At 40.7% G+C, this 144179-nt stretch overlaps 1 protein-coding gene and 3 pseudogenes across 1 annotated transcript; 2 read left to right on the top strand and 2 right to left on the bottom strand.

Moving 5' to 3' along the window:
- Nucleotides 1-21039: 21039 nt before the first annotated feature.
- Nucleotides 21040-115728, top strand: LOC107975216 (uncharacterized; annotated as a pseudogene).
- Nucleotides 43865-44121, bottom strand: LOC100610721 (small integral membrane protein 11). The gene has a single exon (XM_003311374.6). It carries the CDS (start codon nucleotides 44118-44120, stop codon nucleotides 43944-43946), a length of 177 nt encoding a protein of 58 aa, XP_003311422.1. The 5' UTR covers nucleotide 44121; the 3' UTR covers nucleotides 43865-43943.
- LOC112209558 (U4 spliceosomal RNA) lies at nucleotides 62420-62592 on the top strand (annotated as a pseudogene).
- An 8630-nt stretch (nucleotides 115729-124358) lies between the features above and the next one.
- Nucleotides 124359-124467, bottom strand: LOC112209727 (U2 spliceosomal RNA; annotated as a pseudogene).
- Between the last annotated feature and the right edge of the window lie 19712 nt (nucleotides 124468-144179).

The following is a 144179-nucleotide window of genomic DNA, read 5'->3' on the forward strand; positions in this document are numbered from 1 at the left end:
ACTAAATATTTCTTTAAGACAGAAAGTAAAGGCTAACAGAGATACTATAATCTTTTTTCCCTACACCTTACTCACCTTGTAAATAGCCTCTTTATTGAACTTTTCTCAAATTATCCATGTTTTCTGTTGGGACTCTAACTAATATTTACCTGATGAACTAGTTTTAAGTACCCTTAAAAGCATACATGCACTCATATACATAATAAAGAATATTCTTGTCTTGTCACCTTGGCCAATTTGAGTTAATCTTTTCGGTTTCTGTATACCAGCTTGACCTCGTGGTTGATACATATATTTTTAACCCCATCCTCCAGTGTTATGCAACATTGTCTGAAGGAAAGCTATCTTTCAGTATGTCCTTGGGTACCACCTTACATCTGTCCATTCTACTGCAGCTTCTCACAAGTCAATTATAGGCAGTGTTAAATAAAATGTTCAGATCATTCTTAAGCACTGATTAGAACGGCTGCAAGCAAATGCTTGCTTAGAAACTGGCTGAGAATGCTTATAGTAACCCAATTTTATACCTTGTTGAATTCTATAACTTGTTGGTAAATTTTATACAATTCCTGTTAGATGTTGTTTCTAACTTCTGTGACATACATCCTAGAATTTTAAATCCCTGAAATAAGGTTTGCAAGTGATGTTACATTGACCCTTTCACCCCTTAGCTTTACAATATATGACCATGTGTTATGTATTTTGAGCTGAGCTCTGGTTTAGATAGTTTCACAATTCTTTAAAAGACAAACAGATAACAAACAGTTATTATAGATTGCTCAAAGATGTTTTAAGAGGAAGTCACGGCCATAGTTATGTATTTTATTAAAGTAATTTATCTTTTTTTCTTTCTTTTTTTCTGGTTTTACCTTTCTTTCATTTTTTTTATTATTATACTTTAAGTTCTAGGGTACATGTGCACAATGTGCAGGTTTGTTACATATGTATACATGTGCCATGTTGGTGTGCTGCACCCATTAACTCGTCATTTACATTAGGTATATCTCCTAATGCTATCCCTCCCCCCTCCCCCTACCCCATGACAGGCCCCGGTGGGTTATGTTCCCCTTCCTGTGTCCAAGTGTTCTCATTGTTCAATTCCCACCTATGAGTGAGAGCATGCGGTGTTTGGTTTTTTGTCCTTGTGATAGTTTGCTGAGAATGATGGTTTCCAGCTTCATCCATGTCCCTACAAAGGACATGAACTCATCCTTTTTTATGGCTGCATAGTATTCCATGGTGTATATGTGCCACATTTTCTTAATCCAGTCAATCTTTGATGGACATTTGGGTTGGTTCCAAATCTTTGCTATTGTGAATAGTGCTGCAATAAACATATGTGTCCATGTGTCTTTATAGCAGCATGATTTATAATCCTTTGGGTATATACCCAGTAATGGGATGGCTGGGTCAAATGGTATTTCTAGTTCTAGATCCTTGAGGAATCACCACACTGTCTTCCACAATGGTTGAACTACTTTACAGTCTCACCAACAGTGTGAAACTGTTCCTATTTCTCCACATCCTCTCCAGCATCTGTTGTTTCCTGATTTTTTAATGATTGCCATTCTAACTGGTATGAGATGGTATCTCAATGTGGTTTTGATTTGCATTTCTCTGATGGCCAGTGATGATGAGCATTTTTTCATGTGTCTCTTGGCTGCATAAATGTCTTCTTTTGAGAAGTGTCTGTTCATATCCTTTGCCCACTTTTTGATGGGGTTGTTTGTTTTTTTCTTGTAAATTTGTTTGAGTTCTTTGTAGATTCTGGATATTAGCCCTTTGTCAGATGAGTAGATTGCAAAAATTTTCTCCCATTCTGTAGGTTGCCTGTTCACTCTGATGGTAGTTTCTTTTGCTGTGCAGAAACTCTTTAGTTTAATTAGATCCCATTTGTCAATTATGGCTTTTGTTGCTATAGCTTTTGGTGTTTTAGACATGAAGTCCTTGCCCATGCCTATGTCCTGAATGGTATTGCATAGGTTTTCTTCTAGGGTTTTTGTGGTTTTAGGTCTAACATATAAGTCTTTAATCCATCTCGAATTAATTTTTGTATAAGGTGTAAGGAAGGGATCCAGTTTCAACTTTCTACATATGGCTAGCCTGTTTTCCCAGCACCATTTATTAAATAGGGAATCATTTCCCCATTTCTTGTTTTTGTCAGGTTTGTCAAAGATCAGATGGTTGTAGATGTGTGGTATTATTTCTGAGGGCTCTGTTCTGTTCCATTGGTCTATATCTCTGTTTTGGTACCCGTACCATGCTGTTTTGGTTACTGTAGCCTTGTAGTATAGTTTGAAGTCAGGTAGCCTGATGCCACCAGCTTTGTTCTTTTGGCTTGTCTTGGCAATGCGGGCTCTTTTTTGGTTCCATATGAGCTATAAAGTAGTTTTTTCCAATTCTGTGAAGAAAGTCATCAGTAGCTTGATGGGGATGGCATTGAATCTATACATTACCTTGGGCAGTATGGCCATTTTCACGATATTGATTCTTCCTACCCATGAGCATGGAATGTTCTTCCATTTGTTTGTATCCTCTGTTGTTTCATTGAGCGGTGGTTTGTAGTACTCCTTGAAGAGGTCCTTCACATCCCTTGTAAGTTGGATTCCTAGGTATTTTATTCTCTTTGAAGCAATTGTGAATGGGATTTCACTCATGATTTGGCTCTCTGTTTGTCTGTTATTGATGTACAAGAATGCTTGTGATTTTTGTACATTGATTTTGTATCCTGAGACTTTGCTGAAGTTGCTTATCAGCTTAAGGATATTTTGGGCTGAGATGATGGGGTTTTCTAAATATACAATCATGTCATCTGCAAACAGGGACAATTTCACTTCCTCTTTTCCTGATTGATTATCCTTTATTTCTTTCTCCTGCCTGATTTCCTTGGCCAGAACTTCCAACACTATGTTGAATAGGAGTGGTGAGAGAGGGCATCCCTGTCTTGTGCCAGTTTTCAAAGGGAATGCTTCCAGTTTTTGCCCATTCAGTATGATAATGGCTGTGGGTTTGTCATAAATAGCTTATTATTTTGAGATACGTTATATCAATACCTAATTTATTGAGAGTTTTTAGCATGAAGGGTTGCTGACTTTTTTCAAAGGCCTTTTCTGCATCTATTGAGATAACCATGTGTTTTTTGTCTTTGGTTCTGTTTATATGCTGGATTACATTTATCAATTTGCATATGTTGAACCATCCTTGCATCCCAGGGATGAAGGCCACTTGATCATGGTGGATAAGCTTTTTGATGTGGTGCTGGGCTCGGTTTGCCAGTATTTTATTGAGGATTTTTACATCGATGTTCATCAGGGATATTGGTCTAAAATACTCTTTTTTTGTTGTGTCTCTGCCAGCCTTTGTTATCAGGATGATGCTGGCCTCATAAAATGAGTTAGGGTGGATTCCCTCTTTTTCTATTGATTGGAATAGTTTCAGAAGGAATGGTACCAGATCCTCCTTGTACCTCTGGTAGATTTCAGCTATGAATCTGTCTGGTCCTGGAATCTTTTTGGTTGGTAGGCTATTAATTATTGCCTCAATTTTAGAGCCTGTTGTTTGTCTATTCAGGGATTCAACTTCTTCCTGGTTTAGTCTTGGGAGGGTGTATGTGTCAAGGAATTTATCCATTTCTTCTAGATTTTCTAGTTTATTTGTGTATAGGTGTTTATAGTATCCTCTGATGGTAGTTTGTATTTCTGTGGGATCGGTGATGATATCCCCTTTATCATTTTTTATTGCACCTATTTGATTCTTCTCTCTTTTCTTCTTTATTAGTCTTGCTAGCAGTCTATCAATCTTGTTGATCTTTTCAAGATACCAGCTCCTGGATTCATTGATTTTTTGAAGGTTCTCCTTCAGTTCTGCTCTGATCTTAGTTATTTTTTGACTTCTGCTAGCTTTTGAATGTGTTTGCTTTTGCTTCTCTAGTTCTTTTAATTGTGATGTTAGGGTGTCAATTTTAGATCTTTCCTGCTTTCTCTTGTGGGCATTTAGTGTTATAAATTTCCCTCTACACACTGCTTTAAATGTGTCCCAGAGATTCTGGTATGTTGTGTCTTTGTTCTTGTTTGTTTCAAAGAACATCTTTATTTCTGCCTTCATTTCGTTCTGTACCCAGTAGTCATTCAGGAGCAGGTTGTTCAGTTTCCATGTAGTTGAGCGGTTTTGAGTGAGTTTCTTAATCTTGAGTTCTAGTTTGATTGCACGGTGGTCTGAGAGACAGTTTGTTATGATTTTTGTTCTTTTACATTTACTGAGGAGTGCTTTACTTCCAACTATGTGGTCAATTTTGGTATAAGTGCAGTGTGGAGCTGAGAAGAATGTATATTCTGTTGATTTGGGGTGGAGAGTTCTGTAGATGTCTATTAGGTCTGCTTGGTGCAGAGCTGAGTTCAATTCCTGGATATCCTTGTTGACTTTCTGTCTCGATCTGTCTAATATTGACAGTGGGGTGTTAAAGTCTCCCATTATTATTGTATGGGAGTCTAAGTCTCTTTGTAAGTGTCTAAGGACTTGCTTTATGAATCTGGGTGCTCCTGTATTGGGTGCATATATATGTAGGATAGGTAGCTGTTCTTGTTGAATTGATCCCTTTACCATTATGTAATGGCCTTCTTTGTCGCTTTTGATCTTTGTTGGTTTAAAGTCTGTTTTATCAGAGACTAGGATTGCAACCCCTGCCTTTTTTTGTTTTCCATTTGCTTGATAGATCTTCCTCCATCCCTTTATTTTGAGCCTATGTGTGTCTCTGCACGTGAGATGGGTCTCCTGAATACAGCACACAGATGGGACTTGACTCTTTATCCAATTTGCCAGCCTGTGTGTTTTAATTGGAGCATTTAGCCTATTTACATTTAAGGTTAATATTGTTAAGTGTGAATTTGATCCTGTCATTATGATGTTAGCTGGTTATTTTGCTCGTTAGTTGATGCGGTTTCTTCCTAGCCTTGATGGTCTTTACAATTTGACAGTGGCTGGTACCAGTTGTTCCTTTCCATGTGTAGTGCTTCCTTCAGGAGCTCTTGTAGGGCAGGCCTGGTGGTGAAAAAATCTCTCAGCATTTGCTTGTCTGTAAATAATTTTATTTCTCCTTCACTTATGAAGCTTAGTTTGGCTGGATATGAAATTCTGGGTTGAAAATTCTTTTCTTTAAGAACGTTGAATATTGGCCCCCACTCTCTTCTGGCTTGTAGAGTTTCTGCCGAGAGATCAGCTGTTAGTCTGATGGGCTTCCCTTTGTGGGTAACCTGACCTTTCTCTCTGGCTGCCTTAATATTTTTTCCTTCATTTCAACTTTGGTGAATTTGAAAATTATGTGTCTTGGAGTTGCTCTTCTCGAGGAGCATCTTTGTGGCATTCTTTGTATTTCCTGAATTTGAATGTTGGCCTGCCTTGCTAGGTTGGGGAAGTTCTGAATATTCTGATAATATCCTGCAGAGTGTTTTCCATCTTGGTTCCATTCTCCCCATCACTTTCAGGTACACCAATCAGACGTAGATTTGGTCTCTTCACATAGTCCCATATTTCTTGGAGGCTTTGTTCATTTCTTTTTACTCTTTTTTCTCTAAACTTCTCTTCTCGCTTCATTTCGTTCATTTGATCTTCAATCACTGATAGCCTTTCTTCCAGTTGATTGAATTGGCTACTGAAGCTTGTGCATTCGTCATGTACTTCTCGTGCCATGGTTTTCAGCTCCATCAGGTCATTTAAGGACTTCTCTACACTGATTATTCTAGTTAGCCATTCATCTAATCTTTTTTCAAGGTTTTTAGCTTCTTTGTGATGGGTTCAAACTTCCTCCTTTAGCTCGGAGAAGTTTGAGCATCTGAAGCCTTCTTCTCTCAACTTGTCAAAGTCATTCTCCATCCAGCTTTGTTCTGTTGCTGGCAAGGAGCTGGTTTCCTTTGGAGGAGGACAGGTGCTCTGATTTTTGGAATTTTCAGCTTTTCTCCTCTGTTTTTTCCCCATCTTTGTGGTTTTATTTTCCTTTGGTCTTTGATGATGGTGACGTACAGATGGGGTTTTGGTGTGGATGTCCTTTGTGCTTGTTAGTTTTCCTTGTAACAGTCAGGGCCCTCAGCTACAGGTCTGTTGGAGTTTGCTGGAGGTCCACTCCAGACCCTGTTTGCCTGGGAATCAGCAGTGAAGGCTTCAGAATAGCGAATATTGCTGAACAGCAAATGTTGCTGCCTGATCATTCCTCTGGAAGCTTCATCTCAGAGGGATACCTGGCCGTGTGAAGTGTCAGTATGCCCCTACTGGGGGGTGCCTTCCAGTTAGGCTACTCAGGGGTCAGGGACCCACTTGAGGAGGCAGTCTGTCCATTCTCAGTTCTCAAACTCTGTGCTGGGAGAACCACTACTCTCTTCAAAGCTGTCAGACAGGGACATTTAAGTCTGCAGAGGTTTCTGCTGCCCTGCCCACAGAGGTGGAGTCTGCAGAGGCAGGCAGGCCTCCTTGAGCTGCAGTGGGATCCACCCAGTTCAAGCTTCCCAGCCGCTTTGTTTACCTACTCAAGTGTCAGCAATGGCGGGCACCCCTCTGCCAGCCTTGCTGCAGCCTTGCAGTTCGATCTCAGTCTGCTGTGCTAGCAATGAGCGAGACTCTGTGGGCTTGGGACCCTCCAAGCCAGGCACGGAATATAATCTCCTGGTGTGCCGTTTGCTAAGACCATAGGAAAAGTGCAGTATTAGGGTGGGAGTGACCTGATTTTCCAGGTGCCGTCTGTCACAGCTTGCCTTGGCTAGGAAGGGGAATTCCCTGACCCCTTGTGCTTCCCAGGTGAGGCGATGCCTCACCCTGCTTTGGCTCACGTTCGGTGGGCTGCAGCCACTGTCCTGCACCCACTGTCCAACAAGTCCTAGTGAGATGAACCCCAGTACCTCAGTTGGAAATGCAGAAATCACCCGTCTTCTGCGTTGCTCACGCTGAGAACTGTAGACTGGAGCTGTTCCTATTTGGCCATCTTCAGTAATTTTTCAATACACTTAAAAGTTTTGCCAGCCATTTTTATCATGCAGCCATTGTAATGACTATCTATATTTTGTAAGTACTTTATAATTAAAAAGAATTATAAGCTATCATGTACCAAATGTCATGAATGTTTAGTTAATTTCCTTTTTTTGCTTGTTTGTTTTTTGCGATGGAGCCTTGCTCTGTCACCCAGGCTGGAGTGCAGTGGTGTGATCTTCGCTCACTGCAACCTCTGCCTCCTGGGTTCAAGCAATTCTCTTGCCTCAGCCTTCCAAGTAGCTGGGACTACAGGCGCGTGCCACCATGCCCAGCTAATTTTTTGCATTTTTAGTAAAGATGGGATTTCACCATGTTAGCCAAGATGATCTAGATTTCCTGACCTCGTGATCCACCTGCCTCGGCCTCCCAAAGTACAAGGATTACAGGCGTGAGCCACCACGCCTGGCTGTGGATAGTTAATTTCTTTACAAAATTTACAATAGAGTTGGGAATGGGTTATAGTGTGTGGCTTCCTAAAGATATATTTTTCACTTTACTCTTGTCACACTGGTGCTTATTTTCCTGTTATGTTCTGGATGGCTTATTTCAGGTACATGGAGGAACTTGTATGTACTATGTCAAGGCAATGGATCAAGGAGCCTTCAGCTCAGAAATGTGACTTAATGGCCTGTCATTAAGAGAATTTTCCTAGCTTATGTTGTGTGAATGATTAGAGCTTGTCAGCTTTGTCAAATGATTATACAACGAGGGTTGTTAAATAGAAGGAAACTCAGAATTTCTTTCCAGAAGATGCTTATGTATAAGAACAGAACATGTGAGCTGGACATGGTGGCTCACACCTGTAATCCCAGTTAATTAAGAGGCTGAAGCAGGAGGATCGCCTGAGCCCAGGAGTTTGAGGCTGCAGTGAGCTGAGATCATGCCAGTGCAACTTTGCCTTCTCTTAAAAAAAGAAAAAAAAAGAAAACAAGATTCTCCTCTATAAACAATAATATTAACACATTTAAGAAAATTATAATACTGTATAATATCTCATTCAAATTCATATTTCTCAATTGTCTACAAAATGTCTTTTTAACTAATGTTTTTTGGCCAGAATTTACCAAGCTTCATTCACTGTATTTTGTTGTTGTGTCTCTTTAGTCTATCTTAATTCACAGAGGCTTTCTAATGGCCTCAAAAATATAAATTATAGCTGATATTTGATCCCCCAGGAATGCAGTGTGTACATAAAGTCTGTTGGTATTGTTAATGAATCTTTGGATTTACTGAAACTCTTTTCCAAATAAGTTGTTTTACAGTGTATTTTCCCTCCCTGCCTGCCTCCCTGCCTGCCTCCCTGCCTGCCTCCCTCCCTCCCTCCCTCCCTTCTTCCTTCCTTTTTGAAACAGGGTCTCACTCTGTTGCCTAGGCTGAAGTGCACTGAGTGGTGTCATCATGCCCACGGCAACCTCGACCTCCTGGGCTCAAGTGATCCTCCCACCTCAACCTCCTGAGTAGCAGGGACCACAGGCATAAACCACCATGCTTGGCTAATTTTTGTATTTTCTGTAGAGACAGGGTTTTGCCATGTTGCCCAGGCTGGTCTTGAACACCTGAGCTCAAGTGATCTGCCCGCCTCAGCCCTGCAAAGTGCTGAGATTAGAGGCCTGAGCCACCTCACCCAGCCTAGTGGAGAATGTTAGAACATATATGTTGAAATATTTAGAGGTGATGTTGGCTGGGCGCGGTGCTCATGCCTGTAATCCCAGCACTTTGGGAGGCCAAGGTGGGTGGATCACAAGGTCAAGAGATCAAGACCATCCTGGCCTACATGGTGAAATCCTGTCTCTGCTAAAAATACAAAAATTAGCTGGGCGTGGTGGCATGTGCCTGTAGTCCCAGTTACTTGGGAGGCTGAGGCAAGAGAATTCACTTGAACCAGGGAGGTGGAGGTTGCAGTGAGCTGAGATCGTGCCACTGCACTCCAGCCTTGTAACAGAGTGAGACTCCATCTCAAAAAAGAAAAAGAAATATTTAGAGGTGATGTTTAAACCTCACTTCATGATGTCTGTATCTCACTTTCAAATGGTTCAAACAAATATGTATACTTATCATATATTTGTTTTATTTCTATGTATAATATGTGGGAAATGGTTCAGCAATGTACATGTGTGTATCTGTGTAGGCACACTGACATATATGTATGTATTTTACCATGTTCTCTCTTCCCTCCTACACACACACACACACACACACTTTTGTTAGTTCTGTTTCTCTGAAGAGCCTTAATCAATACATATGATTTATTTTATTGCTATTTGCTATTCTTTCTTCAATTACTTGCCTCTACTGGGAAATTTAGCCTTTGTCTGTTATTCTTAACTCTTTCAAAACTCTGGAAATCAAGTGTTGTATTCTTATTGAGTTCCTTTAAATTCTTTTATCTAATGTCTGTGATGGTTAGGAATTTTAGTCCAAAATGTTGGCATACAAAGAGTGTCACATTGTTTCATTTCTTTAATAATCAAATCTGCTTTAAGCCTCCTCCTGTAACATAGCACTCAGCTGGGGGATCTCTTTACCCATTCTATTTGTTTATACAAGAATGTCAGTCTTATCAGAACACTAGGGAAGAGATTAGGTTGTTAATCCAAGGTGATTGCTAGCATTACTGAAACTTCTGCTACCTGATGCAACTTTTCTGAAGCTGGTCCTCTATCTTAAGTCATGTGTTCTTTGAGATGAGTCAGGTGCATTTCACAATGACCATAAGTTTTCTTGAATAGACTTTTCTGTTGCTGTCAACTTTGTCCTAAGGGTTGACCCAAAGGTGGGTTCTGAGGGAGATGGGCTGAATCAGCTTTTCCTGGACAGCTGGAAACCTCTCAGTTCAAGAGGTAATTGGGGAAGGGGAAGTCCAGAAGTCAGTAGCATTGGACAAATATCAAACATCCGGTCTGATATGGTTTGGATCTGTGTCCCCATCCAAATTTCATGTTCATTTGTAATCCTCAGTGTTGGAGGTGGGGCCTGGTGGGAGGTTATTGGATCATGGAGGCAGTTTCTCATGGTTTAACACTATACCCCTTGGGCCTGTCATCATGATAGTGAGTTCTTGGGAAATCTGGTTATTTAAAAGTGTGCAGCCCCTCCCTCTTCTCTCTCTTCCTGCTCCATCCATGTAAGACATGACTATTTCCCCTTTACCTTGCACCCTGAGGCCTCCCCAGGAGTAGAAGCTGCTTTGCTTCCTGTACAGCCTGAAGAACTAACAGCCAATTAAACTTATTTTTCAGGCTGGGTGTGGTGGCTCACGCTTGTAATCCTAGCACTTTGGGAGGTCGAGGGGCGTGGGTCACTTGAGGTCGGGAGTTTGAGACCAGCCTGGCCAACATGGTGAAACCCCGTCTCTGCTAAAAAATACACGCACAAAAAATTAACCAGGCATGGTGGTGGGCACCTGTAATCCCAGCTACTTGGGAGGCTGAGGCAGGAGAATCACTTGAACCTGTGAGGTGGAGGTTGCAGTGAGCCAAGATTGCACCACTGCACTCCAGCCTGGGCGACAGAGGGAGGCCCTGTCTCAGAAAAACAAAACAAAACAAAAAAACTTATTTTAAAAAATAAATTACCCAGTCTCAGGTATTTTTTAATAGCAGTGTGAGAATGGACTAATACATGGTCCAAGGGACAAGTTCATTATTAACAGTAAATAATATAAGGAATCATCAGTTTACTCCCTGGCTCCTGGGTCACCACTTGGTTCAGATGGTTTCTTAGCTTCCTTCTCTTTATCTATCTATTTCTTAAATGTAGGCATTTCCTATGGTATGTTCTTGGTTCTTTTCTCTTCTTATACTACACACTGTCTCTGAGTGATTTAATTCACTGAGTACCTTTTGTGTGCCAGGCACTGTTCTAGGAGCAGGGGTTACAACAGTGAGTTGGTCAGACAAGTCGTTGCTCTCATAATGCTTTTGTTTTAGTGGAAGACAGAAAAAGTAAATAATTAAGGAAGGTAATTTCAGATAATGATAAGTACTACGAAAAATATAAAATAGGAAGATATAACAGATAATGGATTCGAGGGAGCACAGAAGCCCTCTTCTTATAAGATGTGGGGTAAAATTGCTCTAAACAAAAGACACATGTGAAGTCCCCAGACAGAGGGAAGAGTTAATGTAAAATTAAGTTAGCTTACTCAAGAAACAGAAAGAAAGCTAATGTGACTGCAGTACCTTTAAAAAGGCAAAGAATGGCCAGGTACAGTCCTCATGCCTATAATCCCAGCAATTTGGGAGGCTGAGGCAGGAGGATTGCTTGAGGCCAGTGTCATGGGATCCTTGGGGTGTTGCTTTGCCAGCTGGAAACCTCTGTGGCTGGCAGTGCCTTCTGCCTGAGTATTGCTTGTGCCCGCTGGGCTCTTTTGGCCCACTTGGCCTGGCAGTTTGTGCTTGGCTTGTGCTATTGGCCCGGATCCCACACCTGCCAAGGGTGAGCCAGGCACGGAGCAGCCAGGGAGGTGTGGGCCGGTGAGCATGGGGTCCAGCCACTGCACACAGCCAGGCATGCTGGCTGCTGCAGTGGGGTAGGCAGTTCCAGGCACTGACACGGTGCTGACTCCGTGTGAGTCTGCATCTGGACCAGACTACTGCATGCAGCTTCCACTGCAGGCACCACGCCTGGATGAGGGGAACATGGTGGTGCTCAGAAGCTTGGAGATGCCAGGAGCTGCAAAGCCCAAAAGAGGATGTCACAGTTCCGGCCTGGGGAGCCCCTAGGTCTGAGCTCCCTGAGGGGCTGCAGCTTTTCTTTCCTTCTTGTCACCTGCAACGTGGCAAATGAGGGTACATGTTTCAGCCCTGTTTGTGTTACAGCTCTTTCAGTCCCACCATTTGGCTGGTCCTGAGTTCTTGTCCCAACTCCAGGAAGAATGAGGTATGTGGACAACTGGAGGGTGAGCAAGGTGGAGAGAAGCTTCATTGAGTGACAGAACAGCTCTCAGGAGACCCAAGATGGGTAGCTCCTTTCCGCAGGCAGGTTGTTCTGATGAGTGTCCAGCTCTGAGTGGAGAGGAGGCCCACAGTGGGTAGCTCCTTTGTACAGGCAAGTTATCCTGACAAGTGTCCCGCTCTCAGCAGAGAGGAGACCCACACTGGGTAGCTCCTTTCTTCAGGTAGTTTGTCCCGATGGGTTGAGGAGACCTGCAGCTCCTTCCTGCTGCTGGTAGTCCCAATGTCTACTTAAATCTGGAAGAGTCTGTGGTTTTTATGGGCTCAGAAGGGAAGAAGTGCATGCTGATTGGTCCATGGGCAGCCATGGGCAGGCCCAGAAAAAGCACCACTTTGTTCCTGGCTTGAAGGTGGGGTTTCACTGGGGATCTACCCCTTTCTCCTTAGGAGCCTGTCTGCCTCCTGCTGCCATCAACATGCCATCGACTGTGCCCAGGCTGTTTGTGCCAAGGGGCACTTGCAGGCCCACACTGAGCTGCCCTCAGCCCCCACTCAGCCTCCCTCCTGTGCACGTCAGTGCCCAAAGTCAGGAGGGGACCTAGGTGGCAGGGAGCTGGTGTGTCAGCCTGGCCCTGAGTGTGCACACCCAGCCAGGTTGTGACAGCACCTGGGCTCAGTCACACTTAGCTCTGCTCTGGAGCAGGTACAGGGAGTGGGAGAGGCCAGAGAGCAGGAGCAGGCACTTCTGAGCCTGTGGGGGCAGGCGGGTTTCCTGAGCCCTTGAGTGCCGGGATGCTCAGGTCTGGAGCCATCACTGGGCAGCCACAGCTGCACCCAGGAGCGAGGGGCTCCCATCCTGCCAACTTGTTAGGGGGCAGGGCTCTTGTCTGTTCCTGGCACCTGCCAGTTCTGTGGAGTGTGCAGTCCTGGTCATGCCTCCCCTGCTGCAGAGGCATCTTCACAGCAGTCACTCCAGATGGGTCACTGCTGCCATCACCAGGAGTTCAAGACCAGCCTGGGCAACACAGTGAGACCCTCTTTCTATTAAAACAAAACAAAACAAAACAAAACAAAATGGAGAATGGAAGAATATGAGATTGGAAGAAAGGAATTTTTTTTTTTTTTTGAGATGGAACCTCACTCTGTTGTCCAGGCTGGAGTGCAGTGGTGCGATCTTGGCTCACTGCAGCCTCTGTCTCCCAGGTTCAAGCAATTCTCCTGCCTCAACCTCCCGTGTAGCTAGGACTGCAGGCTTGTATTTTTATTAGAGACAGGGTTTCTCCATGTTGGTCAGGCTGGTCTGAAACTCTCGACCTCAGGTGATCTGCCCGCCTCAGCCTCCCAAAGTGCTAGGATTACAGGCGTGAGCCACCATGTCCAGCTGGAAGGAAGGAATTTTGATTTTGTTCAGATTGTGATGGAAAGTTATTGGAAAGTTTCAGGCACAGGAACAGCCTAATATGATTTACATTTAAACATTTATTTTTATTTTAAATCTTTTTTATTGCCTAACATATTAGAGACAAAATTGTATACAATCAATGTATGCATTAATGAATTATTAAAAGTTGAGCATTCTTGTGACTCCTACCTAGGCCGAGATAAATAATTTGGCAGGCAGCCGAGGTGCTCTCTGTGTACCTCAGTGCAATCACAAACCCTTTCCTGCCTGCTGTGGTTTGAATGTTGGTGTCCCCCTGTATTAGTCTGTTTTCATCCTGCTGATAAAGACACACCTGAGACTAGGAAGAAAAAGAGGTTTAATTGGACTTACAGTTCCACATGGCTGGGGAGGCCTCAGAATCATGGTGGGAGGTGAAAGGCACTTCTTACATGGCAGTAGCAAGAGAAAATGAGGAAGAAGAAAAAGCGGAACCTCCTGATAAACCCATCAGATCTCATGAGACTTATTCACTATCACAAGAATAGCACGGGAAAGACTGGCCCCCATGATTCAATTACCTCCCTCTGAGTCCTTCGGTCCCTCCCACAACATGTGGGAATTCTGGGAGATACAATTCAAGTTGAGATTTGGGTGGGGACACAGCCAAGCCGTATCACTCCCCAAAATTCATGTGTTGAAACTTAATCCCTAATGTGGTATGTTAAGAGGTGGAGACTTGGGGGAAGTGACTAAGCCATGAGGGCTCTGCCTCCTTCTTCTTTTTTTGTTTCCCCTTATATTTTATCTGTTGAAGAAATTGAGTCATTTGATTTATTGCTTCTTACAGTTTTGAGTTTACAGATTTTATGTTCATAATATTTATTTAAATATGTATTTATTTATTTTTGAGACGGAGTCTTGCTTTGTCACCCAGGCTGGAGTGTAGTGGCACAATCTTGGCTCACTGCAACCTCTGCCTCCCGGGTTCAAGTGATTCTTGTGCCTCAGCCTACCAAGTAGCTGGGACTATAGGTGTGTGCCACCACTTCTGGCTAATTTTTGTATTTTTAGTAGAGATGGGGTTTCACCATATTGGCCAGGCTGGTCTCGAACTCCTGACCTCAATTGATCCACCTGCCTTGTCCTCCCAAAGTGCTGGGATTACAGGAGTGAGCCACTGCGCCCAGCCTATATATATTTTTTGAGATAGAATCGCTCTGTCACGCCGGCTGGAGTGCAGTGGTGCAATCTTGGTTTACTGCAACCTCTGCCTCCTGGGTTCAAGTGAATCTGGTGCCTCAGCCTCCAAAGTAACGGCAATTACAGGTTTGCACCACCTACGCCTGGCTAATTTTTGTATTTTAGTAGGGACAGGGTTTTGCCATGTTAGCCAGGCTGGTCTCGAACTTCTGGACTCAAGTGATCTGCCCACCTCGGCCTCCTGAAGTGCTGGGATTACAGGTGTGAGCCACCATGCCCAGCCTCGTAATATTTTAACACATTCTTCAGTCTTCTGTACTTTCAGTGCACTGAATCTATAATCTTATTGTGATTCAGGAGACACATAATGTCTGGCTGTCTATTGATGCTAGCTGACTTGAAACTCAATGCCTATGAATTTAATTCTGAGCCACCATACCGAGCCTTATAATATTTTAACACATTCTTCAATCTTCTATACTTTCAGTACATTGATTATATAATGTGATTCAGGAGACACATAATATCTGGCTGTCTTTTTTTTTTTTATTATACTTTAAGTTCTGCGGTACATGTGCAGAATGTGCAGTTTTGTTACATAGGTATGCACGGACCATGGTGGTTTGCTGCACCCATCAACCCGTCATCTACATTAGGTATTTCTCCTAATGCTATCCCTCCCCTAGCCCCCCACCCCGCAACTGGCCCCGGTGTGTGATGTTCCCCTCCCTGTGTCCATGTGTTCTCATTGTTCAGCTCCTACTTATGAGTGAGAACATGCGGTGTTTGGTTTTCTGTTCCTGTGTTAGTTTGCTGAGAATGATGGTTTCCAGCTCTATCCATGTGCCTGCAAAGGACATGAACTCATGCTTTTTATGGTTGCATAGTATTCCATTGTGTATATGTGCCACATTTTCTTAATCCAGTCTATCATTGATGGACATTTGGGTTGGTTCCAAGTCTTTGCTATTGTGAATAGTGCAGCAATAAACATACGTGTACATGTGTCTTTATAGTATAATGATTTATAATCCTTTGGGTATATAACAAGTAATGGGATTGCTGGGTCTAATGGTATTTTTAGTTTTAGATCCTTGAGGAATCACCACACTGTCTTCCACAATGGTTGAACTAATTTACACTCCCACCAACAGTGTAAGAGTGTTCCTATTTCTCCACATCCTCTCCAGCACCTGGTGTTTCCTGACTTTTTAATGATTGCCATTCTAACTGCTGTGAGATTGTAGCTCATTGTGGTTTTGATTTGCATTTCTCTAGTGACCAGTGATGATAAGCTTTTTTTCATGTTTGTTGGCTGCATCAATGTCTTCTTTTGAGAAGTGTCTGTTCATAACCTTTGCCCACTTTTTGATGGGTTTGTTTGTTTTTTTCTTGTAAATTTGTTTGAGTTCATTGTAGATTCTGGATATTAGCCCTTTATCAGATGGATAGATTGCAAAAATTTTCTCCCATTCTGTAGGTGGCCTTTTCACTCTGAAGATAGTTTCTTTTGCTGTGCAGAAGCTCTGTAGTTTAATTAGATCCCATTTGTCAATTTTGGCTTTTGTTGCCATTGCTTTTGGTGTTCTAGACATAAAGTCTTTGCCCATGCCTATAGCCTAAATGGTATTGCCTAGGTTTTTTTTCTAGCTTTTTTATGGTTTTAGGTCTTAAATTTAGGTCTCTAATCTACCTTGAGTTAATTTTTGTATAAGGTGTAAGGAAGGGGTCCAGTTTCAGTTTTCTGCATATGGCTAGCCAGTTTTCCCAACACCATTTATTAAATAGGACTCTTTTCTCCATTTCTTGTTTTTGTCAGGTTTGTTAAAGATCAGATGGTTGTAGATGTGTGGTGTTATTTCTGAGACCTCTGTTCTGTTCCTATTGTCTATATATCTGTGTTGGTACTGGTACCATGCTGTTTTGGTTACTGTAGCCTTGTAGTATAGTTTTAAGTCAGGTAGCATGATGGCTCCAGCTTTGTTCTTTTTGCTTAGGATTGTCTTGGCTATGTGGGCTCTTTTTTGATTCCATATAACTTTTAAAGGAGTTTTTTCCAATCCTGTGAAGAAAATCAGTGGTAGCTTGATGGGGATAGCATTGAATCTATAAATTACTTTGGGCAGTATGGCCATTTTTACAATATTGATTCTTCCTATCCATGAGCATGGAATGTTTTTCCATTTGTTTGTGTCCTCTCTTCTGGCTGTCTTTCTTGATTCTAGCTGACTTTGAATCTCAATGTCTATGAATTTAATTCTTTAGGAATTTTGAAACTATGATCTCTAAATCAATTATTTCTTCTTAATTTATTTGCTGCAATACTTCAATAAAGTATTTTCTTTAATCTTAGTTTGGTTATCCTGTGGCAAAATTGGTACAGGAAAGCAGAGTAAATACTGTACTCAATCCTTTTCCTATGTTTACCAGTTTTCAGAACAATTAGCTGGTTCCCTATCATAATTTTTGTTTTTAGTATTACTATGAAATAATGGATTTAAGTATATTTTCATGTGCCTCCATCCACACAGTTATAATTCACAGATGCCCACCTATGGCCAAGGGAGCCTCTTCAAGTTGGCTTCTGAATCATTTTTCCACACCATAGTAGTCTTTGTAGTTTTATGGCTATTGGGTCTGACAAGATGTTCTGGGCTCCTCATTTCCTGCCCAGAACTAAAGTTAGTAGTTCTCTAAGAAATCCTGCTTTCTTTTAGTGGAACATGGTGCTTCAAGGTTACAACCCAGATGCTACTAGGCTAGTTGTTGTTTCTAGCTATTTTCTATGGACAGAACTAGGACACACACACACACACACACACACACACACACACACACACACACACGTTATGAGCTGAGTTATGTCCCCCCACGAATTCATATGCTGAAAACCTAACCCCCAATGTGGCAATATTTGGAGACAGGGCCTTTAAGGAGGTCATAAGTGTGGGACTCTAGTCTAATTGAACTAGTGTACTTATAAGAAGAGGAGGAGACACCAGAGTTCTCTCTCTTCATTTGCACACACAGAGAGGAGGCCATGTGAGGACACAGAGTGGAGGAGGCACTGTCTACAAGCCAAGGAGACAAGACTCACGAGAAACCAACCCTGATGGCATTTTTATCTTGGATGTCAGCCTCCAGAACTGTGAGAAATGAATTTTTTTTTTGTAGAGACAGGGTCTTGCTATGTTGCCCAGGCTGGTCTCAAATTCCTGGCTTCAAGCGATCATCCTGCCTTGGCTTCCCAAAGTACTGGGATTACAAGTGCGAGCCACCACACCTGGCTCCTGAAATAAATTTCTCCTGTTTAAGCCACCCAGTCTATGGTATTTAGTTATGGCAGCCAAAGCCAACTAATATAATATGTATATATGTATATGTGTGTGTGTGTGTATACACACATAATAAACTACCTCATGAGATTATATTGATACTTCCAATTTAAATTCAGGATTACATGATTTTTACCTCTTTTACTTTGCATCTGTATCTCCTTTCCACAGCAAGAATAATCTTCGTTCTCAAGAGTATTGGGAATGACATAATTATAATATCTCATAATTACACATTTGTTTTATTCCACATTATACATACAACAGTCTCAGAACAATAATGCCAATACCACCACCACTCATGTAATTACTGAAAACAGCTAAATCATTTTTGTATATACTTTCTTCATCTTCCCCATTTTTAAAAAATAGATGTATAGCACAATTGCACTGTATCAACAATGTTAATGCATATATAATCCTTGCATACAATATGCTTTTATAATTCTCATCTAATCTTAGTTCTACAAGTACATAAATATTTAATGTTGACCAACAATTATGTCAATATTTCTCTAGTCATTATGTTATCTGGAGCTCATTCTGTAGTAGGTTCCACAGGACAGATGCATGTGAACAATATTCTGTGAATTCTTGCATTTTTATGATAGTTTACCTATGGCATTTACTTTTGAAAGTCAATTTGGATGTGTATAAAGTCCTTGGGTCATATTTTCCTTCCTTCTTAATCATGCTACTTTGTTTTCTTCTGGAATAAAGCATTCCTAGTGAAGTCTGTAATCCCAGTGCCTTAGGAGGCCAAGGTGGGAGGATTGTTTGAGCCCAGGAGCTGGAGGCTGCAGTGAGCCATGATTACACCACAACATTCCAGCCTGGGGAACATAGCGAGACCCTGTCTCTAAGCAAACAAACAAACAAAAAAACCCTAAAAAGATAAGTATAATGACGATCTGAATTTTTTCCCCATGTGAATTACTTTTTTTTTTTTTTTTTGAGATGGAGTTTTGCTCTTATTGCCCAGGCTGGAGTGCAGTGGTGCTATCTCAGCTCACTGCAACCTCCACCTCCCAGGTTCAAGCCATTCTCCTGCCTCAGCCTACCAAGTAGCTGGGATTATAGGCATGTGCCACTATGCCTGGCTAATTTTTGTATTTTTAGTAGAGACGGGGTTGGCTAATTTTTGTATTTTTAGTAGAGAGGGGTTTCTCAATGTTGGTGAGGCTGGTCTCGAACTCCTGACGTCAGGTGATCTGCCCCCCTCGGCCTCCCAAAGTGCTAGGATTACAGGTGTGAGCCACCGTGCTTGGCCTATGAGTTACTTTTTATTTTTGTCTTAGGTGCCTAAATAATTCTTTTTCATCTTTTTTAACAACCTAATAATTTTACTAGAGTACTTCTTGATACTAGAAATTCAGGGTCAATTTTTCTCAGGTATTATGCCCCCTCATTATGTATTCCAAATCTTTTTTCTATTTCAAGAAAGTTTTCTCAAATGGTAGATTTTGTTATTTTTTTCTGTTCTCTTGTTTCAGTTTTGTTCTTTGGTAATTCCTTCTTATAGGTATAATGGATGCTGTTACTATTATCTACATGTCACTTTATATGGAATCATTTTTATTTCATTGTTAATATCTTTTTTATTTAAAAAAATGCTATCCTATCCACTCATTTGTCTAAAGTCACAATCTGATTTTTGTTCACTCTTGTGTTCCTTCTAGTTTGGTCTTTGTTTCTGAATTTTTTTTTAATTTGTAATTCTCTCCAGAGTTTTATCATCTCATTTATGAGCTTTTTTAACCCATTGTTTTTTCATACTGTACTATATTTTAGCTCATTTTGAAATACTAATCTATAGTTTTTAACTGTTTTGTGTGTTTCCAACATTTATGAGTGTGGTATTCTACTTCTTTTCTTTTGAGACAGGGTCTCATTTTGTCACCCAGGCTGGAGTGCAGTGATGCGATCTTGACTCACTGCAGCCCCAACCTCCCAAGTTCAAGTGATCCTCCTACCTCAGCCCCCCAAGTAACTGGGACTTACAGGTGCACACCACCATGCCTGGCTAATTTTTGTATTGTTTTGTAGAGACGAGTTTCCCCATGTTGGCCAGGCTGGTCTCAAACTCCTGGACTCAAGCAATCCACCTGCCTCGGCCTCCCAAAGTGCTAGGATTACAGGCATGAGCCACCGCACTCAGCCTTTTCGTTTCTTCTTATAGTAATTTGCATGTGTGGAATTTGTCTTTGATCACTTTTACGTTGCTCATTTTTATATAAAATTAATTTACCTGACTTTTAAAAGGAGGTTGTTGCAGGATGGGTTTTCTAAATTCTTAGCTCAGCAGTTCCTTCTTTTATTATGTTTGCAAAGTGTTAAAAATATAATGGGTTATTTCTTGAGCTCCCTAAGTTCTGCTTCCTTCCCCTATTTTCACTTTTCTCTTTCCTTTGTCTCTGTTGTGACTGTGCTGCTCAATGTGTGTGTGTGTGTGTGTGTGTGTGTGTGTGTGTGTGTGTGTGTGTTTGAGACAGAGTTTTGCTCTTGTTGCCCAGGCTGGAGTACAGTGGTGCGATCTTGGCTCACTGCAACCTCTGCATCCCAGGTTCAAGTGATTCTCCTGTGTCAGCCTCCTGAGTAGCTGGGATTATAGGCGCCCGTCACCACTCCCAGCTAATTTTTGTATTTTTAGTATTGACAGGATTTCACCATGTTGGCCAGGCTGGTCTTGAACTCCTGACCTCAGGTGATCCACCCGCCTTGGCCTCCCAAAGTGCTGGGATTATAGGCGTGAGCCACCATGCCTGGCCTCAATGTGGTTTTTAAAAACATTGTTTTATTTATTTTAAATTTTGTGGGTACATAGTAAGTGTATATATTTATGGGGTACATGAGGTGTTTTGATACAGTCATGGAATGTGAAATAAGCACATCATGGAGAATGGGGTATCCATTTCCTCAAGCATTTATCCTTTGAGTTACAAACATCCAGTTTCACTCTTTATTTTTAAACTGTACAATTAAGTTATTATTGACTATAGTCATCCTGTTGTGCTATCAAATACTACGTCTTATTTATTCTTTCTATTTTTTTGTACCCATTAAACATCCCCACCCCCCTGCAACCCCCCACTACCCTTCCCAGGCTCTGGTAACCAACCTTCTATTCTCTAAATCCATGAGTTCAAATGTTTTGATTTTTAGATCCCACAAATAAGTGAGAACATGCAATGTTTGTCTTATTTAATGTAACATGATGATCTCTAGTTCCATCCACGTTGTTGTGACACAGGATTCTTTCAGTGCTGCTTCACCAGCTGGAAATCTCTGTGGCTGGTGGCACCCCTGCCAGAACTTCACTGGGGCCTGCTGGGCTCACCCTTCCCGCTCAGCCTGGCAGGCTGCACTCAGGCTGCACTACCAGCCTGGATCTTGCACCTGCCGCAGCTTTGAACTGGTCTGGTGTGCCACGACTGGCTTCCGCCTTGCTTGCCAGTGTCCGGACAAAGGGGATGTGGCATTGCCCAAAAACTCAGAGATGTCAGCAACTGTGGAGCCCCAAGTGGTGTTACAGGTTTTGCTCAGGGAGTCCCAAGGTCTGAGCCCCCAGGGAGCTTTAGAGTTCAGACCCCCAGGAAGTGGTACAGCTCTCGTTTGTTCCTGCCACCCACAGCTTCAGTGTACAGGGGCGTGTCACAGCTTTTTCGGTTCCATCATCAGCAGCTCGGCAAGCAGGGCATGTGATTCCCAGTGTTTTTTTTCTTCCTCATTGCTCAGTGAGCAGGAGGGAGGGTTACAGTGTTATAGCTCTTTTTGCACCCAGTCCTTCTGGGTTCTTGTCCTGAGACCAAAAGGAATGAGGTACACAGACAATGGAGAGTGAACAAGGAAAAGAAGAATTGTACTGAGTGACAGAAAAGCTCTCGTCAATGAGAGGGGACCTGAAGTTGGTAGCCCTCCGTGTGAGAGGGGAGCTGAAAGCCAGTAGCCCTCTGTGAGGCTGAGTCTGGAGTTTTTATGGGCTCAGAATGGGGGAGTACATGCTGATTGATCCATGGGTGGACGTGGAAAAAGCAGCATTTGATTGACTAAAAGGCATTGAGGAAGTTCTTACTCTGGTCATGGACTCCACCTGGAACTAGCAGCTTGGTTTTCAGGCTTCAGGCTGTCTTTGACTTGAAGGTCAGGTTTCACCAGACCCATTCTTGTCTGCCTAAGAATTTGTCTCTCTTCTGTCACTATCAGTTGCAAATGACAGGATCTCATTCTTTTTTATGGCTGTATAGTACTCCATTGTATATATGTACCACATTTCTTTATCCATTCATCTGTTGATGGACACTTAGCTTGCTTCCAGATCTTAGGTATTGTAAACAGTGCTGCAACAAACATAGGAGTGGAGATGTCTCTCTGATATACTGACTTCCTTTCTTTTGGATATATACCCAGCAGTGGGATTGCTGAATCATATGGTAGCTAAATTTTTAGTCTTTTGGGGAACCACTAAACTGTTCTCCATAGTTGTGCTAATTTACATTCTCACTAACAGTATACAAGAGTACCCTTTTCTCCTCATCCTTGCCAGCATTTGTTACTGCCTGTCTTTTGGATATAAGCCATTTTAACTGGGGTGAGATGACATCTCATTTTAGTTTTGATTTGCATTTCTCTGATGATCAGTGATGTTGAGCACCTTTTCTATTTTTTTCTTATTTAATTTTTTAATTATACTTTAAGTTCTAGGGTGCATGTGCACAACATGCAGGTTTGTTACATATGTATACATGTGCCATGTTGGTGTGCTGCACCCATTAACTCGTCATTTACATTAGGTATATCTCCTAATGCTATTCCCCCCCTCCCCCCACCCCACGACAGGCCCCGGTGTGTGATGTTCTCCTTCCTGTGTCCAAGTGTTCTCATTGTTCAATTCCCACCTATGAGTGAGAACATGTGGTGTTTGGTTTTTTGTCCTTGCGATAGTTTGCTGAGAATGATGGTTTCCAGCTTCATCCATGTCCCTACAAATGACATGAACTCATCCCTTTTTATGGCTGCATAGTATTCCATGGTGTATTTGTGCCACATTTTCTTTTTTTTTTTTTCTTTGAAACGTTTTCAATTTTTTTTTTTTAAATTGATCATTCTTGGGTGTTTCTCACAGAGGGGGATTTGGCAGGGTCATAGGACAATAGTGGAGGGAAGGTCAGCAGATAGACAAGTGAACAAAGGTCTCTGGTTTTCCTAGGCAGAGGACCCTGCGGCCTTCCGCAGTGTTTGTGTCCCTGGGTACTTGAGATTAGGGAGTGGTGATGACTCTTAACGAGCATGCTGCCTTCAAGCATCTGTTTAACAAAGCACATCTTGCACCGCCCTTAATCCATTTAACCCTGAGTGGACACAGCACATGTTTCAGAGAGCACAGGGTTGGGGGTAAGGTCACAGATCAACAGGATCCCAAGGCAGAAGAATTTTTCTTAGTACAGAACAAAATGAAAAGTCTCCCATGTCTACTTCTTTCCACACAGACACGGCAACCATCTGATTTCTCAATCTTTTCCCCACCTTTCCCCCCCTTCTATTCCACAAAACCGCCATTGTCATCATGGCCCGCTCTCAATGAGCTGCTGGGCACACCTCCCCGACGGGGTGGTGGCCGGGCAGAGGGGCTTCTCACCTCCCAGTAGGGGTGGCCGGGCAGAGGCGCCCCTCACCTCCCGGACGGGGTGGCTGGCCGGGCGGGGGGCTGACCCCCCCACCTCCCTCCCGGATGGGGCGGCTGGCCGGGCAGAGGGGCTCCTCACTTCCCAGTAGGGGCGGCCGGGCAGAGGCGCCCCTCACCTCCCAGACGGGGCGGCTGGCCAGGCGGGGGGCTGACACCCCCACCTTCCTCCCGGACGGGGCGGCTGGCTGGGCGGGGGGCTGACCCCCCACCTCCCTCGCGGACGGGGCGGCTGGCCGGGCAGAGGGGCTCCTCACCTCCCAGTAGGGGCGGCCGGGCAGAGGCGCCCCTCACCTCCCGGATGGGGTGGCTGGCCGGGCGGGGGGCTGACCCCCCCACCTCCCTCCCGGATGGGGTGGCTGGCCGGGCGGGGGGCTGACCCCCCCACCTCCCTCCTGGACGGGGCGGCCGGCCGGGCGGAGGGGCTCCCCACCTCCCAGTAGGGGCGGCTGGGCAGAGGTGCCCCTCACCTCCCAGACGGGGCGGCTGGCCTGGCGGGGGGCTGACCCCCCCACCTCCCTCCCGGACGGGGCGGCTGGCCTGGCGGGAGCTGACCCCCACCTCCCTCCCGGACGGGGTGGCTGCAGGGCAGAGACGCTCCTCACCTCCCAGACGGGGTGGCTGCCAGGCGGTGGGGCTCTTCACTTCTCAGATGGGGTGGCTGCTGGGCGGAGGGGCTCCTCACTTCTCAGACGGGGCGGTTGCCGGGCGGAGGGTCTCCTCACTTCTCAGACAGGGCGGCCGGGCAGAGACGCTCCTCACCTCCCAGACACGGTCGCGGCCGGGCAGAGGCGCTCCTCACATCCCAGACGGGGCGGCGGGGCAGAGGCGCTCCCCACATCTCAGACGATGGGCTGCTGGGCAGAGACGCTCCTCACTTCCTAGATGGGATGGTGGCCGGGAAGAGGCGCTCCTCACTTCCTAGATGGGATGGCGGCCGGGAAGAGGCGCTCCTCACTTTCCAGACTGGGCAGCCAGGCAGAGGGGCTCCTCATGTCCCAGACGATGGGTGGCCAGGCAGAGACGCTCCTCACTTCCCAGACGGGATGGCGGCCGGGCAGAGGCTGCACTCCTGGCACTTTGGGAGGCCAAGGCAGGCGGCTGGGAGGTGGAGGTTGTAGCGAGCCGAGATCACGCCACCGCACTCCAGCCTGGGTGCCATTGAGCACTGAGTGAACCAGACTCCGTCTGCAATCCCGGCACCTAGGGAGGCCGAGGCTGGCGGATCACTCGTGGTTAGGAGCTGGAGACCAGCCCGGCCAACACAGCGAAACCCCGTCTCCACCAAAAAAATACGAAAACCAGTCAGGTGTGGTGGCGCGTGCCTGCAATCGCAGGCACTCGGCAGGCTGAGGCAGGAGAATCAGGCAGGGAGGTTGCAGTGAGCCGAGATGGCAGCAGTACAGTCCAGCTTCGGCTCGGCATCAGAGGGAGACCGTGGAAAGAGAGGGAGAGGGAGACCATGGGGAGAGGGAGAGGGAGAGGGAGGGGGAGGGGGAGGGAGAGGGAGAGGGAGAGGGAGAGGGGCAAAAGGCCATTTTCTTAATCCAGTCTATCATTGATGGACATTTGGGTTGGTTCCAAATCTTTGCTATTGTGAATAGTGCCACAATAAACACACGTGTGCATTGTGTCTTTATAGCAGCAAGATTTATAATCCTTTGGGTATATACCCAGTAATGGGATGGCTGGGTCAAATGGTATTTCTAGTTCTAGATCCTTGAAGAATCGCCACACTGTCTTCCACAATGGTTGAACTAGTTTACAGTCCCACCAACAGTGTAAAAGTGTTCCTATTTCTCCACATCCTCTCCAGGACCTGTTGTTTCCTGACTTTTTAATGATCGCCATTCTAACTGGTGTGAGATGGCATCTCATTGTGGTTTTGATTTGAATTTCTCTGATGGCCAGTGATGATGAGCATTTTTTCATGTGTCTTTTGGCTGCGTAAATGTCTTCTTTTGAGAAGTGTTTGAGTTCTTTGTAGATACTGGCAATAGCTAAAGTGTTTTATTGGTTTGTTGTTGTTGTTGTCATCGTTGTTGCTGTTGTTTGAGAAAGGGTCTCACTCTGTCACTCAGGCTGGAGTGCAGTGGTGCAATCTGGGCTCATTGCAACCTCTGCTTCCCAGGCTCAAGGGATTCTCCAGCCTCAGCCTCCTGAGTAGCTGGGACTACAGGGGTAAGCCACTACACTCGGCCAATTTTTGTATTTTTTGTAGAAACAGGGTTTCGTCATGTTGCCTAAACTGATCTCGAACTCCCGGGCTCAAGCCATCTGCCTGCCTCAGCCTCTGAAAGTGCTGTGATTACAGGCTTGAGCCACCTTACCCAGTCAAGAGCTACAGTTTTTAAAATGCACTATTCACAATAGCAAAGACTTGGAAGCAACCGAAATGTCCAACAATGATAGACTGGATTAAGAAATTGTGGCACATATACACCATGGAATACTATGCAGCCATAAAAAATGATGAGTTCATGTCCTTTGTAGGAACATGGATGAAATTGGAAATCATCATTCTCAGTAAACTATTGCAAGGACAAAAAACCAAACACTGCATGTTCTCACTCATAGGTGGGAATTGAACAATGAGAACACATGGACACAGGAAGGGGAACATCACACTCCGGGGACTGTTGGGGGGTGGGGGGAGGGGGGAGGGATAGCATTAGGAGATATACCTAATGCTAAATGACGAGTTAATGGGTGCAGTACACCAGCATGGCACATGTATACATATGTAACTAACCTGCACATTGTGCACATGTACCCTAAAACTTAAAGTGTAATAAAAAAAAATGATAGCAGTGGCAGTAAGTGGTTATTACTGCAAGGGATGAACTGTGAGCTTTCAGAATCACAGGTATTTGGGTTCTACCCTCTTCATTTCTCCTTCTTGGGCATTTAGGTAAGAGAGGCCTCAGATGTCTGACTGAGTCAGACAGAAACTGTAAAGCCGTTGGCTAAGTTGTTCAAGGGGATGTTAGAGCCAAAGCCAAGGCTTGTCTAGTGGGCACTGGTAAGGCAGTTAAGGGCTTCCAGAGTGTTGCTACTGAAAAAAAAAAATAAGGCTTCTGTGAAAGGATAAGGTGTTCACAGAATGGGCTAGTTGACATTAAGCTCCCAGTCTCGAGAAAATGTCTGTGTAGCAAGGTACGCTGTGAAAGCATTATACAACCCAACCCTATGGCATTTCCCTTTTAGGCTTTTATTTCAGCTCTGAGAGATCCAAGATTCAAGGTAAAAAAATGAATCATTAATTTCTAAACTAAGTACTCTGTCTATGCCTGCCTTTTCCATCTGTGAATATTAGCTCCCAGAAGCTACATACACTTACAAAAATGGTGAAATCTTACTAAATATAATTTAGAATTATGATGGCCATTTAACAACACTACACTTTAAGATGTACATTTAAAAATGGAGGCTCCTGGCTGGGCATGGTAGTTCACACCTCTAATTTCAATGCTTTTGGAGGCCAAAGCAAGAGGATCACTTGAGGCCAGGACTGGGCAACATAGCAAGACCCCTTCTCTACAAAAAATTATCTCTACTTGGGAGGCTGAGGCAGAAGGATCACTTGAGCCCAGGAGTTCAAGATTACAGTGAGCTATGATCATGCCACTGCACTCCAGCCTGGGTAACAGAGTAAGACCCTCTCTCTAAAAAAAAAACCTAAAATAAAATGAGGGCTCCTGGATTAGGCCCACCCAGAGATGCCCATTATTGTGCAGAAGCTTCTAAAATATTTCAGAAATGTTTTTATTGTCTCTTTCAAAAGACTACAAAACACAAATGAAAAGCTTAAGTGACTAATTGATAAGAAAAACTGGGCCGGGCGTGGTGGCTCACGCCTGTAATCCCAGCACTTTTGGGGGCCGAGGCGGGCGGTTCACGAGGTCAGGAGATCGAGACCATCCTGGCTAACATGGTGAAACCCCGTCTCTACTAAAAATACAAAAAATTAGCCGGGCGTGGTGGCAGGCGCCTGTAGTCCCAGCTACTCCGGAGGCAGAGGCAGGAGAATGGCGTGAACCCAGGAGGCGGAGCTTGCAGTGAGCCGAGATTGCGCCACTGCACGCCAGCTTGGGCAACAGAGCGAGACTCCGTCTCAAAACAAAAAACAACAACAACAACAAAAATAAAAACTGAGGCCAGTGGTAGTGGCTCATGTCTGTAATCCCAGAACATTGGGAGGTTGAGAAGGGTGGATCACCTGAGTCCAGGAGTTTGAGACTAGCCTGGGCTGGTATCTCATTGGCCACCAGAAACCCAAAAGTCAAGTTCCCTCTTAGAGCACAAACTAATACTTGTTACCCCAAGGTCAAATGCTCTCTTACAGGACAAACTAACCCTGGATTCAAAAGCCAATAATATCAGGGAGCTGAATCCAAAAAGAGCAGAGTCCAACCTTACAGGAACTTACAGCCCTAAGGACTCTGTGAGGAAGACAGGGGACCTCAAAAGGGGTAAACAGTGTCTTTCCTGCATCTCTCAAGAGGTCTTGTGAGTTGCCAACTATGTTCTTAAGGTCCCTTTTTATAGCTACCAGGACTGTCAAAAGACAAAACTGCAACAAACTCAAATATCTTTCTTGGTTTTTATCTGTAATTCTAGAATTGGGCAATATTTTATTCTGTAAAATAGGATGAGAGTTCCGATGAGCTGAGCAGAAGAGGCTGGTTTTATAGGTAGAAATAAATTGAAGAAAGCAGAAACAGAAAACAAAAAGTGATCGGTCATTTCAAAGTTACTTTTCTTGTAAAGGTTAAAGCAAAGGGGAGTTCCTTATCATGCTGGCTAAAACAGTCCTGCTTGGAGATTTGGCTATTATCTCTCTCTCGATGTCTTGGAAGGTCATATAAAACTCTTAGTAGCTTGGTGGCATGAAACTTCAGCATAAGTAATCCCATTTTGGTTTGGTTTGGTTTGTTGGGCGTAGTGTAGGAGCTTAGTCCAAACCAATGGCCTCCTATAAAATTTATTTAACAACACTTTACTTGTATTATATCATCTTGTTCATTCAACAACCACTGAGGGGATAGAATAATTTATACAAGGTCATATAGTGATGGAGAAGATTTTCAACCAAGATTTTTCTGATTACGGAGCCTGCTTTTCATCAGTGCAACATTTTTTTCCCAACTTTGTTTGCTCATAAGGTACATGTTATGCAGATTTCTAGGCCTCTTTCTTTTTTTAAATTAATTAATTAATTATTATTATTATACTTTAAGTTTTAGGGTACATGTGCACAATGTGCAGGTTAGTTACATATGTATACATGTGTCTAGGCCTCTTTCTTAGACATTCTGGGTTAGTGGGTCTGGCACAAAGTCCTGAAATCTTAATTTTTATCAAGATCCATAGTTTAGTCTACTGGGTAAATGAATATAGGAGATCTTGCTATATACTATACTCTCTAATATTAGGTAACGAAAATAAGCTTTTCTCCATTCCTAAATTTATATTGCTTACCTAAAGAAGTGAAACCAAATCAGAACATGCCATCTTACATGTAATGAGAGGCAAAAGCTTTTATCTAACAGATAGTTACAACTCTCCATTCCTTCTACATATAAACATGATCAAGTGTTCATCATCCTTATAAAATGGCTATCCCTTCCCTTTCTCCTGCCTTTCCCAACCAAGATTCTTGAAACAGAAACCTACCTTCATGGTCTCCAATTCCTTACTTATTTTGAATTTCTCAACCCACTGTATTTTGGCTGCTGCTTTATGTCATCACAGAACTGCTCTTCACCAATAACTTCCTGTTTGTATTCATATCCACTCTTACCTAACCTGACTTTCCTAGAATAAGTCTTAATTTCGTTAAACTTTATCTGAAAATTGCTTAATCATTTTATCAGGCATTGTCATTTCTTCCCAGAAATAAGTTGTCAATTACATCACGTAAAAAGTTCTGTCCCAGGCCAGGTTTGGAACAATTCTTTTCAGTGGCAGCAGATTTGGAAAAGCAAGGGATAACATATGTAGTACAAAATAAGTGGTGAGATGAAAGCTAAAATGAACATCTGGAAGAAAAAAGCATGGCCAGATGGGGTAAAGTCCAGAAAGAAGAGTGAACAGAGCTGGAGTTACAATGGTAAACTGTGTCTCACTAAAATCTTCCAGCTCCATGAAAAGGGCTGTGGCTTGACGTTTATAAATGTGTGGAAGGAAAGAGAAGTCTATAATAATCTACCTGTTGACACAATATACATTGGGAAGTTACAACTAAACAATTATTTTAATATCACTTCATTTTACCCAGGTATTTCAGGAAAATTTTTAAAAAGATTAACACTTTTACAATGTAACCCAAAAAGTATCTGAGACAGGTCTCAATCAATTTAGACATTTATTTCACCAAGGATAAGGACAATGACTGGGAGAAAACACATGAAATGAGAGAAACAGTCTGTGGCCTGTGCCTTTCTCCAAAGATGATTTTGAGGGCTTTCGTATTTAAAGGGGTAAAACAGGTTGGTGGGTAAAAATGGAAGGTATGATCACATTACTGAATCCACCTGTTGCAAGAGAAAAGGATTAGGTAGGGGAATAGTCAAGTTTTCATCTCATGCCCAGGCACTTTACCTAAGATAAAGTGAACATAGAATAGCTACCTGTGGAAAAATTTTAAAACCTTTTATCTGTAGATATCTGCTTAAGAACAAAAGGAAAGGCAGCTTCTGGCATGAGTCAGCTTTCAGATCATTTTTTTCCTTTTGGCATAGAAAATTGGAATCCCAAGTTTTTATTTTCCTTTTATATTTCTTCCTCCTCTTCTTTTTAGAAATCTTTCAGAGGCAGTATTTTAGAAGAAAATGAGTTTCTGGTCTTGGGTTTTGTCTGATCTCTTGTGGCTAGGACAGTTTATTCCCAGACAAATAGGTCCCACACTGTTAGGAAAGCTCATTTTTAGCAGGTTATGAAGCCTCATGTCTTATGAAGAAAAAAATAGGGACAGGAAGAGAGAAAGACAACTGTAAACAAACAAAAAAAGGAAGAACAATCCTGGAAAAGTGATATAGGTCATATTACTCGGAAGCTCATACATCAATAGGCAGGCATAAAAATGGTTTATGTGTAAAAATAGGTTGCTGTTATTTTCTTCTGAAGTTTAAATTGTCCAGCTTCAGTTTACAAGGCTTTAAGGAAAGCATAGCTTAATTTTTAGTAATTTGAGATGAGGAAAAAAAATAGGAAAAAAAGGGAAAAGAAAAAAGAAAAAAATCCATTATTTTGGGGTCTCAGAGCCAGGAAAAACTTTAGAATTTGGTCTCAATTCTAAATAATAATAAAAATAAAAAAATTTACTCAAGGCTAGAATCTAATAAGTCATACTATAGTTTGAATCATGATTTTTCTCTCTCCATCCCTATTTTAAGACAAAATTACAGTAGAACCAATTTGTTGCAGTATAAGTTTTAGTCTTATTATACTTGGCCTGATTATTTGCATAAGGTGTAGCAAGAACAATTATTTGTCACATAGGCTCTTTTTAAATTGGCTTTGATGGAACTTTACAGAAATCTCAAATTAGATTTTTTAAAGCTTTGAGCCAAGCCACAGATTTATTTGTGCCTGAAAATACCTGTATGATTTGGGTAAATTCCTCTTCTCTCAAGGTCCCAAGATAACTTGGGGTGCTTGGGCCTGTCAGAAAGTGACATTCTTTACTTGCTACAGGCTAGGAACCCTATATAGGGACTGTGTAGACAAAGTATGAGGCCAGTTTTCCCAGGGGTGTTTCATTGGCTCTATAAATCAATTTTGATTCCTTAAAGCAGTCTGTTTATATTTGAAAACATGCCATTGCAGTGAAAGCCTTGGTAAAATAGCCTCCAATTGTGTCCTGTTACAAAAAACAAAACAAAACAAAACAAAACAGATTCTTATTGCACGTATGCAAATAACTATAATGCCATAAGTTAAGAATAATCACAAATGGCTTCCAAATTCTAAAGAAATCAGGTAGAGAGAAAGAAATATGATCCAGATTCTTCTCACAAGAGTATTACTTTACCCAATTGCTAAAAGCTATAAATATCTCAAAAGTAAAAAGTTTTCTTGACTTTAGAAAACAAAAAAGAAAGGATCAGCAGCATTTTAAGAAAAAAATTATAAAAATACTCTCTTGGTCTTTTGTTAGTTTAGTCCATGCTATTTTTGTTTTCCCCAATATTGGGCCAGCAGTTTTTATGAATATATTAGCTTTCTATGAGAGTCCTGGAAATTGTTTTTGTTTTGTCCTTTTCTATTTTAATGGCACAATTTTCAAAGTACCAGAGATCTGCATTTAAGAGTACCCATTGGAGTCCCATGGCTGATTATAAACTGCTTTTTGAAAAGGACTGAAACAAGACAACAATTGTCTGTGAATGACAAAAGTTTTCGGACAGCCACAGTTAAAGACACAATTGACAAGGAAATCTGGTCATCTCTGTGGCACACAACAATTTAACATACCAATTATAATTATTACTGGCAATATATACTGAGACATATCAGAATTATACAAATTTTATATAATTTTGTAACATACTAATAAAATTTTTAAATGAATATAACTCAGAGAAAGCTAAATGTCATTTTATATTTGGCAATGCTTCTTACATGATTTTAATATATCAAACAGCCAAATATGTCTCTTTTGGACACTGGAGGATCTAATATCTAAAAGGGTTAATCAGGTAAAACAAACTTATTTTGAATTTGATTTTGGAAAGTTTGTCAAATGTCAAAGGTTTAAAACACTTGATATTACAAAATAGAATCCACATCACTATAATGATATTTCAAGTTATCATTTAGTTAGCCAAAATGAAAACTCAAAGATTTAACAAAGGCAAAAACTTTTATTCTTCAGAGAGGAGACTTAATTTCCCAAATCATAAGCCCTGATTAAGACAGCATGAGGCCAATTAAATCTGCCTCTCAAATCTGATAAACAAATCTATAAAATTGTGAGCATCTTGATCATAGGATTTAATTTTTTTTTTTGAGATGAAGTCTCGCTCTTGTCCCCTAGGCTGGAGTGCAATGGCATAATCTTGGCTCACTGCAACCTCCGCCTCCCAGGTTCAAGTGATTCTCCTGCCTCAGCCTCCCGAGTAGCTGGGATTACAGACGCCCGCCACCACGCCTGGCTAATTTTTGTATTTTTAGTAGATGGGGTTTCACCACGTTGGCCAGGCTGGTCTCGAACTCCTGACCTCAGGTAATCCACCCGCCTCGGCCTCTCAAAGTGCTGGGATTACAGGCATGAGCCACTGCACCCAGCCCCAGGATTTAATTTTAATAAACCTTTAATTTTTTAATTTTTAATTTTTTTTAAATTTTATTTTGAGATAGAGTCTCTATTGCCCAGATTGGAGTGCAGTGGCATGATCATGGCTCACTGCAGCCTCATCCTCCCAGGCTAAAGTGATACCCCTGCCTCAGCCTCCTGGGTAGCTGGGACTACAGGCATGTGCCACCACACCTAGATAAATTTTTTTGTTTTTTTGTTTTTTTTTTTGTAGAGATGGGGTTTTGTCATGTTGCCCAGGCTGGTCTTGAACTCGTGGGCTCAAGTGATCCTCCCACCTTTGTTGCCTTCCCAAAGTGCTGGGATTACAGATGTGAGCCACTGTGCCCAGCCATAAACCTTTTTATAAACTTTTATAATTAAAAAATGTGTTAATATTCCAAGAAACCCTTTTTAAGCTGACACAGGAGCTCAGATACTAGTCTTGCATCAGTGTGCCTTTGATATTAATACTTAATTTATAGATAGACTCTGAACTAATTTATCTCTCAAAATTGGCCCTTACAATCTCCTGTGTCCACCTCTTCCCTGATAGTCCCTGGCCTAGAGGGGCTGAATAGTTTTAATTTCTGGCCCTGTGTCTCATGTACACAGTTTATTTTGACTGTCAACTTCTCCTGGGTCAGAAGATGAGGCTTTAACTACTGTCAATGTTTAAGATTCAGCAGAACTTGGTCCTGTTTTTAGACCCAAGAGTCAAAGCCCTGTAACTTATCACCACAAGGACTTTAAAAGTTACATATATGTAATAACCTTACTTTAAAAAATTTTAATTTCAATTTTCGTAAACAAACCAAAACATAATCACAATTACACAGGAATTATTTTGATAAAACATAAAATCCATTTGTTAGGTCAGTTACCAAAAGGCAAAAAAGTCCTTCTGAAATATGATTGGTTTTCCCTATGAGGAGTCTATTTAGATAACTTGGAAGTCAAAACTAATGAAAATAGTACTTGAATTAGTTAGACATAGGAAGAATGTACTCTGGGTCATAAGTGAAATTTTTCAGTTTTATAGAAAAGTTGAAAGCCAAAGCACAGAATTTTATATTGGAAGAAAACATTTTCTTTAGACTTTTAATGTAAAACATTTTTAGCATCAGGCAACAACAGCAGTTGGAACATGAAAAAAGTTACAACAGCTGATGAAGAAGTTGAAGAAAGAGGTATTACTTCAGGCCTTCTCAAAGGGGACATAAAGCTGAAAACAGTGAGGCACAATAAAAGTTGAACTTTTGGGTTAAAAACAAAATTAAGGCCAGGCACAGTTACTCACGCCTGTAATCCCAGCACTTTGGGAGGCTAAGTCGGGTGGATCACTTGAGTCCAGGAGTTCAAGACCATCCTGGGCAACATGGCAAATGCCCTCTCTACTAAAAATACAAAAAATTAGCTGAGTGTGGTGGCACATGCCTGTAGTCCCAGCGACTCAGGTGGCTGAGGTGAGAGAATCACATAAGCCCGGAGGTCAAGGCTGTTGTGAGCTGAGATTGTGCCACTGAACTCCAGCCTGGGTGACTGAGTGAAACCCTGCCTCAAAAAGGAAAAACAAGTACAAAATTAAAATCTCTTCTAATTTTATTAAGAGTAAATTAATACCTTAAGAAAATTTTGTTGTTCTAACCAATTCTTAGTGTATTAGTGTATTTTTAATATCCAAGTCCAATCTCTAGAAGGACTATTACAAATAATTCATACAAATTTATTTGCATAAATTTATATAAATATTATAAATAATTTCCTTTTAATTATAAGCAACTTGATCAAGTTTTTTAAATCACAAGTTCTCTTTTTACAAACTTTATTACAACTTACACAAACCATTTACAACGTGCTTGGACTTGCCTGTTTTATTCTAAACATCCCTCTTTTCTAAATAACCAGTCATTTTATTTTAGGGCAAAAATTTACAAGATTCTTTTCTGTATAAAATTATTTTCCTTTTAACTTTTCTTACCAAAAAAATCTCTTTATATTTATAACTTCCTTTACATCACTCTTATTTACTAGTTTCTTTTGCCCATTTTCATAAATAAGCTTTAAATAACCTTTGAATTAAACAAAAATATTTTTTCTTTAAATAAGAACACTTTTTTTAAAGAAAATGTTTTCCTATAAAGTAATTTTAAAAATTTAAAATAATGCAGATATTTAATGAATGTCAGTTGTTTAATTCAATATAACTTTAGATTCTAACTTATATGGCAAGTTTATTTACAAGAATTTATTCCATTACATTTATCTAATTAATTAAAAATAGTTTAACTAGATTACTTATGAAAATTGTGATAGTAATCATTTGAAGTTATTTCCCTGTTAACCATTTTAATAGCTAGTGAATATCAGGCTTTTTCTTAAATAAGAACTTTAAGATTAAGTGAATTTTTTTTTTGTCAGTAACTCAGGATTTAGTTGTTTCTAGTAAATCAACAATATTAAATTTCTTATTTATTAAAAATACACAAAGATAATTTTCTCTTGGGCTGCAAGCTTTATAACCCTCATGCTAAATTCTGACACTTATAATGTCTAGCAGAGATAAATATTAGACTGCTTGACCAGTAAATCTAAACAATAACATATGTTGACTATTCTGAAGCCATTTCTAATTTTATTTTACCAATAATTTCAAACCAGCTTGCTTATTTGTTTATTTATTTATTTATTGAGACAGAGTCTCCCTCTGCCACCCAGTCTGGGGTGCAGTGGCATGATCTTGGCTCACTGCAACTTCTGCCTCCCAGGTTCAAGTGATTCTCCTGCCTCAGCCTCCTGAGTAGCTGGGACTACAGGCATGTGCCACCACGCCTGGCTAGTTTTTGTATTTTTTAGTAGAGACAAGGTTTCACCATGTTGGCCAGGCTGGTCTCAAACTCCTGACCTGAGGTGACCTGCCCACTTCAGCCTCCCAAAGTGCTGGGATTGCAGGCATTAGCCACTGCTGCTGGCCCAAACCAGCTTATTTATTAAGAATTTACTTAAGTCACATGAACTTGAAAAAGCGTTTGGGCTCAAAATTTCTATTTTTCTGATACAGAGTTTATTTAAGTTTTTTAATGCCAATTAATCAGAACTCCTTTGTATATTTTTGGTAGTGAAACATTATATACATGACACATAAATTCATATACACATTAGACATGCAGATAGAAGCCAATCTTATAGACTTATAAGACTTCCTTTTTTTTTCCTATTTTAGATTTCCAATTTCTTGATAACCTCATTCATTACCCTAGGCAATTGTCATCTAGATAGCCCTAAGTTTGTATACTAAATGCATAAGTCCTTGGTGAAGATCACGGCAAAATTTACTTCTCAAGATACAGAGACAGAGAGAAAGAGATAGAGAGAGAGAGTCTGGTGTGCCAGTGGAGATTAAAAATGGATGCCAAGTCAATCATAAAATTATAGAAATCTACCATAGGATTGCATAAGGAGACCAACTGTATTTACATGGGTAGTTTTAAATTTAGCCTTTAGCCTCTATCTTTTAGATGCATCTTTGAGCTCTCGGCAGAGCTAACACTGAATCCTGATTATCCAAAAAGATAGCGATAACATGGAATTAGGTCATGTAATGATTTTATAGTGAACTTTGTTACAAAGACTTTTTTATCTGTCTAAACCCCACCCTTATCTTAAACACTTAAGAGTAGCTCCTGTTGTAATAATTATTTCATTCAAAAAAGAAATCAGGGCCTGGTGTGGTGGCTCACACCTGTAATCCTGGTACTTTGGGAGGCCAAGGTAGGTGGATCACCTGAGGTCAGGAGTTTGAGACCAACCTGGCTAACATGGTGAAACCACATCTCTACTAAAAATACAAAAATTAGCCAGGTGTGGTGGTACATGCCTGTAATCCCAGCTACTTGGGAGTCTGAAGTAGGATAATCGCTTGAACCTGGGAGGCGGAAGTTGCAGTGAGCTGAGATCACTCCATTGTACTCCAGCCTGGGCGATAAAGTGAAACTCCATTGCAAAAAAAAAAAAAAAAGAAATCAGGTAACAGAGTACAAAAGCAAGAAGTTTAAGATCTAAGAGCAACTTGTCTGTTTATACTCTTGGGGTTCTATAAGGAAAAACGGAGGTTTCTTTTCAAAAAGGAATCTGTTACCATCTCTGTTTTCTTTAAGGAATCCTAGGCTGTTAGAAACTTTAGGTCCCTCATGCAGCAGAGAATGGCAAAAGGAAAGAGAGACAGGCATAAGTAAATGGAGAAAACAGAATTCAATTGACTGGAGAAGAAAAAAAAACTTTCTCAGAAAAAAAAGATTCTAGGAGTGAAGGAAAGCATAGAGGGCTCTTATATATATATTTGTATATGCATATATGTCTATATATGTATACATATATTTATAAATATATATTTGTATATACATGTATATATGTATGACATGTATACATATATGTGTATACATCTTGGATATTAGCTTTTTAAATTTTTTTATTTTTATTTTATATTTTTTTTTATACTTTAAGTTCTAGGGTACATGTGCACAATGTGCAGGTTTGTTACATATGCATACGTGTGCCATGTTGGTGTGCTGCACCCATTAACTCGTAAACTTTTCACCATTAAGCTTTTTTTCTTTTTCTTTTTTTAAAATTTCAATAGTTTTGGGGATACAGGTGGTTTTTTGTTACATGGATAAGTTCTTTAGTGGTGATTTCTGAGATTTTGGTGCACCCATCACCTGAGCAGTGTACACTGTACTTAATGTATAGTCTTTTATTTCTCACCCCCCTCCCACCCTTTCACCTGAGTCTCCGTTGTGTCATTCTTATGCCTTTATATCCTTATAGCTTAGCTTCCACTTATAAGTGAGAACATATGATGCTTGATTTTCCTTTCCTGAATGACTTAATTTAGAATAATGGCCTCCAATTCCATCCAGGTTGCTGTGAATGCCATTATTTCATTCTTTTTTATGGCTGAGTAGTATTCCATGGTGTGTGTGTGTGTGTGTGTGTGTGTGTGTGTGTGTATATATATATAACCACATTTTCTTTACAGACTCGTTGCTTGACGGACATTTGAATTGGTTTCATATTTTTGCAGTTGTGAATTGTGCTGCTATAAACATGCGTGTGCAAGTGTCCTTTTTATATAGTGACTTCTTTTCCTCTGGGTAGATACCCAATAGTGGAATTGCTGGAACAAATAATAGATCTACTTTTAGTTCTTTAAGGAATCTCCATGCTGTTTTCCATAGTGGTTGTAGCAGTTTCCATTCTGACCAGCAGTGTGAAAATGTTCCCTTTTCACCACATCCATGACAATGTCTATTAATTTTTTGATTATGGTCATTCTTGCAGGTATAACATGGTATCGCATTGTGGTTTTGATCTGCATTTCCCTGGTAATTAGTGATGTTGAGCATTTCTCCATATGCTTGTTGGCCATTTGTATATCTTCTTTGGGAATTGTCTAGAATCCCGGCACTTTGAGAGGCTGAAGTGGGTGGATTGCTTGAGCCCAGGAGTTTGAGTCAGCCTGGGCAGCATACTGAAACCATGTCTCTACAATTGAGGCCTTGTTCCCCATAATTTGGAACTTTCCTTCAGATTTGACCAAGTCAGGTATAGTTAATCAAACCTAAAGGGGAAAAGATCAAAACAACAAAAACAACAAAAACAGAAACAAAAAAAAAAAAACAAAAAAGTTAAGCAAAACAAACAATTGCACAATTTATACAATTACTGGGCTTTCTAATGGTAAGAAGAAATTAAGACCAGCTGTTTGTTAATCGTAAATTTTAGTCATTAAGGAGAATTCCCAAGACAAAACTCCAATTCAGCTACTTACCTAGGAATGGAGCTCAAGCTGAAGACTACTCTCTACCATCCTAGAAGCAAGAAAAAACTAAAACTTGTCTTCCCTGTTAGAAGTGAGCTGAAACTCCAAATAAGAGTTGCCTGCTTTCCCTCCTCATGGAAGCAAGAAAACTCACCTGCCTTGTTGGAAGTGAGTAAAACTCCAGAAAAGGAATTGTATGGCAAAATGAACTTTAGACTCAAAATTTTGGGAGATCAGGGATTCTCTGGAGGGAGTGCTCCTGGACTTCAGCAAATTGTCCTATTTATTTGAACAATAAAGATAGCTCAAGCTGGTACCAAGTACTGATATGAGATTTGTCAAAAGTCAGGGTCACCTCTAATCATAGTCCCTTTGTGGTCACGAGTTTGTAAACCAAGAAGTATCTAAGCCAAGTCTCAGTCAATTTAGACGTTTATTTTGCCAAGATTAATTAAGAACAACGCTCAGGAAAAAGAACATGGAATGACAGGAATAGTCTGTGTTCCGTGCCTTTCTCCAAAGATGATTGTGAAGCCTTCAACATTTAAAGGGGAAAAGCAGGCTGATGGGGATGATTAATATTGTACAGTGAAAAATGCATAGTTTTTTTTTTCCATTAAAAATGGGAAAATAGGCATGGAAAAGGCAAATAGCTTATTTAAGTTTATCTAAGAAATCTGTGGTGGAGGTGAGTCTTCCCACGCCTACGGAATTGTTTCTCAAAGAACCTACTGGACTCTGCTATCTTGACAAGACCTCACTGTAGTTTTGTGAAATTTATCGTGTGTTTCATTTATTTATTTAGAACTGTGGCCTTAATAGCTGTACATTGGTAAAGCTATGGTATTCCTATGCAAAAAACAGAAAACTCCCCAGAGCAGAATGCCTTCTATTCCTGTAAGATTTTCCTTTGAAAGTTGATCCTAATGCTTCTGATACCTTAGACAAGATTTTCTGAGAGTATGACAGAATTCTTCAAGTTGGACAGTGGTAAACAGCTGAACATGGACATCCCCCCAACCCTCATGAAAACAGCCTGACTTTGAACAAAAGAAGGAAATCACCAATGATGAGGCATTGGCATGACCAAGGCTGATCTCACAAATAATTTGGGAACTATTAACAAGTTCTGTCATAAAGCATTTATGGAGGCTCTTCAGGCTGGTGCAGACATCTTCATGATTAGGCAAATAGTTTGGTGTTTACTTTTATTCTGCCTATCTGGTGACTGATAGAGTGGTTGTGATCATAAAGCACAATGATGATGAACAGTACGCCTGGGAATCTTCTGCCAGGTATTCCTTTACTGTATATGCTGACCATGTTGAGCTCATTGGTAGTGGTACCAAAGTGATCCTCTGCCTTAAAGAAGACCAGACAGAGTACTTATAAGAGAGTTGGGTCAAAGAAATAGTAAAGAAGGACTTGAAGTTCATAGGCTATTCTATTACCTTTTATTTGGAAAAGGAATAAGAGAAGTAAATCACTAATGATGAGGTTGAGGAAGAGAAAGGTGAGAAAGAAAAAGAAAAAGATGATGAAGAAAAGCCCAAGATTGAAGATGTGGCTTCAGACGAAGAGGATGACAGTGGTATGGATAAGAAAAAGAAAATCAAGGCTGGATGCAGTGGCTCATGTCTGTAACCCCAGCACTTTGGGAGGTCGAGGTAGGTGGATCCCTTGAGGTCAGGAGTTCAAGACCAGCCTGGCCAACATGGTGAAACCCCATCTCTACTAAAAATATGAAAATTAGCTGGACATGGTGGCCAACACCTGTAGTCCCAGCTACTCGGGTAGCTGATGCAGGAGAATCACTTGAACCTGGGAGGTGGAGGTTGTAGTGAGCCGAGATCATGCCGCTGTACTCCAGCTTGGGCAACAGAGTGAGACTCCAAAAAAAATGCTGCAAAAGGTTAGCAAAATTGAAAAATTTCTAATTAACATATGGCAATTAAAATAACTCCTATTGTTATTTGTGAATTTGATCCTGTCATTATGATGTTAGCTGGTGGACATGGATGAAATTAGAAATCATCATTCTCAGTAAACTATCGCAAGAACAAAAAACCAAACACCGCATATTCTCACTCATAGGTGGGAATTGAACAATGAGATCACATGGACACAGGAAGGGGAATATCACACTCTGGGGACTGTGGTGGGGTGGGGGGAGGGGGGAGGGACAGCACTGGGAGATATAGCTAATGCTAGATGACGAGTTAATGGGTGCAGCGCACCAGCATGGCACATGTATACATATGTAACTAACCTGCACAATGTGCACATGTACCCTAAAACTAAAAGTATAATAAAAAAAGAAGAAAAAGAATTAGAAAATAAAATAAAATAAAATAAAATAACTCCTTAGGTGATGAAAGTATGATGTGTTTTTGGTTAAGGGAAAAAAAGGTAATTTTTGTACCAAAGTAGAATGACTGGCTGTTTCAAAACTAGAAAGAAAAAAGACTGTAGAAGGCTTGTGGAAGGTTAATCTTATAAAATAAATTTTAAGTGTGATCACATTGGCTAAAGTTAGAAGAGAAGTTTTCTAAGTTTTCCTTAAATTGAACATTAATTTCAAAGGTATACATTGATACAAAACTAGAATTTGGTTCTCTCTATTAAAACAAGATTTTTCTTGGAGTGTTGAGCTGCTCTTAATGGCAAATAATGAAAGGTTTTTCTTTACCTTTCAGGTAATTGGTCTAGGAAAAAAGTATGTGTTTTATCATAATAGTTCCTGTGTTTTATGTTGCCTTTATTAAGGCTTTGATTACTTAAGAAAATTGAGTCCTCTCTATTAAAGAGCTCACGTTTTTCTACAAGTAGGCATTTTTCAAAAGAAATATATAACCCTATGTTTGCCTTTTTCTTTTCTTTTTGAGACAGAGTCTTGCTCTGTCACCTAGGCTGGATTGCAGTGGCATGATCATGGCTCACTAGCAGCCTCAACCTCCTGCGCTCAGGTGATCTTTTCACCTTAACCTCCCATCTAGCTAAGACTACAGGTGTGTGCCACCATGCCTGGATAATTTTTAATTTTTTTGTAGAGATGAGGTTTTGCCATGTTGCCCTGGTTTGTTGTTTTGTTTGTTTTTAGTGATACGGTCTTTCTCTGTTGCCCAGGCTAGAGCACAGTGGTGTGATCATAGTTAAGTGCAGCCTTGAACTCCTAGGCACAAGCAATTCTCCTGCCTCCCAAGTATTTAGGACTACAGGGGTATGCCACTGTGCATGGCTAATTTTTCTTTTTTTTTTTCTTAGAGACAGCATGTTGCCATATTGCTTAGGCTGGTCTTGAACTCCTGGCCTCAAGGGATTCTCCCACCTCAGCCCACCAAGGCACTGGGATTACAGAGTGTTTGCCTTTTAAAGTCTTTTCATTATCACTCTGGTTAAATGAGTAACTATTATTTCACAGTGACCTGTAATTCTATTTTTTTTTTTTTTTTTGAGATGGAGTTTTGCTCTTGTCGCCCAGGCTGGAGTATAATAGTGTGATCTTGGCTCACTGCAACCTCTGCCTCCCGGGTTCAAGCGATTCTCCTGCCTCAGCCTCCCAAGTAGCTGGGATTACAGACGCCCACCACCATGCCTGGCTAATTTTTTTGTATTTTTAGTAGAGACGGGGTTTCACCATGTTGGCCAGGCTGGTCTCGAACTCCTGACCTCAGATGATCCACCCGCCTCGGCCTCCCAAAGTGCTGGGGTTATAGGCGTGAGCCACTGTGCTTGACCAACCTGTAATTCTATTTTTATCAGGTGTCTTAAACCTTTGATATTTTGACAAGCTTTTTAAGAGCAAACTCTTAAGTCTTTTAAAAAATTTACCTGTACCTCATCTGTACTAAAATACAAAAATTAGCCAAGCATGATGGCGGGTGCCTGTAATGCCAGCTACTTAGGAGGCTGAGACGGGAGAATCACTTGAACCTGGGAGATGGTGGTTGCAGTGAGCCAAGATTGCGTCACTGAACTCCAGCCTGGGTGGCTAAGCAAGGCTCTGTCTCAAAAAAAAAAAAAAAAAAAAAAAAAAAATTACCTGAAATTAACTTTGGGATTTTTCAGTTGGGCCCATGAAAAGCTACAAAGGATGTGTCTCTCATCTTGTAAAGATATTAATTAGGCTTATATTAAGTGTTGTGTTATAGGGGAAGCATTGTCAAATAATAAGTGATACTGGATTTTTTGAGTTATATCTATGGGTGTCTTATTTATATGAATGTTCTAAAAATCGTATGGGATTCCTAGAAATCTGATATGTTGTCAATCACAATATTGGTTATTATGTTGAAATGTTGTATGACACAGAAATAACTAAATTTTCTGACCAATTGCTGATTATAATGAACTCATCATATTTTAACCATGGTCATCCTAAGTCTTTGTCATCCATAGAGAGTGGTTTTGATTCTTCTCTAAAAGCATTTGCAATCAACTATAGTCCAAAGTTGCTTCTTCTTCAAGGAAACTCATGACAAGTAAGGATGGAAAGAATTCTGATAAATACAGTTTTTGAATAACCTTAATGTTATGCCACTGAACTGGGTAAGATTTCTAAGAACTCTAAAAAACTGACTGTTTTATAAAACTGCTAACTCAACATCAAGCAGAACAAGGATTATATACCAAGGAAATATTTGGTAGTGGCAGATTTTCATTCTAAATGAGTCAGTACTGAAATTATTATTAAGATACACAATTTGAATGAAGTCCATGACCCAAATCAAATCACTGAAGCATAGTACCATGCACCTTAATTAGAGAAACAAAATTGATATTTTTTTTACAAAGGTATTTTATTTTAGTAAACAAAATACTGATTCTTTTATTATTATTTTTTAAAATTTAAATTAAAAAAATGTTTTTTGAGACAGAGTCTTGCTCTGTTGCCCAGGCTGGAGTAACAGGCCAGTGGCATGATCTAGGCTCACTGCAACCTCCACCTCCTGGGTTCAAGCAATTCTCCTGCCTCAGCCTCCTGAGTAGCTGGGATTACAGACGTGCACCACTACACCGGCTAATTTTTGTATTTTTAGTAGATACGGGGTTTCACCATGTTGGCCAAGCTGGTCTCGAGCTCCCGACCTCAAGCGATCTGCCCTCCTCAGCCTCCCAAAGTGCTGGGATTACAGGCGTGAGCCACCATGCCTAGCCAATACTGGTTCTTTTAAAAGCACATATAAATTCACAGTATTTTAAGTGAAATGTCTAGGTTGGGACTTTATCCTCTGACACATTATTCAATAATTAAGTATTTCTTCTCTTTCTTCTCAGCCGGAGTCCACTCAAGCTGACATTTACATTGCAGAATATTCAGTTATCTTTTTTCTCTGATTGCTTCTTCCTTTCAGCCTCCAGTTTTTGTTGTTTTGCTTCCAACCTTTTTCTTTGGTATATTTTCACTCCAGCAAATGCCAGGCAGAGAATTAATGTTTTTGCTGCCAAGATATACAGCAGCAGGTGCACGTGTTCGAGAGCCTTCCAATTCATGGTAGACCAACTATGAATTCACTTCTGATCAACACAAACCCCCACCAGACAAGTACATGAGAGGCGGTGGGAAGGTCAGCCCCAGGGAGCTGGAAGGTCTCATTGCTCCCAACGACAGAGCCTCCTGTGCCTGGCCGCACACAAACCATCCAAAAGTGATATTTAAGAGGATGTAAATCCAATGGTAAATATGGACAGATAGAGTTTTCCTATGAGTTTTCCTTCCTGAGTCATTAAAACTCCCATTGTTAAAAAGCTTTGCACTCCATGACTTATAATGAAAGAGGTAAAATGATCCAAATTGTGAGAAAATATTGGTGTTGTTACTGTTCTAAAACTGTTAACATAGTTTATGACCAGCCATGATGTGACTAATTTTAAACATATTTTTTGACTATCATATAAAGAATGGTTATATGTATAAATCAGTGAGAATGGAAACAGTGAGACCGGTAATGGTGCTACTTAAAGTGCTGGTCTGCAAAGAGATAAAGAGCTTTCTCAGAATACAAAACGATTTATTCCTTGTTTCATCAAGAAAGCTTGCTATGAAAAAAGTATGTTAGCTGGGCTGGGTGCAGTGGCTCATGCTTGTAATCCAAGCACCTTTGGAGACCAAAATGGGAAGATTGCTTTAGGCCAGGAGTTCAAGACTAACCTGGGCAACATAGCAAGTTCCCATCTCTACAAAAAATTAGAAAAATAGCCAGGTGTCATGGCACTTGCCTATAGTTCTAGTTACTTGGGAGGCTGAGGGAGGATGATTGCTTGAGTCCAGGAGTTCAAGGTTGCAGTGAGCTATGATCATGCCACTGTACTCCAGCCTGGGTGACAGAACAAGATCCTGTTTAAAAGAAAAAAAAAAAGAAAAAAAAAAAAAAAAAAGAAAAGGCTGGGCATGGTGGCTCACCCCTGTAATCCTAGCACTTTGGGAGGCCAATGCGGGAGGATCACCTGAGGTCCTGAGCTCAAGACCAGCATGGCCAACATGGTGAAACCATGTCTCTACTAAAAATACAAAAATTAGCCCCGCGTAGTGGTGCATGCATGTAATCTACCCGGGGGGCTGAGGCAGGAGAATTGCCGGAACCTGGGAGGCAGAGGCTGTAGTGAGCCAAGATCATGCCACTGCACTCCAGCCTGGGCTACAGAGTGAGACTCTGTCTCAAAAAGAAAAGAAAAAAAGGGAAAAGAAAAGAAAAAGAAAAGGAAAATAAATTTCAGCTGACCTAAACATTGTGCTTAGCAAAGTAGTTGATTTTCAAGTTTCTTATGTTGTCATGGACTAGAAACAAACAGTTCTTGTCTGTGGGTCTCACTTTGAGTAACACTTCTTAGATTATTGCAATAGTTAGAGATGACAGTGAATGGAACTGAAGCAATTATAGTAGAGATGGTAAGAAGTGGACATATTAGGGCTCTATCGTGATGGTAGAAACAGAAGGATTTGCTTAAAAATTCATGGAGGTAGGAGAAAGAGGGATTAAGGATAATTCTCAGAGTTTGAACTCGAGCAACAAAGTAGTTGGTAGTGGTGTTTACTGTGTTATAGAAGACCAGGAGAGAAGCAGCTTTGAGGGGGGATCTCAAATATTCTGTTTTGAACATGTCATCTTTGGGAAGCCTATTAGAAATCTCAGTGGAGATGTTGGGCAAGTAGTCTTGAATGCCACAGAGAGGTTAGGGCTTTACATGTTTTAGAAAAAGGTAATTTGTTCACATGTTTCAAACATCAAAAAGTAAAATATCATAAAATTCAAAGTCTTTTTCTATGTTTGTCTCTCATTTCTCTAGTTCCTACTTTACTCCCTTCCTTGTTAGTTTCTTATGTATCCTCAAAAGTTTCTTTGTTTAGATCTATATTTAATAAAGTTTCCTTACTTAGATCTATATTTTCACCACGTGTGAAAATATTTTTAAGTTTGTTTATGCCTCTACAAGCACATACAAATACACATGCTTGTTTTCACTCCATTTTACACAAAAGTAATATTTATATGTATATTATAAGCTAAATGTTTGACTTCCCCCAAATCCATTTGTTGAAATCCTAACCCCCTATATAATAGTATTAGTAGGTGAGGCCATTGGGAGGTATCTATGTCAGTTTGGGTTGCTATAACAGAATACCATAGACTGGGTGTTTTAAACAACAAACATTTATTTCTTACAGATCCTCTGCTTGACTAGGTCCAGCCTTGATCTTCCCTCTTGGTCCTTGTGGAATCCAGTTTGGACAGTCAGTTTAGGGAAAATCCCTTATCCTTGGTATCTTCTCATTGTATCTTCACATGGTTGGTGGAAAGATGAGAGAGAGGGAGGGAGGGAGAGAGGGGGGGAGAGAGAGAGAGAGAGAGAGAAAGAGCCATCTGCAAACAGGACGAGTGCTCTCACTAGACACTGCATCTGCTGGAGCCTTCCTCTTGTACTTCTCCACCTGCAGAGCTGTGAGAAGTAAGTGTTTATTATTGAAGTCACCCAATCTGTGGTATTCTGTTATAGCAGCCCAAATTGACTAAGATAATATATATTTTTCTGCACTTTGCTGTTTTCTCTTAATAGCATATCTCAAGTTTTTTTTTGGTAACAGTGTATAGCTTCCTCATTTTTAAATTCAATAGCTACATAGTATTTGGTTATAAGGATATACTGTAATTTATTTAACCAGTTTCCTATTGATATAATTAGGATAGTTGGCATTAATTTCCAACTGGTTGATTTCCAAAGTCTCTTTCAAATTCGAAGATTCATAATACCCTCTATCAAATGAGTATTTTCAGAACTATCCCTTCCTTTTCTTCCCCCAAAAAGGTGTGCTAAAAATTATTTATGATACTTGTTAAAGATTGTTAAGGTGGGCTGGGTGCAGTGGCTCACACCTATAATCTCAGCACTTTGGGAAGCTGAGGCGGGTGGATCACTTGAGGTTAGGAGTTCACAACTGGCCTGACCAGCATGGTGAAACCCCGTCTCTACTAAAAAATACAAAAATTAGCCAGGATGGTGGCACACACCTGCAGTCCCAGATACTTGGGAGGCTGAGGCATGAGAATCGCTTGAACCTGAGAGGTGGAGGTTGCAATGAGCTGAGATCATGCCGCTGTACTCCAGCCTGGGTGACAGAGTGAGACTCTGTTAAAAAAAAAAAAAAACAGAGATGGCAAGGCGGACTTTATTCAAGGGGGCCATGGAGATAGGTGTAGGGAACATGCCAATGGGGTCTTGCAGTGAGGGGAAGAGATTTGACTCAACTCTGACTTCAACAAGCACAGGTGGAGTTTCATAACTAAGAAGCAGAGTTGGGGGGTCAGGGATTGGAAAATTACTCAGAGGAAACATCAAGGATAAGAGGTTTTTGGCTAAACTGACTTGATAGGGATTATGGCTGGAGGCAGGCCTGTATTACAAGATATAGAGGGTGGTCAGATAAAAAACTGACTTAATAGTATTCCTGCTCAAACTGAATTCAACAAGGACAGAGAGGGTAGCCCAAGATCAGGCATGGTCAGAGGACACAAAAGAGACTGACTAAAGTTTTGGTCAAAAGGGAGAGTTTTTGTCAAAATGCATAAATTGTGTTCTGGTAATTCTAATAATTTTTAAGACGTTATTGCCATGATTAGCTTACAAAGTCTTCAACATTTATTTAACAAATATTTATTAAGTATCAACTAACAATATATGTCTAACACTGTTCTAGGTGTTGGAAACACAGCAATGAACAGACAAAAATCTCTGTCATAGAATTTACATTTTAATGGGCAAGACCAAAGGATAAAGGGAAATATAAGGTATGTTAGATACTGATGAGAACTAAGAAGAAAAGAAAGTTGGGAAAGAGAATAGGGAGTGTTTGTGTGTTTGTGTGAAAGTGTTTACATTTTAGATAGGATGACCAGGGAAGTCTTTGCTGTGAAGGACGTATTTAGTCAAGGTCTGAAGGAAGTGGGAGGGTAAGTCCTATGGATTTGTGGGGGTAAAAACATTCTGGGCAGATGGCAGATAACACTGTTTGAGACATTTTTCAGTGATTCCAATGCTTGGGTTATTGGAGAGCTCTTTGGCATCTGTTGCTTGAATCTGTGTTCTCTACCATGGTCCCACTGACCTTCCATTTTCACCTAGCTCCCTGGCTTCCCACTCTGGATGCTAGGATGAGTATGATGAAGAGGACTGAATATTGTTTTTCCGACTTCTTAGGCCTTTGTTTCAATCTCTTTTTCTAGGCTGCTTCGCATCTGTTTACCTGGCTGTGTTTCTCTGTTAGGCTGCCATCTTGGTCTCTAATTTCTGCTGTGCTGTGCCTTACTCCACTTCTGTAACAACTTTAATCCAAGACTGAGCCCATTAGATCAAAGCCTGTTTAAAATGAAACTGGGCCTGGTAAAATGACCAAATTAATCCCTCTTAATTAAGTGAGAATAAAGGAATGCAGACATTTCAACTACAGAGATAAACGAAAGGAGAAGCAGGAAAATCAAAGCCAATCCAGACCGATTACTGATATTTATAAACACCCTCAAGCTTAGCACTATTTTGTCAGGCCCAGAACTGCTCCCTAGGGTGAAGCCCCTTTAAAATTAACAAGGTGGCTTCAGGCCACAGATATTCCATTGATCCAATTAACTTTACTTGTTCAACTCTAATCTTCTATTCTCACTTTTGAGAACTCCACTTTGTTCTTTATAACGGCTTGGATCAATTCCCTGATGTGTGTTTGGTATCCTTTTAGAAAGGTCCTCCTACATTTTTTTTTCTCTCTGGTTTATATTGGTTTCTAGTGTCTGGATTCCTGGAATAGTCAAGCAAGACTATTGTTTTTCTTTAAGGTCTCTGTAAGCCATAGCCCCTGGTCTTGAATTCTCACCCCTTAGAGGGCAATGCAGTGCTCCTCAAATTCTCTGCTCTATTCTAATAACAGCCTGTGCAATTCTGTCTTTCCAGCTGGGTTAACTACTGGGAGGCTATTTTATGGCAGTATCAGAATATATAGAATATGCTAATGTAAAAATATCAGTGCTAGGAAGTTAACAAAGCCCAGGGGTTGGAAAAATTTAATAAGAGTCAAAGGGTTATGACAAAAAAAACTTATAAAAATTGTTAGGAGCAACATTAAAATTTTTTTTAATTTTATTTTTCCATAAGTTATTGGGGTACAGGTGGTATTTGGTTCCATGAATAAGTTATTTAGTGGAGATTTGTGAGATCCTGATGTACCCATCACCCAAGCAGTATATGCTGCACCCTATTTGTTGTCTTTTATCCCTTGCCCCCACTCCCTCTCTTTCCCCCAAATCCCCAAAGTCTACTACATCATTCTTATGCCTTTGCGTCCTCATAGCTTAGCTCCCACATATCAGTGAGAACATATGTTGTTTGGTTTTCCATTCCTGAGTTACTTCACTTAGAATAAGTCTCTAATCTGATCCGGGTCATTGCAAATGCTGTTAGTTCATTCCTTTTTATGGCTGAGTAGTATTCCATTTGTGTGTGTGTGTGTGTGTGTGTGTGTGTGTGTGTGTATATATATATTTCACATTTCTTCATCCACTTGCTGATTGATGGGCATTTGGGTTGGTTCCACGATTTTGCTTTTGTGAATGGTGCTGCTATAAACATGTGTGTGCAAGTATCTTTTTCAAATAATGATTTCTTTTCCTCTGGATAGATACACAGTAGTGGGATTAGTGGATCAAATGGTAGTTCTACTTTTAGTTCTTTAAGGAATCTCCACACTATTTTCCATAGCAGCTGTACTAGTTTACGTTCCCACTACCAGTGTAGAAGTGTTCCCTGATTGCATCCATGCCAACATCTACTGTTTTTTAATTCTTTGATTATGGCCATTCCATGCCAACATCTACTATTTTTTAATTCTTTGATTATGGTCATTCTTACAGGAGTATGGTGGTACTGCATTGTGGTCTTGATTTGTATTTCCTTAATCATTAGTGATGTTGAGCATTTTTTCATGTTTGTTGGCCATTTGTATATCTTCTTTTGAGAATTGTCTATTCATGTCCTTAGTCCACTTTTTGATGGGATTGATTATTTTTTTCTTATTGATTTGTTTGAGTTCATTGTAGATTCTGGATATTAGTCTGTTGTCAGATATATAGGTTGTGAAGTTTTTCTCCCACTCTGTGGGTTGTCTGTTTACTCTGCTGTTTTTTCTGCCATGCAAAATCTCTTCAGTTTAATTAGGTCCCAGCTATTTATCTTTGTTTTTATTGTGATTGGTTTTGAGTTTTTGGTCATGAAATCTTTGCCTAAGCCAATGTCTAGAAGGGTTTTTACAATGTTATCTTCTATAACTTTTATAGTTTCAGATCTTAGGCTTAAGTCCTTAATCCATCTTGAGTTGATTTTTGCATAAGGTGAGAGAAGAGAATCCAGTTTAATTCTCCCACATGTGGCTAGCCAATTATCCCAACACTGTTTGTTGAAATAGGTGTCCTTTCCCACTTTGTTTTTGTTTGCTTTGTCAACGATCAGTTGGCTGTAAGTATTTGGGTTTATTTCTGGGTTCTCTATTCTGTTCCATTGGCCTATGTGCCTATTTTTATCCCAGTACCATGCTGTTTTGGTGATGATGGCCTTATAGTATAGTTTGAAATCAGGTAGTGTGATGCCTCCAGATTTGTTCTTTTTGCTTAGTCTTGCTTTGGCTGTGCGGGCTCCTTTTTGGTTCCATATGAATTTTAGAATTGTTTTTTCTAACTCTGTGAAAAATGATGGTGGTATTTTGATGGGGATTGTGTTGACTTTGTAGATTGCTTTTGGCAGTTTGGTTATTTTCACAATATTGATTCTACCCATCCATAAGTATGGGATGTGTTTCCATTTTTTGTGTCATCTATGATTTCTTTCAGTAGTATTTTGTAGTTTTTCTTGTAGATGTCTTTCAACTCTTTTGTTAGGTATATTCTTAAGTATTTTACTTTTTTTACAGCTATTGTAAAAGGGGTTGAATTCTTGATTTGATTGTCCGCTTGGTTGCTGTTGGGGTATAGGAGAACTACTGATTTGTGTACATTAATCTTCTATCTGGAAACTTTGCTGAATTCTTTTGGCAGTTCTAGGAGATTTCTGGAGGAGCACTTAGGGTTTTCAAGGTAAACAATCATATTGTCAGTAAAAATTGACAGTTTGACTTTCTCTTTACCAATTTGGATGCCCTTTATTTCTTTCTCTTGTCTGATTGTTCTGGCTAAGACTTCCAGTACTATGTTGAAGAGGAGTAGTGAGAGTGGGCATCCTTGTCTTGTTCCCATTCTCAGGGGGAATGCTTTCAACTTTTCCCCATTCAGTATTATGTTGGCCTTGGTTTTGTCATAGATGGAGACAGAGCCTTGCTCTGTCACCGAGGCTGGAGTGCAGTGCATGATCTTGGCTCACTGCAACCTCCACTTCCTGGGTTCAAGTGATTCTCTCGCCTCAGACTGTCAAGTAGCTTGGACTACAGATGTGGTCGACCATTCCCAGCTAATTTTTGTATTTTTAGTAGAGATGGGGTTTCACCATGTTGGCCAGGCTGGTCTCAAACTCCTGACCTCAAGTGATCTACTCACCTTAGCCTCCCAAAGTGCTGGGATTACAGGCATAAGCTACTGCACCCAGCCGCAACATTAAAGTTTTATACCAATCTTGTTGCCAGGGCAAAAGGCTCCTCACAGGCCCTGATAAAGTTTGGATTTGTGACCCTGCCCAAATCTCATGTTGAATTGGAGGAACAGCCTGGTAGGAGGTGATTGGATCATGGGGGAGGATTTTCCCCTTGCTGTTCTCTTGATAGTGAGTGAATTCTCATGAGATTTGATGATTTAAAAGTGTGTGGCACTTCGCCTTCATTCTTCTGCTCCACCATGGTAAGACATGCTTGCTTCCCCTTCACCTTCTGCCATGATTGTACATTTCCCAAGGCCTCCCAGTCATGCTTCCTGTTAAGCCTGTGGAAGTGTGAGTCAATTAAACCTATTTTCTTCATAAATTACCCAGTCTCATGTAGTTCTTTATAGCATTGTGAAAACTAACTAATACAGAAAATTGGTACCAGGAAAGTGGGGCATTGCTATAAAGATACCTGAAAATGTGAAAGCAACTTTGGGATTGAGTAACGGGCAGAGGTTGGAACAGTATGGACAGCTCAGAAGAAGGCAGAAAGATGAGGAAAAGTTTGGAACTTCCTAGGGACTTGTTTGCATGATTTTGACCAAAATGCTGACAGTGATATGGACAATGAAGTTCTGACTGAGATAGTCTCAGATGGAGATGAGGAACTTACTCGGAACTGGAGTTTACTCTTGCTATGCTTTAGCAAAGACACTGGTGGCATTTTGCTCCTGCCCTAGAGACTGTGGAACTTTATACTTGAGATAGATGATTCGGGGTACCTGGCAGAAGAAATTTCTAAACATCACAGCTTTCAAGATGAGACCTGGCTGTTTCTAAAAGTGTACGCCCATATGCATAATCAAAGAGATTTTCTGAAACTGGAACTTATATTTAAAAGGGAAGCAGAGCATAAAAGTTTGGAAAATTTGCAGCCTGGCAATGTGGTAGAGAAGAAAAATCCATTTTCTGGGGAGAAATTTAAGCTGGCTACAGAAATTTGCATATGTAAAAAGAAGCCAATGTTAATAACCAAGACAATGAGGAAAATGTCTCCAGGGCATGCCGGAGAACTTTAGTGGCAGCCTCTCCTATCATAAACCCTGAGGCTAGTAGGAAAAAATGGTTTTGTGGGCCAGGCCCATGGTCCAGCTGCTCTATGCAGCCTTGGGACATGGCATCCTGCATGTCAGCTGCTCCTGCTCCAGCTGTGGTGAAAAGGGGTCAAGGTACAACTCAGGCCATTGCTTCAGAAGGTGCTAGCCTCAAGCCTTGGTGGCTTCCACGTGGTGTTGGGCCTGTGGTTGCGCAGAAGGCAGGAGTTGAGGTTTGGAAGCCACCACCTAGATTTTAGAGGTTTTATGGAAACACCTGGATATTCAGGCAGAAGTCTGCTGCAGGGGTGGGGCCCTCAGGGAGGACCTCTACTAGGGCAGTGTGGAGAGGAAATATGGAGTTGGAGCCTCCACACAGAGTCCCCACTGGGGCACTGCCTAGTGGAGCTGCGAGAAGAGGGCACTGTCCTTCAGGCCCCAGAATGTTAGATCCATTGACAGCTTGCACCATGTGCCTGGAAAAGCTACAAGAACTCAACCCCAGCCTGTGAAAGCAGCTGGGAGGACTGTACCCTGCAGAGCCACAGGATCAGAGCTGCCCAAGGCCGTGGGAGCCCACCCCTTGCATCAGCATGCCCTGGAGGTGAGACATGGTGTCAAAGGAGATCATTTTGGAACTTTAAGATTAAATGATTGGCCTGCAGGATTTTGGACTTTCATGGGGCCTGCGACCCCTTTGTTTTGGCAAATTTCTCCCATTTGGAACAGGAGCATTTACCCAATTCCTGTATCTCCATTGTATATTTGAAGTAACTAACTTGTTTTTGATTTTACAGGCTCATAGGCAGAAGGGACTTACTTTGTCTCTGATGAGACTTTGGACTGTGAACTTGTGAGTAAATGCTGAAATGAGTTAAAACTGGGGGCCTATTGAGAAGGGATAATTGTATTTTGCAATGTCAGAAAGACATGAGATTCGGGAGGGTCTGGGGCAGAATGATATGGTTTGAATTTGGGTCCCTGCCCAAATCTCATGTCAAATTGGAGGAGGGGCCTGGTGGAAGGTGATAGAATCACAGGGGCGGATTTCTCCCTTGTTGTTCTCATAACATTGAGTGAATTCTCATGTGATCTGATGGTTTAAAAGTGTGTGGTGCTTCTCCTTTTGCTCTCTCTTCTGCTCCACCATGGTAAGATGTACTTGCCTCCCCTTCCCCTTCTGCCATGATCGTAAGTTTCCTGAGGACTCCTGGTCATGTTTCTTAAGCTTGTAGAACTGTGAGCCTATTATTCTTAGTAAACTCCCTTTCATAAATACATATATCCTATTAGTTCTGGCCCTCTGGAGAACTCTAACTAATACATCATCCAAGAGTGAACAGTGTTTCTCTCTCAGTATGGTGATTCTGTATTGAGATTTCCTCTGTGTTTTACTATGTTTTCTCAGATTTTTCTTCTGAGAAATGTTGATGTTCAGAAAACAAATGGATATTCTAAAAATCTAGAGGCTCCCTTTATAGCAATGTGAGAATGAACTAATACAGACTAATTCCAATATTCACACCCATTAGGACCATTTGATAGGAACAGAGAATGATTATGTAATTATTATGCTAGCTATGTTAAAAAAATCTGGTTTGAGGGCACTAGATTTTTCACTGGGAGTCAATTGGATGTGGAGAGTGGAGTTTTCTAGAATAAGTCTTCTTTTTTTTTTCTTTTTTATTGATCATTCTTGGGTGTTTCTCGCAGAGGGGGATTTGGCAGGGTCACAGGACAATAGTGGAGGGAAGGTCAGCAGATAAACAAGTGAACAAAGTTCTCTGGTTTTCCTAGGCAGAGGACCCTGCGGCCTTCCGCAGTGTTTGTGTCCCTGGGTACTTGAGATTAAGGAGTGGTGATGACTCTTAACGAACATGCTGCCTTCAAGCATCTGTTTAACAAAGCACATCTTGCACCGCCCTTAATCCATTCAACCCTGAGTGGATACAGCACATGTTTCAGAGAGCACAGGGTTGGGGGTAAGGTCACAGATCAACAGGATCCCAAGGCAGAAGAATTTTTCTTAGTACAGAACAAAATGAAAAGTCTCCCATGTCTACCTCCTTCTACACAGACACAGCAACCATCCGATTTCTCAATCTTTTCCCCACCTTTCCCCCCTTTCTATTCCACAAAACCGCCATTGTCTTCATGGCCCGTTCTCAATGAGCTGTTGAGTACACCTCCCAGATGGGGTGGTGGCCGGGCAGAGGAGCTCCTCACTTCCCAGTAGGGGCGGCCGGGCAGAAGCGCCCCTCACCTCCCGGACGGGGCGGCTGGCCGGGCGGGGGGCTGACCCCCCCCACCTCCCTCCCGGACGGGGCGGCTGGCCGGGCGGGGGGCTGATCCCCCACCTCCCTCCCGGACAGGGCGGCTGGCCGGGCAGAGGGGCTCCTCACTTCCCCGACGGGGCGGCTGGCCCGGCGGGGGGCTGACCCCCCCACCTCCCTCCCGGACGGGGCGGCTGGCCGGGCAGAGGGGCTCCTCACTTCCCGGTAGGGGCGGCCAGGCAGAGGCGCCCCCCACCTCCCGGACAGGGCGGCTGGCCGGGCGGGGGGCTGATCCCCCTACCTCCCTCCCGGACGGGGCGGCTGGCCGGGCGGGGGGCTGACCCCCCACCTCCCTCCCGGACGGGGCGGCTGGCCGGGCGGGGGGCTGACCCCCCCACCTCCCTCCCGGACGGGGCGGCTGGCCGGGCGGGGGGCTGACCCCCCCACCTCCCTCCCGGACGGGGCGGCTGGCCGGGCGGGGGGCTGACCCCCCACCTCCCTCCCGGACGGGGCGGCTGGCCGGGCGGGGGGCTGACCCCCCCACCTCCCTCCCAGACAGAGCAGCTGGCCGGGCAGAGGGGCTCCTCACTTCCCAGTAGGGGCGGCCGGGCAGAGGCGCCCCCCCCACCTCCTGGACAGGGCGGCTGGCCGGGCAGGGGGCTGATCCCCCCACCTCCCTCCCGGACGGGGCGGCTGGCCAGGCGGGGGGCTGATCCCCCCACCTCCCTCCCGGACGGGGCGGCTGGCCAGGCGGGGGGCTGATCCCCCCACCTCCCTCCCAGACGGGGTGGCTGGCCGGGCGGGGGGCTGACCCCCCCACCTCCCTCCCGGATGGGGCGGCTGGCCGGGAGGGGGGCTGAGCGTCCCACCTCCCTCCCGGACGGGGCGGCTGGCCGGGCAGAGGGGCTCCTCACTTCCCAGTAGGGGCGGCCGGGCAGAGGCACCCCTCGCCTCCCGGACGGGGCGGCTGGCCAGGCGGGGGGCTGACCCCCCCACCTCCCTCCCGGACGAGGCGGCTGGCCGGGCAGAGGGGCTCCTCACTTCCCGGTAGGGGCGGCCGGGCAGAGTTGCCCCTCACCTCCCGGACGGGGCGGCTGGCCAGGCGGGGGGCTGACCCCCCCACCTCCCTCCCAGACGAGGAGGGAGGACGCTCCTCACTTCTCAGACAGGGTGGCTGCCGGGCGGAGGGGCTCCTCACTTCTCAGACGGGGCGGTTGCCAGGCAGAGGGTCTCCTCACTTCTCAGACAGGGCGGCCGGGCAGAGACACTCCTCACATCCCGGACGGGGCGGCAGGGCAGAGGTGCTCCCCACATCTCAGACGATGGGCGGCCGGGCAGAGACGCTCCTCACTTCCCAGATGTGATGGCGGCCGGGAAGAGGCGCTCCTCACTTCCTAGATGGGATGGCGGCCGGGCAGAGATGCTCCTCACTTTCCAGACTGGGCAGCTAGGCAGAGGGGCTCCTCATATCCCAGACGATGGGCAGTCAGGCGGAGACGCTCCTCACTTCCCAGACGGGGTGGCTGCCAGGCAGAGGCTGCAATCTCGGCACTTAGGGAGGCCAAGGCAGGCGGCTGGGAGGTGGTTGTAGCGAGCCGAGATCACGCCACTGCACTCCAGCCTGGGCGCCATTGAGCACTGAGTTAACGAGACTCCGTCTGCAATCCCGGCACCTCGGGAGGCCGAGGCTGGCAGATCACTCGCGGTTAGGAGCTGGAGACCAGCCCAGCCGACACATCGAAACCCTGTCTCCACCAAAAAAATACGAAAACCAGTCAGGCGTGGCGGCGCACGCCTGCAATCGCAGGCACTCGGCAGGCTGAGGCAGGAGAATCGGGCAGGGAGGTTGCAGTGAGCTGAGATGGCAGCAGTACCGTCCAGCTTCGGCTCGGCATCAGAGGGAGACCGTGGAAAGAGGGGAGAGGGGAGAGGGGAGAGGGGAGAGGGGGGAGGGGGGAGGGGAGAGGGGAGAGGGAGCTCTATCTACCACACAGTCCTTCTCTGAATGGCCTAGAATAAGTCTTCTTTTTTAAAAAATACACTAAATATAATTTGAGCATTTATATGTACAGACACTATCAAAAGACAAGATTATAACAAATTTAAATATCTTAATTTGTTTTATTTGTGATTCTAGAATTGGACAACACCTTATTTTATAAATTAGGATGAGTATTCTGATAGCCTAGCAGAAGAGGTTGGTCTTATAGACAGAAAACAATGGAGAAAAGCAGAAGCAGAAAACAAAAAGTGGACTGGTCATTTCAAAGTTACTTTTCCTGTAAAGGTTAAAGCAAAGAAGACTTCCTTAATATGCTGGCTAAACTGGGCCTGTTTGGAGATTTGGCTATTATCTCTCTCTCTTCTGATTTCTTCAAAGCTCATATAAAGACCTAAGTGTCTTTGTGGCACGGAACTTAAGTATAAGTAACCCCATTTTGGTTTTGTCTACTGGGCATAGTGTATGAGCTCAGTCCAATCCAATGGCCTCCTGTAACTTTTATTTAATAGTTCCCCCTTTTGGTCACCAAGGTGAGAGTGTGACAAAAACTTAAGGTACCAGTGATACTCTTAGTCACAATCATTTTTGGTTTTCAGTCCTAGCACATCATTCGTAGGTTATGATGTCGTTGTTATTGTGCATTTATTTGGAGTTTTCATTATTCCAGCTGGAAAGAGACCATTTAGTATTGAACAAATGGTTGCACATAGATGTTTAAGACTTTTAGAGAGAATATAGTGCATCAGGGATACTACTATATGACTATAAGGAGGATAATACTAAGAGTTTAGAGTATGCCCCTTAGTCAGGGTCCACATGAATCAAGCTAACTGCAATCAAACAGATCAAAGAATGAACCAGATAGGCAATCTACCTATTTTAGGCAAGTAGACTGTTTGTTCTATTTATTCGTATGCAGCAAGAAATATTAGCAACTGCACAGATTCTTCTCTGTTCAGCTAGTAGGTTGCAATTCTGTTATCTAATATTCACTAACTTAATTTGGCATGACAAATCCAACATTTTTGTCAAGTTACCCACAGATTGTAAAATTTCAACTACAGCATTATTCTGCCAAGAGAAAAAGCTAGGCACAGCAAGGAAAACTTAAGAGTTGTAGCCAGATATTAAAGGAAACTAGAAAAATTTAGGATCCAGTTTAGTCTACAGGTAGTTGATAAAAACTCAGAAACAATGGACAGGTCTACAGTCCAATAAAAGGTATAGTATAGTTTTTCTTTTTTCTTTTCTTTTTAAATTTTTTTTGAGACACAGTTTCGCTTTTGTTGCCCAGGGTGGAGTGCAGTGGCACATCTTGGCTCACCACAGCTTTTGCCTTCAGGATTCAAACGATTCTCCAGCCTTAGCCTCCTAAGTAGCTGGGACTACAGGTGTGCACCACCACACCTGGCTAATTTTTTATTTTTAGTAGAGATGAGGTTTCTCCATGTTGGTCAGGCTAGTTTTTTTTCTGAAACATAATTTTTCTCTTAGCAGTCACCCCCATTTCCACCAAAGATAATCAAAGTAAAATTAATTTGTTTGAGCTGAATCAAACTTGGCCTGATTATTTACTTAAGTACAGCCAGAATAGTGATTCACCACATAGGCTCTTTTAAAGTTTGCTTTGCTGGAACTTTGGATAAGAAATTTCAGAGAGAACTTGTAAAAGCCTCTCAAGGATAGGAAACCAAACCAATATTTCCAGTTGTATCCTGTTATAAAGAGAATGAGTTCTTTTTGAACTTGTACAAATAACTGTATTGCCATAAAAATAAGAACATTCATGAGTAGTTTCTGAATTCTGGAGGGATGATGTCGAGAGAAAAAGTAAATATTTCAATTTTATTCACAAGAGTATGCTTATACTTTACCATATAGCTGTGATCTATAGATAGCTTAAAAGGAAAAATGTTTCCTGGAAAACTAAAGAACCAGCAAAATTTCAAATAAAAAACTCAGAAAAATCCATAATTCTTCTTTTTATTTTATTTTATTTTTTAATTATACTTTAAGTTCTAGGGTACATGTGCACAATGTACAGTTTTGATACAAAGGTATACATGTGCCATGTTGGTTTGCTGCACCCATCAACTCATCATTTACATTACATTAGGTATTTCTCCTAGTGCTATCCCTCCCCCAGCACCCCCCACCCCCGATAGGCCCCGGTGTGTGATGTTCCCCGCCCTGTGTCCAAGTGATCTCATTGTTCAATTTCCACCTATGAGTGAGAACATGCAGTGTTTGGTTTTCTGTCCTTGTGATAGTTTGCTGAGAATGATGGTTTCGAGCTTCATCCATGTCCCTGCGAATGACGTGAATTCATCCTTTTTTGTGGCCGCATAGTATTCCATGGTGTATATGTGCCACATTTTCTTAATCTAGTCTATCACTGATGGACATTTAGGTTGGTTCCAAGTCTTTGCTATTGTGAATAGCTCATGGCAGCTTTGAACTTCTGGGCTCAAGTGATCCTTCTGCCTCAGACTTCTGAGTATCTAGGACTACAGGTGCATCACTTTTTTTTTTTTTTGACAATACTTCTCATATAACATATCAAACAAGACTGATTAACATTCTCTTTTAAAATTGTAAATGTTCAATGTTTTCCAGGGGCTGAACTGGAAAGTCCTAAAGTTAATTTCAGGTCAAAAAAGACTTAATTTAGGATTTAATTTTGGGAAGTTTGTCCAAAATGTTAAAAGTTGAAAAACATTTATTATAGTTGTTTATTTAATCAGAGTGACACTATCAGATTTTTATGGCAAATATAGAAGTTTATGTTACAGGTAGTTAGGCAGACAGGGCTTTCCCACTCACTAGGAATTTTGGGTGATGGTTTGACAATTATCACATTGTCTGTCTAAAAGTGATAAATTGGCAGCTGGCACCAGGGAGAGGCCATTTTCTGATGGTTTACACCTGTTGCACTAAAGTATTAATTGAATGCAAGTGCCACAGAGAAGCAACTTCCTGGGCATGCACATTAAAAGACAAATGGTGGATTATGACCTTTCAAGGGTACGACACCAGAAAAAAGGAGGAAACCCTGAGATGGGCATGCATAAAACTTCCTAAGCACACTGCATGTGCTCACTTTCCAAGGCTAAATAGGGCACTGTGCATGAGGGCAGCCCCCCCAAGGGAAGACTCATGGGAAAGGACAGCCTGTAAAATCCTAGGATCACAGTTAAACAGGGCACTTGTCCTTCAAGTTGTCCTCTTGGGTCTCTTCCAAGCGTACTTTCCTTTCTTTCCTGTTCTAAAGCTTTTTAAAATAAAACATCCACACCTTGCTCTCTTTTTTTGCCTTATGGCCTTCAGTCGAATTCTTTCTTCTAAGGAGGCAAGAATTGAGGTTGCTGCAGACCCACATGGATTTACCACCAGTAACACAGATACCTTCCACCAGTAATATTTACAGAGTTGTGAGCAAAAACTTCATTCTTTTGATATTGAGAAGACTCACTTTTTAAACAAATATCAAAGAACTGATAAAAGACAGCACAAAGCACAAGAAATTATCTTGATAAAACACAAAATCTTTTTTTCCTAGCCAATTACCTAAAAGGTAAAGAAAAACCTTTCACTATTGTCTATTAAGAGCAGATCAATACTCCAAGAAAACTTTGTTTTAACATACAGAACCAAATTCTAGTTTTGCATCAGTGTACTTTTGATATTAATTCTCATTTTTTAGAAAAAACTTAGAACTTTTTTTCTAATCTTAGCCAGTTTGATTGCACATAAAAATTCTTTCACAAGATTCATTTTTCACAAATATTTTACAACTTTCTTATCCATTCAATTTTTGCCCTATATTTTCTTATTTTTCATCTCGAAACAACTACTCTACTTTATGACAAAAATTACTCTCTTTTGTTGGGTGTGGTGCCTCACTCCTGTAATCCCAGCACTTTGGGAGGCTGAGATCACTTGAGGTCAAAAGTTTGAGACCAGCCTGGCCAACATGGTGAAACTCCATTTCTACTAAAAAAAACAAAAACAAAAAAAACAAAAAACAAAATCAGCCAGGCATGGTGGCACACTCCTGTAGTCTCAGCTACTCAGGAGGCTGAGGCAGGAGAATCACTTGAACCCAGGAGGCGGAGGCTTCAGTGAGCCAAGATCATGTCACTGCACTCCAGCTGGGTGACAGAGTGAAACTCCATCTCAAAAAAAAAAAAAAAAGGAAAGAAAAGAAATATTAAATCTGCCAACTTTTTCTCCTGGTTACTCTCCCACCATGAAGTCAAAAAGAAAGCTGGATAAAGTATTTATGAAGGATAAATCAAGTGAATTGGCTTCTTTTTCAGAGTTATCCATGCTAACTCTAGGCATAGGGAATGCATTCTTGGCCCTGGAGTCAGTTATCTAGTTAAGAAACAAAGCTAAGTTTAAAGACCACCTATCAAACTAAACCAGTCTCCAAAATACACCTTTATGGGAATTTAGCTAGCTATTTTGAAATTCTTTGTAAGAAATTTACAACTATAAAAGAAATCTCCCTTTGTAGGACTGTGTCCCTCTCTGCACCAGGAAGAGAGAGAGAGCTAGAAAGGAGAGAATGTCACTAGAAACGCTTACAATGGAAAAGGCATTGGCTTAAGTTTATATAACAAGTCTCACCTTTGACAATTTTGTCTTAACAAGGTTTCCTACTTAGATCTTTGTGCCGGCAAATAATGGTGTTTAAGTTCTGTGCCTTTAAGATGTAAATTTCCTACCTTGTTTCACCTAAGAGTCATCCCTTTGGAAGTAAAAATTTTGGGTTGTTGGGATAGCGATTGCTTAGGGCAATGGAAGAGGTAACTAAAAGACTTATAGTCTGAAAGGGGAAGATAAACTATTTGGAAACTGGGAAAATGAAAAGTTTTAATGAAGGCTATATGATCTGCTTCTGCCTGTATTTTTATATATGTCTGTATGTGTGTGTATGTTGTATTTGTGTGATATTTTTCCACCTCAGATGATATTGCCAAAATTTATAAAGAGTTCTATTCAGCTTAAGGTAAAAAAAGTGCTAATATAAAATATTCTCTCACAAAAATAAAAACTAACTCAAATGGCTTTTAGTTCTTGTGAGCTGAGATAACCTTCAGTAAGTAAAGCTAGTTTTTAAAAATGTTGATAAAATAAAAACAGAAATGTCTTCAAAATTGTCAGCATTTACATTATAAGTGTGCATTTTTAAACCTAGATTTAATATCAAATGAGCTTGTTATCTCCTAGATATATGAGATCATAAAGCTATAAATCCTGTCCTTGGCTAGTTTTAAGGAGCAATTCAAGCATAGTTATTATGAATGAGTCATTAGCTTTGCACAGTGGCAGTACTGTAGCTAGTGAGGTTTATCCGAGGTGCAGTTATTGCTAATTAAAAACTTTTTGTCACCATTCCAAGATGGCCGAATAGGAACAGCTCTGGTCTACAGCTCCCAGCAAGATCAATGAAGAAGATGGGTGATTTCTGCATTTCCAACTGAGGTACCTGGTTCATCTCATTGGGACTGGTTGGATAGTGGGTATAGCTCATGGAGGGTGAGCCAAAGCAGGGCGGGCATTGCCTACCTGGGAAGTGCAAGGGGACAGGGGATTACCCTTTCCTAGCCAAGGGAACCCGTGACAGACTGTACCTGGGAAAATGGGACACTACTGCACAAATACTGCACTTTTCCTATGGTCTTAGCAAGCAGCAGACCAGGAGATTCTTTCCTGTGCCTGGCTCAGTGGGTCCCATGCCCATGGAGGCTTGCTCACTGCTAGTGCAGCAGTCTGAGATCAACTTGCGAGGCTGCAGCCTGATGGAGGGAGGCGTGTCCGCCATTCCTGAGGCTTGAGCAGGTAAACAAAGCGGCCAGGAAGCTTGAACTAGATGGAGCCCACTGCAGCTCAGCAAGGCCTACTGCCTCTATAGACTCTACATCCATGGGCAGGGCATACCTGAACAAAAGACAGCAGAAACTTCTGCAGACTTAAACGCCCCTGTCTGACAGCTCTGAAGAGAGCAGTGGTTCTCCCAGCGTGGTGTTTGAGCTTTGGGAACAGACAGACTGCCTCCTCAAGTGGGTCCCTGACCCCAGTGTAGCCTAACTGGGAAACACTTCCCAGTAGGGGCCGACAGACACCTCATACAGGTGGGTGCCCCTCTGGGACGAAGCTTCCAGAGGAAGGATGAGGCAGCAATATTTGCTGTTCTGCAGCCTCCGCTTGTGATACCCAGGCAAACAAGGTCTGGAGTGGACTTCCAGCAAACTCCAACAGACCTGCAGCTGAGGGACCTGACTGTTAGAAGAAAAACTAACAAACAGAAAGGAATAGTATCAACATCAACAAAAAGTACATCTGCAACAAAACCCCATGTGTAGATCACCAACATCAAAGACCAAAAGTAGATAAAACCACAAATATGGGGAGAAACCAGAGCAGAAAAGCTGAAAATTCTAAAAACTGAGTGCCTCTTCTCCTCCAAAGGATCATAGCTCCTCGCCAGCAGTGGAACAAAGCTGGATGGGGAATGATTTTGATGAGTTGACAGAAGTAGGCTTCAGAAGGTCGGTAATAACACACTTCTCCAAACTAAAGGAGCATGTTCTAACTGTCGCAAGGAAGGTAAAAACCTTGAAAAAAGGTTAGACTAATGGCTAACTAGAATAAACAGTGTAGAGATTACCTTAAATTACCTGATGGAGCTGATAACCATGGCATGAGAACTTCGTGACACATGCACAAGCTTCAATAGCCAATTCAATCAAGTGGAAGAAAGGATATCAGTGATTGCGGGTCAAATTAATGAAAAAAGTGAGAAGACAAGTTTAGAGAAAAAAGAGTAAAAAGAAATAAACAAAGCCCCAAGAAATATGGGACTATGTGAAAAGACCAAACCTATGTTTGATTGGTGTACCGGAAAGTGATGGGGAGAATGGAACCAAGTTGGAAAACATTCTGCAGGATTTTATCCAGAACTTCCCCAACCTAGCAACGCAGGCCAACATTCAAATTCAGGAAACACACAGAAGTCCGCAAAGATACTCCTCGAAAAGAGCAACTCCAAGACACATAATTGTCAGATTCACCAAGGGTGAAATGAAGGAAAAAATGTTAAGGTCAGTGAGAGAGAAAGGGCGGGTTACCCACAAAGGGAGGCCCATCAGCCTAACAGCAGATCTCTTGGCAGAAACTCTACAAGCCAGAAGAGAGTGGGGGCCAATATTCAACATTCTTAAAGAAAGAATTTTCAACCCAGAATTTCATATCCAGCCAAACTAAGCTTCATAAGTGAAGGAGAAATAAAATTCTTTACAGACAAGCAAATGCTGAGAGATTTTGTCACCACCAGGCCTGCCCTAAAAGAGCTCCTGAAGGAAGCACTAAACATGGAAAGGAACAACTGGTACCAGCCACTGCAAAATCATGCCAACTTGTAAAGACCATCGATGCTAGGAAGAAACTGCATCAACTAACGAGCAAAATAACCAGCTAACATCATAATGACAGGATCAAATTCACACATAACAATATTGACCTTAAATGTAAATGGGCTAAATGCTCCAATTAAAAGACACAGACTGGCAAACTGGATAAAGAATCAAGACCCATCAGTGTGCTATATTCAGGAGACCCATCTCACATGCAGAGACACACATAGGCTCAAAATAAAGGGATGGAGGAAGATCTGTCAAGCAAATGGAAAACCAAAAAAAGGCAGGGGTTGCAATCCTACTCTCGGATAAAACAGACTTTAAACGAATAAAGATCAAAAGAGACAAAGAAGGCCATTACATAATGGTAAAGGGATCAATTCAACAAGAAAAGCTAACTATCCTAAATATATATGCAGCCAATACAGGAGCACCCAGATTCATAAAGCAAGTCCTTAGTGACCTACAAAGAGAATTAGACTCCCACACAATAATAATGGGAGACTTTAACACCCCACTGTCAACATGGGACAGATCAATGAGACAGAAAGTTAAAAAGGATATCCAGGAATTGAACTCAGCACCAAGTGGACCTAATAGACATCTACAGAACTCTCCACCCCAAATCAACAGAATATACATTCTTCTCAGCACCACATCGCACTTATTCCAAAATTGACCACATAGTTGGAAGTAAAGCTCTCCTCAGCAAATATAAAAGATCAGAAATTATAACAAACTGTCTCTCAGACCACAGTGCAATCAAACTAGAACTCAGGATTAAGAAACTCACTCAAAACCACTCGACTACATGGAAACTGAACAACCTGCTCCCGAATAACTACTGGGTACATAACGAAATGAAGGCAGAAATAAACATGTTCTTTGAAACCAGTGAGAACAAAGACACAACATACCAGAATCTCTGGGACACATTTATAGCAGTGTGTAGAGGGAAATTTATAGCACTAAATGCCCACAAGAGAAAGCAGGAAAGATCTAAAATTGACACCCTAACATCACAATTAAAAGAACTAGAAAAGCAAGAGCAAACACATTCAAAAGCTAGCAGAAGGCAAGAAATAACTAAGATCAGAGCAGAACTGAAGGAGATAGAGACACAAAAAACTCTTCAAAAAATCAATGAATCCAGGAGCTGGTTTTTTGAAAAGATCAACAAAATTGATAGACCACTAGCAAGACTAATTAAGAAGAAAAGAAAGAAGAATCAAACAGATGCAATAAAAAATGATAAAGGGGATATCACCACTGATCCCACAGAAATACAAACTACCGTCAGAGAATACTATAAACACCTCTATGCAAATAAACTGCCTCTGTGCATATTTTACGTTTGTCCTAAAGGTTTCTCCATATAGAGTAAACTGCAATCTAACTTGTGTCAACAGACTGTATTCCACTCTTGTAAAAAGTAGCTGAGTCTCAGCCAATCACAGCAGTTGAGTTTCAGTCAATCATAGGCAGCCATCTGTAAAAATGAAGTTGAATTAATGTGAACACTGAATTCTAACTAATCTAGATGTCACTGTACCTCATTTTCATTTTCTGTATATCACTTACTTTTCTATGGCTGTAAATATAACCTGCACATGTGATGAGGCAGAACATTTTGAACCATTTTGGTCCAGACTGCTGCCTGATTCTAGAATCACAAATAAAAGCCATAAGATCTATAAAACCATATTTGTTGTAATTTTATCTTTTAACAATTCTTATTAAGTCCAAAGTAGGAAAATTGTTTACTAAAATCTGATAATAGATGTGACTGTTACTGAGGCTCATGTGTAAATTCAAGGGAAAAACAGAAGGAGTACATTGTAGGTGCTCAAAAATTTTAAAATAAATGTATTTCAGAGAAATATTGGCCATTTACAGGAATTTGGGCTTATTATATTCATCATTTTCTGGATAATTAAAAACAATGTAAAAAGTGAAGTAGAAGCCCTCTTATCTGATTCTATATTTGGTCTTGTCACCATGAAAAACTATGCTCAGACTTGCAGATAAGTCATTTGGGTTTACTTAAAGATTAATATACCCAAATTTTCTGCCCTCCTTTTGTGAGAATTCCAGGCAGTTGTCAGAATAAAGCTTTTATACCATATATTGAGGTCAGCAGTGTCAGAGCAGTGTACTTTTAAGGGTCAAAAGTTTACACAAATATTCCCAGATAATGCCAGATGTTATGGTTTGATTTTTAACCACAGACAGACTTTTTGTATTTCAGGTCATATAGACCCAAGTTCATTTTAGAATCAGACCATATATACATTCCACAGAAGTTTTTATCTAAATACACATGTATATAAAAAACGAGCATCTAAAGAAAAAACCCTTTAGTGTTAGTGAATCAAAAAAGTTCATTAAGTGGAGAATCCTTCAAAAGACAATAAGTACCTAAAATGTTTTACTTTAGAATAAAATATATAAATGAATATTTTACCAATCTTTTGATAGAGAGTGAAGCCTTTTTTTTTTTTCTTAGATGGAGTTTTGCTCTTGTTGCCCAGGCTGGAGTGCAATGATGTGATCTTGGGTTACTGCAACTTTCACCTCCAGGGTTCAAGCGATTCTCCTGCCTCCACTTTCCAAGCAGCTGTGATTACAGTCATGTGACATCATGCCCGGCTAATTTTGTATTTTTAATAGAGATTGGGTTTCACTATGTTGGTCAGGCTACTCTCAAACTCCTGACCCCAGGTGATCCACCTGCCTCGGCCTCCCAAATTGCTGGGATTACAGGCGTGAGCCACCTTGACCGGCCGGTGAAGGCTTTTATTAAAAATTATTTTTAAGCAGTTTGCTGATGTGAGGCTTTTAGGTTTAGAATTTTTTGAAGTTTTTATTACTTCTATTTTCTATATTTTATAGTTTTCTTGTCTGTGTAGTTTCAAAAGAAAGTCTTTTTCTCCAATTATCTTTTCCTGAAGTCATCCCAAAGAATCCAACTTAGTTTTCTTTAACAACATTTTCTTTCTTTTTCAATGAATAATTCATCTGTATGTTATTTAATTAGACAAATTTAAAACAAGTACAATTGACATAAATAGTTCAGGATCAAATGATTGATGCTTCGAAAACAGGCTCTTCATTCAGTGGGAGCTAGGGAGTGGAAGCACATCAGAGCCTACCTGCTTGGTCCCAAGACTTCCTCTTGTTTTGTGAGTCTATGTTTCAAAGCAGGAATGGAGAGCACTTGCTAGACAATTAATTGATGATGAGTTGAAAGAGACTCTATTTTACAAAATTTTTGTTTGAGTTACCAGTACCATAAAAGGAACAGCATTTTATTGTGAATTATTCATATTGTCTATTAATACTAACCAAGTTTTCAGGTGCTTGTCTTTCCCTCACTAAAATGTACTGATATAAATTGGCCTAGCAATAGAGGGCATTTTGTGTTTGCTAAATGATTTGTTTCAAATTATTTCATATGCAACTGAAAAATATTTACCAATGAATTTAAATGCCTATTCCATCACAAGAGGGCACTCAAGCTCCATTTTCAAAGCAAGTTCTATTTCAGGCATCAATTCTGGAGGAATTAAAATTGAAATAAAATTTAGACCTACACATTGAATTTCAACTTCAGTAAACTGTTTTTTTAAATTTTATTATTACTATACTTTAAGTTTTAGGGTACATGTGCACAATGTGCAGGTTAGTTACATATGTATACATGTGCCATGCTGGTGTGCTGCACCCATTAACTCGTCATTTAGCATATCTCCTAATGCTATCCCTCCCCCCTTCCCCCACCCCACAACAGTCCCAGAGTGTGATGTTCCCCTTCCTGTGTCCATGTGTTCTCATTGTTCAATTCCCACCTATGAGTGAGAACACGTGGTGTTTGGTTTTTTGTCCTTGGGATAGTTTACTGAGAATGATGATTTCCAATTTCATCCATGTCCCTACAAAGGACGGGAACTCATCATTTTTTATGGCTGCATAGTATTCCATGGTGTATATGTGCCACATTTTCTTAATCCAGTCTATCATTGATGGACATTTGGGTTGGTTCCAAGTCTTTGCTATTGTGAATAGTGCTGCAATAAACATACGTGTGCATGCGTCTTTAGAGCAGCATGATTTATAATCCTTTGGGTATTATAATTCATCCCAGTAATGGGATGGCTGGGTCAAATGGTATTTCTAGCTCTAGATCCCTGAGGAATCGCCACACTGACTTCCACAATGGTTGAACTAGTTTACAGTCCCACCAACAGTGTAAAAGTGCTTCTATTTCTCCACATCCTCTCGAGCACCTCTTCTTTCCTGACTTTTTAATGATTGCCATTCTAACTGGTGTGAGATGGTATCTCATTGTGGTTTTGATTTGCATTTCTCTGATGGCCAGTGATGATGACCATTTTTTCATGTGTCTTTTGGCTGCATAAATGTCTTCTTTTGAGAGGTGTCTGTTCATATCCTTTGCCCACTTTTTGATGAGGTTGTTTGTTTTTTTCTTGTAAATTTGTTTGAGTTCATTGTAGATTCTGGATATTAGCCCTTTGTCAGATGAGGAGGTTGTGAAAATTTTCTCCCATTTTGTAGGTTGCCTGTTCACTCTGATGGTAGTTTCTTTTGCTGTGCAGAAGCTCTTTAGTTTAATGAGATCCCATTTGTGAATTTTGGCTTTTGTTGCCATTGCTTTTGGTGTTTTAGACATGAAGTCCTTGCCCATGCCTATGTCCTGAATGGTATTGCATAGGTTTTCTTCCAGGGTTTTTATGATTTTAGGTCTAACATGTAAGTCTTTAATTTATCTTGAATTAATTTTTGTATAAGGTGTAAGGAAGGGATCCAGTTTCAGCTTTCTACATATGGCTAGCCAGTTTTCCCAGCACCATTTATTAAATAGGGAATCCTTTCCCCATTGCTTGTTTTTGTCAGGTTTGTCAAAGATCAGATAGTTGTAGATATGTGGCATTATTTCTGAGGGCTCTGTTCTGTTCCATTGATCTATATTTCTGTTTTGGTACCAGTACCATGCTGTTTTGGTTACTGTAGCCTTGTAGTATAGTTTGAAGTCAGGTAGTGTGATGCTTCCAGCTTTGTTCTTTTGGCTTAGGGTTGACTTGGCCATGCGAGCTCCTTTTTGGTTCCATATGAACTTTAAAGTTGTTTTTTCCAATTCTGTGAAGAAAGTCATTGGTAGCTTGATGGGGATGGCATTGAATCTATAAATTACCTTGAGCAGTATGGCCATTTTCATGATATTGATTCTTCCTACCCATGAGCATGGAATGTTCTTCCATTTCTTTGTGTCCTCTTTTATTTCATTGAGCAGTGGTTGTAGTTCTTGAAGAGGTCCTTCACGTCCCTTGTAAGTTGGATTCCTAAGTATTTTATTCTCTTTGAAGCAATTGTGAATGGGAGTTCACTCATGATTTGGCTCTCTGTTTGTCTGTTATTGGTGTATATGAATGCTTGTGATTTTTGTACATTTATTTTGTATCCTGAGACTTTGCTGAAGTTGCTTATCAGCTTAAGGAGATTTTGGGCTGAGACAATGGGGTTTTCTAGATATACAATCATGTCATCTGCAAACAGGGAAAATTTGACTTCCTCTTTTCCTAATTGAATACCCTTTATTTCCTTCTCCTGCCTAATTGCCCTGGCCAGAACTTCCAACACTATGTTGAATAGGAGTGGTGAGAGAGGGCATCCCTGTCTTGTGCCAGTTTTCAAAGGGAATGCTTCTAGCTTTTGCCCATTCAGTATGATATTGGCTGTGGGTTTGTCATAGATAGCTCTTATTATTTTGAGATATGTCCCATCAATACCTAATTTATTGAGAGTTTTTAGCATGAAGCGTTGCTGAATTTTGTTAAAGGCCTTTTCTGCATCTATTGAGATAATCATGTGGTTTTTGTCTTTGGTTCTGTTTATATGCTGGATTACATTTATTGATTTTTGTATGTTGAACCAGCCTTGCATCCCAGGGATGAAGCCCACTTGATCATGGTGGATAAGCTTTTTGATGTGCTGCTGGATTCGGTTTGCCAGTATTTTATTGAGGCTTTTTGCAGCAATGTTCATCAAGGATATTGGTCTAAAATTCTCTTTTTTGGTTGTGTCTCTGCCCGGCTTTGGTATCAGGATGATGCTGGCCTCATAAAATGAGTTAGGGAGGATTCCCTCTTTTTCTATTGATTGGAATAGTTTCAGAAGGAATGGTACCATTTCCTCCTTGTACCTCTGGTAGAATTCGGCTGTGAATCCATCTGGTCCTGGACTCTTTTTGGTTGGTAAGCTATTGATTATTGCCACAATTTCAGATCCTGTTATTGGTCTATTCAGAGATTCAACTTCTTCCTGGTTTGGTCTTGGGAGGGTGTATGTGTCGAGGAATTTATCCATTTCTTCTGGATTGTCTAGTTTATTCGCATAGAGGTGTTTGTAGTATTCTCTGATGGTAGTTTGTATTTCTGTGGGATCAGTGGTGATATCCCCTTTATCATTTTTTATTGCATCTATTTGATTCCTCTCTCTTTTCTTCTTTATTAGTCTTGCTAGCGGTCTATCAATTTTGTTGATCCTTTCAAAAAACCAACTCCTGGATTCATTAATTTTTTGAAGGGTTTTTTGTGTTTCTATTTCCTTCAGTTCTGCTCTGATTTTAGTTATTTCTTGCCTTCTGCTAGCTTTTGAATGTGTTTGCTCTTGCTTTTCTAGTTCTTTTAATTGTGATGTTAGGGTGTCAATTTTAGATCTTTCCTGCTTTCTCTTGTGGGCATTTAGTGCTATAAATTTCCCTCTACACACTGCTTTGAATGCGTCCCAGAGATTCTGGTATGTTGTGTCTTTGTTCTCATTGGTTTCAAAGAACATCTTTATTTCTGCCTTCATTTTGTTATGTACCCAGGAGTGATTCAGGAGCAGGTTGTTCAGTTTCCATGTATTTGAGTGGTTTTGAGTGAGTTTCTTAATCCTGAGTTCTAGTTTGATTGCACTGTGGTCTGAGAGAGAGTTTGTTATAATTTCTGTTCTTTTACATTTGCTGAGGAGAGCTTTACTTCCAACTATGTGGTCAATTTTGGAATAGGTGTGATGTGGTGCTGAGAAGAATGTATATTCTGTTGATTTGGGGTGGAGAGTTCTGCAGATGTCTATTAGGTCCGCTTGGTGCAGAGCTGAGTTCAATTCCTGGGTATCCTTGTTAACTTTCTGTCTCGTTGATCTTTCTAATGTTGACAGTGGGTTGTTAAAGTCTCCCATTATTATTGTGTGGGAGTCTAAGTCTCTTTGTAGGTCACTCTGGACTTGCTTTATGAATCTGGGTGCTCCTGTATTGGGTGCATATATATTTAAGATAGTTAGCTCTTCTTGTTTTATTGATCCCTTTACCATTATGTAATGGCCTTCTTTGTCTCTTTTGATCTTTGTTCGTTTAAAGTCTGTTTTATCGGAGACTAGGATTGCAACCCCTGCCTTTTTTGTTTCCCATTTGCTTCGTAGATCTTCCTCCATCTTTTTATTTTGAGCCTATGTGTGTCTCTGCACGTGAGATGGGTCTCCTGGATACAGCACACTGATGGGTCTTGACTCTTTATCCAATTTGCCAGTCTGTGTCTTTTAATTGGAGCATTTAGTCCATTTACATTTAAAGTTAATATTGTTATGTGTGAATTTGATCCTGTCATTATGATGTTAGCTGGTTATTTTGCTCGTTAGTTGATGCAGTTTCTTCGTAGTCTCGATGGTGTTTACATTTTGGCATGATTTTGCAGAGGCTCATAGCAGTTGTTCCTTTCTATGTTTAATGCTTCCTTCAGGAGCTCTTTTAGGGCAGGCCTGGTGGTGGTGAAATCTCTCAGCATTTGCTTGTCTGTAAAGTATTTTATTTCTCCTTCACTTATGAAGCCCAGTTTGGCTGGATATGAAATTCTGGGTTGAAAAATTCTTTTCTTTAATAATGTTGAATATTGGCCCCCACACTCTTCTGGCTTGTAGAGTTTCTGCCGAGAGTTTCGCTGTTAGTCTGACGGGCTTCCGTTTGTGGGTAAACCAACCTTTCTCTCTGGCTGCCCTTAACATTTTTTCCTTCATTTCAACTTTGGTGAATCTGACAATTATGTGTCTTGGAGTTGCTCTTCTCGAGGAGTATCTTTGTGGTGTTCTCTGTATTTGCTGAATTTGAATGTTGGCCTGCCTTGCTAGATTGGGGAAGTTCTCCTGGATAATATCCTGGAGAGTGTTTTCCAATTTGGTTCCATTTTTCCCGTCACTTTCAGGTACACCAATCAGATGCAGATTTGGTCTTTTCACATAGTCCCATATTTCTTGGAGGCTTTGCTCATTTCTTTTTCTTTTTATTTTTCTAAACTTGCCTTCTTGCTTCATTTCATTCATTTCATCTTCCATCACTGATACCCTTTCTTCCAGTTGATCGCATTGGCTCCTGAGGCTTCTGTATTCTTCACGTAGTTCTCGAGCCTTGGCTTTCAGATCCATCAGCTCCTTTAAGCACCTCCCTGTATTGGTTATTCTAGTTATACATTCGTCTAAATTTGTTTCAAAGTTTTCAACTTCTTTGCCTTTGGTTTGAATTTCCTCCTGTAGCTCGGAGTAGTTTGATCGTTTGAAGCCTTCTTCTCTCAACTCGTCAAAGTCATTCTCTGTCCAGCTTTGTTCCGTTGCTGGTGAGGAGCTGCGTTGCATTGGAGGAGGAGAGGTGCTCTGCTTTTTAGAGTTCCCAGTTTTTCTGCTGTGTTTTTCCCCCATCTTTGTGGTTTTATCTACTTTTGGTCTTTGATGATGGTGATGTACAGATGGGTTTTTTGTGGATGTCCTTTCTGTTTGTTAGTTTTCCTTCTAACAGACAGGACCCTCAGCTGCAGGTCTGTTGGAGTTTGCCAGAGGTCCACTCCAGACCCTGTTTGCCTGGGTATCAGCAATGGTGTCTGCAGAATCGTGGATTTTCGTGAACCGCGAATGCTGCTGTCTGATCATTCCTCTGGAAGTTTTGTCTCAGAGGAGTACCCGGCCGTGTGAGGTGTCAGTCTGCCCCTACATTTTTATTTTATTTCAATAGTTTTTGGGATACAGGTGATTTTTGGGTATATGGATAAGTTCTTTAGTGGTCATTTCTGAGAGTTTGGTGCATCCATCATGCAAGCCATGCAAACTGTATTCAATATATAGTCTTTTGTCCCTTATCCAACCTCCCACCCTTTCCCCTGGAGTCCTCAAATTTCATATTATTTTTATGCCTTTGTGTGCTCATAGCTTAGCTCCCACTTATAAGTCAGAACATACAATATTTGGTTTTCCATTCCTGAGTTAGTTCACTTAGAATAATGGCCTCCAGCTCTAGCCAAGTTGCTGCAAAAGACATTATTTCATTCCTTTTTGTGGCTGAGTTGTATTCTATGATGTATATATACACAACATTTTCTTTATTCACTTGTTGGTTGATGGGCACTTAGGTTGGTTCCATATTTTTGCCATCGTGAATTGTGCTGCTATAACATGTGTGTGCATGTGTCCTTTTCATATAATAACTTCTTTTCCTTTGGGTAGATACACAGTGGTGGGATGGCTGGATCAAATGGTAGTTCTAGTTTTAGTTCTTTAAGGAATCTCCATACTGTTTTTCATAGTGATTTTACTAGTTTACATTCCCACCAGTAGGGTAAAATTGTTCCCTTTTCACCACATCCATGCCAACATCTGTTTTTTGACTTTTAAATTATGGATATTCTTGCAGGAGTAAGGTCTACCCTAGATTTCAATAGCAATGTTTAAATCAGTAAATTTATAAGCTTTACTAACACCATACCGAGTACTTTACGTTGCAGAAAATCTTCCCACTGTTGGGAATTGAGAAAAAAAAAAAAAGAGCAGCCCCTGACATCCAGATGCTGGACTTGCACTCACAGGGAGGCCATGTTAGCCTCCTATTAGACATAATCAGTCTCACAGAACACTAATCTCAAACAAGTTATGCTGAAACCATGGTAAAATGAGACAAAACAAGGCCACTTCATAATACTATCATAATATTGTCTAAGTAGAGGCAAAAACAAGGTCATTGTGCCACCCACAAATATCCACAAAACACTCCTTTCTCAAAAATTAAATGCTATTTCTATGCCAGTTACAGTTTTTTCTTTGTGCTAGTCTTCTTTCCCATAGTCTAAGATTGATATACTCAATCATTGACTCTCTCTTGTCACCCCAGCAAAGTCCAAATATATAATTTGTTCTTTCTACCCCTCTCTTAGACATCTTTCAGTTACCCAGGGTATATATTCCCCCTCTCTTCCACAAATAATAAACCCAACTTGTTCAGCTAAAAGTGTGTTTCTGGTGGTTCCTAGGTAGAGGGCATTGACAGAATACATAAATAAATTAGTAATTAGTTGGCTCAGCAAACATTCATTAAATTGTAGTATGGGGTTCCAAGCTACTTGAATGTTTTTAATTAAAGTCTTTGAGAATATGATGAAAGTTACAGACCCTTCTGCCAGAAAAATGAACATTCATTCAAACATTTGCACACACTTTCAGAAGTTCAAAGGATTCAAAGATTTCTTTGGTTAAGAGTCTAGGTCTAGTCATTAAAAATAAGCTGTAATCTCTGATCTCAAGGAACTCAGAATCAGCACATGGGACTAAGGGACACATTTCTTTTTTGGGAACATTCCTTAAATAGAGATGACTTACAAATGAAAAATACCTCTAAATAGAAAACCTGGATTTGACTAATAAAAAGATTATTGGCAGTGAATATTTTTCTTTCTGTAGTGTTTTAAAGATTAGATAAATCTATTGTACGTTTTTGGCAATAGCATATTATTTCTGCCTGACTCTGTGTGTGTGTATGTGTATGTGTGTGTGTGTGTGAGAGAGAGAAGAAAAAAGAGAGAGAGAGGGAGAGGGAAAGAGAGAAAGAGAGAGAGAAAGAGAGAGAAAAAATACTGCAAAATGTGCAAGTCACACATTTGAATGATACAGGATTGTTTTTTCCTTCTCATTTACAAAGTCTCTCTATCACTTAACAGAGAGAATATGAACAGGGGAGGGAATTGTTTCTCAGTTAAGAAAAATTGTGTTACAAATATCAGTGGGTTTGCCTTTGGAGTAACCAAACTGCAGAAAGACTGAAAGTCTGATGTATTTTCCCACAACCCTGAAACTTGAGATTGAACCGAGTGTCTGAAATCCTTGGGGGCAAGAACTGTATCTTATTTAGTTTGGCATACAAAACACACAGAAAAAGGTACTCAATAAGTATTTGTTAAAGAAATGTGTAGTCCAAGAGGTACAGTATTTCCAAACTCCCCTCTCTACTCCTGTGCCCCTTCCCCAGGCCTTTGGTCCAGATTCCAAGCGTGCCTTTCTGCTGATTTTGCCTTCGCAGTTGTTTCCTTTCCTTTGGTCTGTCTGGAGCTCTGTCCTGAATCCCTGCTCAACTGGACTGCTTCTGGGCCTTCAGAAGACTCTAGGTCCAGTCAGCCCCTCGTCAGTCTGGTCCTTATTCTTACAGACACTCCAGAGTATTGATATATCACAGGTAAACTGTTCAGAGTCTGACATTGGGTGGGCATCATGTAATGAATGTTGGCATCTCCTGCTACCAAAGCCTTGTCCACCTCCTGAGTTTTTAGTCCCTGAGTTCTAGTCTCACTAGCTCAAACCATGTAGTTCCACTGCTTCTGGGAGCACAACTGGACTTGTGACACTCCACACCTTCTTTGCAGGGTCCATCTGTGTAGCCGGGTCAGGTCCTGCCTCTATCTTTTTTTGTTACCACACGCATAATGCAAGGCCTCCTTCTGCTCTGACATTTATCTCTGCAGGACTTGCCCTTTGTGCTGATGCCTTATCAGACCTTACATTAGGTTTTTAAAAAGCTGTTTATTTTGAAATAATTTTAGATTTATAAAAAAGTTGTATTAGTTTTCTGGGACAATCTCAACAAATTACCACAAACTTGGTGGCTTAAAAAAACAGGAATTTAGGCCTGGTGCAGTGGCTCACACCTGTAATCCCAGCACTTTGGGAGGCCAAAGCCTGTGGATCACAAGGTCAGGAGTTCAAGACAGCCTGGCCAAGATGGTGAAACCCTGTCTGTACTGATTAGCCCAGTGTGGTGGCATGAGTTTTTAATCCCAGCCACTCGGGAGGCTGAAGCAGGAGAATTGCTGAACCTGGGAGGCAGAGGTAGCAGTGAGCCAGAGGCTGAGGCAGGAGAATTGCTGAACCTGGGAGGCAGAGGTAGCAAGGAACCGAGATGGTACCACTGCACTCCAGCCTGGGCGACAGAGCAAGACTCCATCTCAGAAAACAACAACAACAACACAAAACAACGATGAAAAGAATTTATTCTTTTCATCGTTTTGGAGGCCAGATGTCCTAAATCAAGGTGTTGCCAGCACTATGCTTCCTCTGAAGGCTCTCGGGGAGAATTGTTTCTTGCTTCTTCCAGTTTCTAGTGCCTCCTGGTGTTCCTCAGCTTGTGACAATATAACTCCAATCTCTCTCTCCAACTTTACATAGCCACTATGTTAGTATGTTTGGGCTGCTATAACAAAATGCTCTAGACTGGGTAACTTATAAATAACAGGAATTTATTGCTTATAGTTCTGGAGGCTGGGAAATCCAACATCAAGGTGCCAGCAGATAGTGGCTGTTGAGGTCCCATCCTCATGAATGCCCACTTCTTGCTGGGTCCTCACATGGTAGAAGGGGTGAACATGTTCCCTCCAGCCTCTTTTTAAGAACACTAATTCCATTCATGGTGGCTCTACCCTCATTCCCTAATCACCTCCAAAAGGCTCCACTTAATAATATTGTACTGGGGATTGTGTTTCAACATATAAATGTTGGGCAGACGTGAACATTCATACCACAGCAGGTGCCTTCTCTTTGTGTTTCATGGTGTGGTCTCCTCTTCTTATAAGAATATCAGTCATTAGATTTAGATGATTCCTAAATTCAGGATGATCTTGTCTTAACATCCTTAATTTATTCCCAAATAAGGCCATGTTTCGAGGTTCTGGATGGACACGAACTCTTGGGTGACTGTATTCAAACCACTATCATCGCAAAGAGCACAGGGAGTTCCTATATACCTTTCACATCAGCTTATAATCTGATGTGGTGAGCTCCTCAAATGAGGCAGATCAAATAAAACTCCATGCTGCAGGGGTCTACACCCAGGTGCTCAAGATCACACCTTTTGGTGCCTACCGATTTCAGGCACCTCACAGAGCTATTTCTTTCTAAGGTCTTGTTACATAAGAGGTATGATGCTAGAGCAGGTTCCAACCCTTGCTTGGTGGAGAATCTGAGAACATAATTCCCATTTATGTTCCCTGGGATCTACCCTGGGTATTGGTGTTGGGAGACTGCCTTCCCTTTTCTTTTTAATTATACTTTGTATTTTGAGATAATTTTAGATTCACAGGCAGTTGAAATATATGAGAAGGAGATCTTGTGTACCATTCCCTGGTTTCTCCCTATGGTAACTTCCTGTAAAACTATAGCATAATATCACAACCATGATATTGACATTGATACAATTAACCTATCATATTCAGATTTCACCAGTTTTTCTTATATTAGTGTGTGTGTGTGCATGTGTGTGTATGCGTATTTAGTTTTATGCAAGAAATTTTCTTTTTTAATCCCTCAAAGTGCCAAGTGTTCATTCTCCACCTTCTCCTACAACAGATTTTGAGGGCTCATCAAAAAAACACTTCAAAATTCAGAAAAAGACTTATATTTAGAAACACAAATCAGCCTGTCTAGCCCCCTGGGGATAGAAGGTGCCTGACTTCATAGTCAAAGCTTTGACTTCCCATCCCTGATGAGGCTGATGAAATGTCTTCTGTTTATTTCTGAAGAATCAATTCTATTTAGTGGATGATTTCAAACAAATGTAAGTCAGGTTTTCTGTAAGTCACTTTACTTAAGACATGGGCTTTGAATTTGCAGAGAGGTTTGAATTCTGGTTCTGCCATTTACTAGTAGTGAAATTCGGGCACATCATAAATGTTTGAGAAAGTCGGGCAGGTGTCAGATCAAGTGTTTGGATTGTAACTTAAAGCTGATATTGAATTATTTTAATTGGGGGAGTGATACAAGCAGGTTTGCATTTTAGAGAGATCTAGCACAGCTCATTACCATTTTTAGATTACTAGCTCATTTGAGACTTCGAGACTCTGAGAAAAGCCATAAGTTCTTTTTCTATAGAATGCATACATATAATATAACTTTAAATATAATTTCAGGAAGCCTCTGAAGACTATGGACTCTAATCTGCAAATTCTGGGGTAGAGGAATTTTTTTCTTTTCCCATTGGAGATGTGATGAGTTCCTGAGTGGGTGGGAAGGAGGTGAGAGACTTGAGTATATTTATATGCTGAAGTGACAGAGCCAGTAGAAGGGAGAGGTAGGAATGTAGTAGAGGAGAGAGTTACGGAAATTATTCCATAGCTTCCTCCTTGTATCTATGGAGGTAGGAAGGACTCAATCTCATCTAGAACAAAGGTGATGAGATTATCTCTGGGCTGTAGGAGGGAACCTTCTAGTGAATTAAGAAGGAAAATGGGTGTGGGAATAAATGACAATGGGAGATGGAAGGAATACTTAATGGAATTTCCTTCTTTTTTTTTTTTTCTGGGTAGAAAGTAAACTGATTTCCTAAGAATGAAGGGAAAGAAGGTTTGGTAAAAGTAGAGAAGTTTTGGATTAGCTCCCAAGAGAAGTATGGAAAGGTGCTGAAAGATAGTAGGAGATTGGTGGCGAGATTATGGAGTTGGAGCAGTCCTCAGCGAAGTGTAATTTTTCTTTGGGACCTCGCAACATCCTGCTAAAAGGCAAGAACGTAGGTATAATTTTGCAGGGAGAGCACAGTGGAAGCATCATTTCCTTTTTGTATAAAACAGAGAGATAGCGATGATTTTTTTTGGATTGATTGATAATTTCAGTATGTGCTCATGGTCTCATGCCTATAATCTCAGCACTTTGGATGGCTGAGGTGGGAGGATTGCTTGAGGCCAGGAGTTCAAGAGCAGCCTGGGCAACATAGGGAGGCCCTGTCTCTACAAAAAAAACCTGAAACCCCAAAACAAAAGAACTCCAATTTGAATATACATGCACACATTGGTTTTGTTGTGGCCTGACTCACATTGCTATCAGCAAAAGGCCCAGTCTGACCCTTGGGGCCCTGTACAATCTTATGAAAGAATGATATGGCAGAGTAGCAACTCCCTTTCCTTCTCACCTTTCTGTGGTGTTGATCATAGAGGAATTAGGGAATTTCTGGGCTACGGAGTCCTACTGTTCTAGACCCTAAATTTAAAGGCACGCATTATTTCAGAACATACTAGACAAATTCTCTTTTGCCTTATGAAGTAGCTGTTTTTTTTTTTTTTTTTTTTTTTTTTCTGGTGGATCTAAGATTCCATTAGAAAAAGTGAGGCGAGGATAACATTAGGAGACATACCTAATGTAGGTGATGGGTTGATGGGTGCAGCAAAGCACCGTGACCCACGTATACCTATGTAATAAAACTGTACCTTCTGCACATGTACCCCAGAACTTAAAATATAATAAAAAAAGAAAAAGTGAGAAGAAAATAAGATAAGTAGAAATCAGATGCATTTGTAATTACATATAATTCATGACTGTCAGGGTGGACAGTGCTATGTGAGCACATTTAAACTCCGTTAACTATCAATTATGTTGAACACCTTTTCATATGCCTGTTTGCCATTTGTATATCTTCTTTTGAGAAATGTCTGTTCAAATCTTTTCCCTATTTTTTGATCAGATTATTTGATTTTTTCCTATAGAGTGGTTTGAGCTCCTTATATATTCTGATTATTAATCCCTTGTCAGACAGGTAGTTTGCAAATATTTTCTCCCATAAAATTAAAATATGATCAATATTCTTTTGGTGGTAATAACTTTTTATTTCCTTTATTCCTTCTTTTCCATTTTGTAGTGGATATTGTAAGGATTATTAACTGTATTCCATTACAATTGCTCTAGGAATAGTTATTTGGTAAAATAAACATGTACATATCTGATAAGCACATGGTTGTCCCCATATGGATTGAGAAGTAACTGGAGGGAAATCAACCTTGACATTCAAAAGTGCTACTTCTCTGAGTCTCCTAATATTATAAGGTTGAACTTCACCAGCTTATCAGCCTGCAGGAAGTGGGTTGTGCTGGGTCTACGGAATGGAAAGCTGATAGATAAACCTCAGGTGTATTCTCTTCTCTGGTCACATCTGTTTTCAAATTTTTCTCATTGGGCTGGATAGAAAGTCTATAGAAAGTTAATCCTCTGGATGTCTATGTTGAAAGAACCTCTTTTTAAAACTTTCTTTTTTAATTTTTTTATTTTCATAGGTTTTGGTGGGAATGGGTGGTGTTTTCTTACATGAATAAGTTATTTAGTGGTGATTTCTGAGATTTTGGTGCACCCATCGCCTGGGCAGTATACACAGTACCCAGCTGGTAGCCTTTTATCCCTTATTCCCTTCCTATCTTTTCCCCTGAGTCCCCAAAGTCCATTGCATCATTCTTATGCCTTTGGATCCTCATAGCTTAGCTCCCACTTATGAGTGAGAGCATATGATGTTTGGTTTTCCATTCCCGAATTACTTCCAATTTCATCCGGGTTGCTGCAAATGCCATTATTTCATTCATTTTTGTGGGTGAATAGTATTCCATGGTATGTATATACCACAGTTTCTTTATCCACTTGCTTGATGGGCATTTGGGCTGGTTTCAGATTTTTGCAATTGTTAAATTCTGCTGTTGTAAACATGTGTGTGCAAGTACTTTTTTTTATAATGACTTCTTTTCCTCTGGGTGTATAACCAGTAGTGGGATTGCTGGATCAAATGGTAGTTCTATTTTTAGTTCTTTAAGGAATCTCCACAGTGTTTCCCATAGTGGTTGTACTGGTTTACATTCCCACCAGCAGTGTAAAAGTGTTTCTTTTTCACCACATCCCTGCCAACATCTATTATTTTTTGATTATGGACATTTTTATGGGAGTAAGATGGTATCACATTGTGGTTTTGATTTGCATTTCCCTGATTATTACTGATGTTGAGCATTTTTCATATGTTTGTTGGCCATTTGTGTATCTTCTTTTGAGAATTGTTTATTTATGTCCTTAGCCCACTTTTTGATGGGATTTTTGTTTTTTATTTCTTGCTAATTTGTTGGAGTTCCTTGTATTATAGATTCTGGATATTAGTCCTTTGTTAGATGCATAGATTGTGAAGATTTTCTCCCACTCTGTGTGTTGTCTATTTACTCTGCTGATTGTTTCTTTTGCTGTGCAGAAGCTTTTAAGTTTAATTAAATCCTATCTATTTATCTTGGCTTTTGCTGCATTTGCTTTTGGGTTCTTGGTCATGAAGTCTTTGCCTAAGCCAATGTCTAGAAGTGTTTTTCCAATGTTATCTTCTACAGTTTTTATGGTTTCAGATCTTAGATTTAAATCCTTGATTCATCTTGAGTTGATTTTTGTATAAGGTGAGAGATGACAATCCAGGTGCATTCTTCTACATGTGGCTTGCCAATATCCTAGCACCATTTGTTGAATAGGGCATTTGTTGAATAGGGTGTCCTTTCCTCACTTTATGTTTTTGTTTGCTTTGTTGAAGATCATTTGGCTGTAAGTATTTGGCTTATTTTCTGGGTTCTCTATTCTCTTCCATTGTTCTATGTGTCTTTTTTTATACCAGTACCATGCTGTTTTGGTGACTATAGATTTATAGTATAGTTTGAAGTCAGGTAATGTGATGCCTCCAGATTTGTTTTTTTTTTTTGCTTAGTTTTACTTTGGCTATGTGGGCTCTTTTTTGGTTCCACATAAATTTAAATTTTTTTTTTTCTAGTGAAAAAACCTCTTTTAATATGCTACCATTATCCCCTACAGTGCTAGCCCCTCCCTCTGGGCACTTCCTGCAGGGTTTGGTATCTGGAAGTTGAGTTAGATTTCAGTCTTCTTCACCTCCTCAACAGGAGTACCCTTGTTAGTGGTGGTAGTTATCCACACGGTGTGCAGCAACCTCAATTCTTGGCTTCTCAGAAGAAATAATTCGACTGAGGAGCATAAGGTGAAAGGAGAGGTGGACACAAGTTTTAAAGCAGGAGTAAAAGTTTATTAAAAAGCTTTTGGATTGTATTTCTAGCTATTTTAGTCTCTTTGTAGAAATTGTGAATGGGAATCCACTCATGATTTGGCTCTCTGTTTGTCTGTTATTGGTGTGTAGGAATGCTTGTGATTTTTGCACATTAATTTTGGGCTGAGGTGATGGTGTGGTGTCAGCCAAAGCATTTTATAGTGCAGTGACAGCAGGACCTTCCTCATTTATGCATGCCAGCAGCAGCAGCAGTGGCAGCACGACGGGGTGCACATTCATCTGCTGTAGCAGGGTGCTAGTACATGCTGAGATGCCTGCCTTTATATGGGCATTCACCACAGTGGTTGAGGCAATAAGGCTCAGAGGGGTTGGGGAGTGCAACCATGTGTATGGTCACACTGGTGGTGATGTTTGCATGGAGGCAGGATGGTGATGGGTGCAAATCTGTGTGCATTCTCTGTGCACTGCAGTAAGGGATGATTGCACAGGGTGAGGGAGGGTTCACTGTTCTTCATGCCTAATTTCACTCCTGCAGTAGTGTTGATACAAGGACTAGGTGCTGGCAGATTCAGGGCCCACTAAGGCTCTGACTGTAATGGTGCTTGGTGGGCAAGGGGGAATGAGGTTGCACTTCTGCTGCAGCAGTGGCAGGGCACGTTGTATGCACACGTGTGTCTTAGTGGGTCAAGGAAAGCAAAATCTGCCTATACACACATGTGCTGGCAAAGTGATGTGCAAGATTGCTCTGGGATCAGGGGAACCTGCAGTGTGGAGAGCGGGTGGGCAGTCTGTGCATGGCTGCGGTGGCTGCTCTGCTGGAGCTTTCTGCTGGTCAAGCATGGTCTGCCAGTGCAGAAGCTATGATGCAGATCTCCGGGGCATCCAAGGCTGCACTGCAAGCAGGTGTGGCCGGGCTGAAGTCCTGGGGGAGGACAGCAGACCAAGGGGGGCTCAGGTTGGACTGGCCCAGTCTGACAGGCAAGACTGCCATGCAAAGTTCAGGCCCTACAGTTTTTCTAGGGCTAAAGTCTCCTATGGGAGCAAGCTGAACCTAGGGAGATGGCTGTTTCTGGCCATGCTCCACTGCAGACACTCCTACACCAAACTCTTTGGGCTACACATTAGCTGGCTTGCTGTGCTACCACTTCTCTAAACAGCTCTCCCTGCCAGCTTGAGTGTTTGTGGTGGTCAAGGGTTGCCTCCTGCTGGGCTTCCAGATGCCCTTTGTGAGAGCACATTGCTCTGCCAGTTCAATGCTCCCATTTCCTTAGAGTCACTGGGGGCCTGGAAAAAGTCCTCATGCTCAGTAGCCCTGTGCATGGTTCCCAGTTCCTCCCCTTCCATTTCAGCTTCTATGTCTTCCCTTCATCTACTCTTGGTGCCTTCCCTCTGAAGATCTGTTATAAGTGCACCAGTAATCTCAGTTCTCAGTGACAGTTGTTCTGCCTGGCTGCATCTAGTCAGCCATATTGTTCTGTCCTCTGTCAGTTCTAATAGCTTTTTGGTGGAGTCTTTGGGTTTTTTCAAATATAAGATCGTATCATCTGCAAACAAGGATAATTGGACTTCCTTCTTTACAATGTGGATGCACTTTATTTCTTTATTTTGTCTGTTGCTTTAGCTAGGACTTCCAGTACTATGTTGAATAACAGTGTTGAAAGTGGGCATTCTTGTTGGACTCCAGATCTTAGAGGAAAGGCTTTCAGTTTTCCCCCATTCAGTATGATACTAGCTGTGGGTCTGTCATATATGGCTTTTATTATGTTCACATATGTCCTTTCTTTTTTTTCTTTTTTGAGACAGAGTCTTGCTCTGTCGCCCACGCTGGAGTGCAGTGGCATGATCTTGGCTCATCGCAGCCTCCACCTCCCGGGGTCAAGTGATTCTCTTGCCTCAGCCTCCAGAGTAGCTGGGACTACAGGTGCATGCCACCACACCTGGCTAATTTTTATATCTTTAGTAGAGATGGGGTTTCACCATGTTGGCCAGGATGGTCTCGATCTTCTGACCTTGTGATCTGACCACCTTGGCCTCCCAAATTGCTGGGATTACAGGCATGAGCCACTGTGCCCGGCCTGTTCTTTCCATACCAGATTTTTGAGGGTTTATCATAAAGGGATGTTGAATTTTATCAAATGCCTTTTCAGCATCAATTGTAATGATCATATATCTTTTGTCCTTCATTCTGTTGATATGATGTGTCACATTGGTTGATTTGCGTATGTTGAACCATCCTCACATCCCTGGGATAAATCCCACATGATGATGATGAATGCTCTTCTTAATGTGTTGTTGAATTCAGTTTGCTAGTATTTTGTTGAGGATTTTTGCATCAATGTTCATCAGGGATATTGGCCTGTAGTGTTTTTTTGTTGTTGTTCTTTGTCTGGTTTTAGTATCAGGGTAATACTGGCCTCTTAGAATGAGTTTAGATATATTTCCTCTTCCTCTATTTTTCAGAACAGTTTGAATAGGATTGACATTAATTCTTCATCAAATGTTTTGTAGAATTCAGCAGTGAAGCCACTGGGTTCCAGGCTTTTCTTTGCTGGGAGACTTTTTTTTATGGCTTTCATCCTGTTTCTTGTTATTGGTCTGTTCAGGCTTTGGATTTCTTAATGGCTCAATCGGGATTGTATGTATCTAGAGATTTATTAATTTCTTCTTGATTTTCCAATTTATTAGCCAATGGCTACTCATAAAAATCACTAATGATCCCTTGAATTTCTGTGGTATCAGACACAATGTCTCTTTTTTATTTCTGATTTAATTTATTTGGATCTTGTCTCTCTTTTTCTTAGTCTATCTAAAGGCTTATCAATTTTGTTTTATATTTTCAAAAAAATGGCTTTTTGGTTCATTGATCTTTGTATTGTTTGCTTCATTTCAATTTTATTTATTTCTGCTGTCATATTTATTATTTTTTCTGCTAATTTTAGGTTTGGTTCTTTTATTATTTTTTAAGATGCATCATTAGGTTACTTATTTGAAGTGTTTTTTTTGATATAGGTTGCTTATTGCTATAAACTTCCCTCTTGGTGCTGCTTTTGCTGTACTAATCTCACAGGTTTTGGTATGCTGTGTTTCCACCATCATTTGTTTCAAGAAATTTTAAAATCTCCTTTTTAATTTCTTCATTGACCCACTGTTCATTCAGGAGCATGTTGTTTAATTTCTATGTGTTTGTATAGTTTCTAACATTCCTCTTGCTATTAATGTCTAGTTTTATTCCATTGTGGTCAGAAGATACTTGATATTATTTCTTTTCTTTTATTAAGACTTGTTTTGTGATCTAACATATGGCTTATCCTGGAGAATGATACATGTGGTGAGAAGAATGTGGTATTCTGCAGCAATGGGAGAAAATGTTCTGTAAATATCTACTAGGTTCATTTGGTCTATAGTGCAGAATGTTTCATGTTTCTTTGTTGATTTTCTGCCTGAAAGATCTATCCAATGCTGAAAATGTGGTGTTGAAGTCTCCTGCTAGTATTGTATGGGAGTCTATTTCTCTCTTTAGCTCTAATAATATTTCCTTTATATATCTGGTCCATATATAGTTACAATTGTTATATCTTCTTGCTAAATTGACCCCTTTATCATTATATAATGACCTTCTTTGTTTTTTCTTATAGTTTTTGTCTCTAAATCTATTTTTGTCTGATATAAATATAGCTACTCCTGCCTCTTTTTGTTTCCATTGGCATGGAATATCTTTTTTTCATCTTTTTATTTTTAGTCTATGTGTGCCTTTATTGGTGTATTTTTAAAATAAAAAATAAATGTAATAAAATAAATAAAATAAAAGAAAAGAAAATGTATTTCTTTTCAGCAGCAGATTGTTGGGTATTTTTAAAATCCATTTAGCCACTTTATGCCTTTTGATTGTAGAGTTTACTCTACTGCATTCAATATTATTATTTATAAGTAAGGATATACTTTTGTCATTTTGTTATTTTCTGGTTGTTTTGTGGTCTTCTCTTCCTTCTTTTCTTTCTTCTTGTCTTCCTTTTAGTTAAGATGATTTTCTCTGGTGGTGTATTAGTCTGTTTTCACACTGCTGTTAAGAACTGCCCAAGACTGGGAAATTTATAAAGGAAAGAGTTTTAATTGACTCACAGTTCAGTATGGCTGGGGAGACCTCAGGAAACTTACAGTCATGGCAGAAGGTGAAGGGGAAGCAAGACACCTTTTTCACAAGGTGGTAGGAAGGAAAATGAATGCAGGAGGAATTATCAAACACTATAAAATCATCATATCTGGTGAAAATGCACTCACTATCTTGAGAACAGCATGGGCAAAACCTCCCTCACGATCCAATTGTGTCCACGTGGTGTCTCCCTTGTCATGTGGGGATTATAGGAATTATAATTCAAGATGAGATTTGGATGGTGACACAAAGCCTAACCGTATCAGGTGGTATGATTTAATTTCTTGCTTTTTAGTTTTTGTGTATCCATTGCATATTTTTTTGATTTGAGCTTACTATGAGCCTTGCATGTACTATCTTATAACCCATTACTTCAAACTGATGACTACTTAACACTGCATACACACAAAAAGAAAATGAATAAAAACTTTGCATTTTGGCTGGGCACGGTGGCTCATGCCTGCAATTCCAGAATTTTGGGAGGCCGAGGTGAGTGGATCACCTGAGGTAAGGAGTTTGAGACTAGCCTGGCCAACATGGTGAAACCCCGTCTCTATTGAAAAAATGCAGAAATTAGCTGGGCATGGTGGCAAATGCCTGTAATCCTAGCTACTCGGGAGGCTGAGGCAGGAGAATCACTTGAAGCTGGGAGGTGGAGGTTGCAGTGAGCTGGGATGGGGTCACTGCATTCCAGCCTGGGTGACAGAGTGAGACTCCATCTCCAAACAACAACAACAACAGCAATAAAAGAAAACCTCTGTACTTAAACTTTGTCCTCTGCTGTTTAGCTTTTTGTTGTTTCTATTTATATCTTATTGTACTATTTCTTGAAAATTTATTGTAGTTACTGTTTTCAATTTGTTTATTTTTTAGTCCTTCTACTTAGGATAAGAGTAGTTCACACACCACAATTACAGTGTTATAATATTCTGTGTTTTTCTGTGAACTTACTATTACCAGTGAATTTTGTACCTTCAGATGATTTTTTTTATTCCTTATTAACCTTCTTTTCTTTCTGATTGAAATACTCCCCTTAACATCTCTTGAAGGACAGGCCTGGTGTTGATGACATCTCTCAGCTTTGGTTTGGAGAGTTTTTATTTCTACTTCATGTTTGAAGGATATTTTCGCTGGATATACTCCCCTAGGGTAAACTTTTTTTCCTTTAGCACTTTATATACACCATGCCACTCTCTCCTGTAAGGTTTCCACTGAAAAGTCTGCTGCCAGATGTACTGGAGCTCCTTTGTATGTTATTTCTTTCTTTTCCCTCACTACTTTTTGCATCCTTTCTCTATCTTTGGCCTTTGTGAGTTTGATTATTAAATGTCTTGGGGTAATGTTGTTTGGATTTGATCTATTTTTGTGTTCTACAACCTTCTCATACTTAGATATTGATATCTTTCTCTAGGTTTGGAAACTTCTGTGTTATTATCCCTTTGAATAAACTTTCCACCTGATCTCTCTCTCTCTACTTCCTCTTTAAGACCAATAACTCTTACATTTGGCCTTTCAGTCTGTTTTCTAGATTTTGTAGACATGCTTTATTCTTTTTTATTCTTTTTCTTTTGTCTCCTCTTACTGTATATTTTCAAATAGCCTACCTTCAAGCTCACTAATTCTTATTTCTGCTTGATCTAGTCTTTTACTAAGAGACTCTGATGCATTCTTCAGTATATCAGTTGAATTTTTCAACTCCAGGATCCATTTTTTAAGATTAATTTTTAAAGCCTAGGCAAGTACAGTAGTGAGAAGGCAGGAAAGAGCAGAACAGGGAATTCAATCTGTGAACAGTTGTATAACTGTGAACAATTTAGATAACTTACTACCTTCGGACTAGCCTCAACTCCAGAGTTTCTGCTTGATTCTTTTTAATTATTTCAATCTATTTGTTAAATTTATTTGATATAATTCTGAATTCCTTCTCTGTGTTATCTTGAATTTCTTTGAGTTTCCTCAAAATAACTATTTTAAATTCCTTGTCTGAAAGTTCACATATTTCTGTTTTTCCAGGATTGGTCTCTGGTGCCTTATTTAGTACATTTGATGAAGTTATGGTTTTTCTGGATGATTGTGATGCTTGTGAATGTTTGTTGCTGTATAAGCATGGAATAATTAGGTATTTATTGTAGTCTTTACAGTCTGGGCTTGTTTGTATCCATCCTTCTTGGGAAGGCTTTCCAAGTATTCAAACAGACTCAGGTGTTGAGCTCTAAGTCGTATCTATGTTAGTTGGGTACCCAAAGCCTAGTAACACTTTGGTTCTTGTAGTTTCATAGAGGTACCACCTTGGTGGCCTTAGAGAAGATCTGAAAGAACTCTCTGGATTACCAGGCAGAAACTCTTGTTCTCTTCTCTTACTTTCTCCCAAGCAAACAGAGTCTCTCTCTTTGCTGAGCCACCTGGAGCTGGGGGAGAAAGTTAGCACTCCTGTGGCCACTACCACTGGGACTGCACTGGGTGCCACCTAAGGCCTGTTGTAACCACTACCTGGTTATTGCCTATGTTTGCTCAGGGCCCTAGCACTCTATCAGCAGGTGGTGAGATCATCCAGGCTTGTGTCTTTCCCTTTAGAGTGGCAAGTTCCCTAGGACCCAGGCAGGTTCAGAAGTGCCATTCAGGAGCCAGGGACTGGATTCAAAAGCCTTAGAAATCTACCTGATGCTCTATTATACTGTGACTAAGCTGTCACTCAAACCACAAGACAAAGTCCTTCCCAATATTCCCTTCTTTTTCCATAGGCAGAGGAACCTGTCTTCATGGCAGCCACAATGACATGGCCATGGAGAGTACTGCCAGACTATCGCTGATGTTCACTTAAGGCTCAAGGGCTCTTCAGTCAGCTTGTGGTGAATGTTGCCAGGCCTAGGACTTACCCTTCAGGGAAGTGGTCCCCACTTTGGCCTACAGTAAGTCCAGAAATGCCATCCAAGAGCCAAGGCCTGGAACCAAGGACCCCAAGAGCCTGCTTGGTGTTCTTTCCCACTGTGGATGAGCAGGTACCTAACTGGCAAGACAAAATCTCCTTTACTTTTCTCTCTGCTGTTCTCAATTAGGAGTCTTTCACCATAGCCATCACAGCTGGGAATGTGTTGGGTCTCACCTGAAGCCAGCATGTCTCAGAGTCTCACTCAAGGCTCGTTACATGTACCATCTGGGTATCGCTGCTGGTTATTCAGGGCCCAAGGGCTCCTTATTCAGCAGGTGAAAAATTCTGCCAGGACTTGGTTCTTCCCTTCAAGGCAGTGAGTTCCCTTTTTGTGCAGGCTGTGTCTAGACAAGTCATCCAGGACCCAGGGCCTGGAATGGGAGGCCTAATGATTCTGCTCAATGCCCTATTCTACTGTGGCTGAGCTGGTGTGTAATATACAAGACAAAGTCTTCTTTACTCTTTCCTCTGCTCTCCTCAAGCAGAAGGAAGAAGTCACTTTCATTGCTGTGAGTCACACTGCCTGGGGTTTGGGATGGGATAGTGCAAGCATTCCCTTAGTTTCCCCCACTGGTATCTCACTAGTTCATGTGTCCCCCAAGTTGACTTGCATCAAGCCCAGCAGAACACTAGGACTTGCCTAGGAATTGCAGTTCTTGTGTCCTAGATTTCCTTTGAAGTTTGTTTAGTAACCCAGAGCCCTTTAGCCCATGGTGTCGAGGCTTGCTGAAACTCAGGTTCCAGCAGCTGGGATGGACAATTCACCTTTGGCTAGGGCTGGCCTAAATACTCTCTCCATGAGCAAGCATTGGCTGAGTTCAGCATGTTTTTTCTGTTTATTTTTTCTTTTTTGTTTATTTTTCTTTGTCTTTTTTGTGGTCTCCGCCCCCCGTCCCCCACCACCCCATGGTTTTTCTTTCTGCTCTGTGAGGGCAGCACTGATTTGAACACAAAGATCCACAGTTGCTGTTCTCTCTGTCCCCTAAGCATGCAAGCTATCTCCTTGTGTTAGGTGGCTGCTGTCATGGGATGGGGGAGGGGTGGCATCAGTGATCCAAGACCGTCTTTCCTACCCTCTTCTGTGCCTCTTTCAGCAATATGAAGTTGACACCAGGTAGTATGAGTGGTCACTTGACTTTTGGTTCTTATGAAGGTGCTTTTTTATGTAGATAGTTGTTAAACTTGGTGTTCCTGCAAGGAGGAGTATCAGTGAAAGCTTCTATTTGACCATCTTGCTCCACCCTCCAAGGACTTCGTAATTATTCTCCCATTCATCATGAATTTGTTTCTCTCTACCAGATTATCCTCATAAATATAAAAACATATTACATTTCCCATCTAAAACCAAACATTTCAAAACAAAACAAAACAAAATACCTTTCTTGTCTTTACATCCCCTTCCTACTAACTTCTTATCTATCTTCTCTCTTTCATGGTTAGCTATATGAAAACACAATTTCTGGTCAGAGTCTGTACTTTCTCACCTTACCGCCTTTCACCAACCCACTGAAGTTGGACTTCTGTTTTTCAGGTCACTGATGACTTTCATATTTCTGAATGGTTACACCCACCCCTAACTTTTTGCAGTGCTTAAGGCAAGAGTTCAAATGGAGAGCTATAAAACATGTTACCAAGTGTTTAGAAGTTACAAGTCAAGCTTTTAGACTGTTTAATAAAATGTGTCAACTTTTTTGTCTTAACAAACATAACTTTATATTCACTATATGGTATTGAAAAAAAGCTCGAAGTGTTTTTCCTACTTTTACTCATGCTCCACTTAACACAACACTTCTAACACCAGATGTGTGTGGGGTCTTTCCCTGCAGACCAACTAGTTCTCCAGTGGACACCAGCTGGGTGCTCTATAATTCAATTCAATTTCTGACATTATTTGTGGATAATGTTAAATCCCAGAGGTTAGGGGCTCAGTTCCACAAGACTGCTCTCGCTTCAGATGTCAATTGCAAGTACAATTGGCCTTCCATATCTCAGGTTCCACGTCTGAGGGTTCAATCAACCAGGGGTCAAAAATATTAAAAAAAAAAAAATAAAAGCATACAAAACACAATAATAAAAATACAAATAAAAACCAACACAGTAAACAGTTATTAACATAGTATTTATATTGTATTAGATATTATACAATCTCTCTAGATTGCTATTACTATTACTATTAGTGTAGAGATAATCATCTCTAGATTTGTCTAGAGATGATTTACAGTATATGGGAGGATGTGTATAGTTTATATGCAAATACTCCACAATTTTATATAAGAAACTTAAGCTCACCTGGCCAGCCGTGCCATCCAGGAGGGAGGTGGGGGGCAGCCCCTGCCCGGCCAGCCTCCCCGTCCGGGAGGTGGGGGGCACCTCTGCCTGGCCGCCCCTTCTGGGAAGTGAGGAGCCCCTCTGCCCGGCCGCCACCCTATCTCGGAGGTGTACCCAACAGCTCATTGAGAATGGGCCATGATGACGATGGCGGTTTTGTCGAATAGAAAAGGGGGAAATGTGAGGAAAAGATAGAGAAATCAGATTGTTGCTGTGTCTGTGTAGAAAGAAGTAGACGTAGGAGACTCCATTTTGTTCTGTACTAAGAAAAATTCTTCTGCCTTGGGATGCTGTTAATCTATAACCTTACCCCCAACCCCGTGCTCTCTGAAACGTGTGCTGTGTCCACTCAGGGTTAAATGGATTAAGGGCGGTGCAAGATGTGCTTTGTTAAACAGATGCTTGAAGGCAGCAGGCTCGTTAAGAGTCATCACCACTCCCTAATCTCAAGTACCCAGAGACACAAACACTGCGGAAAGCCACAGGGTCCTCTGCCTAGGAAAACCAGAGACCCTTGTTCACTTGTTTATCTGCTGACCTTCCCTCCGCTATTGTCCTGTGACCCTGCCAAATCCCCCTCGGGGAGAAACACCCAAGAATGATCAATAAATACTAAAAAACAAACAAACAAACAAACCCAAAAAAACTACTTTGTGTCCCATTCATCAGATAAAACTAGTCCTCTAAAAAAAAAAAAAAAAGAAAGAAACTTAAGCTTCCTTGGATTTTGGCATCCGTGGGTGTCCTGAAACCTATCTGAATGCCAAGGGACAACTGTAGTAGATTGTCACCCATACTTCTACCAGACTGGCTGTAGATTGGCGTTCCAATGACCCCCCTCCTCAGGTTTGATTAATTTGCTAGAGTGGCTTACAGAACTCAGGGAAACACTTTACTTATGTTTACATGGTTATTAATAAATGATACAGATGAATATCCAGAGGAGATAAATAGGACAAATCATGAGGAAAGGAGCCCAGAGCTTTCATCCTTTTTCTGGGTGCCAGCTATCCGGAAGCTCATCCAAACTCAGTTTTTTAGGGTTTTTATGGAGACTTCATTATGCAGGTAAGATTGATTAAATCATTGGCTATTGGTGATCAGCTCAACTTTATTATTATTATTATTATACTCTAAGTTCTAGGGTACATGTGTACAATGTGCAGGTTTGATACATAGGTATACCTGTGCCATGTTGGTTTGCTGCACCCATCAACTGATCATTTACATTAGGGATTTCTCTAATGCTATCTCTCCCCCAACCCCCTACACCCTGACAGGCCCTAGTGTGTGATGTTCCCCAACCTGTGTCCAAGTGACCTCATTGTTCCTTTCCCACCTATGAGTAAGAACATGGAGTGTTTGGTTTTCTGTCCTTGTGATAGTTTGCTGAGAATGGTGGTTTCCAGCTTTATCCATGTCCCTGCAAAGGAAATGAACTCATCCTTTTTTATGGCTGAATAGTATTCCATGGTGTATATGTGCCATATTTTCTTTATCCAGTCTATCATTGATGGACATTTGGGTTGGTTCCAAGTCTTTGCTATTGTGAATAGTGCCACAATAAACATATGTGCATGTGTTTTCATAGTAGCATGATTTATAATCCTATGGGTTTATACCCAGTAATGGGATTGACCAGTGATGATGAGTATTTTTTCATGTGTCTGTTGGCTGCATAGATGTCTTCTTTTGAGAGGTGTCTGTTCATATCCTCTGCCCACTTTTTGATGGGGTTTTGTTTTTTTCTTGTAAACTTGTGTGTGTTCTTTGTAGATTCTGCATATTAGCCCTTTGTCAGGTGGGTAGATTGCAAATTTTTTTTCCCATTCTGTAGCTTGCCTGTTCACTCTGATGGTAGTTTCTTTTGCCATGCAGAAGCTCTTTAGTTTAATTAGATTCCATTTGTCTATTTTGGCTTTTTTTGCCATTGCTTTTGGTGTTTTAGTCATGAAGTCCTTGCCCATGCCTATGTCCTGAATGATATTGCATAGGTTTTCTTCTAGGGTTTTTATGGTTTTAGGTCTAACATGTAAGTCTTTAATCCATCTTGAATTAATTTTTGTATAAGGTGTAAGGAAGGGATTCAGTTTCAGCTTTCTACATATGGCTAGCCAGTTTTCCCAGCACCATTTATTAAATAGGGAATCCTTTCCCCATTTCTTGTTTTTGTCAGGTTTGTTGAAGATCAGATGGTTGTAGATGTGTGGTGTTATTTCTGAGGCTTCTGTTCTGTTCCATTGGTCTATATATCTGTTTTGGTACCAGTACCATGCCGTTTTGGTTACTGTAGCCTTGTAGTATAGTTTGAAGTCAGGTAGTGTGGTGCCTCCAGCTGTGTTCTTTTGGCTTAGAATTGTCTTGGCAATGCAGGCTCATTTTTGGTTCCATATGAGCTATAAAGTAGCTTTTTCCAATTCTGTGAAGAAAGTCATTGGTAGCTTGATGGGGATAGCATTGAATCTATAAATTACTTTGGACAGTATGGCCATTTTCACGTTACTGATTCTTCCTATCCATGAGCATAGAATGTTCTTACATTTGTTTGTGTCCTCTTTTATTTCATTGAGGAGTGGTTTGTAGTTCTCCTTGAAGAGGTCCTTCACATCCTTTGTAAGCTGGATTCGTATGTATTTTATTCTCTTTGTAGCAGTTTCTGTGAATGGGAGTTCACTCATAATTTGGTTCTCTGTTTGTCTGTTAATGTATAGGAATGCTTGTGATTTTTGCACATTGATTTTGTATCCTGAGACTTTACTGAAGTTGTTAATCAGCTTAAGGAGATTTTAGGCTGAGATGATGGGGTTTTCTAAATATACAATCATGTCATCTGCAAACAGGGACAATTTGACTTCCTCTTTTCCTAATTGAATACCCTTTTTTTCTTTCTTGCCTGATTGCCCTGGCCAGAACTTCCAACACTATGTCGAATAGGAGTGGTGATAGAGGGCATCCCTCTCTTGTGCTGGTTATCAAAGGGAATGCTTCCAGTTTTTGCCCATTCAGTATGATATTGGCTGTGTGTTTGTCATTAATAGCTTTTATTATTTTGAGATACATTCCATCAATACCTAGTTTATTGAGAGTTTTTAGCATGAAGGGCTGTTGAATTTTATCAAATGCCTTTTCTGCATCTATTGAGATAATGATGTGGTTTTCGTGATTGGTTCTGTTTATGTGATGGATTACATTTATTAATTTGCATATGTTGAACCAGCCTTGCATTCCAGAGATGAAGCTGACTTGATCATGTTGGATAAGCTTTTTGATGTGCTGGTTTATTGGGTTTGCCAGTATTTTATTGAGGATTTTCACATCGATGTTCATCAGGGATATCGTTCTAAAATTCTCTTTTTTTGTGTGTCTCTGCCAGACTTTGGTATCAGGATGATGCTGGCCTCATAAAATGAGTTAGGGAGGATTCCCTCTTTTTCTATTGATTGGAATAGTTTCAGAAGGAATGGCACCAGCTCCTCTTTCTACCTCTGGTAGAATTTGGCTGTGAATCCGTCTGGTCCTGGACTTTTTTTGGTTGGTAGGCTATTAATTATTGCCTCAATTTCAGAGCCTGTTATTGGTCTATTCAGAGATTCAACTTCATCCTGGTTTAGTCTTGAGAGGGTGTACATGTCCAGGAATTTATCCATTTCTTCTAGATTTTCTAGTTTATTTGCACAGAGGTGTTTATATTATTCTCTGATGGTAGTTTGTATTTCTGTGGGATCGGTGGTGATATCCCCTTTATCATTTTTTATGGCATCCATTTGATTCTTCTCTCTGTTCTTCTTTATTAGTCTTGCTAGCAGCCTATCAATTTGGTTGATTTTTTTCAAAAACCCAGCTCCTAGATTCATTTATTTTTTGAAGGGTTTTTTGCATCTCTATCTCTTTCAGTTCTGCTCTGATCTTAGTTGTTTCTTGCCTTCTGCCTGCTTTTGAATTTGTTTGCTCTTGCTTATGTAGTTCTTTTAATTGTGATGTTAGGGTGTCAATTTTAGATCTTTTCTGCTTTCTCTTGTGGGCATTTAATGCTATAAATTTCCCACTACACACTGCTTTAAATGCGTCCCAGAGATTCTGGTACGTTGTGTCTTGTTCTCATTGCTTTCAAAGAACATCTTTATTTCTGCCTTAATTTCGTTATTTACCCGGTGGTCACTCAGGAGCAAGTTGTTCAGTTTTCATGTAGTTGTGTGTGGTTTTGAGTGAGTTTCTTAATCATGAGTTCTAATTTGATTTCACTGTGGTCTGAGAGACAGTTTGTTGTGATTTCTGTTCTTTTTCATTTGCTGAGGAGTGCTTTACATCCAATTATGTGGTCAATTTTTGAATAAGTGTGATGTGATGCTGATTAGAGTGTATATTCTGTTGATTTGGGGTGGAGAGTTCTGTAAATGTCTATTAGGTCTGCTTTGTGCAGAGCTGAGTTCAGGTCCTGGATATCCTTGTTAAACTTCTGTCTCATTGATCTGTCTAATATTCACAGTGGGGTGTTAAAGTCTCCCACTATTATTGTGTGGGAGTCTAAGGCTGTTTCTAGGTCTCTAAGAACTTGCTTTATGAATCTGGGTGCTCCTGTATTGGTTGCATGTATATTTAGGATAGTTAGTTCTTCTTGTTGAATTGATCCCTTTCCCATTATGTAATGACCTTCTTTGTCTCTTTTGATCTTTGTTGGTTTAAGATCTGTTTTATCAGAGACTAGGATTGCAACCCCTTCTTTTTTTTGCTTTCCATTTTCTTGGTAGATCTTCCTCCATCCCCTTATTTTGAACCTATGTGCATCTTTGCACGTGAGATGGGTCTCCTGAATACAGCACACTGATGGGTCTTGAGTCTTTATCCAATTTGCCAGTCTGTGTCTTTTAATTGGGGCATTTAACCCATTACATTTAACGTTAATATTGTTATGTGTGAATTTGATCCTGTCATTGTGATGTTCACTGGTTATTTTTCCCGTTAGTTTATCCAGTTTCTTCATAGCATCAATGCTCTTTACAATTTGGCCTCTTTTTGCAGTGGCTGGTAGAAGTTGTTTCTTTTCATGTTTAGTGCTTCCTTCAGGAGCTCTTGTAAGGCTGGCCTGGTGATGACAAAAATCTCTCAGCATTTTCTTGTCTGTAAAGGACTTTATTTCTCCTTCACTTATGAAGCTTAGTTTAACTGGATATGAAATTCTGGGTTGAAAATTGTTTTCTTTCAGAATGTTGAATTTTGGCCCCCACTCTCTTCTGGCTTGTGAGGTTTCTGCAGAGAGATCTGCTGTTAGTCTGATGGGCTTCCTTTTGTGGGTAACTCTACCTTTCTCTCTCACTGCCCTTAACACTTTTTCCTCATTTCAACCTTGGTAAATCTGACAATTATGTGTCTTGGGATTGCTCTTCTTGAGTAGTATCTTTTTGGTGTTCTCTGTATTTCCTAAATTTGAATGTTTGCCTGCCTTGGTAATTTGGGGACATTCTCCTGGGTAATATCCTGAAGACTGTTTTTCAACCCGTTTCCATTCTCCCTATCACTTTCAGGTATACCAATCAAATGTAGATTTGGTCTTTTCACATAGTCCCATATTTTTTGGAGGCCTTATTTATTTCTTTTTACTCTTTTTTCTCTAATCTTGTTTTCTTGCTTTATTTCATTAATTTGATCTTCCATCACTGATACCCTTTCTTCCACTTGACCAAATTGGCTATTGAAGCTTGTGCATGCATCATGAAGTTTTTGTGCCATGATTTTCAGCTCCATCACATCATTTAAGTTCTTCTCTACACTGTTTATTCTAGTTAGCCATTCGTCTAATCTTTTTTCAAGGTTTTTAGCTTCCTTGTATTGGGTTGGAACATGCTCCTTTAGCTCAGAGAAGTTTGTGATTACCAGCCTTCTGAAGCCTACTTCTGTCAACTTGTCAAGGTCATTCTCCATCCAGCTTTGTTCCGTTGCTGGTGAGGAGCTGCGATCCTTTGGAGGAGAGGAGGTGCTCTGATATTTAGAATTTTCAGCTTTTCTGCTCTGTTTTCTCCCCATCTTCGTGGTTTTATCTATCTGAGATCTTTGACGTTGGTGACCTACAGATGGGGTTTTGGTGTAGATGACCTTTTTGTTGATGTTGATGCTATTCCTTTCCGTTTGTTAGTTTTTATTCTAACAGTCAGGTCCCTCAGCTGCAGGTCTGTTGGAGTTTTGCTGGAGTTCCAATCCAGACCCTGTTTGCCTGGCTATCACCAGCGGAGGCTGCAGAACAGCAAATACTACAGAACAGCAAATATTGCTGCCTGATCCTTCCTCTGGAAGCTTCATCCCAGAGGGGCAGCTGCCTATATGAGGTGTCTGTTGGGCCCTACTGGGAGGTGTCTCCCAGTTAGGCTACACTGGGGCCAGGGACCCACTTGGAGGAAGTCTGTCCATTCTCAGAGCTCAAACCCCATGCTGGGAGAACCACTGCTCTCTTCAGAGCTGTCAGACAGGGATGTTTAAGTCTGCAGAAGTTGTCTGCTGCCTTTTGTTCAGCTATGCCCTGCCCACAGAGGTGGAATCTAGAGGCAGTAGGCCTTGTTGAGCTGCGGTGGGCTCTGCCCAGTTCGAGCTTCCAGGCTGCTTTGTTTACCTACTCAAGCCTCAGCAATGGTGGATGCCCCACCCCCAGCCAGGCTGCCGTCTTGCAGATCGATTTCAGACTGCTGCACTAACGGTGAACAAGGGTCCGTGGGTGTGGGAGCCATGAAGCCAGGCACAGTAGAGAATCACCTTGTCTGCCGGTTCCTATGACCTTGGGAAAAGCATAGCATTTGGGCAGGAGTGTCCTGTTTTTCCAGGTAGTCCGTCAGCTTCCCTTTGCTAGGATAGGGAAATCCCCAAACCCCTTGTGCTTCCCAGGTGAGGTGCCACCCCGCCCTGCTTCGGCTTGCCCTCCATGGGCTGCACCCACTGTCCAACCAGTCCAAGTGAGATGAATCAGGTACCTCAGTTGGAAATGCAGAAATCACCCGTCTTCTGCATCAATCATGCTGGGAGCTGCAGACTGGGGCTGTTTCTATTCAGTCCCTCTGTGTTGATCAGCTCAACTTTTAACCCTTCTCACCTCCCCTAAGGTTTAGGGAGGCATGAAAGTTGTTATGCCTAATCAAGCCTCGATCTTTTTAGCCACTGACCTTCATTCTGAGGTTATATGCTCCCTTCCCACTGGCACTAACCACCTCATGAACATAAAAAACACACTCTCATTTTTCAGGGGGTTCAAGGATTTTAGAAGATGTATGCCCAGGCACGAAGACCAAATAAGCATATGCCACAATATCACAATGACCTAGATGGTCAGGTTTGAATTTTGAAATCTCAAACTCTTCAGAGTTTCTTGCTACAATGTGGCAGCATAAGACAAATATCTCCTGACACCTGGCCTATAATTTATTCTCTTCTCTTGATATCTTGTATTTTGTATCTGTATCTTGCACTTTGTATTAGGTTGAACGGTATTCCTTCAAAAGATATGTCCAAGTCTTAGCTCCTGGCACTTGTGAATGTGATCTTACTTGGGATTAGGGTCTTTGTGGATGTAAGTAAATTAAGGATCTTAGATGAGATCATCCTGGATCATGGGTGAGCCATAAATCCAATGACTGCTGTTCTTACAAGAGAAAGGAGAGGGAGATATGACACAGTGACATGGCAAGAAGGACATGTGAAGGCAGAGGCAGAAATTGGGGTTATGTATCTATTATACAAGAAATGCTGAGGATTGCTGGAAGCATCAGAAGCTGGGACATAGCCATAGAACAGTGTCTTAGTTCATTTTCTATTGCTTATAACAGACTACTGGAAACTGGGTAATTTATAAAGAGGAATTCATTTCTTACAGTTATAGAGGCAGAGAAGTCTAAAGTTGAGTGGCCATCTCTGTTGATGTCCTTCTGGTTGATGGGGAATCTCTTCAGTGTCCAGAGATGGTGCAGGACATCACATGGTAAGGGGGCTAATCATGATAGTTCAGGTCTCTCTTGCTTTTAAAAATGAAGCCATCAGTCCCATTCCTATGATAACCCATTAATCCATTAACCCATTGATATGGTTTGGCTCTGTGTTCCCACCAAAATCTCATATCGAATTGTAATTTCCACATGTTGAGGGAAGAACATGGTGGGAGGTAATTGGATTATTGGGGTGTTTCCCTCCATGCTGTTCTCATGATAGTCAGTGAGTTCTCACAAGAGCAGATGGCTTTAAAGTGTGGTATGTTTCTTTTGCCCCCTCTCTCTCTCTCCTTCTCTTGCCTGCAGCTGTGTAAGACATGCCTTGCTTCCTCCTTGCCTCCTGCCATAATTGTCAGTTTTCTGAGACCTCTCCAGTCATACGGAACTGTGAGTCAATTAAACTTCTTTTTAAAAATAAATTACCCAGTCTCAGGTAGGATCTTTATAGCAGTGTGAAAACAAATGAATACCCCCAGTAATCCACGAATAAATTAATCCACTCATGTGGGCAGAGCCTTCATGACCCAACCACTTAAATGTTCACTTCTCAAAAATGCAACATTGGGGATTAAGTTTCTTTTCTTTTCTCTTCCTTTTCTTCTCTTTCTTTTTCCTTTCCTTTTCTTTGAGTAAGGGTCTTGCTTTGTAACCCAGGCTGGAGTGCAGTGCCATGATCACGGTTCACTGAAACCTTTATCTCCAAAGCTTAAGCAATCATCCCACCTCAACCTCCTGAGTAGCTGGAACTACAGGTGTAGGCCACCACACTTGGCCATTTAATTTTTTTTGTAGAGGTGGGGTCTCACTATATTGCCAGTCTGGTCTTGAACTACTTATCTCAAGTGGTCCTCTTGCCACAGGCTCCACAAGTGCTGGGATTACAGGCATAAGCTACCATGCCTGGTGGAGAGTAAGTTTCAATGTGAGTTTTGCATGGCACAGACATTTAAAACATAGCAAATTGATCTTCCCTCAGAGCCTTCAGAAGGAATCAACCCTGCCAATACCCTAATTTTGAACTGTTGGTCTCCATAAATTTGAGAAAATAAATTTTTGTTGTTGTAAGCCTCCAAGTTTGTGGTAATTTGTTATGGAAGCCCTGGGGAAAAAAGACACTCTTGAAACAGACTTGCATGCACAAGAATGGACTCCCCAGCTCAGGCATCACAACTGTGACCTCACCCCATGAAATCAATTGTCCTTTGGTTACCCCTTAGGCCAACAGATGTGTACACCAGCTCAGTCACCTGTGAAAACAGACCTGAGGATGAGGCCCATTTTGGTCCTTTCAGGCTGCTATAACAAATGTTCTTAATGTACTTAATTTATAAATAACAGAAATTTATTGCTCACAGTTCTGGAGGCTATGAAGTCCAAAATCAAGACACTAGCAGATTGATGTCTGGTAAGAAATAGCCCTCTCTGCTTCTAAGATTGTTCCTTCTTACTATGTACTCATATGACAGAAGGGATGAACAAGAAACCATGGGTCTTTTTTCTAAGGGAATTCATCCCATTCACGAGGGCTCCATCCATGTGGCTTAATCACCTTCCAAAGACCTCATTTCTTAATACTACTGCATTAGGAATTAGGTTTTAACATATGAATTTTGGGGGACACAAACATTCAGACAATAGCAAGGCTCAAGCAGGCTTGAAAGTGGCTTGAGGTTGTTGAGACAGGGAGTTCTGGGTATGCATATATAATCTTGAAGGATGTAGGTTCTGATTGGTACCTCCCTTTGGCCTTGTGGAATCCTTGCCCCATAGACAGCTGAAGGAGTATCAGAGTGGAACTTGCCAAAAGCTCCTTGCTTAGTTCTAAGAGTGTGTGTTGGTTAATTTTATATGTCAACTTGACTGGGCTAAGGAATACCCAGATAGCTGGCAGAAAATTATTTCTGGGCATGCATGCGAAGATGTTTCCAGAAGAGATTAGCATTTAAATTAGTCTAATAAGTAAAGCAGATCTACCCTCACAAATATGGTTGGTCATCATCCAATCCATTAAGGGCCTACCTAGAACAAAATGTGGAGGAAGGACAAATTTACCCTTTCTGTTTGAGCTGAACCATTCATTTTTTCCGATTCTCAGACATAGATGCTTCTGGTTTATGGGCCTTCAGACTCATACTGGGATTTATATTATTGGCTCCATTGGTTCTTCAGCCTTTGGCTTTGAGTAGAACTGGCTTTCCTGGGCCTCCAGTGTGTTGATAGCAGACTGTGGGACTTCTCAGCCTCCATAATCATTTGAGCCAATCCCTCATTATAAATCTATTTCTATATATCTATATATGTCATATTGGCTCTGTTTCTCTAGAAAACCCTGATGAATACAAGGTGGTACTGCTAATGGTCTCTTTCTGTATAGGTTATTTAACTTCTTAGCAGCATTTTATTCAGTTAATCACTATCTCCTCCTCTCTTCTCTGAAACACTTTTCTCATTTGGTGCCTGCGGTCTGTCACTCTCCTAGTGTTATTGCCACCTTCTTGGCCACTCTTTTCAGTTTTCTTTGCTGGTTGTTCTTCTTTAAATGTTGGAGTGCCCTACCTTCTTTATGTAGCTATACTCAATCTTTAATATTCTCTTTTCTCTCTCTCTTCTTTTTTTAGACAGGTTCTCATTCTCTTGCCCAGGATGGAGTGTAGTGGCATGATGTTGGCTCACTGCAACCTCAACCTCCTGAACCTCCTGTGTTCAAGTGATTCTCCTGCCTCAGCCTCTTGTGTAGCTGGAATTACAGGCATGTGTCACCATACCTGGCTAATTTCTGTATTTTTAGTAGAGACGAGGTTTCACCATGTTGGCCAGGCTGGTCTCAAACACCTGACCTGGAGGTGATTCGCCTGCCTTGGCCTCTCAAAGTGCTGGGATTACAGGTATGAGCCATCCTGCCCAGCCTCCTTCTTTCTTTCTTTTTATTTTTAAAATGAAAGCAAGTTTCTTAAGAAAGTAAAGAAATAAAAGAATGGGTAGTCCATAGCCAGAGCAGCAGCATGGGCGGCTTGACTGGGTATAATTATTTTTTGATCATAGGGGTGGATTATTCATGAGTTTTCCAGGAAAAGTGTGGGTAATTCCTAGAACTGAGGGTTCCTCTTCTTTTTAGACCATAAAGGTTAACTTCCTGACATTTCCATGGCATTTGTAAACTGTCATAGTGTGGGTGGGAGTGTCTTTTAGCATGCTAATGCATTATAATTAGCATATAATGAGTAGTGAGGATGACTAGGTCACTTTCATTGACATCTTAGTTTTGGTGGGTTTTGGCAGGCTTCTTTACTACATCCTGTTTTGTCAGCAAAGTCTTTGTGACTTATATCTTGTACTGACCTCCTATTTCATTCTGTGACTAAGAATGCCTAACCTCCTGGGAATGCAGCCCAGTAGGTCTCAGGAATTATTTTATCCAGACTAATATGGTTTGGCTCTGTATCCCCACCCAAATTTCATGTCAAATTGTAATTTCCAATGTTGGGGGAGGCACCTGGTGGGAGGTGACTGGATTTTGGGGGTGGATTTTCCCCTTGCTGTTTTTATGATAGTGAGTGAGCGCTCATGAGATATGGTTGTTTGAAAGTGTGTAGAACTTTCCCCTTCACTCTCTCTTCCTCCTGCTCTGGCCATGTGAAGACGTGCCTTTCTTCCCCTTCACCTTCCACCATGATTGTAATTTTCCTGAGGCCTCCCCAGCCATGCAGAACTGTGAGTCAATTAAATCTCTTTTCTTTATAAATGACCCAGTTTCAGGTATGTCTTTATAGCAGTGTGAGACTCGACTAAAACACAGCCCCTATTCAAGATGGAGTCACTCTGGATGGAATGCCTCGGACATATCCCCCCCTCCCTTTTACAAGGGGACCCTTAATTCTAAGGGTTGCAGAAGGATGAAGATCCATCTTCTATAACTTCTTCAGACTGAATAGAGGTGATGATATTTCTGCCTATTAGGGTATCTTGTATTCAGTGTAGAGAGGAGCTCAGTCTGAAAGCATCAATATGGTGAGGGCCATCTATAACTCTGAGTTCTGACCAAAGGTAATATCCATCCCTCTTGTTTGTTCTAAGCTGAAACCAAAGTTCACTGGTTGCTTCAAAGGAATAAGCAGGGTCAGTTGCAGGTCAAGAACTCTATACAGCTGGGGTTCCCAACCCCTGGGCCATGGACTGATACCAGTCTGTGGACTGTTACGAATTGGGCTGCACGGTAGGTGGTGAGTGGTGAGCATGTGAGCAAAGCTTCATGTTTATTTACTGTTGCTCCCCATCACTTGCATTACTGACTGAGCTCTGCCTTTTGTCAGACGAGTGGTGGCATTAGACTCTCATAGAATTGTGAGCCTTATTGTGAACTGCACATATGAGATTCTAGGTTGCATGCTCCTTATGAGAATCCAATGCCTGATGATCTGTCACTGTCTCCCATCATCCCCAGATGGGACTGTCTGGTTGCAGGAAAACAAGCTCAGGGCTCCCACTGATTCTACATTATGGTGAGTTGTATAATTATTTCATGATATTATATGTTACAATGTAATAACAATAGAAATAAATTGCACAAAAAATTTAATGTGCTTGAATCATCGTGAACCCCCACACCCCACCCCAGTGAAAAAGTAGTCTTCCACGAAACCGATAACTGGTGCCAAAATTGTTGGTGACCACTGCTGTACAGGGACTGTGTAGACAAAATATGAGGCCAGTTTTCCAAACAGGATTTTATCGGCTCTATGAGTAAAATTTGATTCCTTAAAAGTGTCTGTTTTTATCTAAGAGCCTTGGTAGGAAAACCAGTGTCTCAAATTGTGTCCCAAAGTGTCACCAATTCTTGGCTAATTGGTGCTGCAGTCCATTTCCTTGGGGTTGGGGGGTCTCTTTAGTATAATCCCTTTGTGGTTCATCAGGAAGATATTACTGGAAAAGGGTCTGATCTAGACCCCAACAGAGAGTTCTTGGACCTCACACAAGAAAGAATTTGGGGGAAGTCCATAGAGTAAGGTGAAACCAAGTTTATTAAGAAAGTAAAGGGATCAAAGAATGGCTATTCCATAGGCAGGACAGCCTTTCTTTAGTATTTTCATGCAGTTTTCTTTAAATGCTCATGTCTATCAAATTTGTATCTTTAGCTCAGCCCTCTCCTGAACTCCTGACTTTTGTATTCAATTATGTTTTATGTCTCCATTTGGAGAATCTAGTAGGCTTCTAAGAATTCACATGTCCAAAAGCACTCCTCAGTACCCCTAAACTTGTACCTCCACCAGGATTCTCAATCTCCATTAATGTACTTTCACCTATCCCATTGATCAGGGTAAAAATCTTAGAGGTGTTCTTGAGTCTCCCTCTTACTCTCTGCATCCAATTAGTTGGCAAATTATCAGTTGGGTTTCTAAAATACATCCTAAATCTGACAACTTATTTTCATCTTGATTTTTATTAATTTAAACCTTGGCCAAGCCAGAGACTGGGTTTCTCCCTAGTCTTGTGTGCACACAGTTTTGCACACAGGACAAATGGAAGTAATAAATAAAATATCTAAACCAGATTATATCACTCTTCAGCTAAAGCCTTAATTGGCTTCCTGTCGTGCTTTGAATAACATCCCAAATCCTCTCTATGGCCTCTGTGACTTGCCCTTGCTCACCTTAGTCTTCATCCCCACCACTCTTCCCTTTGCTCACTGTAGTCCAGCCACGCTGACACTCTTGCATTCTTAAACATGCCAAGCTTAATTCTCCCTCAGAGACTTCTGTGATTCTGATTCTCTCTTCTCAGACCTCAGATGTTTGCATTCAGGGTCCCCTCATTTTTGAGGTTTCTGCATTCTGTTCTCCTATTTAAAATAGACATGTAATTACCCAGCTAACTCTCTATCCAATTACCTTGTTTTAATTTTTTCATAGTACTCATCTCTAAGCTCCATAGGGTGGAAATTGTATGTTTTGTTATAGTGTCTTCAGCACCAATAACTGTGTCTGTCAGAGAGATAGTTGGTACTCAATAAACATTTATGGGGTTAAGGCATGTATAAGATAAAATTTCTCATCTTTGGAGTAGGTTATTTTTATATGTAAATAATAATACAAAATAGAAAGTGGCAAATTTTTGTAGGAAAGCCAGATGTAAAATGCTATGAGTGTTTGGGGGCAAAAAATAGTATTATATGGTGATCTCAAGGAAGTCTTTCAGAAGGTCAAATTTGAGTTGGGTTTATACAAAGAAGGCACTTCAGAGGTGGAGAGGAAAAGACATTCTGAATAATATGTTATTATAAGCAAGATTTAGAGATGGAAAGCTTAGAGTGCATGTGGAGAAGAGGAAGTTGTTTTGATTGAAGGACAAGGGAAGAGCAAGTGTGGAAAACAAGGTTGTGATTTCTATTAGGGTCAGTCTTTGGAGTACTTGTACGATTACTGGAGAACATGGTGTCCATTCTGTAAGCAATGGGGAAGGGTTTGTGTAGGAGAGTAACATAATTGGAGCAGGGGGGGTCTGGAAGGTCACTGGGAATTATGTATGAATGGATTGCAGCAAGGAGAGGTGGTATGTAGGTGGTATGTTACAGGAGTTAATTATATGACCAGTATACTTTTCCAAATGGGCAGTTTTGAGGTGCTGGACTCTGAGTGAGAGAGGTGGCAGAGGGAATGGAGAGGGAAGCAGGAGTGTGATAGAGGTGGTAAAAGCAGAATCAGTAGACTTGACAGCTAATTGGTCTTACAAACTGTGACATTCCTCCTCTTTCTGTTTTAGTATTTATTTTACTGCTAATTGCTATTAGCTGTAGCATTAATCTTAGTAATTGCAATTATTTGAATGTTTGATAAAAGCTATTATATTAATGTTCACAATTTTGTAATCAGTTTTGTCAAAAGTCTTAAAAGCTAAGTAGCAGATGCCTGCTTTCAGAGGATAATAATGGATCACCACATGCTAGATACAATTACAAAGTTAAAATTCCTCTCACACTGTACATTTATGAGGACAATAATCCCTTGGGATGCTATTTAAAATACACAGAGCCAAATCCTACCCTCAGGCTGAACTAATGAGTCTCCTGAACTGTGAATACTTGTCAGTTGGCAGAATTTAAATCTCATCAAATACAGTGGGAGCCTTTCCATGCACACTATATTTTCCTCCATGAGAAATAAATTTATATAATTATATTATGCAAGATCAATAGATTTCTATCTTTCTCTCTCTCTCCGTGTGTGTGTGTTTGGATGCACTGATATGTTTACTGTCACCAATGAACAGGAACCCATTTTACGGGTAACCCATATACGGTAAAGTCTGATAATATATTATTGCTGGGCATTGAGTGTTGAATCTACAGTGTAATTAAATACATGTCTTAATACGCTGTATTCATGGGGGTTCTATTTCTTTGAAACTCTTCTTGGTTTCTTTATATAAAAAGGTGAGTTGTCAACATATTAAAAAAGTAATGAATTATAAACACATTAAAATAACTGTGACTTCATTTCATGTATTCTAATTTCAATGCATATTTTAATTCTGATATCCCAGTCACTTGGTCATATCAGATAACATGGAAATTCCAGTGCCTGGATCTATATACAGCTGTTGTATTTGAGTAAATGAAAGTTATTATATTTTCATTTAAGATTTGCATTTTAGATATTTGTGGCTGTTTGTGCAGACTCTGTAGCCAGACTGCCTGGATTTAGCTTTCTGACTTAGGTAATACACCTGACTTCTCTGTGCTTTAAGTTCCTCATCTGTAAAATGGGAATGATAATTATACCTACCTGTCAGAATTATTATGAAGGATTAAATGATTTAAGTTGTGTGTGGCCCAACACATAGTGAAAACTTAGTAGATGTTGGCTATTATTACTGATGTCAAATATACATGCATTGCTATTAAAATTAAAGTTAATACCTGTAAATGCTAAATTATGATTCAGTGATTAATGTACTTTTATAACTTCAGTACTAGCTAGAAGTGATAGTTCTTTTCCAAATCTTTCCATAGTATTTTCTGCCTTGAGGAACAAAGGATATTATGTACTATGTGGATATTTTCCCTAATTATAAGCAGTAAGTAAAAATTATACAGCTCAGTTTAACTGCCTTTGAATGTCTATTGGCATTTATATTGGTGAATGTAATAGGCAAATAATATATAATGTTGAATTGGTAAATAATGACACATTCAGTTCAATGACACATTTGCTAATAACTGTTAGCAATTGCACTAACTGTATACCAATAATTTGAAAGGTATAATAAAATCTATTATTTTTATAGTCATAATTCAATTATTAGTCTTACATTTATCAATATTTATCATAAACTCTCATAATAAAAAATAGAATAGAGAGGCAGGAAAATTTTTTTACTCCCTTCAACCATATTTTCCCTATATTTAAAAAAGAAAGAGAAATTTCAAAACAAAACAAGAAGCCAAAGCAAACATACCACTCATCCCTGCTAAACTACTGCCATTTTCAGACATCTTGAGTTTTTTTTCCCCTTTGGTGGCAAATTCTTGAGATGAGTAGTTAATACATCTTGAACATATTGATCACACTGGAACACATTTACATGCTGTTTTCATTCCCATTCTGTACTGTGTCAGCACTCAACAAAAATGACTGTATTCTCTTATTTCCCCAGTCCTTGGCCATATCCTCATTATCTTCCTATACTTCCTAATAATGGATATTCCTTATGCCTATCACTTGCGTCACATCTCTTCCATTTTTTCTCTTACTAAATTAATTCTTTTGGATATATTATCTATACTTTTAAATTTTAATTAGGTGCTTGTCATTCACATTTTTTATCATTAGTTCTAACTTCTGCCATTATCTATGAGACATCCTGGGGATGCTATAACAAAGCACCACATGTTAAATGGCTTTAAATAACAGAAATGTATTCTGACAATTCTGGAGGCCAGAAGTCCAAAATAAATGTGTCAGCAGGGCTGCACTCCCTCACAGGCTCCCAAGGCTCTAGGGGAAAAATCCTTCCTTGTCTCTTCCACTTCTGGTGGCTTACAGCCAGTTCCTGGCTTCCTTGGCATGCGGCCACCTTACTCCGGTCTCTGCCCCTGTCTTCATATCACTGGTCCTCTGTCTGTCTTCTCCTTTTCTGCCTGTCTCTTCTGTGTGTCTCTCTCTTATAAGGACATTCAGCATTGAATTTAGGGCTCACCTGGATAATTCAGGCTATCTCTTCATCTCAAGATTGAGCTCTCACTTAAGTTACATATGCAGAGATTCTTTTACCAAAGAGGATAATCTGCAAGTTCTAGAAACTGGACATGGACATATCTTTTTGAGGGCTACTATTCAACCCACTACACAAGGTGTAAGAAAAACACTGCATAATCAGATGAGGAATGACAACCTATACCAGATCTAGTGTTGAGTATTAGTGGGAGGTTGGGGGCTGGTGTGTGGAACGCTGGAGTGCATGTGCCCTGTCTAACATGTCCAGCTCCTCCTCAGCTCTGGCTGACTGCTGACATGCAGACCTACTGTTGCCAGATCTTCTGATATCCCCAGAGAAGCTGGAAATCCAGCTTTTTATGTGTTGGTAACTAATTAAAGTTTAAAAACCTGCACAGAGTAGGTAACACTATGGGGAGAGCAAAACTGTCTGTGGGTCAGATGCAGCAAGCTGACAGTTTGTGAACTCTTGTCTACAGTATGAGGTTCAGAGAGCAGCCTTAATGAAAAGAGCAGAGAACTTTGACCCTAGAGATGAGAGAGGTGGTGAGTCTAATGCCATCTGAGATAGGAAGAAAGATGCTAATATTAACTTTGACTGGCCACTCTCTGCTGTTTTAATTCAATGAGAAGCTCAAATAATTTTTAAATCTGAAAGGTCAGTTTCTTGTTGATGTCCTCTTATAAAATTTTAAAGTTGAGAATTGTGCAACATTGCTTTTTATGGCTTAATATTATGTGTCAATTTTTGTAAGGCGGTCGGAAACTTCTTCCTTATGTACCAGTCAAACTTGACTTTCTGGCCTGATTCTTTTTCTACATTTTTTTTTTGTAGCAGAGTAAATATTACTATGACTTAATGTCCCAGCGATACTGAAATATATGCAGCACCATGAATATGCTGTGCAGTCTTTTATCTTCAACCCTTTGTACCATTTGGTCCTGTTAGCACATGCTCAATTCCTACTGGCTCAGTTTAGATATAACTATCCACCAGTCTTTCTTAAGCCCCTAAGGCTGTATTGGGTGCCCTCTTACTAAACTCTGGAATAATGGCTCTCAGTGAGGCAGTACTGCCTCCTGTGGGGGATAGACTGAAAATTAATGGAGACTTTTATGCTTATCACAATGATTGAGTGTGTTACTGGAATTTTGTGGAGGAGGGACCAGTATGCTAATATCATGTAATTCAAGAACAGTATCATACAATAAAGAATTGTCTCTCCAGGTGTTTACACAGATGAAAATAAGAAAAAAAGAGAATTGCCTGCATTCACATAACTTGTTAAAATTTGCACAAATTTATGGGGTACAAATGCAATTTTGTTACATGCATAGATTGTGTAGTGGTCAAGTAAGGACTTTTAGAATATCCATCATCTGAATAACATATGTTGTACCCATTAAGTAATTTCCCATTATCTACCCCCAGCCCACTCCCTCCCCTTTCCAAGTCTCCGTTGTCTGTCATTTCACTTTCTACATCCACATATACACATTTTTAGTACCCACTTATGAGTGAGAACCTGTGATATTGCACTTTCTGTGTCTAGCTTGTTTCACTTAACACAATTACTTTTATTAATAGTTCTATCCATGTTGCTACAAAAAACATGGTTTCATTTTTTTTGGCTGAATAATATTCCATTGTGTGTATATACCACATTTTCTTTTCTAATCATCCATTGATGGACACTTAAGTTGATCCTGTATCTTTGCTATTGTGAGTAGTGCTGTGATAAACACATGAGTGCAGGTAGCTTTCTGATACATTGATTTTTTTTCCTTTGGGTAGATACCCAGCACTGGGATTGCTGGGTTGAATGGTAGTTCTATTTTTAGTTCCTTGTGAAATTTCCATGCTGTTTTCCATAGACTTTGTACTAATTTACATTCTTTTGTGGATGAAAGCTTGCTCACTTAAATTGTGTGCTGCCTGGGTAAGGCACATCACCTGGAAGGGGTTGTGTTCTGAGGAAAAGGTGATGGGAGCAAAGACTGGATTCGACTTCTCTCCCCACAGGGTTATATATGGCAGAAAGGTCACATTTGGGGAACTGGGGCCTATGAAGCCTGGCTCTGTGTATGGCCCAGCTGTTGAGGAACTAGGAAGCAACCACTGATCTTGTGCCTCTTCTGTAGACTATGTGGGTTTGTTTTCCTTGAACAAGTTCACCTCATGAGGTAACCTCATGAGAGACTCTGAGCCAGATCCACTTAGCTGAGCCTCTCCCAGGGTCCTGACAGACAGAAAATGTGAGATAAATAAATGTCTGTTGTTTTAGGCTGCTTAATTTTGGGACAATTTGTAACAGCGATAGATAACCAATACATACTAGTTAACAATTCTGTATATTTTTCCTGTTCAAATTGCTGGTTTGCTTTCTGTTTCCTGACTGACATAAACATGGAAATAAACATAAAAGAAATTTTAAAAATAATAATAAGGTTTACTGGGAGGAAAAATCTCAAACTACTTTAAGTTGGAATATTGATATTATTTATGAGTTCAGATAAAATAGCACCAAACTAAAGTGATTATTTCTATGTATCAATCTGTTTAAGGGTAATTTTATGTGCTCTATATCTATGAAATTTGATAAATAGATTTCTTTATGTCAGTAAGAAATTCAATTTAATTAAATCACTTTTTAGACTCTCAAAAGGAGAAACATATTAAAAAAGACATGTTATATATGCATATATTTTAAAAAGACATATATATGTATACACACATATGTACACACACATCCGTGCACACACCCATATAAAATGAAGAAAACACCAAGTTCCAATATCAATCCTTTAAGTAAAGACATATTTGTTCTTAACATAAAGTGAATTATCTGAGTTATACAACATGTATCAGCTCGTAGGCTTTAACAGACTGTCGGTGTTTTACCCTACACAGCCTATCTTTTGATATCAGGTGTAAAGTTACTGATAGCTCTAACATCTGACTTTTGCACCATGGCCAAAAAATGGCTTTCGGGGCTGAGGTCCTGGACCTTACAAGTTAAATAGTTTATTTTTGAGAGGATGGAAGTTTAATTTTATAGTTTCTGCAGAACTGGAAGCCCTTCATTAAAAATGACTCTGGCTATTTATTCACTAGTCATTCCAAGCCTGTGAAATAATCACCCTTCCAATCATAAGCAAGTAAGGGGGTGACCATGAAGTCAGCTATTTGTTGGACTTCAGGTAGCTGAGAAAGTCAGAGATTGGCTACGGCTATTTGTAACACTGGTTTCCATTACAAGATGGCATAGAAAGCAATAATTTAAGATTACCAAAGAAAAATTTCAAGGATTTATGAAAGAATATGGTGGTAAATCAGAGTATAAGTAAGTTGCCAAAGATGAGTCTAGTAAGTGGTGGAGCTGAGATTTAAATTCAGGTGCTCTGGCTTTAAAGTCCTTGTTCTTAATAGGTATAGGTATTTAGGGAAAGGAATATCAGGGGATGTAAGGTAGAGAATGATGTATCCCTTAAGGCCTGACTTCCTGCATGAATCCTTGTTGAATCATTTTAGCTGGATGTAATCCCTCCCAGCTCTGAACAACTCTAACTCATAGTGTCCATTCCAGTACTCCTGTGATATTTTTCATAAATGGCAACATAATACAGTTATTTCTGTATACAGCTTATAAATTGAGATTTATTTAAGTTATTCAAAAAATTTCGTGCATAATTTGAAGTTTTACAAGTCAAATTTTAAATAGATTGTTGAGATTTCTATATATAGCAACTTTGACAAAATTACAAGTAGGTACAGCATTAGGTGGATCAATCCCGTTTTTAGGAATTCATTTTACAGATATACTTGCAAAATGATAGATGTACAAGGTTATTCTTTGCAGAATTGTTTGTAATAGCAAAAAACTGATGATGCATCTCTAGGAGTCATAAATGTTTTTCCTCAAATATTTACATTTCTTCCCGCCTGGGTGGGATTGCCTTTCTTGACTCTTTTATGGCTGGATAGGGCCATGTGATGAGTTGTGAACAGAAATATGTGTCTCATTTTGAGGTCAGGGCATTTAATAGGCAGGGTGGGGCCCTCTAGAACTTTTTCTTCTCTGCCACAGTAACTGGCAATGTTTGAGATGAAGACTGTTCCATTAGCCCGGGTCAGACATGACATGGAATAGAATACCAGGTCAAAACTGCCACTGACATGTAGCATGAGTGTAAAATGATCCTTTGTTTTTAAAAATACCACAAATATTTTGTCATTGTAGTGAAGCTCAAAAATCCTTTGTAAAGTCAAAGTAGCAGCTTCGTATTGAGGAGTTCTCAGGAATAATGGCAGAAAGTTGCAAAGAAATCTTTATTAGGGTGGGTTTCCAGGTATCCCTTAAACAATTCACGATTAGGCTATTAATAAGGCCTCAGATAAAATAGGAGTACTGAAAGCTTTTGCAGTTTATCAAATCCTAATCTGAGCAAAATCTAGAAGTTGAAAAGATGTAAGAAAATGCATTAATTTGTGTTCTTTGTAATTTGAAGTTATCTAAATTGAATAATTATTTTCAGAATGTACCTTTCATTTAAAATTATTCATGGTGTTTTACTTGCATGTTTCTTATAGTTGTACTTAATGATGTGTGTTAGTCATGTGACACCAACTGACAGATTCAGACTATGCAGGTAAGCAATTGATCTTACAAATTTATTAAGGTGTCTGACATACTTGTGTAGAAACACAATAGAATACAAACCTTAATTAACGTGTATGAGTTTTTTATGTTTAAAGAAGTGTTGTGGCTAGGTGTGGTGGCTTGCACCTATAAACCCAGCACTTTGGGAGGCCGAGGTGGGAGGATCACTTGAGTCCAGGAACTTGAGACCATCTTGGGCAACATAAAGAGACCCCCAACTCCACAAACAAATAAAAAATTAGCTGGATGTGGTGGCATGGGCCTGTGGTTCTGCTACTTGGGAGGTAGAGGTGGGAGAATGGCTGGAGCCTGGGTTTTGGAGGCTGCAATGAGCTATGATCATGCCACTACTACAGCCTGGGTGACACAGTGAGACTCTGTCTCAAAAAAAAGTGTTGTTCCTTAAGTGGTTAATTTTAGGGGCCTCATTTTAAGCATAAGGAAATCATTTTGCCTCAAAAGAAGAGAATAGTTTTCTCTTAGTTATACACATTTTTATATACATTAATCATTATCCCAACAATGGTCAATTACCAGTCTTGTTCCTTTCTCCCAGCTCATTAACTCTGAGGCTTATTTTTTTTTTCTAGATTCTAAATATTCATTATGTTCAAATCAGCTTTGTGCTGCTTGCTCTGAATCACTTTTTATTTTAGTTTGAGCTTTCAAACTCCTGCTTCATACCCGGCATCTGTCTGTCTGTCTGTCTATCTATCTATCTATCTAAGAACATGAAACCGCTGTTTGATTGAAAATATTGATAAAATCAATCGAGCCAAACCCATTTTCCTCTGCAGGCTACTTCCTGTACTCAATTGTCATGAACAGCATGGTGGGCTCACTGCTTTCAGTAATTATTAAACTGGTTCTTTCCTTTCCCTTAGAACTCTCACTAGGGTGTGAGGATAGCATTGGGCTTTTATGTGGGAATGGAAAATTCCAGCTGCATTATGCATGTCATACAAAGCAGGGCATCAACACCTTTTCTGGATCTTTCCTGTTTTCCTTGATTTAAAGCCATTTTTTTTAATGAGGTCAGTGGGTGTAGTCAAGTGACACACAAAAGTTTCTTAATGATATAGAAACAGAATTTTAAAACCTGTAACAACAACATCAACAAAATCAAACCATGTTTGATATCCTCATTGCAATAAAAAAATCAAACCAATATAACAGGTTGTTAAATCAAATGCACATTTAGAAATTGTTAGTTATTTCTGGGAAAATCAAATGTTCTTAAAAGTATTTTTGTCTGTATTTATGCTCTGTGATCTCATTTGTAGGGAATTGCTAAGCCATATACATTTACCAGAAGGAAATTCTTTTTTTTGTACAGGTTAAAAAAAAAAACTGTATATCAGCAATTTGAGTAGACACTTAGAATAGATGATTAGAAAATCCTACATCCATTCTTGGCTCAGAAAAAGGGGAATATGTAAATAGTAAAGATTATATTATCCATTTCTGCATTTTCTATTTACTAGTGTTTCATTTGGACTTTACTATTTCTTGACAACTCAGTTTCTTTTTCTGACCACCTCTAGGGGGTAATTTAATGTAAATTATCTTTTGGTTGAATGGCAAACAGACCACTATACAAGAAATATTACATCAAATGACATTATGCAGTTAAAATGATTAATGTCTAATGTAAATGTGGTGGAGTTTGCCTCTGTTCCTATGATCAACCTGAATGCAGTTATTGTCTGTGATTTTCTTCTCTTAAGGTCTGTGGGGCAGTATATTGTGATTCTTGTTTGAAGGCAGAAAAAATGAAGAGGGCACAGATCAACCTTTTATAATGAATATTACATTCTGAAGTTCTCCATCTGCTCTCAGGCCACAGCTGTGTGTTTGGGAAGACGCAGAATAAGAAAGTCAGAAGTGCACCACCTCACATACCTACACCTACTTCTCTCAGTGCACAGTGATTCCAGTTTGCTTGATCAAACACACGAATAAGAAACCTGGTTAGCATGTTCAACTTGACACCACCTTAATAAATACCTAGTTCTATTTCAAAATTTGGTCACATTTTTCTTCATGAACTTGGATCGTCTTTTACCTCAATTGGTGTCTCAAGTCTTTGTGTCTTCTTCTTCTTCTTCTTTTTTTTTTTTTTTTTTTTTTTTTGAGACGTAGTCTCACTCTGTCGCCCAGGCTGGAGTGCAGTGGCGTGATCTCGGCTCACTGCAAGCTCCGCCTTTCGGGTTCACGCCATTCTCCCACCTCAGCCTCCACAGTAGCTGGGACTACAGGCGCCCGCCACCAGGCCCGGCTAATTTTTTGTATTTTTAGTAGAGATGGGGTTTCACCGTGTTAGCCAGGATGGTCTCGATTTCCTGACCTCGTGATCCGCCCGCCTTGGCCTCCCAAAGTGCTAAGATTACAGGCGTGAGCCACCGTGCCCAGCCGTCTTTGTGTCTTATTCTTCTTAACATGCCTGAGAAGAGCTATCTTTCCCAGGGTGGGTGCAATGGCTCATGCCTATAATCTCAGCACTTTGGAAAGGCAAAGCAGGAGGATTACTTAAGTCCAGGAGTTTGAAACCAGCCTGGGCAACATAGTGAGACCCTATCTCTGCAGAAAATGAAAAAAATTAGCTGGATGTGGTGGTAAGTACCTGTAGTCCCAGCTACTTGGATGGCTAAGGTGGGCGGATTGCTTGAGCCTGGGAGATTGAGGCTGCAGTGAGCCATGATTGCACCCTGCACTCCAGCCTGGGTTACAAAGTGAGACTGTCTCAAAAACAGCAAAAATTTATTCTTCCTTTTTTCTGCTTTGAATCAGCACACTATAAAGAAACTATTTCTGTTCTTTGGTATTGTATGCATCTATGTCTTGTATAGCTACAAGGTGGATTGTGATATATTCTGACATTAATTAGCTGGTCGAGATTATAAAGTATGGACACACCCCTGTAGACAACATCTCCCATTAACGTTGTAAAGACAGGTAGTGGGTCCTTAATAGAAAGTCAGTGCATGCAAGGAAAACCTACAGCAGGTAAAAAAGGGAGTTTTGAGAATTCAAGGAGAGTAGATATTTAGGCAAAAACTTTTTTGTTGAAGGGATGAAGGTAGAGAGGGTCACCAAGCTGGCACCTACCACATGGACTCAGAATGCATTGAATTCTCCCAGTTCTAGATATTCACTTGCCTCTTGTAGTTAGATTTTTTAGTTTAGTTATTGTTATATCTGATTCATTACTGAAGCCTCATTCCAGACTTTTCCCAATTAAGCTATAGTGTCCACCTTGGGCAAGAGTTTTATGTGGGGAGTAACAATCCTTGGAGTATCCAACCCTCAAAGAGACAGTAAATTTGGTGGGGGAACATAAATTATTTGCCTTCCCCACTTCCTTCCCACCCTATCTGGAGATTCATATATAGCAGCTCCACTGAATGGTGAGCTCTGATAGAGGTCAGGGCACACAGTGATTAACACAGTAAACCAGTATCAAGTAAAAAATACACATTTGAAACCTTGAAATTATCTAGAATTCTCTCTTTTCCACATTTCCTGTATCCAATTAAATTCTTGAATATTCTTCATTCATCCTCACTGCCATCTTTTTTGTTCAGATATTTTTCATGTATTACCAGAGTTTGGGGTTAAAATGAACAGGACTTTATGTGTATCAGATAGTGTAACAGTTATTTCTATTAAGCCTCTATCCCACTAATATGGAAATTATAACTTAAACTTCTCAATTAAAGGTGATTCAGTTTCTTCTTGTTTAAAAAAGTTTTGGAGGGGGGAAGGGTTTTAAAATAGTCTCTTTTAAGTAAATCATTAGACTTTCTGGGTTCTTTCTTTTTTCCCTTATTCCTTGCTAAACTGGTGTATGTATATGTATTAGCCCATTTTCACACTCCTATAAAGAACTTCCCTGAGACTGGGTAGTTTATAAAGAGGTTTAATTGACTCACAGTTACACATGGCTTGAGAGGCCTCAGGAAACTTATAATCATGGTGGAAGAAGAAGGAGGTCTTACATGGTGATAGATGAGAGAGACAGAGAGAGAGAGAGAGAGAGAGAGAGAAGGGGGAAGAGCCCCTTATAAAACCACCAGATCTCATGAGAAATCACTCACTATTATGAGAACAGCATGAGGGAAACTGCCCTCATGATCCAATCACCTCACACCAAGTTCTTCCCTCAACACCTGGGGATTACAATTCAATATGAGATTTGGGTGGAGACATAGAGCCTAACCATATCATTCCACCCTTTGGCCCTCCCAAATCCCATGTCCCTTTTTCTTTTTTTCCTCTTCTTTTTTTTTTTTTTTTTTGAGATAGAGTCTCACTCTATCACCCAGGCTGGAGTACAGTGGTACAATCTCAGCTCACTGCAACCTCTTCCTCCTGGGTTCAAGTGATTCTCCTGCCTCAGCCTCCTGAGTAGCTGAGATTACAGGGACACACCACTATGCCTGGCTAATTTTTTGTATTTTTAGTAGAGATGAGATTTCACTATGTTGGCCAGGCTGCTGGTCTTGAACTCCTGACCTCGTGATCCAGCCACCTCAACCTCCCAAAGTGCTGGGATTACAGGCATGAGCCACCACACCCGGCCCCATGTTCCTTTTACATTTCAAGCCTCCTCAACAGTCCCCCAAAGTCTTAATTCATTCCAACATTAACCCAAAAGTCCAAGTCCAAAGACTCATCTGAGACAAGGCAAGTTCATTTTACCTATGATCCTGTAAAATCAAAAGCAAGTTAGTTACTTCTAGACACAATGTGGGTACAGGCATTGGGTAAATGTTCCCATTCCAACTGAGAGAAATTGGCCAAAACAAAGGGGCCACAGACCTCATGCAAGTCTGAAATCCAGAAGGCAGTCATTAAACCCTAAAGCTCTGAAATTATCTCCTTTGACTATATGTCTCAAATCTGGGGCACACTGATGCAAGGGGTGGGCTCCCATGGCCTTTGGCAGGTCCCTCATGGGCTGTTGAGTGCCTGTGGCTTTTCCAAATATACAGTGCAAGGTGTCAGTGGATCTACCTTTCTGGGGTCTGGAGGACAGTGGCCCTCTTCTTACAGTTCCACTAGGCAGTGTCCCAGTGGGGACCCTGTGTGGGGGCTCCAACGCCACATTTCCCTTCCAAACTGCCCTAGCAGAGGTCCTCAATGAGGGCTCCACCCCTGCAGCAGACTTCTGCCTGGACATCAAGTGTTTCCATACATCCTTTAAAATCCAGGCAGAGCTTCCCAAACCTGAATTCTTGACGTCTGTGTACCTGCAGGCTCAACTCTACGTTGAACCTGCCAAGGCTAGGGGCTTGCACCCTCTGAAGCAACAGCCTGAGCTGTACCATGGCTCCTTTTAGCCATGGCTGGAGCTGGAGAAGCTGGGATGCAGGGAGGCAGGGTACTAAGTCTTGAGGTTGCACACAGCAGTGGGGCCCTGGGCCCAGCCCATGAAACCATTTATCCCTTCTAGGCCTCCAGACCTGTGATGGGAGGGGCTGCTGTGAAGGTCTCTGTCATGCCCTGGAGACATTTTCTCCATTGTCTTGGCTATTAACTCATTACTCATGCAAATTTCTGCAGTCAGCTTGAATTCTGTGATGGTTAATACTGAGTGTCGACTTGATTGGATTGAAGGATGCAAAGTATTGATCCTGGGTATGTCTGTGAGGGTGCTGCCAAAGGAGATTAACATTTGAGCCAGTGGGCTGGGAAAGGCAGGCCAACCCTTAATCTGGGTGGGCACCATCTAATCAGCTGCCAGTGTGGCTAGAATATAAGCAGGCAGAAAAATGAGACTGGCCTAGCCTCCCAGCTTACATCTTTCTCCCATGCTGGATGCTTCCTGCCTTCGAACATTGAACTCCAAATTCTTCAGTTTTGGAACTCCAAATTCTTCAGTTTTGGAACTCAGACTTGCTCTACTTGCTCCTCAGCCTGCAGATGGCCTATTGTGGGACCTCATAATTGTGTGAGTTAATACTTTATATATATACACACACACACACACACACACACACACACACACATATATGTTCCTTTAGTTCTGTCCCTCTAGAGAACCCTAATAGGGAGTCCTAATTGAGGGAGCAAAAGGATAATATCTACCATGATGCAAACACACAAAAGCATATACTATTAGAGCAGATACACAGATGAGAAAGAGAAAGTAGCCAAATGTTACCACTCCTTGGCTCTCCTTGCTCCTCAGCTTGCAGACGACCTATTGTGGGACCTTGTGATCATGTGAATTAATACTTAATAAACTTCCCTATATATGTATATGTATCCTATTAGTTCTGTCCCTCTAGAGAACCCTGACTAATACCAATTTCTCCCCAGAACATGGGTTTTTATTTTCTACCACGTGATCAGACTGCAAATTTTCCAAACTTTTATGCTCTGCTTCCCTTTTAAACATAAGTTCCAATTTTAGACCATCTTTTCACAGGTATTTAGGGATGAGTGGGGCAGGGAGGGCTCTTCCCCTACCCACTAGAAATGTCAGGTGATGGTTCAGAAATTACACATTTCCACTCTAAAAATGATACTTAGGCAGCACCAGGGAGAAGCCATTTCTTGATGGCCCACACCCGTTAACATCAAAATGTTAATAGAATGCTGGCCCCCAGGGAGAAGCAAGTTCCTGGGCATGCGTGTTAAGGGACAAAATGGTGAAGTATGGTCTTCCAGGGGCACATTCCACCAGAAAAGGGAAGAAATCCTCAGATGGGCATGAGTATAACTCTGTGAACACATTGTGTGTGCTCAGTTCCAAAGGGAATGGAAAGTACTGGGCATGCAGAAAGCCCACCCTAAGGGAAGAATCATGGGAAAGTGGTGAGCCTATGAAGTCCTAGGATTAAGGCTAAAGGCCCTTTTTTTTGGCTGTCTTCTTTTGCTCTCTTTTCTCTCTTGGAGCTTCAGGCAACTGCTTGGGTCTCTTTCAAGTGAATTTTCCTTTCTTTCTATTCCAAGGCCTTTTTAAATAAACTTCCATTCCTGCTCTGGAACTTGCCTCAGTCTCTTTTTCTGCTTTATGCGTCTCAGTTGAATTGTTTCTTCTGAGGCGTTAAGGACTGAAGTTGCTACAGACCCACGTGGGCAGGCCACTGGTAACTTGGGGTAACTCGGATTTCTTCCACTGGTAACAATCTGTCTCAAGTTCAAAGTTCCACGGATCTCTAGGGCAGGGGCAGAATGCCACCAGTCTCTTTGCTAAAGCATAGCAAGGGTAACCTTTGCTCTAGTTCCCAATGGGTTCCTCATCTCCATCTGAGACCACCTCACCCTGGACTTAATTGTCCATATCGCGATCAGCAATTTGGTCAAAACCATTCAACAAGTCTCTAAGAAGTTCCAGACTTTCCCACATTTTTCTGTCGTCTCCTGAGCCCTCCATACTGTTCCAACATCTGCCTGTTACCCACTTCCAAAGTCGCTTCCACATTTTCATGCTATCTTTAGTGGTACCCCACTCTACTGGTACTGAAGCAGGATATTTTTCTGACCCCTTCATGGGACTCATGACAAGGGCATCCCATTTACTCAGTCCATAGCTCTAAACTCTTCTCAGGAGGGAGCACATGAGCAAATGAGGCAGGAACTGGAGTACCTGAGAGCTGAAGTTAGCCAGCCACTCTGACACTGGCAGGAGCAAACTTCATTCACTTGGACCTGCTGTGTTCTGCCCTTTGTGGGAAGGGGCATGCAGGTAAGTGAGTGCAGAGTTGGAGTGAGTACTTTTAGGCACTGGCAGGAGCCAACTTCATGCTGGCCCCACTGCAGCATCTAGAGTGGGGGTGCCTGAAACCCCAGAGGAAGTGTTACATGCTTTTTTAGCTCTGCTGTCTGCAGACAGCTTAAGAGTTAATGGCTCAGTGGGCCCTCTGCCATTTTGCATGAGGAAGCTGCCTTCTGCCAGGGAAGGCAAAAGGCAAGTGTGACAGCATTTTTGTGTCTACACTTGTGGTTCCTGAGCTCTTGCTCAGAATCCAGGAGAAAGGAGGACACATGAATAAATTGAAGATTGGTAAATGTGGGGGATTTTATTGTTAAGGAAAGTGGCTCTCAGCAGGAAGGGGAGCTGAAAAGGGGATGAGGTGGGAAGGTAATCTCCTGAAGCCTCACCCACTTTGGCTGGATCCTTCTTTGAAGTTATGCCATCAAGCTGTCCCTCTGGTCTGATGTTCCACTTCTGTCTGATGTCCAGCTGTAGTCTCCAATGTCCAGCTGCTTCTACCTCTGCTGGCTGGGTCTGGGGTTTTTATAGGCACAGGATGGGATGGAGTGGGGCCATGAGAGGTTTTGGAAAAGGTAACATTGAAGCAGGAAAACAGAGATGCAAGTTCTCACTTTGGGCCACAGTCTCAGGCTTTTTGACTTGATGGTGGGGCCTTTATCAGGGATCTGCCCTCTTCTGCCCATAATTTCTCTGCCTCATGTCTATATCAGTACTAATTCTCTGTATTATCCCATTCTCACACTGCTATAAAGAACTTCCCTGAGGCTGGGTAGTTTATAAAGGAAGGAGGTTTAATTGATTCACAGTTCTGCATGGCTGGGGAGGCCTCAGGAAACTTACAATCATGGTGGAAGGGGAAGCAGACACATCTTACATGGTGGCAGGTGGGAGAGAGAGAGAGAGAGAGAGAGAGAGAACCCACTCACTATCAGAAGAACAGCATGGAGGAAACTACCTACATTATTCAATCACCTCCCACCAGATTCCTTCCTCAACACCTGGGGATTACAATTCAAGATGAGATTTGAGTGGGAACACAAAGCCTAACCATATCAGTGCATATGGTGGATTTTTTATGACCATGTAAAGGTAAAAGAAAGAGAAACTTGGATCTATGCACAAAGGTTCAAAACTTCCTCTGGATCATTACTGGCTTTGGTTGAGTTGTGTTGTTCTTTGTCTGATACAGATTGTCTTCTGACCTCACTGAGTTTTCTTGAGCAAATTATCCCACTTTATCTTTGTGTACTGGCATTAATTGCTTACAGCTCTGGATATTGCCTCAGGCATCAGGATTAGCCACCTACTTCCAAGCTTCAGCCTGTGCTTCATTATTATTATTATTATTATTATTATTATTTTGGCTATTTGTTCTCTTGGGGACACGTGGGAACTTCTGGATCTTCCCCCACCACAGCCAAGCTGTAGAGAACCAGCAATAACAGCCCTAGCTATCAGTCTGGATCCTCTCCTTTGGCCATACTATGCAAATTATCCCTAGGCTTGGTAGATATGGTATGGTGCTGGATGTGGGATTTTCTCTGATGGTCTTACAGACTCTCCTAGGCTAAACCTGCAAAACAGGCCATTAGCTCCAAGGTACTTAAATTCTTCCTTATGGCATCCTTCTCTCTAAGCATTCAACTTTTGCATATCTCTTTCTTCTTCCACTTTTTTTTGTATATGCCTTTCTACTTCTTCCTGCCTGATCAAGCCTTCATGTATTTCATATACTGAATTCCTATTTCCTGTCTCTTATTGTAAACCTCAATGTTCAGACTTGTAGATTTTGGTTTACCTATGTAAAAGGATATTTTTATTTTGTGTTTAAATTTAGAAACCTTCTATTTTTAAGTAAAGACTAATTTTCAAGGTTATTATTTTGTGAGAACTAAGAAAAGAAGACAGCTTTGAGACTCAATAAAGTTGAATAGTGTCCCCTTGCCCTAACTGGTATCTCCTTACCCCATGGAAAAATGGATGTCAGTAATTCTAAAGGTGGGAATATATAGCTGAGAAAATACACCTGAAGATACTCCAGACGTTCTTCCCATTATATCTGGGTTATTTTGTCTCCATTTTTACATCTTTGATTTCATTCTCCATGTTGCTGCTAGGATGTTTTCAAAAAAATACAAATCTGCTTATATTGCTTTCTTGCTTGAAATTCTTCTGTGGATTTCATAGTACATTTAAGACTCTTAGCTTATACTTTTTGTTCACTCCAGTTCTTTCTGATATGCCTTCCTCGTTGTTCTCCATTTTTCTTAATTTTTATTGTTTCCCAGGTTCCTTCTTGAGTTCTTCCTTGGTAAAGTCTTCTTTGACCATCTCTACTCACAGGCATCACTCTCTTTTTCTGAGCTCCTGTAGAGGAAAGTCTGGTAGACTTACTAGGAGATGATCAAAGTATAGGATGGCCACTTAAGTTATTGTCCATGTTGGACACTTTTGAATGGAAAAATGAGTTTGTTAACAATTATTTTGCAGTAATAGGCATAAACTGAAAATCTTCAAGGCAAACCAGGATGCACAGTCACTTTACTTAATGAGACTCCTGGATTGTAATTTGTTAACTGTGTGTCCTGGGTTGATAGGGTTAATTTTTCAAGTCCTCCATTTTCTCATCTGTGAGCATAATATGCTTCATTGAATGTATCAAACAATATTTGAGTATTTCTGAAATACTTATATTAGTGATAAGGCACTATGTAACTATAAGGAATTATCACCAACTAGTTGACACCATTATATATAATCTTATATGGTATTTAAACTGATAAGAACAAATACTACACTTGATCTTAGCTAACAGGCCAGGAAGCTTATATGGTATTAAAACTTTAGTGTCTTGATCTAAATGTGTTTGTCCATTTATTATTTACTTTAATATGTATTAATTTTTTATGTGTTTTCAAAAAATTTATTAAATTTATAAAATACAAGTGCAATTTCTTTGCATACATAGATTACATAATGGTCATGTCAGGGCTTTTTGGGTATCCATTATCTGAATAATATACATTGTATCCATTAAGTAATTTCTCATCCTCTGCCTCACTCCCACCTCACCCTTCTGAGTCTCCATTTGCTATCATTCCACTCTCTACATCCATGTGTACACATTTTTTAGCAGCCATTTATGAGTGAGAACACATGATATTGTGTCAGGCTTGTTTTACTTAAGATAATGACCTCCAATTCCATCCATGTTGCTGCAAATGACATGATTTCATTCTTTTTTTATTACCAAATAGTATTTCATTATGTATATATACACCATATTTTCTTTATCCATTTGTTGATGGACACTTAGGTTGATTACATATCTTTGCTATTGTGAATAGTGCTGTGATAAACATACAGGTGTAGGTATCTTATTGATAAATTGATTTCTTTTCCTTTGGGTAGATATTCAGTAGTGAGATTCCTGAATTGAATGGTAATTCTATTTTTAATTCTTGCAAAATATCCATACCGTTTTCCATAGAGATTATACTAATCTACATATTTCCATAAAGATTGTAGTAATCTACACTCCTGACAACAGTGTACAAGAATTTCCTTTTCTCTGCACCCTTGTCAATGTCTGTTATTTTCTATCTTTTTAGTAATAGCCATTCTGATGCAAATCAAAGCGACAATGAGATACCATCTTACATCAGTCAGAATGGCTATTATTAAAAAGTCAAAAAATAACAGATGCTGGCAATGTTTCAGAGAAAAGGGAATTCTCAAATACTGTTGGTGGGAATGTAAATTAGTTCAGCCACTGTGGAAAGCAGTATGATGATTCCTAAAAGAGTTAAAGCAGAACTGTCATTTGACTCTGCAATTCCATTACTGGGTATATATCCAGAGGAATATAAACAATTATACCAAAAAGACACATGCACATGAATGTTCATTGCAGCACTATTCACAATAGCAAATACATGGAATCAACCTAAATGCCCATCAATGACAGACTTTATGAAGAAAATGTGGTATATACACACCATGGAATACTATGCAGCCATAAAAAAGAAAGATTTTTTTTGTGTGTGGGAACATGGTTGGAGCTGGAGGCTATTATCCTTAGCAAACTAAGTCAGGATCAGAAAACCAAATACCACATGTTCTCACTTATAAGTGGGAGCTAGATAATAACTCATGAACACAAAGAAGGAAACAACAGATACTGTGGTTTACTTGAGGGTAGAGGGTGGGAGAAGGGAGAGGAGCAGAAAATATGACTATTGGGTACTGGGCTTAATACTCAGGTGATAAAATAGTCTGTATAACAAACCACCGTGACGTGAGTTTACCTGTGCAACAAAGCTTCACATGTATTGCAAACCTAAAATAAAAGTTAAAAAAAGTAATAGCCATTCTCACTGGGCTAAGATGATAACACACTGTGGTTTTGGTTTGCATTTCTCTGATAATTAGTGATGCTGGGAATTTTTTCGTACACCTTCTGACTATTTGTATGTCTTCTTTTGAAAAATGTCTATTCATGTCTTTTGCCCACTTTTTAATGGGATTAATTGGTTTTTTTTGGTGGTTGTTTTTGTAGTTGTTTGAGAGCTTTGTAAATTCTGTGTATCAGTTTCTTGTTGGATGCATAGTTTGCAAATATTTTCTTCTATTTTGCATGTTGTCTGCTCCCTCTGTTGATTATATCTTTTGCTGTGCAGAAGTTTTTAGTTTAATTATGTTCCATTTGTTTTTTTTGTTTTTATTGTCTGTGCTTTTAAGGTTTTAGTCATAAATTCTTTGCCTAGGCTAATGTCCAGAAGAGCTTTGCCTAGGTTTTCTTCCTGTACTTTTATAGCTTTCATTATTACATTTAAGACTTTAATTCACCTTGAGTTAATTTTTGTAAATAATGACAGATACAGGTCTAATTTCATTTTTCTGCATATGGCAATACCATTTTGATAGCACTATTTATTAAAATTAAAAAGGGGATCATTTCATAATGTATGTTCTTGTCAGCTTTGTCAAGGGTCAGTTGGCTATAAATATGTGGATTTATTTCTGGGTTCTTCATTCTGTTGCAGTGATCTATGTGTCTATTTTTATACCAGCATCATGTTGTTTTGGTTACTATGGCCTTATAATATAATTTGAAGTGAGGTATTGTGATGCCCCCAGCTTTGTTCTTGCTTAGGATTGCTTGGGTTATTTGGGTTCTTTTTGTGTTCCATATACATTTTAAGATGGTTTTTTCTGATTATATGACAAATGAGGTTGATGTTCTGATAGGAACTGCATTTAATCTGTAGATTGCTTTGGGCAGGTGAGCGATGCAGAAGACAGGTGATTTATGCATTTCCAACTGAGGTACCAGGTTCATCTCACCGGGGAGTGCTGGACAGTGGGTGCAGGACAGTGGGTGCAGCGCACCATGCATGAGCCACAGCAGGGCGAGGCTTCACCTCACCCAGGAAGTGCAAGGGGTCAGGGAATTCCCTTTCCTAGTCAAAGAAAGGGGTGACAGATGGCACTTGGAAAATTGGGTCACTCCCACCCTAATACTGTGCTCTTCCAATGGGCTTAACAAACGGCACACCAGGAGATTATATCCTGCACCTGGCTCAGAGAGCCCTACGCCCACAGAGGCTCGCTCATTGCTAGCACAGCAGTCTGAAATCAAACTGCAAGGCAGCAGTGAGGCTGGGGGAGGGGAACCCACCATTGCTGAGGCTTGAGTAGGTAAACAAAGCAGCCTGGAAGCTCGAACTCAGTGGAGCCCACCACAGTTCAAGGAGGCCTGCCTGCCTCTGTAGGCTCCACCTCTCGGGGCAGGGCACAGACAAACAAAAAGACAGCAGTAACCTCTGCAGACTTAAATGTCTGTCTCTGACAGCTTTGAAGAGAGTAGCGGTTCTCCCAGCACGCAGCTTGAGATCTGAGAATGGGCAGACTGCCTCCTCAAGTGGGTCCCTGACCCCCGAGTAGCCTAACTGGGAGACACCCCCCAGTAGGGGCAGACTGACACTTCACACAGCTGGGTACTCCTCTGACACAAAACTTCCAGAGGAATGATCAGGCAGCAGCATTTGCGGTTCACCAATATCCACTGTTCTGCAGCCACCGCTGCTGATACTGAGGCAAATAGGGTCTGGAGTGGACTTCCAGCAAACTCCAACAGACCTGCAGCTGAGGGTCCTGACTGTTAGAAGGAAATCTAACAAACAGAAAGGACATCCACACCAACAACCCATCTGTACGTCACCATCTTCAAAGACCAAAGGTAGAGAAAAACACAAAGATGGGGAAAAAACAGAGCAGAAAAACCGGAAACTTTAAAAATCAGAGTGCCTCTCCTCCTGCAAAAGAACGCAGCTCCTCAGCAGCAATGGAACAAAGCTGGATGGAGAATGACTTTGAGGAGTTGAGAGAAGAAGGATTCAGAAGACCAAACTACTCCGAGCTAAAGGAGGAAGTTCAAACCAATGACAAAGAAGTTAAAAACCTTGAAAAAAAATTAGACGAATGGCTAACTAGAATAACCAATGCAGAGAAGTCCTTAAAGGACCTCATGGAGCTGAAAACCACAGCATGAGAACTACATGACGAATGCAGAAGCCTCAATAGCTGATGCGATAAACTGGAAGAAAGGGTATCAGTGATGGAAGACGAAAGGAATGAAATGAAGTGAAAAGAGAGGTTTAGAGCAAAAAAATATAAAGAAACCAACAAAGCCTCCAAGAAATATGGGACTATGTGAAAAGACCAAATCTACGTCTGATTGGTGTACCTGAAAGTGACAGGGAGAATGGAAACAAGTTGGAAAACAGTCTGCAGGATATTATCCAGGAGAACTTCCCCAATCTAGCCAGGCGGGCCAACATTCAAATTCAGGAAATACAGAGAACGCCACAAAGATAATCCTCGAGAAGAGCAACTCCAAGACACATAATTGTCAGATTCACCAAAGTTGAAATGAAGGAAAAAATGTTAAGGGCAGCAGAGAGAAGGGTCGGGTTACCCACAAAGGGAAGCCCATCAGATTAACAGCTGATCTCTCAGAAGAAACTCTACAAGCCAGAAGAGAGTGGGGGCCAGTATTCAACATTCTTAAAGGAAAGAATTTTCAACCCAGAATTTCATATCCAGCCAAACTAGGCTTCATAAGTGAAGGAGAAATAAAATACTTTACAGACAAGCAAAGGCTGACAGATTTTGGCACAACAAGGCCTGCCCTAGAAGAGCTCCTGAAGGAAGCACTAAACATGGAAAGAAACAACTGATACCAGCCACTGCAAAAACATGCCAAATTGTAGAGACCATCAAGGCTAGGAAGAAACTGCATCAACTAATGAGCAAAATAACCAGCTAACCTCATAATGACAGGATCAATTTCACACATAACAATATTAACCTTAAATGTAATTGAGCTAAATGCTCCCATTAAAAGACACAGAATGGCAAATTGGATAAAGAGTCAAGACCCATCAGTGTGCTGTATTCAGGAAACCCATCTCACCTGCAGAGACACACATAGGCTCAAAATAAAGGGATGGAGGTAGATCTACCAAGCAAATGGAAAACAAAAAAAGGCAGGGGTTGCAATCCTACTCTCGGATAAAACAGACTTTAAACCAACAAAGATCTAAAGAGACAAGGCCATTACATAATGGTAAAGGGATCAGTACAACAAGAAGAGCTAACTATCCTAAATATATATGCACCCAATACAGGAGCACCCAGATTCATAAAACAAGTCTTTAGTGACCTACAAAGAGACTTAGACTCCCATACAATAATAATGGAAGACTTTAACACCCCACTGTCAACATTAGACAGATCACCGAGACAGAAATGTAACAAGGATATCCAGGAATTGAACTCAGCTCTGCACCAGGCAGACCTAATAGACATCTACAGAACTCTCCACCCCAAATCAACAGAATATACATTCTTTTCAGCACCACATCACACCTATTCCAAAATTGACCACATAGTTGGAAGTAAAGCACTCCTCAGCAAATGTAAAAGAACAGAAATTATAACAAACTGTCTCTCAGACCACAGTGCAATCAAACTAGAATTCAGGATTAAGAAACTCACTCAAAACTGCTCAACTACATGGAAACTAAACAACCTGCTCCTGAGTGACTACTGGGTACATAACGGAAAGAAGGCAGAAATAAAGATGTTCTTTGAAACCAACGAGAACAAAGACACAACATACCAGAATCTCTGGGACACATTCAAAGCAGTGTGTAGAGGGAAATTTATAGCACTAAATGCCCACAAGAGAAAGCAGGAAAGACCTAAAATGGACACGCTAACATCACAATTAAAAGAATTAGAGAAGCAAGAGCAAACACATTCAAATGCTAGCAGAAGGCAAGAAATAACTAAGATGAGAGCAGAACTGAAGGAAATAGAGACGCAAAAAACCCTTCAAAAAATCAATGAATCCATGAGCTGGTTTCTTGAAAAGAGCAACAAAATTGATAGACTGCTAGCAAGACTAATAAAGAAGAAAAGAGAGAAGAATCATATAGATGTAACAAAAAATGACAAAGGGGATATCACCATCGATCCCACAGAAATACAAACTACCATCAGAGAATACTATAAACACCTCTACACAAATAAACTAGAAAATATAGAAGAAATGGATAAATTCCTCAACACATACACCCTCCCAGGACTAAACCAGCAAGAAGTTGAATCTTTGAATAAACGAATAACAGGCTCTGAAATTGAGGCAATAATTAATAGCTTACCAAGCAAAAAAAGTCCAGGACCCGATGGATTCACAGCTGAATTCTACCAGAGGTACAAGGAGGAGCTGGTACCACTCCTTCTGAAACTATTCCAATCAAAAGAAAAAAAGGGAATCCTCCCCAACTCATTTTATAAGGCCAGCATCATCCTGATACCAAAGCCTGGCAGAGACACAACAAAAAAAAAGAGAATTTTAGACCAATATCCTTGATGAACATTGATGCAAAAATCCTCAATAAAATACTGGCAAACCGAATCCAGCAGCACATCAAAAAGCTTATCCACCATGATCAAGTGGGCTTCATCCCTGGGATGCAAGGCTGGTTCAACATACGAAAATCAATAAACATAATCCAGCATATAAACAGAACCAAAGACAAAAACCACATGATTATCTCAATAGATGCAGAAAAGGCCTTTGACAAAATTCAGCAACGCTTCATACTAAAAACTCTCAATAAATTAGGTATTGATGGGACGTATCTCAAAATAATAAGAGCTATCTATGACAAACCCACAGCCAATATCATACTGAATGGGCAAAAACTAGAAGCATTCTCTTTGAAGACTGGCACAAGACAGGGATGTCCTCTCTCACCACTCCTATTCAACATAGTGTTGGAAGTTCTGGCCAGGGCAATCAGGCAGGAGAAGGAAATAAAGGGCATTCAATTAGGAAAAGAGGAAGTCAAATTTTCCCTGTTTGCAGATGACATGATTGTATATCTAGAAAACCCCATTGTCTCAGCCCAAAATCTCCTTAAGCTGATAAGCAACTTCAGCAAAGTCTCAGGATACAAAATCAATGTGCAAAAATCACAAGCATTCTTATACACCAATAACAGACAAACAGCCAAATCATGAGTGAACTCCCATTCCCAATTGCTTCAAAGAGAATAAAATACCTAGGAATCGAGCTTACCAGAGATGTGAAGGACCTCTTCAAGAACTAAAAACCACTGCTCAATGAAATAAAAGAGGATACAAACAAATGGAAGAACATTCCATGCTCATGGGTAGGAAGAATCAATATCGTGAAAATGGCCATACTGCCCAAGGTAATTTATAGATTCAATGCCATCCACATCAAGCTACCAATGACTTTCTTCACAGAATTGGAAAAAACTACTTTAAAGTTCATGTGGAACCAAAAAGAGCCTGCATTGCCAAGTCAATCCTAAGCCAAAAGAACAAAGCTGGAGGCATCATGCTACCCGACTTCAAACTATACTACAAGGCTACAGTAACCAAAACAGCATGGTACTTGTACCAAAAGAGAGCTATAGACCAATGGCACAAAACAGAACCCTCAGAAATAATGCTGCATATCTACAACTATCTGATCTTTGAGAAACCTGACAAAAACAAGCAATTGGGAAAGGATTCCCTATTTAATAAATGGTGCTGGGAAAACTGACTAGCCATATGTAGAAAGCTTAAACTGGATCCCTTCCTTACACCTTATACAAAAACTAATTCAAGATGGATTAAAGACTTACATATTAGACCTAGAACCATAAAAACCCTAGAAGAAAACCTAGGCAATACCATTCAGGACATAGGCATGGGCAAGGACTTCATGTCTAAAACACCAAAAGCAATGGCAACAAAAGCCAAAATTGACAAATGGGATCTCATTAAACTAAAGAGCTTCTGCACAGCAAAGGAAACTACCATCAGAGTGGACAGGAAACCTATAGAATAGGAGAAAATTTTTGCCACCTACTCATCTGACAAAGGGCTAGTATCCAGAATCTACAGTGAACTCCAACAAATTTACAAGAAAGAAACAAACAACCCCATCAAAAAGTGGGCGAAGGATATGAACAGACACTTCTCAAAAGAAGACATTTATGCAGCCAAAAAACACATGAAAAAATGCTCATCATCACTGGCCATCAGAGAAATGCAAATCAAAACCACAATGAGATACCATCTCACAGCAGTTAGAATGGCGATCATTAAAAAGTCAGGAAACAACAGGTGCTGGAGAGGATGTGGAGAAAAAGGAACACTTTTACACTGTTGGTTGGACTGTAAACTAGTTCAAGCATTGTGGAAGTCAGTGTGGAAATTCCTCAGGGATCTAGAACTAGAAATACCATTTGACCCAGCCATCCCTTTACTGGGTATATACCCAAAGGATTATAAATCATGCTGCTATAAAGACACATGCACAGGTATGTTTATTGTGGCACTATTCACAATAGCAAAGACTTATAACCAACCCAAATATCCAACAATGAGAGACTGGATTAAGAAAATGTGGCACATATACACCATGGAATACTATGCAGCCATAAAAAATGATGAGTTCATGTCCTTTGGAGGGACATGGATGAAGCTGGAAACCATCATTCTCAGCAAACTATCACAAGGAGAAAAAACCAAACACCGCATGTTCTCACTCATAAGTGGAAATTGAACAATGAGAACACACGGACACAGGAAGGGGAACATCACACACCGGGGACTGTTGTGGGTTGGGAGGAGCAGGGAGGGATAGCATTGGGAGAGATACCTAATGCTAAATGATGAGTTAATGGGTGCAGCACACCAACATGGCACATGTATACATATGTAACAAAGCTGCACATTGTGCACATGTACCCTAAAACTTAAAGCATAACAATAATAATAATAAAAAAGGATTGCTTTGGGAAGTATTGTCATTTTAATAATATTAATTCTTTCAATTAATTAGCATGGGATTTTTTCTCATTTCTTTGTGTCATCTACAATTTATTTCATCAGTATTTTGTAGTTTTCCTTGTAGAGATCTTTTGCCTCTTTGATTAAATGTATTCCTAGGTCTTTTTTTTTGTTATGGAAATGGGATTGCCTTCTTAATTTCATTATTGTCTAGATTAGTAATGGTGCATAAAAGCACTACTATTTTTGTACATCAATTTTTTATCCTGAAACTTTACTGAATTCATTCATCAAGTCCAAAAGTTTTTTGGTGGAGTCCTTAGCTTTTTGTAGCTATAAGATTGTATCATCAGCGAACAGGGATAATTTGACTTCCTAATTTCCAATTTGGGTGCCTTTTATTTCTTTCTTTTGCCTAATTGCTTATCTAAGTTCTTCTACTACTATGGTGAATAAGCGTGGGTGTCCTTGTCTTTTTCTGGTTCTTAGAGAAAATGCCTTCAGCTTTCTCCCTTTCAGTATGATGCTAACTGAGGTTTTGTGATTTTATAGCCTTTAATATCTTGAGGTATGTTCATTCTATTCCTAGTTTGTTGAGGGTATTTATTATAAATGTACGTTGAGTTTTATCATAAGCTTTTTATGCACCTATTGAAATGATCATATTGAGATGTATTACATTTGTTTATTTGCATATGCATAACTATCCTTGCATCCATAATATAAAACCCACTTGATTGTAGTGTATTATCTTCTTGATGTGCTATTGAATTTAGTTTGCTAGTATTTTGTTGAATATTTATGCTTCTATATTTATCAGGGATATTGGTCTGGAGTTTTTTTTGTTGTGTCCTTGTCTGGTTTTGGCATAGGTATCAATTGTAATGTCTCCTTTTTCATCTCTAGTTTTACTTAGGTCTTCTCTCCTCTTTTCTTGGGTAGTCTTTGCTTATTCTTTCTTCTTCTTTTTTATTTTTGTCTCACTTGATTTTTTTCTAAAGATCTGTTTTTTTTTTGAAATCAATGTAAATTCTCATCAATGGTAGACTAGATAAAGAAAATGTGGTACATATATACCACAGAATACTCTGCAGTTACAAAAAGGAATAAAATCATCTTCTTTGCAGCAACATAGATAAAGCTGGAGACCATTATCCTAAGCAAACTAACACAGGAACAGAAAACAAAATACTACATGTTCTCACTTATAAGTGGGATAAATATTGAGTACACATGGGCATGAAGAAGGGAACAAAAGACACTGGGGCCTACTTGAGGGTGAAGAGTCGGAGGGGAGTGAAGATAAAAAAAACCACCTATTGAGTACTATATCTCTTACCTGGGTGACAAAATAATCTGTACACCAAGCACCTATGACATGTGATTTACTTATATGACAAATATGTACATGTATCCCTAAATCTAAAATAAAAGTTTTTTAAAAAAGACCTATCTTTAACTTCTGAAAAAGTTTTTTTCTGCTTGATTTAGCCTATTATCATTAAAGCTTTTAAATAATGTATTTGGTATTTCCTTCAGTGAGTTTTTCAGTTCCACAGTTTTTGTTTGGTTCTTTAAAAAAAAATCTATCTCCTTGGTAAATTTCTTGTTCACTTCCTAGACTGATTTTTTGAGTTCTTTGTTTTTCAGATTTGTCTTACATTTCAATGAGCTTCTTTAAAATCAGTATTTTGAATTATTAACAAAAAAAGAAAAAAATATTTTGAATTCTTTATGTGGCATACTGAGGATTTCTTTTGGGTTAGGATACTGTGTGGAAGAATTACTGTGTTTCTTTGTGTTAGCAGTGATTGCAATGGACTGTATGAGTTGATCTCCAGACCAGTAGATGGCACTTTTAGGCAAGATCCAGCTGTGGTGGTAGTGGTATAATGTTTATGCTCGTTTTTATTCCTCAGGAAAAGTGCTTGGGCATACCAAGTGGTAAATTGTGTTGTGGAACATCTAGAAGCCTGGATTCCATGCTCTGTCTTGTGAAGGGCATGGCAAGGCTGGACAATGAAGTGGGCAATGTTGTGCTCAGGCCCTTCAGTAGTGAGTATATACATCAGCCTTGATGAAATGCTTGGGTGAGGGACCATAGCTGCTGTACTGAGGTCTTAGCATGGGGAGGGGGAGTGTGGTCCCAGCAGCCAAAGCTTTGATTGGCAGAAGTGGGACTTGTGTCACCCTCATGCCTTAGTCCTGGTGAATTTCCTTTCCCCATACTGGTTGTCTCAGCCAACACAGCTATTCAGTTAATCCCAGGAGTTTGCACCATAGGAGCTGCTGCCCAGCCCAACACCAAGCCTATGCAGAGACTGTCCTCCTGCATAGGTCCCAGGGGGCGAGGTGCCTGGTTCCAGCACCAGTAGCTGGAGCCCACCCCATGTTCCCTTTTCAGACCTTGTTGTGGGATCCCAACTCCTACTGAAGCCACAGTTCTGCAAATGCTTCCAGATTTTTTTTTAACAGCAAACAGTGATACCACTGGCTCCCAGGATCCCAGGACCATGTGCAATTTGTGAAGAGCTAGGGTCAGGAATGACATCTTACAGTAGCTGGTTAGGTCTCAAAAAGGCATGTGACACTTCCTGTGCAGTTCCCTCTGGTAATCTCCCTTCTGCTTCCTAACTTAGATTCAGGGGCTGGGTGAGTCAAGGTACTCTCCTGTGGCCTGGATTCATGGAAAAGTAGATTGCAGAAAGCACTTACCCTGTCCTGTATAGGGCATTCACTTCTGGTTCCTAGATTTTCCTAGCCATGTGGGCTGTCTGTTTTCCTTCTTTTTCCTAGATTTTAAAGTTTCCTTTCACTTTTCTGTTTAACTCCTATGTTTTCTCTTGAATAATATATTCAAAATATGATTGTCTACACATTATTTTGGTTCATCTAAGTGGATGAGGCATGCTGGAAATGCTTCCAGTCAGCCATCTTGGAATCTAAAACTATCCATATATATTACTTGAGATCTGTTATGCATCTGACCCTGTGTTCAGGCCCAGATTTTAAGTTGAAGAGAAGTCGAGTCACTATTTCTTGTCACAAATTATGGTACTGATAAATAAACTTTCTATGCTGTAATAAAAGTGACATTCCCTATGTATAACTTTATTTTTGATAATGGAATAAACAGTGTTGGACTCAAGCAGGAATATTCATTATTCAATCTAGGTAGTTCTTTCAGAAATAGATGTATTATTGTTCTTTCTTAAAAATCTGTCATTTTATCTGACAAGTTACTTATTTATTTATGTCAAAAGTAGAAGACGAGATGGGGGCTTCAAGATGGCTTACTAGAGATGCCTGGCACTTGCCTCCTCCACAAAGAGAAACTAAGCAGTGAATAGATAATCACATGTCCAATAGAGCATTGAAGAATACTGGAATTCAGGAGGGAAGGGACAGGGAACCTCTGAGGCATGGAAGGAGAAAAAAGCAAAGCAGCTGGCCTGGCTGAGATTGGCTTGAAGCCAGGAGGGACTCCCCATTGTGGGGAAAGGTAAGCTAGAGATTCCCAACAGTCCACATCCCCACTGTAGGTAGACTCCTGAAATCCTAGCCATGGGAGATACCCTTGGCCCTTACAGGCCCTGAAACTAGTATGGGGAACTGCCTGGAGTCCATGTGATGGCATTGTTCCAGAGAGGGAGTTTGCCCTGTGTCCCACACATCCCCTGAGACACAAGCAGCTACAGCACAGAGCCATTTTAAGAGCCCAGCCCTCACCAGACTGCATTCTCCCCTGAGTCCCAATAGTTCTGATATTGCCACATCCCTGGAACCATGCTGACCACCACCAACCCATGTCCACCCAGAGGGCTGCAGTGTCATGACATTGGCTGGACTCAGTGATGTGGCTGGATTCCCAGCACTCTAGCCTATGCAGTATTCTACATCCCAGGAAATGGGCGGCGCAGTGCACCAGAGATGCCAACCCTGGGACTAAGGGAGCAAAGGCGAGTGCTCCTAAGAGTCTGAGTGCTGCCTGCCTGGGCTGTGGACTCTGATAGAAACTAGATTCCCTCCAGCAGCAGGGCCATTGTGCACCCGCATGGTCCTTCAGGGTTCCTGGGGAACAGCCCTCCCAGGAACTGTCCCAGGGCCTACCACAGGCCCGTTTGAGGTGTACTAGCTCTTGCGCACACCACCTGGTGGCCTGAGGAAAGGCTTGTCCCCTCAATGTCACTATTGCCAGTTCCTGAGAATATTTTCCAGGGATGGGGATTCGCCTACCCTGTCTGCTGCAGCTGGTATCCACGTGCACCATTGGGGGTCCTAAGGGCATGTCCACTCCGTATACTGCCACTGCCAGTATACACATGTGTCATCCAGAGGCCTGAGGACAGGCCTACCCCACCACCATCACTGCCACTGATATTCAAGTGTGCCATCCAGGGACCTGGGGAGAATCCACTCCACCTGTTGGTGTCAGGGCCTGCACATGCCTTCTGGGGGCCTGAGGATGGTCATGTACCATCTTCCACCACTGGCTGCATGCATTTCCTGAGGGCCTGGGGACTGACCCACCTAGCTTGCCACTGCCACTGCTGCTGGTACCCACCTACATATGATTCCTGGGGTCCTGGAGATTGGCCTATCCAGTCCACAGCTGCCACTGCTGGTGCTCACATGTGCCACTCAAGGATCCAAGGGTTTGCCTGATGCCCCTACTACTACTATTGATGCTATGAATATCATCCAGGGGCTTTAGGATCCACCTGCTCATTCTGCCCATCACTGCAATGGTCAATACTCAAGCAAGCTGCCTTGAGGCCCAGGGACTGGCCTGCCTGGATTAACTACCACTAGTTCCCATGTACACTGCACAGGAGGTCCAAGGAATGGCACGACCAGACCATTGTTGCCATCCCTGCTGCCCAAGGGCTGGCCTGTCTGGAATCCCTCTCCCTAGCAAAACCTTATTACAGCCTCCACTAACAGCTGCAGCCTAAGCCACTGGAGATCTCATGGACACCACTGAGGCTGATTATAGCCAATGAAATAACACAGAGACTAAACTGCATCCATCCAGAATCAAAGCCAAAGCACTCTATCCACCCAACACTATAATTACATCTATAGGAAAAAGTCTTTCCCTACAAAGGCTATTACATAGAAGTGGAAGAAACAGGGCTGGGCATGATGGCTCATGCCTCTAATTTCAGCAGTTTGGGAGGTTGAGACAGGTGGATCACTTGAGTTCAGAAGCTCCAGACCAGCCTGAATGACATGGCAAAACCCCATCTCTATGAAAAAATATAAAAATTAGCTGGGTGTGATGGCCCATGCCTATAGTCCCAGCTACTTGTGAGGCTCAGGTGGGAGATTTGCTTGAGACTGGGAGGTGGAGGTAGTGGTGAGCTGATATTGTGCCACTGCACTCCAGCCTGGGGCACAGAGTGAGATACTGTCTCAAAAGTAAAACAAAAACAAAAACAAAAAAACAAAAAACAAAAAGGAAAGAAACAACTGTCACACAATATGCATAGATATCAATGTAATGACACACAAAAACCATGAAAAAGCAAGGAAAGATCATACCTCCAAAGAATGCAATTATTCCAAAGAAAGAAATCTTAAGGAAAAGGAAATCTAAAAAATACCTGAAAAATAATAATGATATTAAAGAAACTCAGTGAGATACAAGAGAACACAGATAAATAATACAAAGCAGAAACAGAATTGATGATCTGAATGAGAAATTCAACAAGAAATAGATATTGTAAAAAAGAACCAGACAGAGATCCTGAAAATGAAGAATTCAATGAACAAAATTAAAATAATATATCAAGAGCTTCAGCAGAAAAATTTCTGAACTTTAAGATGTATTCTGAAATAACCCAGTTAGACCAAAAAAAAAAAAAAACCCATAAAAAAGAATGAAGAAAGCTTACATAACATATAGGATACCATAAAGTGACCACATTTTTGAATTCAGGGCGTTCTGGGAGGCAAGATGGGCAAAGATATAAAAAACACTCTTTAAAAAATAATAGCTGGCTGGTCACAGTGGCTCATGCCTGTAATACCAGCACATTGGGAGACTGAGGCAGGCAGATCACTTGAGGCCAGGAGTTTGAGACCAGCCTGGCCAACATGGTGAAAACCCATCTCTACTAAAAATACAAAAATTAGCCAGGCATGGTGGCGGGTGCCTGCAATCCCAGCTAGTTGGGAGGCTGAGGCAGGACAATCGCTTGAACCCAGGAGGTGGAGGTTGCAGTGAGCAGAGAACATGCCACTGCACACCAGCCCAGGCAACAGAGTGAGACTGTCTCAAAAAAAAAAAAAAAATAGCTGAACACTTCCCAAGTCTTAAAGAGATATAGACATCTAGATACAGCAAGCTGAAAAAACTTCAATTAGTTCAAATCCTAGAAGTCTTCTCTAAGGTACATTGTAGTCAAACTGGCAAAAATCATAGACAAAGAGACAGTTCTAAACATAGCAAGAGAAAAGTGTTCAATCACATATAAGGGAATCTCTATTAGACTAGCAGTGAATTTCTCAGCAGAAACATTAGAGGTCTGTAAGGAATGGTATGATTTTTTTCAAAGTGCTGAAAGAAACTTCCAGCCAAAATACTATGCCCAGAACAGTTATCCTTCATAAAAGAAGGGAAATAAAGTCTTTTTTAGACAAGCAAAAATGAAGAGAATTTGTTACTACTTGACTAGTCTTATAAGGAATTCTTTTTTTTCTTAATTTTATTATTATTATACTTTTAAGTTTTAGGGTACATGTGCACAATGTGCAGGTTTGTTACATATGTATACATGTGTCATGTTGGTGTGCTGCACCCATTAACTCGTCATTTACCATTAGGTATCTCTCCTAATGCTATCCCTCCCCCTCCCCCCACCCCACAACTGTCCCTGCTGTGTGATGTTCCCCTTCCTGTGTCCACGTGTTCTCATTGTTCAATTCCTACCTATGAGTGAGAACATGCAGTGTTTGGTTTTTTGTCCTTGCGATAGTTTGCTGAGAATGATGGTTTCCAGCTTCATCCATGTCCCTACAAAGGACATGAACTCATCCATTTTTATGGCTGCATAGTATTCCATGGTGTATATGTGCCACATTTTCTTAATCCAGTCTATCATTGTTGGACATTTGGGTTGGTTCCAAGTCTTTGCTATTGTGAATAGTGCCACAATAAACATACGTGTGCATGTGTCTTTACAGCACCATGATTTATAATCCTTTGGGTATATACCCAGTAAAGGGATGGCTGGGTCAAATGGTATTTCTAGTTCTAGATCCCTGAGGAATCACCACACTGACTTCCACAATGGTTGAACAAGTTTACAGTCCAACCAACAGTGTAAAAGTGTTCCTATTTCTCCACATCCTCTCCAGCACCTGTTGTTTCCTGACTTTTTAATGATCACCATTCTGACTGGTGTGAGATGGTATCTCATTGTGGTTTTGATTTGCATTTCTCTGATGGCCAGTGATGATGACCATTTTTTCATGTGCTTTTTGGCTTCATAAATGTCTTCTTTTGAGAAGTGTCTGTTCATATCCTTTGCCCATTTTTTGATCGGATTGTTTGTTTTTTTCTTGTAAATTTGTTGGAGTGCATTGTAGATTCTGAATACTAGCCCTTTGTCAGATGAGTAGGTGGCAAAATTTTTCTCCCATTCTGTAGGTTGCCTGTTCACTCTGATGGTAGTTTCTTTTGCTGTGCAGAAGCTGTTCAGTTTAATGAGATCCCATTTGTCAATTTTTGCTTTTGTTGCCACTGGTTTTGGTGTTTTAGACATGAAGTCCTTGCCCATGCCTATGTCCTGAATGGTATTGCCTAGGTTTTCTTCTAGGGTTTTTATGGTTTTAGGTCTAACATGTAAGTCCTTAATCCATCTTGAATTAGTTTTTGTATAAGGTGTAAGGAAGGGATCCAGTTTCAGCTTTCTACATATGGCTAGCCAGTTTTCCCAGCACCATTTATTAAATAGGGAATCCTTTCCCCATTGCTTGTTTTTCTCAGGTTTGTCAAAGATCAGATAGTTGTAGATATGCAGCATTATTTCTGAGGGCTCTGTTCTGTTCCGTTGATCTATATCTCTGTTTTGGTACCAGTACCATGCTGTTTTGGTTACTGTAGCCTTGTAGTATAGTTTGAAGTCAGGTAGTGTGATGCCTCCAGCTTTGTTCTTTTGGCTTAGGATTGACTTGGCAATGCGGGCTCCTTTTTGGTTCCATATGAAGTTTAAAGTACTTTCTCCAATTCTGTGAGGAAAGTCATTGGTAGCTTGATGGGCATGGCATTGAATCTATAAATTACCTTGGGCAGTATGGCCATTTTCATGATATTGATTCTTCCTACCCATGAGCATGGAATGTTCTTCCATTTATTTGTATCCTCTTTTATTTCACTGAGCAGTGGTTTGTAGTTCTCCTTGAAGAAGTCCTTCACATCCCTTGTAAGTTGGATTCCTAGGTATTTTATTCCCTTTGAAGCAATTGTGAATGGGAGTTCACTCATGATTTGGCTCTCTGTTTGTCTGTTATTGGTGTGTAAGAATGCTTGTGATTTTTCCACATTGATTTTGTATCCTGAGACTTTGCTGAAGTTGCTTATCAGCTTAAGGAGATTTTGGGCTGAGACAATGGGGTTTTCTAGATATACAATCATGTCATCTGCAAACAGGGAAAATTTGACTTCCTCTTTTCCTAATTGAATGCCCTTTATTTCCTTCTCCTGCCTGATTGCCCTGGCCAGAACTTCCAACACTATGTTGAATAGGAGTGGTGAGAGAGGGCATCCCTGTCTTGTGCCAGTTTTCAAAGAGAATGCTTCCAGTTTTTGTCCATTCAGTATGGCTGATATTGGCTGTGGGTTTGTCATAGATAGCCCTTATTATTTTCAGATACGTCCCATCAATACCTAATTTACTGAGAGTTTTTAGCATGAAGCGTTGTTGAATTTTTTCAAAGGCCTTTTCTGCATCTATTGAGATAATCATGTGGTTTTTGTCTTTGGTTCTGTTTGTATGCTGGATTACATTTATTGATTTTTGTATGTTGAACCAGCCTTGCATCCCAGGGATGAAGCCCGCTTGATCATGATGGATAAGCTTTTTGATGTGCTGCTGGATTTGGTTTGCAAGTATTTTACTGCGTTTTTTTGCATCAATATTTATCAAGGATATTGATCTAAAATTCTCTTTTTTTTGTTGTGTCTCTGCCAGGCTTTGGTATCAGGATGATGCTGGCCTCATAAAATGAGTTAGGGAGGATTCTCTTTTTTTCTATTGATTGGAATAGTTTCAGAAGGAATGGTACCAGCTCCCCCTTGTACCTCTGGTAGAATTTGGCTGTGAATCCATCTGGTCCTGGACTTTTTTCGGTTGGTAAGCTATTGATTATTGCCACAATTTCAGATCCTGTTTTGGTCTATTCAGAGATTCAAATTCTTCCTGGTTTATTCTTGGGAGGGTGTATGTGTCCAGGAATTTATCCATTTCTTCTAGAATTTCTAGTTTATTTGCGTAGAGGTGTTGTTAGTATTCTCTGATGGTAGTTTGTATTTCTGTGGGATCGGTGGTGATATCCCCTTTATCATTTTTTATTGCATCTATTTGATTCTTCTCTCTTTTCCTCTTTATTAGTCTTGCTAGCAGTCTATCAATTTTGTTGCTCTTTTCAAGAAACCAGCTCATGGATTCATTGATTTTTTGAAGGGTTTTTTGTGTCTCTATTTTCTTCAGTTCTGCTCTGATCTTAGTTATTTCTTGCCTTCTGCTAGCTTTTGAATGTGTTTGCTCTTGCTTCTCTAGTTCTTTTAATTGTGATGTTAGGGTGTCAATTTTGTGTCTTTTCTGCTTTCTCTTGTGGGCATTTAGTGCTATAAATTTCCCTCTACACACTGCTTTGAATGTGTCCCAGAGATTCTGGTATGTTGTGTCTTTGTTCTCGTTGGTTTCAAAGAACATCTTTATTTCTACCTTTAGTTCATTATGTACCCAGTAGTCATTCAGGAGTAGGTTGTTCAGTTTCCGTGTAGTTGAGCGGTTTTGAGTGAGTTTCTTAATCCTGAATTCTAGTTTGATTGCACTGTAGTCTGAGAGACAATTTGTTGTAATTTCTGTTCCTTACATTTGCTGAGGAGTGCTTTATTTCCAACTATGTGGTCAGTTTTTGAATAGGTGTGGTGTGGTGCTGACAAAAGTGTATATTCTGTTGTTTTGGGGTGGAGAGTTCTGTAGATGTCTATTAGGTCCACTTGGTGCAGAGCTGAGTTCAATTCCTGGATATCCTTGTTAAATGTCTGTCTCATGGTCTGTCTAATGTTGACAGTGGGGTGTTAAAGTCTCCCATTATTATTGTATGGGAGTCTAAGTCTCTTTGTAGGTCACTAAGGACTTGTTTTATGAATCTGGGTGCTCCTGTATTGTGTGCATATGTATTTAGGATAGGTAGCTCATCTCGTTGAATTGATCCCTTTACCATTATGTAATGGCCTTCTTTGTCTCTTTTGATCTTTCTTGGCTTAAAATCTGTTTTATCTGAGAGTGGGATTGCAACCTCTGCCTTTTTTTGTTTTCCATTTGCTTGGTAGATCTTCCTCCATCCCTTTATTTTGAGCCTATATGTGTCTCTGCATGTGAGATGGGTTTCCTGAATACAGCACACTGATGGGTCTTGACTCTTTATCCAATTTGCCATTCTGTGTCTTTTAATTGGAGCATTTAGCTCATTTACATTTAAGGTTAATATTGTTATATGTGTATTTGATCCTGTCATTATGATGTTAGCTAGTTATTTTGCTCGTTAGTTGATGCAGTTTCTTCCTAGCCTTGATGGTCTTTACAATTTGGCATGTTTTTGCAGTGGCTGGTACCGGTTGTTCCTTTACTTGTTTAGTGCTTCCTTTAGGAGCTCTTTCAGGGCAGGTCTGGTGGTGACAAAAATCTCTCAGCGTTTGCTTGTCTGTAAAGGATTTTACTTCTCCTTCATTTATGAATCATAGTTTGGCTGGATATGAAATTCTGGGTTGAAAATTCTTTTCTTTAAGAATGTTGAATATTGGCCCCCACTCTCTTCTGGCTTGTAGAATTTCTTCTGAGAGATCAGCTGTTAGTCTGATTGGCTTCCCTTTGTGGGTAACCCGACCCTTCTCTCTGGCTGCCCTTAACATTTTTTCCTTCAT

This window comes from Pan troglodytes, chromosome 5, assembly GCF_028858775.2.
Source record: "Pan troglodytes isolate AG18354 chromosome 5, NHGRI_mPanTro3-v2.0_pri, whole genome shotgun sequence".
NCBI lineage: Eukaryota > Metazoa > Chordata > Mammalia > Primates > Hominidae > Pan > Pan troglodytes.

Excerpts from the sequence above, each read along its gene's own strand:
- LOC100610721 (XM_003311374.6), bottom strand. The coding sequence starts at position 44,120 with ATGAATTGGAAGGCTCTCGAACACGTGCACCTGCTGCTGTATATCTTG.